Source organism: Sphaeramia orbicularis, chromosome 24 (assembly GCF_902148855.1).
Source record: "Sphaeramia orbicularis chromosome 24, fSphaOr1.1, whole genome shotgun sequence".
Taxonomy (NCBI): Eukaryota; Metazoa; Chordata; class Actinopteri; order Kurtiformes; family Apogonidae; genus Sphaeramia; species Sphaeramia orbicularis.
Genome location: NC_043979.1, coordinates 21,617,524 through 21,738,728, shown reverse-complemented (window position 1 = coordinate 21,738,728; position 121,205 = coordinate 21,617,524). Strand labels below are relative to the sequence as shown.

The 121,205-nt window shown below is 36.6% G+C and overlaps 2 protein-coding genes across 4 annotated transcripts; both read left to right on the top strand.

Annotated features, from left to right (window-relative positions):
* The first annotated feature begins 13,645 nt into the window (after positions 1–13,645).
* Positions 13,646–19,323, top strand: LOC115414721 (uncharacterized). Its single transcript, XM_030128000.1, has 9 exons — positions 13,646–13,800; positions 15,160–15,228; positions 15,356–15,483; positions 15,701–15,758; positions 16,310–16,465; positions 16,664–16,771; positions 17,512–17,571; positions 17,688–17,906; positions 18,510–19,323. The coding sequence occupies exons 2-9, from the start codon at positions 15,168–15,170 to the stop codon at positions 18,812–18,814; spliced, it is 1,095 nt and encodes a 364-aa protein (XP_029983860.1). The 5' UTR covers positions 13,646–13,800; positions 15,160–15,167; the 3' UTR covers positions 18,815–19,323.
* A 526-nt stretch (positions 19,324–19,849) lies between these two features.
* akap7 (A-kinase anchoring protein 7) lies at positions 19,850–79,322 on the top strand. Of its 3 annotated transcripts, XM_030127997.1 has the most exons (11): positions 19,850–20,416; positions 20,509–20,737; positions 20,851–21,000; positions 21,893–22,044; positions 22,979–23,115; positions 25,730–25,890; positions 28,855–28,967; positions 29,578–29,624; positions 29,730–29,830; positions 71,578–71,613; positions 77,305–79,322. In XM_030127997.1, the coding sequence occupies exons 1-11, from the start codon at positions 20,258–20,260 to the stop codon at positions 77,523–77,525; spliced, it is 1,506 nt and encodes a 501-aa protein (XP_029983857.1). In that variant the 5' UTR covers positions 19,850–20,257; the 3' UTR covers positions 77,526–79,322. The 3 variants fall into 3 exon arrangements, with proteins under 3 accessions (XP_029983857.1, XP_029983858.1, XP_029983859.1); XM_030127998.1 differs by lacking the exon at positions 71,578–71,613; XM_030127999.1 differs by lacking the exons at positions 71,578–71,613; positions 77,305–79,322 and adding an exon at positions 30,723–31,056.
* The last annotated feature ends 41,883 nt before the right edge of the window (positions 79,323–121,205 follow it).

Here is a 121,205-nt window from a genome sequence, read left to right as displayed (position 1 = left end):
ACATGAAATGAATCTCATTCCAAACTGCTAATACTTTAAATGGTACTTCACTGTAGAGGATGCCCAAAGATAGTAATGTACTGTGTAAGTTTACTGTATAATGAACAACAGCCAATACTTGCTGCAACTAGTTTACTGTTCAGTTGACAATGAATGAATTCCAGTGGCAGCTTCATCTAAAAGGATAAGAAACAGTAAAAGACTCCCATGATAACACAGGGTATGAAAATGACAAATGTTGGATATACATGTTCAAATAAGTTTGAAATTCTATAAATTTAGATGAGTTATGCTATAAGGTATTTCCCAGTTGTGATAAGTGCCTCAGGCCACAGAATAAACACAGTATAAATAATGGTGGAACATTTGAATAAACACATTTTAATGTTGTGTCTGTGTAAATAAGAAAAAATAGCACTCATGAAGTTCATTTTATTTATCTATTTTTCATATTTGCTCTTATATGTTGACAGGTTTCACGTCTGTTGGTGTTTCTGCTACACATCACAGTGACTTAATATTTATATGCTTCATATTATGAGGTGAGAATATTATTTTATAACTCCACCTGTGTTTTCCCTGTCATATTATAGGCCAGAATATGACTCTCCATCACACTATGATATTCTTTGGAAAAGAAAATTATTACAGCAGTGCATTGTGTGATGCAACCATGCTCATCCAATTTCCTAGAGTACTATAAATGCATCTTCTTCTTCATTTCCGATCATTGTTGTCTGCAGCCTCAAACGGAAACATCAATGCTTGTAATTTGCAAAATATAAATAAGGCTGCGTTCATTGTTAATTAAAATGAGTCATCGCACAATCAGCATTGCAGGAATGTAAGTGTGGCATAATGGAATTATGGTGAAATTAAAATTAAATTATAATGAAATCTTAATTTTATTACAGCTCTAATGGATTTTACCCACATTGGAGCAAACATATCATCGGAGTGCAAATTCTAATTTACTATTTAAGGAATTATTTATTAAAATACACACAGCAAATTGCATCTTATATGATTCCTACTTAGTGAGATATTTTACCAAAATGACAAATTGCCCAAATTTTGCTTATTCCAGAAGTGATTTATGCTTTTTCCATAAATCCCTGTAGACAGAGTAGCGACTTTTTTTTTGTTTTTTCTTGATAATATCAGGATCATTTGTCAGCTTGGTCGGATAACATAACTGTAAACCCTTTTGAAACATCTTGGCAGCTCTGATAACATCACAAACAGAAGCTGATTTTTCCCCATGCAAGTATTGTTAAAAAAAAGGTTTTTGATTTCTCAAAGTAAATGCTCCATCCTCTACGATCCACACTCACACAAACATGTTTTAAGTACATGAACTGCAAATAAACACCGCATTCACTAATGGGTTGTTTGGGAGCGACGCAGCATCCAGACGACAATTTACCACAGAATTATGGGTAGAATCATTTTTGATTAAACCATGTGGGCTGATTGTACAAACAACATTAAACAAGGCAATATGAAAGGGAAATGATGGAAATGTCTACCTGTGAGACAAAACTGAGGAAAATGTGTGCATATTAGGACGACATTCACATTTGCAGAAGCGGAACCGAACATCTGTAACAGTAAATGTGACTTTTTTCATTAGTGCTATAGATTCAAGGTTGAGAAATGAGCAACCAGGATGGTGTGGTCATGCGGAAAGAAGGTGCTTGTTGGAAGGTATCTACATGCTGGGTGAGATTCTTGTAGTGGCCAGAACATGCAGGCAGAATTATAAACTCAGCTGACCTGGAAAAGACAGCAACTTCCTGTGTAGTACATGATCAGAGCTCAGAAATCCACTGGACCATTTACCTTACACTGAAAAAATAGAATGACAGAAAAAGGCATTTTCAAGCAAGATAAATAAAAGTTGAACATGTTTTCTTATTCAGTGACAGATGAATTAATCTCTTCTCGTTATTTTGTGTTTTCTCACCCTTTGTTTACTGTTTGCCGCTGCTTCAGTGTTCTCATATGTAAAGATTTCTCCATTTAAACCAGGATCAAACAGTGATCCAGCATCCGTTGCTACTTTTTCATTGCTGCTCAAAATGTAAATGATATTCAAAATCATCAACAAGATAATGTGATGGAGTAAGTATATTTAATCTTTGAATAATTGACAAAAAAAAAAACACAAAACAGACACACATACACACACCTGACTTTAGATTCCCGGCAGTAAAAGCCATGAATAATGGATCTTCGTTTTTCCTGGCCTGAGGGAGAAGCTTTTAAACATAATTTGTTGCTTTAATTTATTTACACAACCTGGCAACCTCAGCCCTGAGGCGAGGTGCATTACATAGAACTGAACCACGCCGGGAGGCACGCATGCACGGATGTACACACACTTATGACACCATTCATGTGACGATGCACACAGTCACACCAGGTAGAACATGTATTCTGCTACGACTTATGCAAATTTCACCTTACAGGCAATCTGGCTGTCTCACACATATCGACAAAGACACATGTTTGTGTTAAATATTCAGTGAAGGTGCAGTGAAAACAGATGCCACCATCAGTCTGCCACCTTTGAACAATTTATCTCAGAGAAGTACAGTTTTTAAGTTGTTGTTCATGCTTGAGTTGTGTTACTGTGCAGCGAGAGCCCCTGCTCAAGCATCTTCATGTGTCTGAGTAGAACAAGCTGAGCTGCAGGGTTACATATTCACACAGCCGCTTGATCAAGTATACTTGACGATTTGCAGGAAGTGAGGGAGAACAAGTTGCAAAATCATTCATGGACGCTTTACAAATGATCCAAAGAGGAGCGATATGCAGCCTGTACTTGGGTTGCCAGATTTAGTTCTTAACCCCTCCCTCATGCTGACAAGATCAGACATCAGCAGCTGCTCAGGGTCGCTCAGGTGGCCCAAATCCAGGCTGCTGGTACAGTGGTGTAACACTCAAACAGCGGCTGCCAACTTCTGATGGAGACCTCAGGATGTGTTTAATGTGTGAGTCTGTGTGCATGTGTGTGGCAGAGTTACTGGACTCTGAATTTTTAAGTCTATGTATTGAGAGAGTAGCATCTTTCAGGACCAGCTCTGATCATGTTCACTCTATGATGACTTTCATGTCTTGAGCGTGCTTGCAGATGGTGTTTACATGTCTACAGGGCTCTGGATCGTGGCCCATGATCCTGCCGAGTTCTTCCTCACAATAAGCTGTTTACTGTATGATCACGAACGTCTCAACAGACCTCGATATTGCACTGAAATAAATCGCTAAGCACAAGTGCTAACACTTTCCCAGATTATGAGTGTACAGAGGGCTGCAGTATGCTGCTGCTTCTATTAGTCACAGCACAAATTTGGGGGCTTCTCAGTGTTTACTGTTCGTATGTTTCTTTTTAAGTGAGTGTAACAATGGATGAAGGCAAAATAAGCACGACTGCACCGTATGGTTCCTAGAAATGTCAAAAAATCTGTTCCTTTGTAATCTGTACCTGGGTTGCATCATGTTCTAATTCAAAGGAATCTGCAATGTTTTGGCAGCATGAAATAACCTGCTTTTTTGTTGTACATTATAATTTCCTAGCCAACAATCAGTCATGTGGAGATCCATTATAATCTGCTCACAGATGAACGGGGAATTCTACTGCAACACAACCCAGTTCATCTACTCCACATGCACCGTTTTTTGAGAAATGGAATAATAAGACAGATATTGTCATATTATTAGCATTATATTCAGAAAACAAATTCGATTAGACCCTGCATACAACTTCTTGCACTCCAGTGTCTGTCGGAGAAATGAGAAGGATATTAAATTTGCTGGTGAGGTTTGTCAACCTGAGAGTGTTTTCTGTCACTGTGGCAGTGAAAGGTAATCTGTTTCTCCATGCTGCTGTTGTGATCAAAGGAATCGCACTCCCATGACTATCATGCACAACAACCCATACAGACTCCAGCAAACACACACACACACACACATACACAACAAGGTGCACGGATACACCCTGACATGAGTGTGCACAGAAAACATACACACTCATATGGATTTACAGTACACAGACACAAACACTGCGACTTACAGTCTCACACACACAAAGCAAATCTCACTGACGCTTGATGTTGTGCTTTCTTTAAGAAGCTTGGCTCCTGCTGTGCAGTGGGAGAACGGACGTACACACACACATTCTAGCACTAATACATGCACACACCAATACTCAAAGCAGCCGCACAACAGAACCCAACAAGAGAGTTAGTGATCAGCTGAGGCTCCCACACCATTAAAAACAGCAGAGAGGGAAAACACTATTTATTTAACAGTTTCAGTGGTTTTGTTACATCCCACATTTAATGCAGTACTATGAGACATTTATTGGCAGTAAAGTGAAGGCTTGTAGCTCAAATGTTGTTTAATTTTTCCTCTTTTTTTTTTTAGTTGAAATAAATTAAGATACAGCTCATGCTGTGACTTCAATATGGTTCCAAAATGTGCACAGCTGAGAGTGTGAAATATTCAGGACTTCTACAAATACTGGATTTTTGAAGACAGAAGGATTTTATTCACCAGAGAGGCATTTGAATGATCTGAAGGCAGCAGCTAAGCCGTAAAAATATGACACAAATAAAAAAAGCTGGTTGTGTCTTGGTGGTTATTTCATGGGTGATTTCTATCTGCGCTAAGGCCGATTTTGCTGTAAACACATACTGTTCCACTGCTCATAGTGTACAGAGTGTATGTGCTGGTGCAGGTTTGCAGTCTCCACCATCCACTGTTCCAGACCCCCTCCATCCCCCCCAACCCCTCCCGCATGAGGGACTCTACTCAGCCCTCCTTTCATGCTTTAGTCATCCCGCCTGGGCTGCTGCAACATCCCTCCTGGCTTGACTCCCAAAGCACTCTTTAGCCCTTACATCCAGAATGCTCCCCCTAACTCACACACACACATACACACACATACACACACACACACACATATCCTGCGGTCCCAGCGCTGGCTCCACAAGGCTGTTTGTATCGAATACAAAACTTGAGTGCTCACATCTCCAGGCCACAGTCTAGTAGTGCACGTCAGCCTGTGATCTGCATTCTGCTGTTACCTGCCACTTAGCTTTCCTCTCCCTGCGGCAAACTGGTTATCGCTCACCCTCCCACCCCCCCTCCTCTCATCTCCAAAGCTCGAATAACTTTACTCCGACCACATCAGCACAGTTACTCCCTATTTCTCGTCATCACCCCGCAACCTGTCTCTTCAATAAATACATCACGTCACCTCTGACTTGCATCGTTTCTTTTATATTTCACTCTTCAAGTCCTGTCAGCTACATCCCTGTTGTATCTTGCACACATGCTTTTGGAAAGCTGTAAGGCAAAAGAGCACCAAAGATACTAGAAAAAAGCTTAAGGGAGAGAAAGGGAGACAAAAACCAGTGCAGGGGAGATAACAAGAGAGTGAGGCAGAGACGCAGAGACAGTGAAGAAAGTGAGTTAGTAAAATAAATTAGAAAAGGTAAGAACAGCTTCTGATGTACTAACAGGGGAACCAGTGGTTAATATAAGAATGCTGAGACATGGCAGGATGCATTTTCTGTCAGCCTTCTATTTTGAAATCTTATTTAATAAAGCACATAATATTGTTATATCAATTGTTCAGTCTACATGTTCCAATTTGCACAAAAAATCCTTCACAATTCAGCACAAACTGAAGCTTCCTCAGACACCCATAATAATGTTAAAGGTACAGTTATGTAATATATAACACTGACACATCCTTGACTTTTTTTTGTTTGTAGCTGGTCATTTCTATTCTATGCAAATGGTAACTGTTAGCCACCATCAGTGTTCCACTACAAATATTTCCCTTTCTGCAAAAGATCCATTATAATCTACAACTGTTGGGGAAAGTGTCCATTTTTTAAACTGTGCTAAAGTCAACGCATACATAAAATAAGAAAATAAATGATCAATGCATGTAGATTTTGTCACATAACATATTTCCTTTAATGACGGTTGGAGTCTATAGTTAGCTTTGCTGCAGAAGGTACTGGGCCTTTATTAGAAGGAGATTTGTATTACAGGTCAGCTTTTTTATCCTAATTTCTTCTGCTCAATAAGTGAAAATGCTCATCATGAAACATAGTTTTTATCTGCTTAAGTTTGCAGCGTTAAAAGTACTGAAATGCACTTTTGAACAAACACAACGCGTCCTCAACTGTTTGTATTGGATAGAAACCATTCAATAATTAACAAAGGTCTGTTGTGTGAACATGATCTTTCTCCAGCTCTTAAAATGTTCTGCAAATGGGAGCTGAGTTGGGGGCTGTGTTCATTGAACAAGTGACACACACACCTGCAGTGGCTGAGATTGGGCATTAAATGACAGGCAGCAGACATTTATCCATATTTGTTTTTATCCAGCCAGTATTCGACAGTCAGCTTTTGAAAAAATTATTTATTTATTTATTTATTTATTTATTTTTATTTATTCACTGAGTTGAGGAAATAGGGTATTACACCTTTAAAAATATACAAACTGTCATAAGGGTATGCCTTATGAATGCACCTGTTTTAGTCTCTATTTTATTTCCCTTGCGTTGCTGTTATAGATTATTTGTGTTTCATGTGTGAAATTGGACTGCTATCTTGACCAGGGCTTGTCTTTGTTTCCTAGTTAAATATAGACAAACATAAAGCATGGATGGATGGACTTCTTTTACTTACCTGGCTCTTACACAGTCTGTGCCTTTGACCCAGTAATTGGAAATGAAATTACTCTAAACAGAGTCAAATATTATTCAAAGTACTGCTGTATATTGTGCATCACCCTGTGAAAGGATAAAAACAGCAGGAGGACAGAGTGAATAAACCACCTTTAGTTTTTCTGCTATTGCTTAATTCACCTCCCCCTCATGCACCAACTAAGGAAAAGAGAGTGGGGGGATGTGGGGGGAGTAGTATTTAATCAAAAAAGTGTCACATTAATTCAGACAAATTCAAGCAATCTAGTTTTCTAATAAAGCTGTCATATTTGCATCCGGTGACTTACACTCACCATCGTTTTAGATTAATTCCCGTCACAACCTTTTGATTTATGAATGCATAATAACTGAGGGCAATGTCTGTGACTGTGGGCAAGTGTTTGCATGAGTGTGTGTGAGTTTTTCCTTTTTTTGGTCTACAAAGCCTTGGCTTTGAATCTATCATGTTGCTTATGCCTGGATGAGTGAAAATCACGTTTTGTGATAATTGAGCGTGTTAAGAGGGAAAGATCAGACTCCTGGTGTGAAGAGGCATGAGTTGCATCATTGGTCTCCTGTTTTGCAGCAGCCTGTCATCTTTCCTTATCTCATTGCCATTCATATCAAAAGACCAAATGCAGAAGTGTTTCTAATCTCTACTTGACTTTGTCTTTCCACGTCCATACATTCTATAAAGTCTAAAGGTTAACATCTGCTCTTATCACCATGCATACAGACTGTATTTATCATGCTTGCTGATATTAGCTTTTGGCAATTTATTGGATCAAGTGAAGTACCTTTTGGTTATTACATGGTCAAAGTCTGCTAGTATACAAACTGGTGTATGATAAATCTAACAGTCATTAGTGTTAGGTTTGTCTTTTGACATCTATTTAATTCCACCTCCCAGAAGAAATATCAGGGTAAATATTTGTTCATTTTACTTTGTCAGGTTAAGCGATGTTGCCAAAAGACTGATGGCACTGTTTGCATCAAGGACTGTCACTGGAAAAAAAAAGCATGCACACCTGTTACATTTATTTGCCAAGACACTTACACAGTTTTCCCTCCACTAGTCTTGATAAGTAAAGTAACTGACGTGGACAGACGGGGCTTCGCAGTGCTCCCCTTATCGTGACCCAATCCAAACCAAACAAGAGTCTGATGTCTAAAGCTCACAAACAAATATTGCTGCCAATGTGGAGTTGTTTTGTATTAACATGTTCCAATAAAATCTGAAGTCAAACACAGACAGACAATGGAGTTGGCTGTGGTTCTTTGTTTTTCTGGTTATTTTTAGAATTTATTCAATACAGATGAAAGAAAACATGGCACCAAATGTTATGTGTTATACATTCTCATTGGGTACTTATTGTGAGTAATGCATTTTAAATACTTTGGTTCTCTTCAGTATTGTGCATGTATGGCATGTAATGGTGTGACTCAACAGTGTTTATGCAATACCATTGTTTCAAGTAGACTCAAGCTCACTCTAGGCACTGAGGTTTGTCTGCAAAAAGAATGATGAACCATGACCTTTTTATTTTCCACTGCATCTCGTTAGACTGAAAACCACTAAGTAAAAATTAAACTTTGTCAGTTCATAGAACATTTTCTTTTCACTTAGTTTCTGGAGATCATTCTGTTGCCTTGCAATAAATCCTCCTAAATTTTAAAACAGAACCTGAAATCGCAATTTTTAACCTTTTCATTTTAATGGCGGAAAAAGATACAATGTAAAGATGCAAACTTGACCAGTGTGTAACGTTAACAACGATTTACAAAATTCATATATTATGTTTTCATTCGTGTAATAACTATGAATATGAATTGTTAGATTTTTGAGCAGTTGATATCTACAGAGGGAGAGAATTACCTTTTACAGAGACAACTGCAACAAAACAAACACTGTCTGTAATGATGGACTACTGCATTTTTCCAGTGATGGGCAAATTCCTTTACAAAAGTAATTAGTTATAGTTGCTAGTTACTTTCCCAAAAAAGTAAATGAATTAGTAATGGAATTACTCCTTCATAAATGTAATTAGTTACCAGGGAAAGTAATTATTGTGTTACTTTTTTGAAAAACCTTCAAATATGTAAAAGGAAACTGATTTTTGAGTGTGTTTCATGGGCCAGTTTCATAGAGTAGAACAGCAGACAGGTACTTCATACCATGACTGTGGTGAGGTTGGGGTCCACCAGGGCCTGGCTTTTCCACCACATAAGTGCATATCTGCATTTATAGGAAGAAGATGCTCCTCCAGTTAATCCTACATCTCCACTTTTTTGAGTCGCTCCTCCCTGATACAACAGTAAATTTCTCCAGTCCAGTCAGTCAGACTTACTGTTAACTCCTCCCCTAAATTAGCTGTGCACGTAGCTGTGTAGTTCAAGTGAATGTGGTGTGCTGCGGACAACTCAAACTCGGACGTGTCATTAGTCGTTCAGGTGAAGGCAGCGTGGACAACTCAGACTCATGGACACACAGGTGAAGCATGAAAGCAGTGTGGACAATTTGAATATAAGAACGGCTTGTTAACAAATTGGTTATCGTTCACTGAAAAGAACCATTCTAAAGACTCGACTCGTCCTTGAATATCACACCTATCGTGCCTGGCTGAGCGAGCCAGGACGGATAACAGCTGTTAGATATCAGTGCATAGTAACGCACCACATTTCACTGCCGGGAACGGTAATGGCATTGTAACGTTTCGAATAGTAATTCATCAGATTACCTGTTACTGGAAAACAATAACGGTGCTAGTAACGCCACTATTTTTAACGCCATTATTCCCAACACTGCATGTTTCACAGTTACTGTAGGTCAGAGGCCACTAGATGTCACTAAACATTACACACAGAACCTTTAACATCCCATAGCCTAGCTGAACATTTACCATTTTACAGACAGTGGCACATTTACTGAAATCTTGAGTGATGTATTTGCATTTTCCCAAATAAACACCATTTGCCCATTTGAACCTGATTCTCTCATGTCATTTTTGAACATGAAGGTAACAGTGCAGACAGGTGTGCTCACTTCGCCTTAACTGAGGAACTTAGAAATTAGGGTAATTAGATTGAATGAGAAATGTTCAAATGATTTTAAGAATGATTTATATGTATTTATGTTTTGTAAATAATCATTTGTTTTGTGTGTTTTTGCAAAGACCTGCTTGGTAAACTAATTTATCCAAAATGCCTTCAAGTTTGCACCGTACAAAGTCCCAAGATTTATTATTAGTCCTTGAAACTCACCGCTACAGCTGCGACTGGGAAACAGGCTTTTAAATATTTTGCTCTACAGACGTGGAATAATTTACAAAGACCACTGAGGTTGGGCCGTCTGATCCCATTTACTCGGTTTCAGGCCCTTGTGGCTGATTTGGAGACGTCTGGATGTGAATGTTTCTTGTGACTGCTGGTGTTGTTCTTGTTTATATTGTACTAGAGCGTTGACCCATGGGGATCCACAGGTTCTAGATATGGTAATTTTGACGCTATTGTGTATTCATGCACGCTGTAACACATTTGTCCTGCAGTCACCGCCAAAGCGTTCTGGCCATAGCAACGTGATTTAAGGCTATTATATTCCAAAATTACTAATATCTCCCAAAATATTGGTCCTATCAACTTGTCGTTTTCACTAGTCTCTTCCTTGGCCAAAAATACATATGTATCCCAAACTGCAGCAGTCAGCTCTATCTGGATTTTGTGTGAATCCCCGGACACACATGCAATCACACAGAGACCACTTTGCTGTTATAATACAGATGTGTGCATGTTGTAAAAATGAATTGTTTAAGTATGTATTTTGCTTGTTTTTAATGTTCTGTTTTCACAAAGCACCCATGAAAATAACTACAACCCATCTTGTATAAATAAAGGCTGAATGAAAGAATGAAAATCGTACCTGGCACCATTAACATATTTATATCAAAGGAGTAGCGTTTTGCCAGAAGACATGTGCAGTTCAAAAGGATGCTGGCAGATTTTTTTCTATTACCCAGACACTGTGCTTGAACATTTTTCTCACTGATATTTTGATTTCTTATTTAATGTTAATTATGTTTTGTTAATTACATTTCCTCACTCTTTGGGAACTTAATTTGCTCTTTAAAGTGGTGTATTACAGTAATTCCACCTTTAAAGCTCAAATCAAACATGGTTGATAAAATCTTCACAGCAGTGTGATTCGTTCAAGTAACACCATTAACAGAGACATCTGCCTGTGTTAACTGTTGGCTCAATCCTGAAATGTGCTGATGCAGTGCAGACTTGGCATGGACTTAAAGTTAGGCTCTGGGCCAAATCGTCCCCTAAACTTCTGTTCGAAGATTTCCGCATTTGCTGAATCACACAGATGGTCTTCTGATACCTGATTACCATCTTCTGGCCAAACTTTGTCACTGCTTGTGAAAACATTAAAGAGAATTGACCTTAAAGGTTAAGTAATTCCACTTGAAATCTGTATTATCTATTGATTTCTGAATACTTTATGAGTGTCATTTCACATGAAGGCAGAAAGTTAAAAAGAAGCGAGATATCAAAACCATTCAGATGTGCAGATAACTCCCTGTGTTTTGTTTAAAGAGGCTTTCAAGAGTGAGCGTAAATCTTATATCAAAAACATCACAGGCGCCCACACACATTGTTCAGAGAATGAATAGTCGCACAATTCTCACCGTCTCGGAGACTTTGAATGTCATTACAAGAGGCAGTGCTATGTTGCACAGTCAGAGCCACAAAACTGTCTTTTTTCACAACAAAAAACATGAAAAAGACTAAGCAGAGCCACCAGGAGCTGTCTCACCCCCTACAGAAAGGCACACGGCAGCTTGACACAGGGGAGAAAAACACTTCACCCTCTGCCAGCGTCTGCCAACACAACGTCAAGAAGAGGCTCAGTTTCCAACACCTGGAGAAACAGCAGTGAATGACATTGGACGCATCAGAAGAACACACACACATCCACACATCCACTTTTGTTTCAAGGTGTTTCTTTGTTTTTTTCCAGCTCTCCACATCAAATTTAAAGAGGGGCGGACGAAGCAGGAGCTTAGGTCTGAGAGGGAAACTTCATCCAAAGCTAGACTGAATGTGTTGTTAGTGTCACTCCCTCTGATGGGAACAAACTTTCTGAAAAGGCTGAAAAAAAGAAAAAAACAAAACAAGCAAGATGCAAATAAGACTGCACGCAAAAGTCTGAACACTGAAGTCTGAAGCGAACAGAATTAATGTGCATTTTGTGCACGGAACTGCAGAAATAGTCATAATTTTACACGTATTTTTCCCATTAATATTCTGTTGTTTCCAAACAAGAAGACATCACCTCAGTATAAACAGCTGCACATCAGTTGAAGATCAGAGCTGAATTAAGTGGTCATCATGTTAAGTTGTTGCAGTGCAGAAATTAAAAAAAAAAACAAAAAAAAAAACTGTACAGCGCTGTCCCCTGCTGGTGGTACTGCTGCGTACACAAACAAACTGTGTTCTCATTAAAGTGGTTGTGTTAATGAAACTTGATGCCGCTTTAAGGCACTGACCCACAAGTGAAACAATCCACAGTGACAAAGCATCGCTCTGATTAGCAGCACGACTGAGATATTGGGTTGATCTAATTGGGGCAAATTTGATCAATCTAATATGTGATAGAGATGAAAATGAGCTGCCCCTCTGAAAATAACTGGTGCTATGGATGAAAAGTAGATTCATGTCAAAAAATATGAGGTTCCACTTATTTTGTTATGTTCACATGTCCACAGGTTTTTCAACTTTGACACAAACTATTTCAACGGTCAGATTGTCTTCACCGGGCTGAACATTTTCTGTAAATTCTTTCATTTTTAACCTGAGCTTCTGTTGTGGCATGTTTGCAGAGAGTAAAATTAAATCATAGAATATAATAAAATCAAGAGGAAGACGTTGACATTCACATGCAGAACAACATAGAGGACAACATTCATTCATTTATACCTTTATTTAAGCCTTGGAAATCAACAGAATTTTGCAATGACATTGAGGTATAGAAATGTTTATAGACAGAACATACAAAAGCAAGAATGTTCAAGTAAAAATATGAAAAACGATGAAAAAGGTGCACTCTGATATAGTGGTTGAATGATTGTGTTGAAATGTACAGAGGTAGTGACTGTGTCCATCCTGAAGTTATTATTATTATTATTATTATTATTATTATTATTATTATTATTATTATTATTATTATTATTAATTTATTAATTTATTTACTTTCATTATCTATAAAAAGTCTTAGATATAAACGCCTGTCATGACTGCAAAAACAACACAAATAAAGTTAGCATTTGCATATATATAATAACTTCTTATTTACTTTCAGTGTATTTATTATGTGCCTTCAGCTTGTATATAAATGCATGCACTTTCACTTATCCTTCTTATTTGCAACAATATATCATGCCTTATCATTCTGCACAACTCTGTTTTTATTTTGTAAAAGAGCTTTAAAGTTGCCTGCTGATATTAGATCGATGTCATCGATTAATATATTAAAACACCTTCGTATTTTTACTCTTAGGTGGAGTGTTTTTATCAGTTGTGAATGTGTTACTGTGTTTTTCATAAGCTGTATACTCTTTTTATTTATAGTGAGTTTGGCCATAGTTGTGGTTGCAGGGTTATTAAAGTAGATATATGAGTTGTTGGTTTTTTTTTTTTTTTTTTTTTTTTTTTTTTTTTTTTTACATGTTGTCCAGCTTTTTTTCATTGTGTGTGGTGAATGCGGAAAACAACTGGCACACACATTCTAAAAAAACACAGTTTCTTTATACTGAATATCTCAACAGTGTGAAAGGGGCGGGACAACAAGTGCCAATCATTGTAAAGCAACCAATCAGTGTTTGGAGCATCCCCTCATTTCCTTAGTTTCTTTAAGTTTCACTTTCTTTTGACTATAAAGGGTGAGTGGGTATTTTTCGGTGAAACGTATGATAAAAACACGATCTGAAACAGGTTATGGCGACAGTCAGAGCTGAATTCAGTCTGTGATAATTGAAGAGATCATCTGTCGAGTAATTGGACCAGTTTAAAGGTTTGTTTCCTTCTCTCTTACGTAATAAGCTTCTAGTTTCCTGTGTGTTCCTTGTCATATTCTCTAAGTATGTATATTCATGTGTGTCCGTGATTGTATATTGTTTATATATTCAATCAATATGGTATATACTTATGTGATTTTGTGTATTTATATAAATTCAAGTTCCCATCTTTGTTTAATACTCCCTGATGTTGGGATCAGATTTCAATCTTACATTAAAATTGTGTTATTTGTGTTTATCATTCGGCTTAAATTTGCTTAGAGGTCTTATTTATGTCTTTGTGCATAAGAAATCAATATAAGTGAATCCCCAAAGGAACTTTGTGTTGGTAAATGCAAGTTCTGCAAATTTACAGGATTTCAGTTCTGTTGCAACATGTTGATGGTCATATGAACGATGTTTTCAGGTCAAAAATGTCCAATTTCATCACAATTCATGCTATATTTTCATGTCACAAATGGCCAAGTTATATTTGAACTGAATTTACCTGAAAAACAAATATTCTATTCTTTCAGATTCCCTAATTTTTCTTACAAGATTTTATGCTCCATATCACATGTTTTATTTTTACAGGTTGCAATATGGAGTATGGTGCTGATCCATCCTGCTTATGTTACGCCAATACATACATTAAGAATGTCACACATCACTTTTTAAATCAACAGTTTTCTAATAATAAGCATTTTTATAAAGAAATAACAATTCTATATTGTTATTTACTCTAGTATGATGACAAACTATCTAATAAATAATTATGATACTAGTTTTTGCACAGGGATCATTTGTGGAAACGGTGACATGGCTGCCGAGCATCAGTATGATGGGATCTGTAACAACCATGTCACATCCGTCCACTGCCACTTTTTGTGTTTTTGTGTCAGCTGTTATTGTTTTAGATCCACAATATTAGCATTTATGAAAAAGAGGATAATTAGCAATAGTAAGTATATAAGTTTATTACTAATAAAGTACTGGTACTGACCAGAGCATCATGGGTAACGTCTGTCCACAGGCAAAAGTTTTCACATACACATGCTATTCAAAATCCAATATTTCTGAAAATATACCTTCCACTGTCAAATAATATCAGTAGTCTGTGCACAAATGTTTTAGCATTATTTCAACACAGTTCTATGCATTTCTTACAACTTTTTTTTTTTTTTTTTTTTTGACAAAAATGCCCACTCATTTGACCCCCTAAGTAAATTTTAGCCGCATTGCACCTCCAAGACAAATTACTGTGTTAGGTGAATAAATGATATCCTAATTCGTAATCACTGTGTCCTCTGTTGGATTTTCAGCCCTACTGTTTACACAATATTCTTCCATCCAAGCCTATTTTTCTTCCTCTTCAGGTGAAATCATGACAAGTTTATTGGAGGAAATAAGAAGCATCAGCGAAGATGCAGCTTGTACATTGGAGCGTGAGTGACATAGCTGATACGTGTTATAAATACAACTCAGTGCATTTGCAGAACCACAAAATGAATAATATGAATCTGTTATACTTTACACTAAATGCTCTTGATTGGTCTTGAATGCTACTTGCAGGTGCTGATTGTTCCACTGACTCTGAAATTAAGTTACTGACTCGATTTGACCTAAATGAACTTCTACCCGGAGCTGAACAATTCCGAGTGAGAAAGAAGGTCTTTGAAAAAATACAGAACACACCAAAGGTGAAACCAATACTTAATATCTCTTGCAGGACTGTGACCACAGATGAAAATTACACAAATGTCCGTAAAGGCATCCATTGTGTCATGTGATTTCACAATAACACAGACAAAAGCAAGTTATTAAATTATATGTTGTTGTGTAATTATATGATATATTTTATAATGTACACTTGAGATGATTTATTATGATAATTTGGTTCTGTTTATTCTTTAAAAGCCAGCTGATGTCATCGCAAAAGAACTGAAGAGTTTACTTGAAGATGAAGATTTCAGAGGTATATACAAATTTACTGCCATTTAACCCATAACGACCCCATGTGACTTTTGTGTCAGTTCCCAAAGGAATTTTTCTTTGTATTTAACCTCTTATTGAGTAATTTATCACCATTTATTGTAGTAATGTCCTCTGTATTTTAAATTTTTTCCAGTGAAATTCAAGTATTTTCTTATATTTAATTTTCTGATCATGTAGATGTTCATAAAAGCTCAGTTTAAAGTTGAGTGTTTTTACATCAGAAACAGAGAAAACAAGAAAAACAGACTTTTAAACAAATCTATCAGTAACTGAACATAAACCCATTGTGTCCATTCACTGTCATTAATCCAACTCTCCAAATGGGTCATATCTGAGGACCATGAAAAGATGAAAAATTTGTATTTTACACCAGTTATTTACATGGATTCATAAGATCAGTGGTTCAGAAGTTATTAAACATTTTAGATCAGTGGATGCTTTTTGCCACCAGTGGCTGTTTGGATCTTTATGGGTTAAGTTCTATTTTATCCATTTGTCTTGTATCACACAGCCTGATATTCTTCCTTTCAGTTGCTCTCACTGGCAATGGGGCACCTGCCGACAACCTAAATACTCTGAAGGAGCTGAAAGGCCCCGTGACTCAATTCCAGAAGTTCATCGATGACCATATTCGTCAACTAGAAAGATTACATGAAAATAAAGACCAAGAACCGATTGAAGACCAATGTGAGTGTACAGTTTTTATATAAAAAATAACTTATTTTTCATCATTACTTTTGTTGATATACAACTCATGAGACAGCTTTTATGATCTTTTGTATAAAATCTGACAATCACATTGATGGAATGTAGACAATTTGCAGGGAATATTTATGAAGGTGGAGTTAACATTGTGCTAAAGTCAGCCTTTCTTATTCAATTCAGTGGAAGTCACCAATGTACCAGATTCTTTGTCAACTATAAGTTCCTCAGGCGCCAGTTCCCAGTCTGGGCCCCGGACTGACGCCACTGGTCATAAACAGAAAACACATGGTAAATCTGACTCTTCTCCTCTTTACATTCTACTGACATACACACTAATATTCGACCGTAATTCTGGATTTAACAATATTCTGAGTTTGACAGGTGTCATGTAAACAGCATATTCAGTTTGGATGTTCCAATTATGGCCTCCTTCCAAATGATGCATTTTCTAATTAAGACATGCTGGATATGAAGATGTAAGTCTGGCTTTATGAGGTTTCTTTGGGCCCAAATACAACTAATTTGGAAAATGAGTTCAGTTTATGGGTTTTACAGCAGGTTACAGGTTGCTCAGCTCAATTAGAGACAGAGAACTTTTCTGGGAGCGATGGGCGCTTGAAAGAAAACTCCACATTTCTGCTCAGAAGGACAAACACACTGACTGACAGAGGACATCAACAGGTTTATATATAAGCAAATACCAGAAACGGACCATTTCCCAAAATGTGTTTGATGGAACGAAAGAGGGAGGTTGAGTTTAATGACTGGAAAGTCTGCAACCAGTGAAAAAAACATGATGTATAATGGAGTATGAACGGCTGCATGTAAACAGGAATATTATTAGAGAACACTGGCATGTAAACAGCTTATTTGGAATTTTGTTTTTTCCAGAATTAGGGAAAAAGCAGAATATTAGTGTGCATGTAAATGTAGTCATATGGGGGTTTTTTTACACTAGAAAATCAATGGTTAAGGTTTTTTTCATCTCTTTAAATATTATGTAAAATCTCTGTGACTGTCTCTGTCAGAAACAGGTATCCCGGACAAACCTCATCAAACCACCGGCAATGTGCAAACATACACACTGGGTACATTCATTTTAGTTTCTTTTTACCAAATTTGATTTGTCTGACTTCTGTTGCTAACTTCAAAATTCATCTTCACTTTTTTTTAAATACTTAATCATAATTTTTTTTTCTTCTAGTCACTGTGATGAACAAGACGATCATCACAGGCAAAACCTTGGATGCACATAAGGATGTGCTAAAACAAGTTGAAAAACATTTTGTTCAAGACAAGGATTCATTTCGGCTTCAGCTGGAAGAGAAGGAAGATGTTAATAATTGTAAGATCATTATTGTCTTCTGTCCAGTTGTTTCACGAGTTGGGACAGATGTTGAGTCAGCCATGCGTGTAGTTCCAGGTAAGACAAAATATTTGAACATGTGCTATTTTGTTTGTAGTTTAACTGCTCATTATTCTTACATTATTTATTTAAGCTTAAAAAGTTCATTCATGCAGCCCAAGTGTCATGAAAGAGTAGTACTACAGTTGCAGAAGTAGCCACTGTCTCATATACAATACTGAAATATTTTTATCCTTTTTATGATCCAAACGGTGTGGCTGCATCAGACAGATATAAACAAATGCACATCATAATTATTTTTATTGTTAACAAGAAAAAATAACAAAACTAAATTTTTTGACAGTTTCAATATGTCATGTCCTGGGTGTGTCATCTTACTGATACATCCAGTTTTGACATAGACAGAACAACAGAGCATGTGCAGAAGAGAGGATGTGGGTTTGGACAATGGCACAATACTTGGCAGAGTTCAATGACTTAGGGGTGATTTTTAATGCAGTATATCACAAGTGCATGGGGTGTCCAAAACCTTTTTGTCCACCACTGTATGTACAGTGGACTTTTCATTGTAAGCTTTACTCTTATAATTGTTTGCAGTATCTTCTCTCATATATTCTTCTTGAACCGAAGTTATCTTCTCTTCTCTTTTGATATCCTCAGATGACAAAGACGTCATTCTAGTGCTGATGCACCACGCACGTGAAGCCAAGGCCTCATGGAATCTGAGAACTTGGTCCAGGCCCAAACATGTTGTGTTGGATGTCAACGTTTTCTTCCATGACACAGTGTGTGGCTTATTGAACTGTGAAGAAAACAATGTTGCTGTCTCTGAGATTCAAAGAAAACTACTGGACTACGGCAGTAGTAGAGAGAAAAGACAAATCAGTCCAAATGTATCATCGAGATCTTTCAGTAGTTTCTTTGGTAGTCTCCCTAGCTTGTTTCCAAATCGGGCAGATAAGTAAAGCATGTAATTGCTTTGGTTTTGACCAGTGACTTTTGTTGTATATGATGATCTCTTTCTATATTTCTCTATCTCACATCAGGTTTGTTGTCTATACCTACTCCAGTAATGTGTAACAAAGCCATAAGAATAATTTTGAAAAGCAAGTCACATTTGTTTAGGTCTCTGTGCTTGTGACAATGTGCTGTGAATATACTCTTTTTGCAGATGCTGTTCCTTCACTAGGCATAAACTATTTTTATGGTGTTTCATCTTTTTGATTTTACAAATCAATGTAATAAAAAGGTGAGTAGGCCTGTTTTTAAGAAATAGTGCTAATGGACATGTACAAGGACAGGGGCTACAAAGGCCAGTAACCAATGAGCAGTTGAAGTTTTTGTATCGATCACATTGACTTTTATTTACTGTTTTGTAATTAATATGATAGATAATGGAACTGCAGGATGTAATGATATAACCCTAACCCTTATATACTCTTACATGATGAGCTTTGATTAAATTTTGATTGTGGCCTAATTGTGTTTTCTGTATCTTTCACTTAATGTTAGTGAAATATATTTCTGATAACAGAAAAGGCACACATAAATTCACATATACTTTAGTTTATTTTAGCTTTTGACATAATGAAAGACAATATAAATAAATATGTAGTTTATGTTATAATAAAAGCAGTGCAATTTAAGTTAATTGTCCTTATTTTCACTGTGGCTGAAACTGGTGGTTTTCTCTGGAATAAAATAGAACAGAATAGATCTTTATTGTCATTGTTACAGGAACAATGACAATCTATGTTAGCAGCAAACACTTAAAATGCAAAAGAGTATAAATATATCACAAAATAACCTACTGAAAAATATTGGTAATATACAAAAACTACAAAGAGAAAATATGAAATATACAAACACTACTAAAATACCACTAAATACTACCACTACTATTATTTTATTACTATTTATTATTTTACTACTTTATTTTTATATTTTGCGCTAATAAAGTCAAACCGGAAGTGTGTCAATGTTTACAAACAGGGGTTACTTCCGGTTGGTAGTCCTACCTGTGGGCTTGTGTGCAAATCTTTTTTACTGTTTTTTTCTGCTCTGTTTTTTGATGAAATCATACAAACTCTTCACATAAATATAAATTATATATTCGCTATAGGGACATAATACTCCGCTTACTGCAGCACAGTCTCTGGTATAGCCTCAGTTAGCTAACCGTTAGCTTAGCTCGTCAGATGTGTTTCAGCGTGGGGGCTCTTTGATTCATCTCAACAGGTGTTTAAAGCAGGGCAGCAAAGTCTAACCCGCGTTTCACGATGGTAACTATACCGAAAATAGCTGTTTGGGATTTTGCTGTTATTGCCGTCTTCCTGAAGCCAGTGTTATCTCATCTCTATTAGCTGTAACTGTTCAGCCAGCTGTTAAATAGTTAAGAACTTTGTGGGATGCTTATCGGTAAGTTGACCTTTAGTTTCACGTGTTTTTGGAGCTTTACTCGTCTTCAGAGGGTTTTTATCTTCAATAAACGGGTAGTTTCGCGGGTCCATCACATTTCTACAAGTTACCATCATTCTGCGCCGTTTGCACACCGAACTGGACTTAAGGTAATGACATAAATAAGTCTGACGCCGTTTCCTAATATGACACTGTGAGGTTTATGTTGTTTCTTCTGTTTTTTGTTTTTCTTCTATCCTAGCCTCTTGTAGTTATGCTGCCAGCTAATATCTCACACGGCAACGACACCACTGTGCTTGCCTCAGAAGATGATGATGATGAGGGTGGTGGTGATGAGATGGTTAGTCAAGAAGGTGGGATGATAAATGAGGCAGAGGTGAAAACGATGAAGGTGACCCCAAGCAAAGAGGGTATGATGAGCATGGAGATCCAAAGAAGCACGGCAGACTGTGGAGCCACCACTGTCACTGGTGAGTGACACAGATCAGATCCTGACTTGGGTTTGTGAAGTTAACATGAAGTAGATGATGAAATTTGTGATCGGATGCAGTATAAATCACAGCCACCATCTCTTTTCTGATAGGATCAAATGAGAAGAAAATAAAGAGGAAGATGAGGAGGGAGAAGAGGAAGCTGCTGAAGAAAAAGCACAAGTCAGATGACACTATGGAGACATTGATGTCTGAGCTTCCATTTGCTTTTACGAGCCCAAGTTTGTGGAAGGAACTAGGATGTATGTACTTATACTCAATATACTGTAATACTGTGAAAATCTGAATTACTGCTTGGGACTTTAAAATCTGTAATAGAACAGTAAATATTGGGATATCTGATGGGCAACAAATTTATGCATCAGTATAAAGTAAATCAGAGTGAACTGCTATCATGCACTGCAAAAATCAAAATCTTACCAAGTGTATTTTTCTCATTTCTAGTCAAAATATCTCATCACACTTAAAATAAGACATAATCGCCTAAAGAGTAACTTTTCAGTGAGATATAAGAACTTATTTTTCAACAATAGATCTTGAAAACCTTATTTCAAGAAAACTTACCAAGATAATTTTCACTGGTTCCATTGGCAGATTCTTTTGCTTGAATTAAGCAAAAAAAAAAAAAAAAATCTTGAATTAAGCAAAATAAATCTGCCAATGGAACCAGTGAAAATATCTTGGTAAGATTTCTTGAAATAAGTTTTTCAAGATCTGTTGTTTAAAAATAAGTTCTTATATCTCACTTACAAGTTACTCTTTAAGCGATTATGTCTTATTTTAAGTGTGATGAGATATTTCGACTAGAAATGAGAAAATTTCACTTGGTAAGATTTTGATTTTTGCAGTGTGGAGACATTTGACAGCGAAGTTTACCCTACATGCATTCCGGAAAAAAATATTATGCATGTGTATGAATTATATATTGCTCTACTGAGTTCTGTTTTTGAGTTCAGTAGCTTAACGAAAGCTTGAATTAATTCATACCGCCCTCTGAGAGCTGTGGTTTGTATAAAAAGAAAGACAGAATAAGTGATGTGTCGATTTATCTGTATATTTTTACATCATGTTTGACTTTATGACAGAACGAGTGTCACTTTTTACAACGTAAAATATGGTTGTCTTTCTCTCCAGTCACCAACTCGGAGTCATCTCAGAAGAAGAGAAAAAGAGGAGACAGTGGAGGACGAGTTGACAGTGAAGACGATGTAGAAAAAAAGAAGAAAAAAAAGAAAGAGAGCAAGCGACCCAACTACTTTGTCTCCATCCCCATCACTAACCCGCAGGTGAGGACAGGATATAATGTTCACAGCACCAATCCTCACTTACTGTGTGTCTGTTCTTCTGTTACAAAACCATTGTAAACTGTTTTCTCGTTAGTAGCCTTCTCGCTGGTCTTCAAACATTGCAGCTAGACCTACCAACTGACCTTACTGCATTCTCACAAAAACATAATACTATGTTTTCAATGTGATGTCTTTTGGTTTTTTTATGAATTGTTTATGGATAATTAAAACTACTTAAATGTTGGTATAAAGAACTGGAAAAATTCATTCAGAAGTCATTATCTTAATTAAAAATAACAGTGTGTTTAAAACAGTAACTTACAGTTTATTCGCCAAATTCTGGAAATCACTGGTGTGATGATTTCTAGCGTGATGCTCCTCTTATTACTGCTTGCTTTTTTAAAACACATGTACTGACCTCTGTTCTTGTGATGCTAACAACATGTACTCTTCATCTAACCCTGAGGTTAATGTCTACGGAGCTTATTTTCTCTTTATGGGTTACTAACAGGAGATCTAATGGGAGACTGTCTTTGAGAAAACCTTTGAGTTCACCTTTTTTGGTGCAGAAGACTTTAATCAGTTTACTCCTGACTATTGATTAATTCAGAGATCGACTTTTGGTCACGGTGAGTGTAACTCAATCTATACCGAGAGGAAGCATCTTAAGGGATAAAAACACTCAATCTTCAATTACCAGACAGCACATGACGATGAAATCTTAATGCACATTGACAAAAACCACCTCTGAATGGACATTGATTTTCTTCATGGTTGCTGTCTATTGATGGTGAAGTTTTCTTCTCCTTTTGAACTCTTAGTAACACTTCTAACATCCTCTGGTACATACAAAGCCGGTTAGTGTTGAGGATGGCTAGAGGGTGAAAAACGCATTCTTCTTCTGCTGACTGAACCTGTGTTTGTCCAATGACAGATAAGCTCAGTCATCGCTGAGGTCCAGAAGGCGGTGCTTGAGCAGGAGCCTCGATTGGCCAAAGCCATGATCCCAATCCCAAGTCTTCACATCACGTTATTAGTCACACATCTCTCCAATCAGGTGGAAGTAGACCAGTAAGTTGACACATATCCACAGTAACACAATGAGAAACTGAGTTTAAATTAGGGCTGTGGGAAATGACCAAAACCTCAACACATAACACAATATAGCACATTTTTATATATACATTTAATAAATAAATGTTCTGTTTTGTTATATTTTGAATTAAGTGCTTCATAAATAAAACATACTTCTTATTTTCTTCCTTGGGCCTGTTAAGAAATATAAAACATGAATATTTAAAATGTCAAAAGATAAATAGAAAACACTTTTGATTATAGTTGCAGCTGTGGTTGTGGCTGTTGGTAGATTTTTTTCGATACTGTCTGACATGGTTCTTGCATAAGAGGTGAAAGAAGTTAGGGGCGTTGAATGATTTGAGACCTAATTTGCGAAGTACACATGTCTAGTTTGTGTCAGACTCCCTCATGTGACAGAAGTACCCCCTCTTTTCAACCTGAGCTCCTTGATTTGTCTCGGTTGATTAGAGTCCTCCCCCTGTTCAGAATTATCTTGCTCTGGGTTGAATTTATTCTCCTTTTGCTTCCGTTTGTTTGTGTTGCCCTGGTGCTAATTGTTTTCCTACATGAAGCTTCATCCACATGACTCAAATATTGCAATAATGAGTGGGATTTGTAGCAATTACATAAATTATAGGGGATAATCAGGATAATATGAAGTGAACTTGTCATTGTACCCGACGTGATGATGCTCATTACGTGGACGGTTCTGGATCATCCTGAAGGGATGTATTTTGCAACAAGTTCTTTATCCGACTTATTACATGACGAATCAGCTATTTGACAGCAAAAGATAACTTAAAAATATTTTTATTGATTTTGAAAGTCCTCTTTGGAGTATAATTTTGGAACTTAACCCTGGTAATGCTTTGTCATAATAACAAATAACAGACTGTGAACACTGTCATTGACTAATCAGAATTGGGTGTTCATCTAAACCAGTAGTTCCCAACCTTTTTTGGCTTGTGACCCCATTTTAACATCACACATTTCTGGTGACCCCAGACATTCAAAACAGAGACTTTTTTTTTTTTTTTTGTTAAAATTAATTTGTTTTTGATCATGTAATAATTTGCTATACTATGTTGCGAATAAATGTTAATTTTAGATGACATTTAGTCTATATAATGTATATTATTATAGATGGAGGCAGAAAAGCCAGGTGGAGATTATTGCACAAAGTGAGAATTTTATTTTCCTTGGTCAGGATATGTACAGTCAATCCAGCTTGTACTACAAGGCTGACAATTAATACTGAAAAAACAATAACTCAAACTACGAATTATAAAAGAGCTGCAGCATCTGAAACTGACCACAATGAACAATTGAAAGATAAACAATACCACAGTGCTTCAGTTTCAGCTTCAGAGTTTGTCATGTCTTTTATGGATTGTGATTGTCTCTCAACTCACCATATATTTTTATTAGTAAGTGTTTTTTATTTTTATCAATAACTAGAAATTTCAGGCGATCCCATTTGAAATTCCAGGCGACCCCTCATGGGTTCCCGACCCCAAGGTTGAAAAGCACTCATCTAAACTGTAATAACAGCCTCCGCATAAACACTGTATAATATACAGTGTATATTATGCATATGCACATCTTCATATAATCTCAGCTGTGAAATTAACTTAAATAAAGTGTAATTTTTAGCTGAACTAAAACACCACTGTATGTTAGTGCTTATGGATACCCTTATGATGCTGTGGTCTATGCATCATCACCAATTAGGTAGCTAAACAAAGTCGTATTGCTTTATTTTGTCATAGCAGAATAAATAGTCTGCTTACAGACAGGAATCTTTGCTCTGCACTCACTAATTACCAGCACATCAAGTTAGATCCAGCTTTTGTTTATCTTTTCCTCTCAGCATCTCTTGAGAAATGAGGAGATAATCACTAAGGGTGAAGTTTCTTGTAGACCGGAGCACATGGTCGACACATACTTAAAATGAAGAAACAGTGAATGCAGTGCCGAGCCCCTCCCCCTCTCACTTGTATTATGAATAACACATGAGCTTAATAAAATGACTGTTTCTGAAATAAATTTGATCCTGTTCTACTCCAGTAGCAATTAGTGTCTTCTGTTGGAAAAGCCTCTGCTGTTCTTCTGCAGATCGCTTCAGTTTGCGAGAAACAGCCTATGCAAGCAGATGTGATTAATGAAATGAAATGAAGAGAAATGCTTCACTTGAATAATATTTCACAGTGACTAAATGAAATATGGACAAAAGCTTCCCATAAGCATTAATATGTGGTTAGGAAAAATTATGTTTCTGGCATAAGTAATTGTTTGAACATATTTGCATTGTGAGAATTGTGGAAATAGAATAGAATAGAATAGAATAGAATAGTGTTATTGTCATTGTTACAAGTACAATGAAATTTAAAAGTGCCATCCAATCTTGAAGACATACAGCCCTCTACATGTGCACCGTGTTATCTGATGATGCTTATGCTTAATCTACATCAACTAGAAGATTGTGCCATTACTAATCATTAGATTGTCTTGTTATGTAATATGAGAGGGAGGGAGCAGGGATTATGTTGTGAATTGGTGTGTGTATTTGTGCCATGTTGTGCATTTTCATGTGTATACTTCCTTTTAGGGCGGTGACCGTGCTGGCCGGAGCCGAGCCATTATTGGCTGAGCTGCTGGGTGGGCGGGACTTGGTGCTGCCCTTCTCAGGCATCGGTCATTTCAGGAAGGAGGTGGTGTTTGTAGGGCTGGTCCCTGGACAACACAGACACACACTGGACAGCCTGGCAGGTCAGTAACAAGGTTTATCTTTCCATCATCTTCGTCTTTGTTCACTCTCCTGTCAGTCTGACATTGTGTGAATTAAATAACATTTTTGCTTTATCATGATCTTCATTTGTGTTGAGTCTTGTTTGTTGATGAATGGCATTAGAGGTGATAATCTGACGGACTTGTGTTTTTGCGGAGGGAGGTCTGGACTTGGGGGTCAGCTGAGGAGACCTTCAGTTAGATGGTTGCCTCTCTTAAGGATGGCATGGATGTGTGTTTTCACGGGAGAGTTGCAGGTTGCAGATTAAATAGCTTTTCCAGATTATAGAGTGTATTCTGGGGGCTGTTCCTAAGAAGATGACTTTGCCCACTCTCACACTTTCTTCAAGTTCACACTTAAAGTTCAGCAGTGGTCTAATCCTAAATTCTATCCCAGAGTGATCCTGAAAACAGATTCAACAGGTAAATTGTGTTGGAAGTGTGGCTAAATTCACCTTTGACCTAGGTAAAAATTTGATGAAAAAGCAAATCTACAAAGTGCTCACAAATGTGGACTCCATTTATTTAACAGCCACACGCACTGATCTGGTTTCAGTGCACCACATCTACTTACTCTAACCAGTGTAAGTGGATTTGGTCAGATAATTCTCTATTTAAGTCTTTTATTTGTTATTCACTACACCCCGTGTTAGTCTGCGATGTGTTTTTTTTTTTTTTTTTTTTTTTTTACATCCGTCTTTTTATGTTTGTGTGGGTGCATGAAGCTTTTACGTGTGCAGTACAGTTGTGTGTGTTGTGCCTTTGGCAACAACATTAAGCCAACATTTCTAAGAGGATTCTCGTTGCATCGCTCTTATGACACAACACACACTCATTTGTACACATACACAGGGGAAAAAAAGCACATTTACTTAATGCTCTTTATCTCCTCTCTCAGATATCAGCTGAATCAGAAATATGCAGACACTCTCCCAACAGGAAGTGTGCTGTTTTTTTTTTTTTTTTTTTTTTTTTTTTTAAACGTATTAATGAGTTTGTTTATCCAGAAGGTATAGATTTTTTTGTGGTTTGCATTAAGAAGCGCCTGTTATTCTGAGACATATATGTAAAACCGTGTCATCATCAGTGTCGGAGCAGCTTGTTTAAATCAGACTTTAATATGTGTTTTCAAGCTGCACGTCAAGAGTATTAACTTTTCAGATCTAAGCAAATTCCACATGACAACCAAGCTGACGCAAATTCCAAAAGGCATTTTTATCTCACGGCTTGGATAAATGAGAAATGCAATAAATTAATCTTTTTCCGAGACAGAGCTAAAGAGGCCCGAGTACTCCATAATTACAAGAGATATCAGGGCTTTTTGCTTCGTTCTGCCCTCCTGTCTATTAAACAGATTTATCTTAAAGTTATTAGCGCATTGAAGTTTTAACTCCAGATACCGAGTAACCAATGTCAGCATTTACATGGGCTTGCATCAAACTTTCTGTCCTCTCAGCTGACATGGAAAGGAGGAAGAGCTTGATTTATTGGTAACTGAGTGAGTGCTGGAAAATGGAAAGCTTCTATTTTTGTTTTTGTCCAAAGAGCTAAATCAGGATAAGGCCAGAAGTCAGAGTCTCGTGTCCTCTTGTCTGCTCTCTTCACCATTGTTATTGATTATATACTAACCTTTCCTTTCTTCTTCTAAAAATACCTCTGCGGTTTCATCTAATGCTCATTGGCTGCCGTGCACATGTCTGTGTGTGTATATGTAAGTGTGTATATATGTGTGTGTGCCCTTGCAGGTTGTGTGTGTGTGTATGTTTGTGCCCTTGTTGGTGTATCTGTGTTTAGTGCCGTGGTCAAATGATACACAAGCAAAAAGCCTTTTTCCGTCCTTTCACACACATTTTCAGTCATCCATTGGTTCTGTTTGTGTCCTCCACTAGGTCTTTTTCATCAGTCCATTAGTGGGAGTCATTGTATGTTTAAATACGACCTGGCGCATGTAGCCCATGCTTCAAGTTGGGTAGTTATGGGAATTGTGCAATAATAAATTTTTCATGTTTTTACTGACAGAATGGGACTCAGTTTTGTTGTACGTTCTATTCTATTCTATTCTATTCTATTCTATTCTATTCTATTCTATTCTATTCTATTCTATTCTATTCTATTCTGTTTCATATGTTTACATTCTGTTCTGAACTGTTCTGTTGTATTCTGTACTGTTCTGTTGTGTTCTGTTCTATACTGTTGTGTTCTGTTTGTTCTATTCTTTACTGCTCTGTTCTGTTGTAGTTTATGCTATGGTTCTGCTGTGTTGTTTTCTATTCTATACTGTACTGTTGTGTTCTGTTCTATTCTATACTGCTCTGTTGTATACTGTTCTATTCTATTCTATTCTATTCTATTCTATTCTATTCTATTCTATTCTATTCTATTCTATTCTATTCTATTCTATACTGTTGTGTTCTGTTTGTTGTATTCTGTTCTGTACTGTTGTGTTCTGTTTGTTATATTCTATTCTATACTGTTGTGTTCTATACTGTTGTGTTCTGTTTGTTCTGCTCTATTCGAAACTGCTTTTTTGTGTTCTGTTCTATACTGTTGTGTTCTGTTCTTGACTGTTCTGTTCCGTTCTATTCTATTCTGCGGTTCTGCTGTGTTGTTTTCTATTCTATGCTGGTCTGTTGTGTTCAGTACTGTTCTATACTGGTCTGTTCTATTCTAAAATGTTCTCTTCTGTTCAATTCTGTTCTATGTTATACATTTCTGTTCTGTTCTATACTGTTCTGTTCCATGTTTAGCATGATAACACTCTTCATTTTGACTCTTCATTTCTTCTTAGTTGTATACGTTAAAGTGTCTTTCAGGAGTTGCACCTCAGTGTCCAATATTTTTGTTTTATATTCTTATCAGCGGTGCCACGTTTCACAGTCGTAACTGTCGATTCTTAACATGTTCTTACTAAGCCATCTTAAAGCCTTGTGTGTGTGTGTTTTTCAGAGCTGTTGCGGGCTCGTTTTGCAGAGCAGGGTCTTCTGCAGGAAGACTGTCGCGGGTTCGAGCCACACCTCACCATTATGAAGCTGTCGAGAGCGTCCAAACTGCGATCTCAGGTACACACACACGAACAGACACACGCATCGAACACAATGAGGCTGTTTTTAATGAATGGATGCATTGTTTGCATGTTTTGACCCCCCGCTCTATGTCGATCCCTATCTCTCTCGCCTCGTTTCCTGCCTCTTTTCTCTAATGTCTGCTGTCGATTAGGTAACAGAAAAGCTATAAAAAGTACTCTGTTTAGACAATATGCGACTAATTGAGCTGACATTTTAGAACGCTTTATAATAACACCTCTGACAGAACGGCAGGGTAGCTGAAGAAACAGTGTTCTGCGACCTCACCTTCGCTCCAAAGGTGTCACAAATTCAAATATATTTTTTCTTAGTGGTTACGGTATAGAAGAGGAGTTTGGAAGGGGGAGGAGGATTGAATTGGAATAAAACAAATGAGGAGTGGGCTGAAGTTTAGAGACACAGGAAGGACATTATCTATCTTCTCTCTCCTTTGACACCTGATGACATCTTTTCCTTCCTGGCGCCTATCAGTCGACATGTTTCACCTCCATCTGTTTGTGAAAATTAAGAACTACTGACATGATATCTATATAATTAGGAGTGTTTAGTTGATGTGCATGACAGACTATATCCCCTTGTCTCTCAGGGTATAAAGCGTGTTGATCCAGCCCTCTATTCCAACTACACAGACAGGTATGTTCTTATTATACAGTGACTATACACCTACAGTGCACTCATTAGCTTGTACAATACACTCTTTTATTTTCTTTTTCTTGTCTTTCTCACTGCAACACCCAGGTTTTTCGGAGACCAGACAGTGGAGCGTGTGGATCTTTGTTCCATGTTGAAAAAGAAGCAAAAGGATGGATATTACCACACGGAAACGTCACTGCAACTCGGTTAGTACACACATACACCCATCAGCCGTAGCATTAAGACTGCTGACAGGAGAGGTGGTGTTAATGTTGATTATCTCATTACAATGGGACCTGTCAGTGAGTGGGATATATTAGGCAGCAACGGAACATTTTAGCCCTACAAGCTTCTCCCACTTCTTTTCAAATATGCGAATGAATTTTGTTTTCATGTATATGTATAAGTTTTCGTTTTTTTTCTTGCAATCTGTTTAATTTCTAAATTAGGTTTAGTTTTTTTTTATTTTGTTGCATATTCGAAATAAACTGAACTGAACAGAAAAATGGACAAGAATAGGGATCTCAGTAACTTTGTCAGATCAGTGAGTTAATCTCCAGATCTTGTTGTTCATTCCCAAAGTAAAGTGGTTAGTACCGACCAAAAGTATCTAAATAACAACCAGATCTCAACCAGTTGAGCCTATATGGGAGTGTAACATATTACCATTTGTCTAGTGTTGTGTAGTTCCCCTGTGTTCCACAAAAACAGCTCTGACCTGAGGCCTAGACTCCACCAGACCTCTGAAGGTGTGTAGTTTGCCAAACTACATCCAATAATAACGAGAAGAGACTCTAGACTTAAAAAGACGTATTCTCCTTTATTGCAACAACTTCATAAAAAATACAACTTTCCTGCAACTCGGCGACATACAACAAACTTCACTTCCGTGATATATATTTCTAAGCCTCATGGGAAATGTAGTTCTCTTAATACAAGCGAATCTTAGCATTCAGTGTTTCTTATACTTAACTCCTTTTAACATAAATCACATAAATGAAATGCATCGTACCTTTGACTCAGAATTCACTTAACTGCATTTACATATGAATTATAAACTTGCTAATAACTCTCAACACAAATGCCTTTTAACTTTAGCTTCTCCAAATAAAGTCACAACAGAAGGTGTGCTGTGATATCTGGACCACGACGTCAGCAGAACATCCCTGAAGTCCTGGAAATAGAAAGGTGGACCTCCACGGATCAGATTTATTTGTCCAGCACCTCCCACTAGTGATGGTGTGATGAGGTTCTGTGAATGTGTCCAATCTTTCTGGCCAAATGCTTCACCAAAAGCCTGATCAGACAGACAGCTCATTCAGTAATACTGACATCTGCTGGTATGTTACATGTGGGCTAGTGGATCTCTTAGTATAATTCAGTGGTTCCCAATCTTTTTTGGCTCATGACCCCATTTTAACGTCTTAAATTTCCGGTGACCCCAGACATTCAAAGCGGAGACATTTTTGTTTTTGCTAAAATTAATTTGTTTTTTAAATGTAATAGTTTGCTATACTATGTTGCAAATAAATGTTAATTTTAGACAACATTTAGGCTATATAATGTATATTATTATGGACGGAGGCAGAAAAGCCAGGTGTAGATTACTGCACAAAGTGAGAATTTTATTTTCCTTGGTCAGGATATGTACAGTCAGTCCAGCTTGTATTTACAAGGCTGATAATTAATACTGAAAAAACAATAACTCAAACTATGAATTATGAAAGCTGCAGCATCTGAAACTGACCACAATGAACATTTGAAAGATAAACAGTAACACAGTGCTTCAGTTTCAGCTTCAGAGTTTGTCATGTCTTTTATGTATTGTGATTGTCTCTGTCAACTCACCATATATTTTATTAAGTTTTTATTTTTATTTTTAACCCCATTTGAATTCCAGGCGACCCCACATGGGGTCCCGACCCCAAGGTTGAAAAACACTGGTATAATTATTCAAGTATTATTTCAAAATCTCCATTTGAGGTATTGTAAAGCCAGATGAAAAAAATCTGTATAGATTATGGTATATGAATGAACTAATACTGGTGGTATATCTAAGTGTCAATAGATCAGTTGTAGTATATCAATGAAGTATTATGTATATGCACAGTATTTGTGGATAAACAGTTACAGAAAGTGCTTGTGTGGTTGGGATACATTTGAGATTCGGCAATGGGGGGGTGATTTATTGATTTTTATTCAGGAATAAAAACATTCTGACAGTGTTGGGGCTCAGGTGATTCCTTCTTTTTGGTTATACAGTAAATTCCCCAGCCTTAGAATTTGAAAACATTCGCTCACAAAACTGATGAAGCAAATGAAATCGCATAATGAGGCAGTCACATGATTTCAGCAAACGGGTCCTCATTTGTATTTTGTCTTGTGATACTCTGAAAAAATGATACATGCCTCGAGACAGGCTTCATTTGGACACGCCTCCTTTGCTCCATACAGGCTTCGGGGCTTGAGTGTCAGACGTAACATCACTACCTCCCACAGATGAACAATGGCTCTGAAATCAGAATGTCCTTCCTGAGTCCATTTTTGGTCGGTACTAACCACTGTAGACCAGGAATACCCAACAAGACCTGCAGGTGCGGATATGCTCTGACCCAGTCATCGTTGTAACAATACAGACCTTGTCAAAGCCACTCACCTGAGATTGATCATTTTGATGCTTCCAACACATCAGCTTTGAGGACTAAATGTTCACTTGCTGCTAAATATATCCAACCAAGTGAAAGGTACTGTAATGAAATAATGCAGTATGAATGTTATTTCTACTTCTGTCAGTGGTCACAATGTTATGGTTGATCATTGTACATACACAGAAAGAGAGGCATACTCTGTGTGTTGTGTGCAGAGATCAGCCATTAGAGGGAGCTGTCTCCTAACATATCTTTCAACAATATCACAGTATGTTTTGAAGCAGCATATTGTTGCAGCAGCATTTTTTTTCCCCTTAACTGTCATCTTTTTATGCACCGTGGCACTACACTACAGTCAGATAAAGTCAGTTTGCAAAATAAGTTATCATAGGTCGTCCATGTGGTGAAGTTTGCCATGACTTCAGATTCAAGTGACTCGTTTTTACTTGGTTGGTTCATACAACCCCATCAGCCTTCATGTGTTTGGGAAAGGCTATAAGAGAGGCAAGCTAGGCCTAACCAAACGCCATGGGGATGCTTAAGTGCTCATTTCCATTTTGGATATAGCTTCCCACTAAGAGCTACCACCCTGCCAGTAAAACCTGGCACTGTAAATAGGAGCCCCGATGGCTGCTGAATGAATGCAGTGCTGAAGGGCCTTGAGATTTAGTAGTGAGTGGTTAAAAAATATCTGACAGCTGAGCTATGACGAAACAACATTTTTTATGTTTGTTTGTTACACAGCATTTTCTCTGGTTTGATGCAACAAGTGTGAAGCTTTATTATTGATTTGAGCAAAGATAGGATAGAATAGAATAGAATAGAATAGAATAGAATAGGCTTTATTGTCATTACGCCAGTTGTGCAACGAAATTACAGGTGGTCTCTGCCAGTGACAGTGCACTTACATTTATGTAGCAACACAATAAGATACAGATATATCTTTAAAAAAGTATGAAATATAAAAGTGTGCAGTCAAAAAATATGTACAAAATGGAGATATACTGTTTGAAAGGTTGAGAGTTAAAAAAAATTAAAGTAGTAGCCTTTAAAATGTGCAAATGTAGTAGTAGTAGTGCAAACATTTGTAAGAGTGTTACAGTGTAAACAGTGCAAATATAACAATGTAGACAATGTAGTATATAAGCAGACATGTACCAGTGTAAGTGGTGTAAACAGTGCAATTACAATGGCGTAAACAACGTAACACGTGTATCAGCGTAGGCAGTGCAAATGTAACAGGGAAAATGTGAAACATACATGTACTAGTGTAAACAGTGCAAGTATAGAACATACATGTACCAATGTAAACAGTGTAAAAGTAACAGCTAAGCAAGGAAGTAATGGGTAAGTAGGAAGTAACAACTGTGGTCGCTGTTCCCTAAAGGCAGGTGTCTGACTGTGATTCAGAGATCAGTGTTTGGAATTTTAATTTAATCATTACAGCTGCTCGTTACACCTTGAATAACTGATCGAAGGGTCTGGCTGGAATTGGACAGAAGCCCATTTCAGACCGGTTACACAATAAAGCACATCTGAAAATCTCTTTGTACCTCTAAAATGGCCTGTTATTGTACCAAAGCGAGTGTAATGACATGAAATAATCAATTTCACAGTGTAAAGGAGACAAAACCCTGTATAGAACTAGTGTACAGTAGAAGGCTGGGCTGTGGTGTGAATCACAGTAGCAGAAAAAAAACAAAATGCCAGCTTCTGCAAAAGGCCTCTTGATGTTACACCATTAAGACTTTAAACGAGAATTTGTGCCACTGTTTTATAGAAAAAGGGTTGATCATAGTATTTCAAATAATCTTCTCTTTAAATAATTTGTATAATCGTTTTAATTGTCATATAAAGCACTTCTGACTGTCTGGCCATGATAGCAGTGCAGTGTTTTAATAAGGCTGAGCCTGAAAAGCACGGCTGAATAGAAGAAATGCAGCATTAATGGCCACCATCCAGGCCAGCTATTCTTAGATGAAAAATTAAAAGCCTTGAGTAAGCGTGCGTTACAAATAGGCAGCAACTAACAATTATGTAGTTATCACATTCAGCACTCTGATGACGACATTAGCCGAACAAAACAAGCTTTTGTGGGAGCTTTTGTAAAATTCTGCCTGATGTTGCAAGAGTCTTTAATAAGGTCATTTTCCTTGGAATAAGTTAGACAGGTAGTTGTTGGTCAACGTCGTGGAAACACTGGGTGGTCAACAGGGACAGAACTACTTTATCCATATTTTTTTTAACCCTGTAAGGCAGAGTCCTGCAAGGGTCCACTTTTCCAAACCCTCACCCGCCCGTACCTGCAAAGCTGAGTACCGCAACCTGCTTCCCAAATTTTTTTCATGTCCAATCCGCACCCGCCCATACCTGCGTACATTAGATCTGCAACCCGACCCAACCCGACCCGTGATTAAACACATTGTCTACACAGTAACTCACTTTGAAAGGCTTTATTTTTGGCTAAAATGCATGCCATCAATAAATCTCTAATATGTGCTGCTCAATGACGTCTTTGGCCAGAGGTGAAGCTCACTTCACAATAAAACAAACCAGCTGTAGATCAACCACAGCGAAATTAGAAACATCATCATTAAATATCCTGCAAATTATGTTCATCCATGGATCTTCTATTATTTTTTTCATTTCCTTGCCCACTACCTGCCCGGATTTCATTTAATTTTACCAATGCCTGTACCCATGTAAATTCTTCTTCTTTTTTTTTTTTTTTTTACCCGTCCCTGCGTGTTTTTGTGGGTAACCTGTCAGATACCCACGGGTACCCAACTTGGTGCAGGACTCTGCTCTAAGGACTACCATTATAACAGGCCGCCTAGATTTCTTCATGGGGTTTTTTTTGCAATAAAAATGTGCCAATTCTTTTGAACTTTTCTTCAGGAAGAACCATATTTATATACCTAAAACCGCACCTGTCCAAATCTGTATGTATTCAAATCCGTATTTATATATTTTTTTATACTTATAACCACTTGCACTACATTCATGTCAAACCGTATTTGCACTCTCCTTTTAAAAACTTTTTTTTAAATTCAAATTTATACAACTGTTTGTTTACGTGTATGTGTATGCTTGTGTGTATTGTATGTGTTTGCTGCTGATAACACTGAATTTCCCCACTGTGGGATCAATAAAGGAATAGCTTATCTTATCTTATCTTATCTTAACATTAATTATCATTATTGTATGTTATAGCCAAAAATAAACAAAACCTACTTGAATTTTTATCACATTTATTATGTAAAACTACTGTGCATGTTCATAATTAAATTTCATAAGGTTATAGAAACAAACTTTGAACAATTTTACATATGCTCAAACACATTTGTTTGTCTAGATCATTCTGTGTCTATGTTTCAGCTCCTTATTACCTCCGTCAAGGAGGTTATGTTTTTGCCAGGGTTTGTTTGTCTGTCTGTTAGTGTGCAACATAACTCAAAAAGTTATGGACAGATTTTGATGAAATTTTCAGGGTTTGTTGGAAATGGGTTAAGGAAGAAATTATTAAATTTTGGTGGTGATCGGGGGTGGGGGGGCCCACGGGGGTGGGGCCACTGATCAGCCTTGGCGGAGGTCTGCGCTCTCCGAGTGCTTCTAGTTTTTAGTTATTTCTAGTCATTTTTAGCCTGTGTGATAGGCTAGTCTCTGTTCACTCATCCACGATATGCATCTTTTGCAAACCGCTCATCTCCTTCTGCCTTAGCTACAGTCGCGAAAAAAAAAAAATTATTTGACCACCCTCGTTTTCTTCAACTTCTTGTTTATTTTAATGCCTGGTACAACTAAAGGTACATTTGTTTGGACAAATATAATGATAACAATAAAAATAACTCATAAGAGTTTAATTTCAGAGCTGATATCTATCCATTTCCCATGTTTTCTTGATAATAACCAAGATCACTTCAGTTCTTACATCAATAGCTATGGCATTGTACTGCTAAAAACAGTGGTTTTAGGCATTCCATGTTTTCTTTTCTATCTGTTTTAGTCACATGATACACACAGGAGTTAGTACTTGATTGTATAACCATTGTTTTTGATGACTTTTGATGGTCTAATAATTTTTTCCATGACTGTAGCTCTCTGCCTATATATTTACGTACCTTTATGCATACATTTATATAATAAATATAGTTGAAATACAGCTATCAATGAACTATACAAACCAGAAAATACAGACAAAAACAGTGACAAAAGGTGAAAAAAACCCCAGTGAAATGACAAAAACACAGCAAAACACACTAGCAGAACACTCCAAAACAGCACTATCACTATTATATACAGTTATTTACAAGAATTCACAGCAAAAACTCCACTAAAACGCTGCTGAAAGTAGTGATAAAAATCTTCTGTCTCTCTCTCACTGACAGCACTCTGTTGCTTTCTGCTCCACCCACTTCCACCCCTCCCCCTCAGCTAATGTAGTCCTCTACCATAAGGTGTTATATACTAATCAAAAGCTCTGAGTGTCAGCTTTCAGATAACTGCAAACAGTTCAGGAGTTACTGTAATGTGAATGATGGCAAATGCCAAATGGAGTGCTGGAGACACAAGTGTCTAAAAATGGTTAAACAAACTATTAGGAAACATGCTGTATATGTTGTAAGATAGACAGAAAGGAACTCCCCAAATCACTCTCCCAGCCAGATACACTAATTGCTTTGTATGTGTATGTGTTGTGGGTTGGCTGCATGAGTGGAACTGGGCTGTCACAATGTTTTGTGGATCACTGAGCTGTCTGTGAGAGTGACAGTGACAGTGAATGTGTGGGAGTGAGACACCGAGCAGGGGGATGTTTACCTCACACTTGTCATCATCAGAGAGCTTGTGTTTTTGTCAAGTGTTTTTCACAACAATACAAATGAAAAATGTGCGAAAGGTAGAACTTAATACCGTTTGCACTGCATCCCCCCCCACTACAGATAGAATAGCGGAACATGTACATTTAAAGTCAAACAGTGTGGAAGGTTTAGTGACGTGGCAAAGGTTTTCAGCTTTGGATAAACATTAGATACGACAGCAAAAATAACTGCTGACTTCTGCTCGCTGTTTTCTCTTCCTTTATAGATTAATATTTTAACGGTTGTGGCACAATATAAAAATGCAGTGCCCTTCATCCTACTTTTCACCTGATGCTGCTTTTGTTTTGCTTTTACAGGCGCTGTCATTTGTTTATAGTGTAGAACTGCATACATGGTAAACATGCCAGAAGAAAGATAAAGCTTCGAATAAAGCCACACATAAAATACAAATATTAGTTCTCTGATACAGACCAAAACCTCTTGTGCTTCTCTATTTTGCAGTTCTCTCTATAGCAAAATATTCTGTATTTGATACAGTAATCAGAATAGTTTGGGTGACAATACCAGCTTCATATTTTGTGCAAATATGAATGATGACCTGCTCTTTCCACTGATATCATTTTATTTTTATGGTAGACCTTGTCGTACATGAGCAGTATGCATTTGAAATGATGTGAATTTGTTATTTGTTTTTTATTCTTAATGTTTTATAAATCAGAAAATTACCTTTGCTTTAGAAACAAATAACAGAAGTGTTACAACATGAGAAATGAATACAAAAAATTGTGTAGATCTGATGTGTCTGAAACACAACTACTTTTTTTTTTAATATTCAGCAATTTATATTTTGACAAATATGCAACTGTGGATCTGTAATAGATTACAGGTGAAGAAGTTAAAGGAGTGATATTTTGCTTTTTTAAATGGAATTATGCAATTTTAAAACATTTCCCTGTGGTCTACATAAACTGTAAATGCTCTGTTTGGGTCTGAATTCTTCATTAATTAAACTCCACAGGTCCATTTTCAATTCTATTTCTATCACTAGGCCTTTAAATCCAAATGACCCACTTCATACCCCCCCCCCCACTTCCCCAGGTTGTTGACTGTGCTGCTCTGTCTCTTTCAGCCAGTTGTGTTTGTTAATACAACCAACACCTGAACATTTTAAGTAATAGGCTCAAAGTTTGGACATATTTTCAGTTTTTACTACAACCACTGCTGCTGGCAAACAATTATGGCGTACTTGGAGAAATGTTTGTCAGAAGTCTTGACCTTATATGTGCTAATGTCGTGACGTAACTAGTTATAGACGTAACAAATTAAGCAGGAATTAAAACAGGTTGTAGAAATCCACGCCATTTTTGCGGGAATGAATATAAAGATAGCTTTGCAGCACCTGGAGGGTTCAAATTCAAACTTTATGAACCGTTATGGTCCTACCAAATCACAAATAAATGTACCAAAGACTAATAAAAGTGGGTTTAGCAAAATATGAGCCCTTTAAAGACATGTTATACCACAGAACAACTCCTGAAAATTCCATGCATCTGTCATGAATAGTTCAAAAGTAATGACACGTTGAACATGGATCGCAGTGAAATCAGCCCCAATATCTAAAAAACTAAAGAAGGTCTAAGGCTTTAATTGTATAGTGTTTACTAGGATTCATAATTTTCTCTAAGTATGAAGGAAATCAGAGATGGTTGGTTGTGGGTGGGGGCTTCAGTGGTTTCACATGGACTGACCCTATAGAGGTGTCCCTGGTTATACAACAGACAGATAGAACATTCACGTTACCATGGTAATTAACTCTCCCCTTTGTCTGCATTTGCTGTTATGAATCTCTGCTTCATCTCCTGAATGTTTTGTACTCTGGTAATTCCGTCTTTGTGCTCTTCAGACTTATCAGTTATGAAGGTACTTTTCACCCAGTGGATGACAGGTGTGAGAGCCACAGTGTTACAGCAACAATCAGAGTGTAATCGGTGTGAGCTTGGACCAGTTTCTGTCACTGTTGTTCTTTGTCAAAAGATGAGAATAGAGGAGCTGTGTGGCTGTTTGTATTGATATAAATTAACTTCATCATGTTTTTTTGGATTTACAATGGATTGGAGCGTTGATGTAGCCTGTGTGAATTCAGAAACTAGTGGTTCAGGGTCTGGTTATGTGTTTTAATATAATTGTATATAAATACAGGGTTTCTGCAGGTCCTTAAAAAGCTTTAAAAGTCATTAAATAGATTTTGTGAAAATTAAGGCCGTAAATGGCATTAAAAAGCATTAAATTTGATGTCTAGAGGTATTAAAAGATTAAATACACTTGATGGAAAAAAGTCACTGTTATTCGCGATTTATTTTGATTATATAAACAACAAATTATTTATTTATTTAATTATTTTGATCGGAAGTATAGTGTGATGATTGACAGGCGGAACAATTTAATTGGCCGTTGTTTACGGCCAATGCACGAGGTCACAACACCGGATCCTTGGAATGCAATGTGCTGTGGGCGTGCTCATGCCGTGGCGAAAGAGTGGAGGGAATATTACCAAATGTCAGAAAAATGGGAAAATGCAAGTTTCAGCAGAAGTGGTTGGAGGAGGAACTAATCAGAACCTGGTAAAATCCTGTCGACAGTGAACTGTCATAAAAGTATATATAAAACTATATCTGCAGTTGGACACGGCCATTAAATGTGTTTAAAGTGGCATTAAAAAGGGCATTAAAAAAGCATTAAATTAGATTTGCAGATACCTGCAGAAACCCTGAATTATAACTGTAGTTGTATAATTTATATAATTTTTTTATTGTGAAGGCGCTGTGTCCAGCGTCATCTGCAGTAGCAATTTCTTCAAACACCTTTAATGAAACTATTGATCAGATTCATTTCACATTTTGTATGTTGCTTCCTTGGGACAATGTCTACAAAGTTTGCTCACAGTTTTGAAAAATTTAGATTTTTGAATTGTTTACGAATTTCTGAAATATTAAAAATTTGCCTTTACCTATAATGGGCCTTATTTTGATGGTTTATAACATGGAAATGGTTAGAGATATCAGTATAGTTACTATTGAGCACTGATAAGAAGTCAGATATGATCTTTCATTTGGGTCCATGACCTTTGACCTTGAGAGACCGTGAAGGATCAAACTCAAGGTCACCAATGTTAGATTTTAACAATCTTATTCTCCAAGACTACTAATCGAATTCATTTCAAATTTTTTATGTGGCTTCTTAGGGAAAATGTCTGCAAAATTTGTTCACAGTTTTGAGGAATTTTGATTTTTTAAATTTTTGACGAATTTTTGAAATATCAGAAAATTGTCTTCACTTGTAATGGGCCATATTTTGATGGTTTTAACATGGAAATGGTTAGAAATATCATAGTTACTATTGAGCACTAATAGGAAGCCATATATGGACTTTGATTTAACTAGCTGAGGTATCCTCCAGTTAAAGGACCACCCACTTCTATTGGGAGATTGATCTCCTGCGTCAACACGACCACAGCAGCAGAAACTGACAAATTCAACTTGATATAGATTCTTGATAGAACATGCCGGTGAGCTCCAGGGGCATTGGTCCCACTTTTTAAAATACTTTCTAAGATGTTATGGTGATGATCAGGACTGTCATATTATCATACAGTTCTAATCGATTACTTCAGCCTGTTTGGAAAACTGCAAACACATTGGACACTGAAATACTTCACCAATCTGGTATTGGCTGGTGGAAAATATTACATAGCGTCATACATGTGTTGTTGTAGATCATTTGGGGTTCATAGGCGTCTTGAAAGAACACCGTCATGTAACCCTCGCTTGATCCAGCCGTAGTGTGTTATTACCATCAGAGAAGCAATAGCTGCCTGGACCAATGATCTTTGCTGGGTGTGCTTTATCCACTGGTGCACAGTGGTCACTTTCTGATTGTCTGTTTGTGTTAATCCAATAATCCTTAGTACAACATAATCTGCAACATGCCCTCTGATACACATCCCAACAGAATGCATTTCATTCTTTTTCACTGAATTAATATAATTACAGGAGCTACAACATTGTGATTGTGGATGAATATTTCAACTATTTTTTCCCACTTTTCCCTCTGTTGTGCGCTACATACTAAAGCCAGAGGGGTATATAATACTTCACGTTGCCCTGTCCACTTCTGTTTAGACAGATGGCAAAAGTTAAGACCAGAGAAGTAGGTCGCCGAAAACAAAACACAGTCTATCTTCCACACACTTACTCTGCTGTAATGTGGTGTTAACGTAAGCAAAGGAGTCTGCTGTGGTGACAGGTCTGCTCATCGTTCATCACATTTCTTAGCACATTTGAGAAGTAATTGTAGGGAACACAGTGAGGAATGTTCAAACAGTCAGCTTAGTGGTTTATGACCTTTCCATTTTGTCTGTACATTAGAGATAATACTCTTGCAGATGGATGTATAACCCCTGTCATGGCCTATTGGTATTTATAAAACAGTACTTACAGCCTTGGGTTTACATACTGAATTACTTTACATAAAAAAACAAAAAAAAAAAAAAAAAATTATGCATGCATCGAGCTGCCCATGGACACAAACTGACTCCCATAATAAAACACTTGAACAGCATGTGCCCAGGCTCAGAGGTTCGTTGCTCCGTTGCCCTTTTGGTATTTGACCGGGATAAAGTCACTCTACTGGTTGGCGCTTTTCTTTACGATTACCCTTTGGCAGTTCTTATTTTCTGGTCATCAGCCAGAACTGACAGTGGAGGCTTATTTCAATGCAAATGTGATAATTTATCTCCAGAGACAAATGGAACTGAAGTATTACAGGATGTTTATATGCATTTAGGGGATTGAAGCACTGAATATCAAAGATGGATGCAAATAGAGTGTGTATAAAAATATGAAGTAAATTAACATAAAATGTAATCAGTAATATTACAACTGTAAAGTATATCTTGGCATTAAGGTAGTATATTTACTCATTGTTAGTATTGTTTGTTTCTTTTTTTAATTAATTTAATTAGTTTCTGTCATTGTCATGGAAAGCACTGCTTTATTTCATGCCATGATAAGCATTTCAACATGCATGACCCTGAAAAGCACAGCAGAGCATAATTAAAATTTAAAAAACCAGGAAACACAGTATTAATGCACACCGTCTTATTCTTAGATGAAAAAATGTAAAAACCTTGATTAAATATGCATTACAAATAGGCTACAGTTATGTTATTAATTAATTTGGTTGATCATATAGTTACATAATCAGTGCATAATTTGGCCCCCCAAAAAAAGAGACTCATAGTTTCTCACAGCCCGAGGAAGGACTGCAAGGGATATGGCTAAAAAAAAACCTTCATATCTCATTAGTATTAAGATAAATGGTGATATACGTTGTGTTTGCAGGTTTGAAATGAGCATATATATTTATTTTTCAACCTCTTTTCATCAGATGCAACAAGACCATACAGGAAAAATATGTGCACAGCCTTAAAAAACACACAAAACTAAACTAAATGGGTTATAAAGCATGACCACTTACCCCATGGCAAGAAGCAGCACAAATATTTAGAAACATCTGACACGTGAATGAATGAAACCTGGTATAAAACATCAGAAAATAAATGCAATAAATCTCATATTGTCTAACCAAAGGAGTTACAGCTGTTTTTTCCAGAAACTTTTGTTTTTACTATTGTACATACTTCACATATATGCAGATTTTATACGCAGAAGGAAAATGCATACGTGTGGTCATTATAACTTTGCTAAACCAACAAAGCTAATGTTGGACTAGGACTTTAGAACTATACTGCATATGTGATATAATGTTTGGGATTGTCTTTGTAACATCAAAACACAACCCACAAAATAGAGAGAAAAGAAAACGACATGTTTGTTCTCTCCTCCTCTCATATACAGTTGTGGAAAAAATTATGAGACCACCCCTGTTTTCTTCAATTTCTTGTTCATTTTAATGCCTCGTACAACCAACGATACATTTGTTTGGACAAATATAATGATAACAACAAAAATAGCTCATAAGAGTTTAATTTCAGAGCTGATATCTAGCCATTTTCCATGGTTTTCTTGATAATAACCAAAATCATTTTAGCTCTTACATCAATAGCTATAGCATTGTACTGACAAAAACAGTGCTTTTAGACATTCCATGTTTTCTTTTCTGTCTGTTTTAGTCACATGATACACACAGGAGTTAGTACTTGATTGTATAACCATTGTTTTTGATGACTTTTGATGGTCTAATAATTTTTTCCGCGACTGAAAGTCAAAGAACAGGAGCAAATCACTACATTTGAGAAGCTCAAACTAGGAAATATTAGCAGATTTGTATTAAAAGTCATCAGTTCGGTTAAATTCATCAACATAGCAAATCAGAAAAGACAAATGGTTTTGTTGAATAATTGGTTTTACTATTGGTCCATTTCACTTGACATACTGACTGGACCTTAAGGGGAAATGCATTGAATTTTGATGAGTAACAATAAATATAAAGATGGAAACTGAGCAGGACCTCTGAAAGACTTAATGGTCCAACATGTAAGCAGCTAATGTAAAGAAGATGATGATACTAATTTTCTTGGTAATTGTTCTAGGTTCAACTGGATTAGTTTTGCTTTTTTGAAAACGTTTCACCTTTCATCCAAGAGACTTCTTCAGTTTGAAATGCTGGTGGGGAAAAGTGGACTTATAAACCTGTAGGGGGAGTGGTCTGTGGAGGTGGTGTTCATACGATAATAGCGTTAAGCATTAGGGTTGTAGAGAGAACAAGTGGGTATTGTATGGAGGGGGTGGGTCATTCTCCAAGTCCTTTAGGGGGCACTTGATTGCTCTCAGCAGAGGTTGTTTGTTGAAAACTGTTTGGGGAGGCTGTTTAAAATGGTGTTGTACTTTTTAGATAAGTGGTGTCTCAGAGGAAGATGAAAAAGAATCAAACTAATCCAGGTGAACCAAGACGAACTACCAAAAAGAACGATGACCTGGGCAAATGAGAACCTACAATAATATTAATGATAATATTAACAATACTACTACTAATAATAATATTACTGAAAGCGGAGTCATGCTTACACATGGTAAGCCTATATAGAGTGACGGTGTAACCCAGCTAACTGCTAAGAGGATAAAACAAAGGCTGGACTGAGATTAAGCAGATAAGAGGCCAAAGGACAGACAGGAGAAAGAGGTGGGCAAGAGACGAGATGAGAGCAAGACAACCGAAAGAAAACCTGACAGCGCAGATAGGTGGATAGAAGAACAAATAAGGGACAGATGGAGGTGGATGGAGCAGCGAATGAGTGAGATTACGCCCAACGATAAATGAGTCGGAGAAAAGCCGGAGATGAGAGCAAGTGAGCAAAAGCAGCATTAAACAGAGGAGACAGTGGGAATGAGATGCACAGATAGGACGGCAGGACAGACGGCCAGTGAGAACTGAGTCTGAGTGAAGGCGACGTTAAACACAGGAGAGAATTGAAGTCTGATATTAAAGGGAAGGACAATGGGGGGATGACAAGGGTCAAGCGAAGAACAAGGAGTCACACAGCACCACATGGAAAGAAAGGGAGAGAAATAATAGCGTAGTATGCAGCAAGAGGAAGAAGATTGGATTGGGGTGTAGAAAGGGAGAATTGCCCCTTGAGTTTTGTGTGTCAGATATGATGAGAATCATGCATTTTCAGCCGTTTCTCTGCGGCCCTGGTTATGGAGTTGTAAGATAAGATAAGATGAGATAAGATATGACTTTATTTACCCCACTGTGGGGAAATTTCACAGTTAACAGCAGCAACATACAAGCAAGTGCAGAGAAAAAGACAGGTAGAAATACCACAAATGAGTGATTTATAGAGATTTATATAAATATAGAATTAGAATTAAAATTGAATATCATTTACATAATTACATACATTATCAGACTGATGTTGCACAGAACAAAAATAGAAACACAACTCTTTTGTTTTTGCCCCAATTTTAGATGGGCTGAAATCAAGGGTGTAAAAATGTACGCACACAATAGATACATTTTGTTCAGACTGAGTTAAATCTGTGATATCAAGTACTTTGCTTTGCTGAGAAACTCCATCCTCCTGACAGCTATGGCCTATCAGACGGGCACAATAAAAAGACACTCGCATGTCCTTTTTTTCTTCCATTAAAAAAAAATCTCTCACAAAATATTTCTGTCCACACAACAGTGCAAAAATAACTTCAAACAGGTGCACATGCCCAGACAAACCATTGTTTTGTTGGACTTAAAACTGTGACACTATGGGTAATACTGGATGTCCAGATGCAGATTTGTACACCTGGTTCTGAAGTTTCAGGTGCAGGTTGATTACACAACGCAGTAATAAACGTGCGAAATGGGATGTGACAACATTGTTTTCCAATCTTGTTTTTCCCGTCCACATACATACACATACACAGATGTTTTTAAAAGTCTGTTTTTGTGACATAAAAGAGCATTTATGTGTGGACAGGACGCACAAAGTATAAAGGAATGGGGTATGGACGGGTCATAAAATGTGCAGACATTTATCTGGCACTGAAACAAAACCAGTATCTGGTATGACACTGTTTCCAGAGCAACACATAGAGCAGGGGTGTCAAGCTCATTTTAGTTGAGGGGCCACATTCAGCCCAATATGATCTCAAATGGGCTGCACCAGTACAATGAAAAAAGTAATCTAAAAAAGTAATCTACAAAGTTTCATTAAAATTGTGAATAACGTGAATAACCTGAAATGTCTTAAGAAATGTACGTGCAATTTTAGCGATATTATGTCTTAGTTTATCATTTACGCATGTCTGTTACAACTTACAGATCACAGTGGATCTACAAATACACAACATTTTCTGTAACAGGCAGCATATTGTTAAAATTGCACTTGTCTTTCAGGTTTTTGTTCAGGTTATTCACATTTTTTGGGAACGATAGTTGGTAAATGTGAAGATTTTCACGTAATTTTACATTTTTACACTACAATTAAGAGAAAAATTTGGAGTTGTCATTAATTATAGGTTATTATGATAGTATTTTACTGCTCAGACCCACATGAGATCATATTGTATGTAAAACCTGAACTAAAATGGTTATAACATCTTTGATTGTTAATATCTTTAGTGTCATTTTTGCATTTAACACATTCATCCCATGGGGCGGATTGGACCCTTTGGAGGGCTGGTTTTAGCCTGCGGGCCATATTTTTGACACTTGTGACATAGAGTGTATGGTAGATTCCTCTTCAAAGCCTGTGTGATGTTACAAAGTTCCACAAGCTGCAGTCAGGTTAAGACCTCAGTGAGAACCCATGCAGATTGCTTCACTGAGGATTTCTGACAGTTTATGCAGGAATTATTCTCCTTCTGGTGCAAAACAGTTGTTTGATCAGCTGGGTGGCTGGACTCAGACGATCCTGCAGGTGAAGATGTCTGATGTGGAGGTCTTGGACTGGCCTGTTTCCACTCAGCCTGTGGTTGACAGGTCTGTTGGATGTAGGGCCAACTCAGAAATTACTTTAGAGACGGTATATGATAGAGAATTGAACTTTCTATTCACAGGCAACTGGACTCTGCTGCAGTCAATACACCAATTTCAAACTCCATCAAAACCCCGGGCATCTGTAGCACTGTGCTGTCTGATAAAGCTGCACATTTTAGATGGGCCTTTTTTGTGACTAACCTAACCTTTTATTGTGTACCTCACTGTACAATAGCAATGCTGTTCTCAGCATCTTGATAGGCCACATCTGACTGGTGGACAGAATATCTCAGGAAACCAGAAGAGCTCAGTAACAATAGATTTGTGAACAAAATTGAGAGCAGTAGGTCTGTTATGGAAATATGAAAGTATTACATCCTTGATTTTAGTCACAAATTAGGGCAAAAATACAAGTTCTGTTTTTTTCTGTATAAAGGCTTTACTAATACCTTTAGAAATCTGGAAGATATGGCTTTTTTATGACAAAATAAAATATAAATAAAATAAATATCCTGCTGCTATGAATCTATAGTGATGACTCTAACTGAAACATCCAACAGCCTTTTACAGTAGGCCAGTGAAGCCTCAACAACCTGAACAGCCTGAATAATTAAATGAAAATACTCAGCTACTAAGTGAATGGGTGGTTTGTTCGCTGGAGTGTGAGCGTCCACTGACGGGGCATGAATGCAACTCTGTGAAATGCAAGTATGTCAGTGTGCATGGGAGCCCATTCACAATTAATTTAGAGGAGCGAAAATGTGTGATGCATATAAATGCCGCCTAGCTGAAGTGTCCCGGAATTTAATGGTGGAAAATTCAGCCAAATGGCAGCCTTCTTGTCTGGGCAGCGACTCAGGAAGAGCTGTAATCTATAGGGAAAATGCTTCACCTCTGTGACAAACAATTTTCAGCTGCTCAGAGCTGAGTGTCTGAACTACAAGTTTGAAGGGGAAAAAAGGGAAAGTAGCAGTTCTAAGGGCTCTTCCCATGAAATGAACATCTCACATTCATGTTGAGTTTTCTATTCGCACTGTCTATTTCCAGCTCAAACTACTGTGTGTGAAAAATGACAATGGAGAGAAAGTCAAGATTATGTTTGACTTTGTTCATTTTAAACCTAAAGGGGTTATATCTCGTATTCCTACTTTTAAGTATTGAAAAAAAATATGATTAATTTTGTTTATAATAGAGTGTTTTGGAGTTCTGCCAAAGACACAATTGTATTGAATTGTAGAGAAATAAAATGAGCATATTCATACTCAAGGTCCGACTGATTTATGTGACCACTAAAGGGATTAGTGAGTCACTCGGCCGGTCACCAATGATCAAAAAAACTAACGCCATGGGACCTATGACCAAAGCCATGAAAGTCATGAAATGGGATGAGAAGCACTTAAAGGTACCCCGCCACACAAAACCATTTTAAGTTGTATTTTTTAAAACATGTTAGGTCCATAGGTTTTGTGTTATGTAAAGAATTTGAAAATGAACCGCTACTTCCTCTGCTTGCTATTGCCACTGAAAGGAAATAAGTGGAGAAATCAGCTCAATTAGAAAAGTGTTAATGCCTGAGCTCATTACTATTCATGAGCTTGCCCGGGTGAGACCACGCCCACAGAATTTGTCTAGCTCAGCGACAGTTTTCATATACAGCAAGCTGGGGCGCCGTAAAGGGGGGGTAAACATGACAAATTCATGGGGTCCAGCAGTGGAGGGGGTCCAGTGAATACAGGTTAGAAGTTATGAAAATTCCATGTAAGGTCTGCCGTATAAGAGGCATAGAAGCCAGTAGTCGGACGCTCAAAGCATGTTAAGTTTCATTTTGGGTTTACGCTAGTTCCTTTACTTGTTGTGCAGGGTAAAGGATGCTGAAAAGCCAGGCTCTCATTGGCTAGCTGTTAGCCAATCAGAGTCAAGCAGATTAGCATGTTGAATATTCATGAGAACTGGCACAAATCGAGCTGAGTCTTCCAGCAGGTTTTCTATACCACGTTAGAATGGCTTGAAACTTGGTAACCAAGGCATTTTTCCCACAAAAAATGTTACAGAGTCCATGGTACAACTTAAGACATTACAAAAAAAGTAATGAAATACGTGTGTCAGGGCAACTTTAAGAAACTACTTGTAGTGTCAAACAAATTGGCAAACTAATAAAAGCTAGAAGCACTTTTGTTGTTTTCACCACTGGACACAGCTCTAAATAAAAAGAATGGAGTTTGATGTTGAAACCACAGTGTTTCTTCTACACAAATGAGTTTGATTATGAGGCTTATGAAAGTATAAAGTTAATATGTTCACTGTTTGTCGGTCCCTGGTTCAGACTAACTAGTAACAGCTCTGACCTTGTTTTGATTATTTCAAACAGGTGTTTAGTTCAGTTCTTGACAACACAATCCATACAGAAAACAGAGATGATTTGTGGTTTTACTGTGGCTGTTTAATGTCTGAAAACAGAGCTAAGCTAACAGAGCTATAATGTAAACTATCAGCTGACTATCTGCCTCAATAACCAGCTGTGAGATGTAAGAAGAGACCTTGATGATACCATTAATCTAGATGTGTGTAAACATTTTGCTTTATTCAGTGAGTGATTCTGGTTGTGGATATATAGGTAGTGTTGATTTATTGGTGGTTTTTTTCTTCCAAAGTATGTTCTGGTACGTGACATTTCTCTGCTTTTAACAATTTGGAATATCAATACATAGAATCCCTTTTAAGATAAACACAGAGCACTAGCACTAAAAATGAGTTGTAGAAATTGATTGTTGTAATGTTCTGCTACGTGCTTACACTTGTGACATACTAGTAACCCAGTGGCTTGTTGTTATGCTTTACACACTAGTACTGTATGTGCATAACGCTGCTTGTTTTCCTTTGTGGGTGCATGTTTGCATGTCAGTGGTTAAATACTCATATGAGAATTGTGATAATGCTGGAGTCCCTGTTATCTGCGCTATGCACTTATTTTATTCTCTCTTTGTGTGCATACCTTGTCTTGTGACTTGGTAGTGAGAGAATACAACTCGACCTTCAGCTGAACAAAGCTAACACTGCAGCAGTGTTTTCTTTAGCTGTGTTTGAAGTTGTGAGCTGAAGTCAAACTGTACTTAACGTAGCTTGTAGTACACATTTCAGTGTGTAGTTAATGTCTTTATTTTTTTTCCACGTAAAAGCAATTGTGTTGAAATACTCTGGTCTGTTCAACTCTTTAACCCTTAGATCCTCCTCAGGCATTTTTGTATATTTCTCTCTTTTCTTTTTTTTTTATTTGGTGATCATTTTGGCTGTGTATCAGATTTCAGCATGAAATTTGGCAGTAACTTTTCTTTTTTATCTATATTTTTTTAAATCTGGTGTATTTTACCCTGACATGTTTTATCCATCCATGATGCATTTTGAAACCTCTGGTTACCTTCATGGCAAAAAGATACACACACACAAAAAAATGCTATAAAATCATCATACAGCAATATTTATTTATTTAGTTTTTTTTTTTTTTTTTTTTTTTTCAGAAATCTCTTAAACAACTTCCACCCTACTTAAAACTCCCAAACATTCAACAATATTCCGGATTTTGACCTTTTAAATGCTGTTTTATTTATTTGAATTCTGAGTGGTTTATTACAAAAAAAATACACAAGAAGTTGAATATTTTCTGTATAAAAAACAGTAAAGGGGTGGAACATTGGTGGTGATTAGAGCCTTAGATATGTCAAAGATTAGCAGCAAAATTGATTTGATTACATTAGTATTTTTTTTTTTTTTGTAGTGTCGAATACTCCCTCTGGTTAGGGTTCCCTCATGGACGAAAATGCCTCATTGATTTCAATTATAACCACATTTTTGAAGTTGAATATTTTTTTCTTTAAATTGAGATAAATGTCTGAGTCGCCATGCTGGGTTTGGTACTTTGTCTGGAAACTCTCCATGTTGAACAAAAATTGAACATACAACCTGTTGGACTGATGTGATATAGTTATTGTTGTTGGTTTTTTTTATATACTTTATTTTTTTTTGTTTTAGTTAAAGGTACAACACAGAGACATGGTCACAGGTACATTCAGACATGTACATACTGTTTACTGTCCACAGATTAATTGAAAAAGTCCAATTTTTTCCAATACTTTACACACTTGTGTTGTTGAAGGTGGAGATTATAGGTCATCATTTCCATTTAATGGATATGATTGACAATTTTTATCACCAAGGAGATTGAAGGGGGATCCTTTTTTAGCCAATATTTGGTGATGGATTTTTTGCCGTGATATAGTCATTGTTGATATATGTCCCCAGTCATTACCTATCAGTAGGTTTTTAAAACAAATCATGTACACTGACAACTCTTTTTTTATTGCTGTGTCGTCTTTATTGATACTGTGCATACATAGTGTATAACATAAATAAAAGACTTGATTATATCTTCATATAACTCAGCCAAAGTTAGAGGTCTCTTTAAAAAAATGCCACTTGTTGCTGCTAATAATCCCTGTAACAACGTGTGATATTTGTGCACAGCTCATTTAGATGACTCCTTCCTTCGCGTGGACAGGTAATGTGTGATCACATGTTGCTACGGCATAACTGATGCTCAATTGCAATCAGGTCTCATCAATGACAACACTTCAGCCTCACAATTAGCAGCCATCACAGCGGCGTGTTTGTGCTTAAGGAGTCTGTGTTTGTGTGTAAAGTGGCAGCTGTGAGCTTAATGCCGCCGTCGGAGAAAGGGCTCCTCTGTGGACCCACACAGCTGAGCTCGGTGCATAACGCAGGACAATGTATGTGTTGCCCTTGTGTGTATGAGTGTGTCTTTATTTGCGTTTGCATCTCCATAGCACTTTGGGCTCAAAGCTGTGTGTGGGTAATCCTCCATTAACCCCGTAGAGCTGAGAGATGCTTTAACTATAACCCTGCCACTGAAGACTTTGTGCTTATCGAGCTTCAGAAAGTGATAAAGCCATTGTTTTGTTGAAGGACTCATCGGTAGTAAGTGCTGAATGGGCAGTCACAGGGGTCAGAGGGAAGGTTTCACAAACACTTCTAATCAATTCCTTAACTGCACCTTCATCTCAGAGTTATAAATAGATGCTGGGAGGTGTTTTTCTTGGTTTCAGCTGATTCACAGGAAGTGGACTGTTGGAATAATCTTGCCACCATTTTCAGTGTATGGGAAAATATAACATGCTACTACTAAAAGCTGTAAATGACCAGTTTTGACAAGGGTTTGGATCATCCAATAAGGCGGGCCAGCTTAGTTTTCTTTTGCAGGGTCATTTTCAGGCAAGGGATCATTTCGCAAATAAACTCACCACTCAGAATGCTAATGCAGGGTTCCTGTGGGGTCTTAAAAAGTCTTAAAATCTTGAATTTACAGATCTGCGTTTAATACCTTAAAAAAGCCTTCAAAAAGTATTAGATTTGATATGGTAGGTCTTAAGTTATGTTGCCATAAACTACCATAAATACATGTAAATGTGTCTGTTAAATAATATAATCACGTTTATTTATATAGCACCTTTAAAAACTGAGTTTACAACGTGATTTGATGGACAAAGCAGAAAGGCATAACAGCAGGATACAATTGGAAAAAAAAAAAAAAACAAGATGCAAGCAAAGACATTAAAACACAGAAAACAACACAATAAAAGAGATGTACAACAAAAGTGAAAATATGACACTGAATAAATTTGAATGTATCGAAGTAGAGAGGGCAGAGATAACATAACATGATGCTGTCAAATCAATGTAAAAATGACGAACTGGAATAAAACAACATCCTGTATGTCAATATGAATGAATAACCAAAACAGGGTCAAATTAAACAAGCTGTAATGAAAGTAACTTCGTTCTACTCAGTTCCACCCGTTTCAACCTGACAATTTATATTGAAATTAAGAAACAGTTATTGCAAACTTTGCAGCCCTGATGAGAAATAACTCAGAACTGTGGGAATCAAGGCATTGGAGTAAATCATACATTTTCCTAAATTCTAGGAGTCACACATTTTTGCCAGTATGGCTGTGAAATGGGCATTAAATTCTGTTGTAAGTAGTCTTAAAAAGACTTAAATTTAACTTGTAGAAACCTGTAGAAACCCTGTATTGGCTCATGAAGACAACTTTCTATCACTATCCAGCACTAAAACAATGGCACAACAGATAGGTCTGGTTTTCTGAGACTTGTTCCAAACTGAGCTGCTCTATTTCCAGGTTTGTGTCATAAGACGCTTTTGTAGAACGGACCATTCAGAGTAAGTTATGTTCGGATAAGTGAGGGTGTGTGACTGGTGTCTAGGCTGGAATGTGTATTTTTGTCTATTGAGTGAGAGGGAAGATCATTTTCAGGAAATGTAGGCAAATTATTTCATCAATACATACGTACATTTGAATGTCCCAGAGCGTTTTGTGTTAAATAATCTATCAAAAATGTGTTTAATAATTATTTAGAATTACTGCGATTTCTAGTTTATTCTCACACATTTTGCTGATGGTCTGTATTTCATTTTCAATCGCTGGTACCATTATTATAAACCTACGTCACACATTGTACAGTTAATAGTAATTCTGCAGCAAGAGGAACAATGTGCACTTCAATGCAATTCAAAACTATTATTCCAATTATGGCTCCAGTTGATGGCTATTTCACTACACACTAAAACACATTAAACAAGACCTTGAATTTTCAGCAATTTAGTGTGCAAATTGAAGAGTAAATGTGAATGAATGATGTTCACATGTAAACAGATGCGTCTCCACATTTTTAAAAACCAAATGCCTGTGTTTTATTAAAAGTAAATTGACCAGTAGTGGATTTTAAATGCCTGATGTAATAAAAATTAACGTGGAGCCTATTATCCTGATACAGTCTTAGTACTTTTGACGCTGAAAATACACTATGCATGTCTTTTACGTTATCAGAAATGGAAATAACCTTTGAAATGAAAATCAAAGTATAGTTGAAAATACTATATACTATGGACAGAAATAAACTCACTAGCTTAGCAATGTGTGCTAGTGACACTGATGCACATAGTCCTTACGTTAGTGCAGCACTTTCTGTAAAAAAAACTGTTAATATACTGTTTAACAGGCACAGAAAGTTACATGAATTGGGGTGTTTTGTTTTGACCATACTCTATATATATATATATATATATATATATATATATATATATATATATATATATATATATATATATATATATATATATATATACACACACACACACACAGGGTGGGGAAGCAAAATTTACAATGAACATTTAGTTGTTTTTTTCTCAGCAGGCACTACGTCAATTGTTTTGAAACCAAACATATATTGATGTCATAATCATACCTAACACTATTATCCATACCTTTTCAGAAACTTTTGCCCATATGAGTAATCAGGAAAGCAAACGTCATAGAGTATGTGATTTGCTGAATGCACTCGTCACACCAAAGGAGATTTCAAAAATAGTTGGAGTGTCCATAAAGACTGTTTATCATGTAAAGAAGAGAATGACTATGAGCAAAACTATTACGAGAAAGTCTGGAAGATACTATTAAAGAAGAATGGGAGAAGTTGTCACCCGAATATTTGAGGAACACTTGCGCAAGTTTCAAGAAGCGTGTGAAGGCAGTTATTGAGAAAGAAGGAGGACACATAGAATAAAAACATATTGTATTATGTCAATTTTCTTGTGGCAAATAAATTCTCATGACTTTCAATAAACTAATTGTTCATACACTGTCTTTCAATCCCAGCCTCAAAATATTGTAAATTTTGCTTCCCCACCCTGTACACACACACACACACACATATATATATATATATATATATATATATGTATATATATATATATATATATATATATATATATATATATATATATATATATATATATATATATATTTATGAGATAGATAGATAGATAGATAGATAGATATTTTATGACACCATTGTCCAATCTCTCTGTAAAGGGCAAATGAATTTCGATCACCACATCACCCAGAACTACACCATATTTATTTTGGCTGCATACCAGTAGAAAGTATTTCCATCTTCATACAAAGATTAAGGAGACAAGAGATTAAAATAGATCCACTTAATCAGTTATCAAGCACAAAGATCAAATACAATTATCTGTGCTCAGTCATCTAAGTGTAGTTACCATTGTTAAAGGGTTTGAAAGCAAACTAAGAATATGAGTCACACCGTCATGTAGAGAAATTCCTCAGTTATTATGCAATAGTCTGCGTGAAACCTCATGTGACCCTCCCCATGGGGTTTCCATTTTACTCCTGATCATCACATTATATGCTGACCTACTTCACCGCAATAAATATTAAAAACTCTTTCTGTCTTCTGGAGCTTTTTGGCCACAACAGTGCACATATATATATATATGTATAATACCATTCCAGCTCTCATAAATAACAGATCCACGCAGTAGCAGGAGGCAGCTGCCGCCTATTCAGAAACCATTATTCAAGCTACAGTGACAAGGGGAGGTGGAGCCTGTAGCCCCCCGTCCCTGTCCACACGCAACGCAAACACAACAGGGTCCGCCGTCTCCTTTCATACACCGCTCTCTTGCTCCCTTTTCCTCATCCACACACTTGCTCCACTCTGAAGCATGTTCACTGTGTGTGTATAAGTGTGTGTGTGTGTTAAATATTAAAACAGCCCACCCTCCTCCTCCTTCTTCATTCATTCACACAAATACATGGACCCTCGTTATCTTATGTGTTAATTCCCCTCCTCCGCTCTCCCCACTTGAAACAAACAAAAAAATTACACTCTTTTTTTTTTTCTGTGTGTGTTATTGTCTCCTATACACACTCTCCAGCTCTCTCCCTCCCTCTCTGTTGCACACACACCCCTCCTCCCTGTGTCAGTGCAAAGTAGAGCGAGAGCAAGGAGCCACTCGCTCATTTTTTTTCATCGTCTACTGCCTTGCTCTGTCTTCTGGCTGCACGGAGCTAAAGGGAAGGCTTTTTTTTTGTTCTCCATCCCCACTGCTCCATCTGTCCATTTTTTAAGAATTTCTTTTAAGGTGGGATAAAAGACCAGCAAGTGACAGAAAGGAGAACGGACAGCGAGAGAGAGAGAGAGAGAGGAAAGAGTGGGAGAGAGAGACAGAAGGGATTGGACTGCTCAGTGTCGGGCTTAGAACAAGGGCAAGAGGAAAAAGAGGGGCAGCAGCAAGGAGAGGGGAACAGGAGGAAGGGGAAGGAGGCGCCATGGGTCAACTGTGCTGCTTCCCTTTCTCCCAAACCGAGGAGAAAATCAGTAAGTGTCTCCCTGTCTCCATGCGTGGGTGTGTGCGTTTGGAAAAACCAACAGGATTGATCCACTCAGTAGTGATATGCACCGGGAGGGACTGCATGCACGTAGTGTACCATGTACCATTCTGCACCGTATGTGTGTCAACTATCAGTGTGTGCACAGATACATCCATGACTGTGTGTGTGTGTGTGTGTCCTACAGCTGGACATGCGTGAGAGGGTGACCGAGCATTTCCCTGCATGTATATGCGTGTAATTGCAGCTGCCATGGTCAGTCATGCTGTTTAATTCAGGCTCGCATTTTTTGGAGCTCATGCATCACTTGTTGTCTTGTTAGGAGTTACTGAAGTCTTTAATACTGACTGCAAAAATCAGTTACGCTAAATGCTGTTATTGTCACTGTAAAAAAATCTCCCTAAGCCACATAATGTATAATATAAAATAGAAATAAGCGGAAAAGAATACAATAGTCACTGAGAAAAAGTCAATATTGGTGAAATGACAAAATTATGTTGTTTAATTTATTATTTTCGTATTGCAAAAATTCACAGTGAGGAGTTGGCTCAAAGTGTATTCTTAAATCTTGGTCCATATTCTTAAAGGGTTAATAATATCAATATAATTCCTGCTCAGAGTTATGAGAATATGTTTGTGTTTGGGGAACTGCTTCCGCTTTCTTGATCTGCTGTTGCTATTGTGCTTCAGCACTGCCCACTGTAAGTCTCAGATCATAAATGGCCTGTCTTGGGTTAGCGCACATGACCATGTGGTACATATTATCCAGATATCTCCACATCTCTACAACCACAACTTTCTTGTCCAGCCCGGTGTCGTGATGCTATCTGACACATTGTGTGTCTGCGGTCAATTTAAAAGGAAATTTAAAGCGGATGGACAACGGAAACAAAGTAAAAGCACAAATTTTCCATGAGATTACATTGATACCGAGTGGATGCCAACTGCTCTGCTTCAGCTCATTTACAGTAAAAACATCTCTAGTAGATAAATGCTGATGCAGCTGGTGGTTTAATTACAACTTGGAGATTTTGTTGTTGTGTAGCAGCTGTAGTGTGGGTTAATTTGGGCTTTGGATAAATGTGCAGTTCAGGTTTGGTGTCACTACATTCTGTTAGAGTAGTCTTACTATTCATTTACTGGCCACTTTTTAGTCATCAGACACAAACAATTTCTTTAACATAAATTGGATTAGGTGATATATCATACGATTTAACAAACGGGGACATTTTCAACAAGTATGCTAATGTTAGGCAGGATTAACCATCCAAAATACATCACACATCAAAATCAGCATTACATATGTTATTTATCTGCATCTTTAATTGGCCTGACAAAATCCAGATCAGCCTGAAATGCTGCAAACTTTTCTGGCATATACTGAGTTGAAATGAGCTACTTTTTCATTAATATGTCTTTAATAGTCTCACACCTACGTGCTGTGCATATAATCACTCCCTACCAAATAAGTGTTCATCACCAGTAATTGATTTATAATAACCATAATAGACACGTTGAAGCCTATTATAAGTCGTCTGCTGTCTCAGAGGCCGTTTGAGGAGGGTGGTATAGATTAAGGGGCTGCAGTAAGTCAATGGAGCTCACATTCTTCCTGCATTGTTCAGTGAAGCAAATTGGATTACTTTGTGTTTTGTTTGTTCCAGTTTTCACTCTAGTGCAAAGAATTGAAATTGATCTTATTTAGACGAACGTAAACCCTGCTCCCAATACTGCTGCCAGTTAAGTTTAGATTCAGACTAAAAATCCAAGTCAGCTACACTTTTTTCATTTCCACAGTTGCTTGTTCTGGTACTTTATTTGTAGAAATGTAATGAAATGAGTTGATGATTAAACACTGACGTAGTGTAATAAAGTGTCCAGGCAGGCAGTGTACGTACTGGCTGAAAGAAGCTGATGGTGCTGATCATCCCGTCATAAACGTAGACTTTGACACCGGCTGATAATGGTGCATCTGAAAATAGTTGTTGAGTGTGTGGGTGCAGCGTACTGGTAAAAACAGATACATTAGACTGGGCTGTTTGCACACACATCACTGTGTGCCCTCTCCTCTTGCTCCTCTGTTTCTCTTCCTCCCCTTCACGCTCCTCTCTCTCGCCGCTTGCAGCTGCATTGCTATAAACAGTCGAGCCACTGTGCCCTACTTCTGAGCAGCAAGAGATGGAGGGAGAAGGGGAAAGAGTGATGCGGGGGAATGAAGACTAATGAGGGGAAAAGGAGGGAGTGGGCTTAAAGAGAAATGGTGATATTCAAACAAAGACGGCGGCATGGAGGCAGACAAAGATGGAGTTTGTGTATGAGTGGGTCAGATGCTACCCCTGTGATGTGGTGAAGGCCACCCCCATGAGCACAAGCAGACACGTGCATGTGTGTTTCTGTGTGAGAATTCAAGCGTGACCGATGTAACAAGGTGTCACAGCGGTGTTAGCTGTCATTGCAGGTCATACACATGCACTTCTCCCAGATGATGGAAGAGTCATCATTTTCAAGGCAGTTTAGGGTTGGTGTTTATCTGATATCGGAGCTGACCATTAGGGCTGGGTTGGCTCACATGATATTAGACCATGATACAATTTAATTTTTCTTATAGTCTGGTAAAGGTTCATACTGTCTTCCAAATATAACCATTGTAGGTAATTCATTTATCAGACAGGGGCAGGTAAACAAGCAACTACCCCTGTCTGATAAATGAATTACCTACATTAATTAGGCTAATAGTTTATTTTTCAGAGGGTTTGTACAGATTATGGAATTAAAACATAAATAGTGGCACTGTCAAAACTTTCCTAATCAGTTAACATTTAATAGAATAGAATAGAATAGAATAGATCTTGTCATTGTTACAAGAACAATGAAAATCCATCTAGCAGCTCTGTTTCTGTTTAGCAGCAAACACTTAAAGTGAAAAAGACTAAAATATCGCACAAAATACTGAAAAATATTGGCAATATACAACAACTACAAAAATAAAATATTAAATGCACAAATACTACTAAATACTACTAAAATATGCAAAAGCTAAGTAACTCTGTACAACAGACTAGAAATTAGTTCAACATATAAGGATATATACAGGTAATATAGGATATATACAAGGTAAAATTAAAAACAAGGTACATTGGTTGTGACTGTTGCACTGAGGTAGGGTTAGTATTACGTTGTCCATTAGAGGGTTGTGGTTATTCAGTCAGTTGGGGGGGGGGGGGTACATTTAACCATTTGTGGGTTAAAAACTGTACTTAAGTCTGTTTATTTAAGTGGTCTGCTCAGTGTTATTTATGGGTTTTTAAAGACAGCATTGCAAAAGCCATTTGGTGTGTAACATGAACGTTGCTAGCACAGGTTACAAGGCTAACTACAAAAGCACTCAGATCTCCACCAAGGCAGATCAGCCCCCCACTCCCCCGATCACCACCAAAATTTAATCATTTGTTCCTTGTGCCAGTATCAATATTTCCTGAAAATTTCATCAAAATCCACCCTTAACTTTTGAGCTATCTTGCTAACACGCAAAAAAAACAAACAGACAAACACTGATGAAAACATAATCTCCTTGGCAGAGGTAATAAGTATATTTTAGTCTGTTTATGGTGATACTTTGGTGTCTAGTTGCACTGAAGTGTTCAGATTTAGTCCACATTAATTTGCAGACCTTGTGTAATATGTTGTTTTGCTGCTCCTGTAGAAGAAGAATATTAAAATACCATTAAGTCCATGAGTTGTATGTCTGGTGTGAAAACATTTGATTCATTGTAAAACTCCATTTGACTAATTAGCCAATGCTATCAAGGTAATTAATAGATTCACTTTAGCTGTATACAGAGGAATATATGGACTAGTGTTTACTTTATCTAGATTCTCAATAATGTTGATTTAAAATTCTGTAAAAATGCAGCTTCTAGTCATATAACAATACAAAAAAGCCCACACCCGTGCTGCTTAGACCTCCAAAAGCCAGAGAAAATAAGAGCAAAATTTGTTCTAGTTCCCTCAGGGTTACTACTGTCCAATTAGCCCAGTAACATTTCACGTGGACCTCACAGCACTGAGCATTTTGGAACGGTCACTACTTATCCCATTTTATTTCAGCCGCCATGTATTCTCTATAGGTGTACGTACAGTTTTTCATTGTGCTGTACCACCATATTCCCATGGAGTTATGGGGAAAAACAAACCTGAGACAGATGGACCAACAATGCAGTCCAGGGTTTTCACGCATATATACAACTGCCTGTTCCTGCGGGGAAATCAGCTCTAGTTAGCAGCCACGTATAGACTGTTTAGACAGACAACATAAAGCCACAGAGTACGGGTAAAATTGCAGAGGGACATTCCATAGTCCATATGTGCTGTCTGATATGAAACTACATAATTGCCACTGTTTCCACGTCCACTTCGGCATTTCTTGTTACTTATCGGCTGGTGTATACACTTATATTGTTGTAACTGCTGTAAAGTAACATTCAGCCAGCCATGTACTAAGCCCTCTAGTGATAAGTCCATTAACCAACCAGCTTCTAATCTTCCTCTAACCTTCTCTTGACATGCTGAGAACTTTTGAGATTTCTTGTTAATTATCAGAAGGAGGGCTGAGAGTAACCATTGTACTAGATAGATAGATAGATAGATAGATAGATAGATAGATAGATAGATAGATAGATAGATAGATAGATAGATAGATAGATAGACTTTATTTTAAACATAAGTAGGCAAAAGAAATTCCAGATTTAAAATGGACACTCCAATATATGGAAATAAATCAACCAGAAAAGAAAACAGTTATCACACAAATGTATAACCATTTCATTGTGGCTCTTTAACAATACTTTATGTTCGAAAAGGAGTAGGAAGAAGCCAAGCTTATATTGTTCTACCCCGATTTTACATGACTTTGTTAATCAGCTAATGTATACAGTCCATATAAAGAGTACGTCAGTCAGTAAATTGCAAAAAAAGAGAACAAGTTATTAAATATGATCTGTAATTATTACTGTTGGACTCACGTTCATTGTTACTATATCTCTGGAAAATAAGATTTTTATGCTTCTTTTAAAATTTTTTGATATTTAGATCCAGTCTTTTCCACAAAACCACTCCACAACATGAAATTCACATCTTTTTAAGATTTGTTCTAGCGAAATGTTGTTTCATATATAGTTTCTGTGTGTAGTCATAACCACCCTCTCTATCTGTGAAGAATTTCTGTATGTTACTTGGAAGTACTCACCCTTGACTGGTCTGTAAATATCATATAATAGTGAAAAAGTGGCCATGACGCAAAGATACTGAGTTTACTGTCACAGAGGAAAGAAACCAGAAAGTATTCATGTTTAGGAAGCTGGAAACGGAGAACTAAAGGAACATAATCAAACAAGTATTAAGTGTTTAATAGTCGACAGCTAATTGTTGCAGCTCTAAACAGAAGACTTATGTGGATACTTAAGGTAAACATTCTGTTGGAGTCGTAAAGGTTTGTTGTAATTAAAAGCTGTATTTATATAACCTCTCTGCTGCTCTTGGAGAAGTCTTGGCTATTTACCAGTCCCCCTCATTAAACACACATTTTGCACAATGTTTCCTCAACGCGTTGACATGAAGCAGTTAGTAATGTATTGTAATACCAGTGCACAGTGGACTATATTGTTCTTTTTCCAATAATATTCCACCAAACAGCACCTGTCTTTCCACAGAACTAATTGGTTTTGGGCACAGGCGCTTGAGTCACTTTCTTATCAGTGTTATTTGCTCTTCTCAGACTTCAGAAAGAGGCAGCTTTACCTTCACATGGTGGCACAGCTTCTGCCGAGTAACAAGGTTTGAACTGCCGTGATATTACAAAATAAAATGCGGGGAATATAGTGATCTGTTTGTCTTTATGAGAAGCTGTCATAGTAGACGATTATGAACGAAGAGGGTTCAAGTGCAAAGCATAGACCACATAGGAGGAAGACAGGAGACAAATCAGAACAGGACAAGGACTCAGAAGACAGGAGGGAAGAAATCTATGCAGCACTGCTTAATTCATCAACCCCACCCCCCGCCCCCCAGCCAGTCTAGCTTCTCTGCCAGTTTTCCAGCTTTCGTTCCTGTGTGTCTATTTCCTTTTGATTTCTGTGTTTCTCTTCTAAAGACACAGAGCTGGAAAATTTCAGTTTCACTCAGCTCCGAAGTTGTTGAGTTCTGTGTTTGAGTGTGATTCTGACAGCCAATGACAGCTCAGCGTGCAGGGTCACCGAGCAGAAAAGGTCAAGCCACACCACAGACGGACTGCTTTCCTAAGTCAGATTCTCACACAGATGAAGCAGACGCAGCTGGGCGTACATTAAGACACGTATGCCCTCGAGCCCGACTGGGGAAGAGTGAGGAACTAGAGCTTTGTTCTGCTAAGACAAACAGGAACAGGCCAGCGTCTGCATTTTTAGGTCCAATCAATAAGAGACGTTGACCTCTTTGTCTTCCTGCTGTTTGACACTCTTCGTCTGGATTACAGCCAGCATGACGTGTCATTTGCCAAACCTAGCTGGAAACCATTTAAGTTAGACATGAGCCAGACACGACAGATAGTGCTCTTAAAAGGGTCCAGGAAATAAACTCCAACAGGGAGCCCTTACGGATCTGAGTCACCAATAAACTTGTTAAGTGTGGTAACGGTACACAGAGGCAGACGCATGGGATTCCTTGGGAGATAAAAGTAATGATTTCATGGCTCAAATGTTACTCAATCTACTTCACAGTCACATGAGCCGAGTCAGGCGTTTGATTGCTTGTCAGTCTAACAAACTAAGTTGGGATCCATAATGTTTTGGCACCGTCTCTGGGGAATGAAAGATGTTTTTAGCCTCTTGTCCATTCGCACTAGAAAGGCCAGGCTGTTTTATTTGATCTGTGGTCAAGCAATGTTCACAGGAGGCACACCTGCCCGCCAGCACAGCTTTCATGTCTGCATGCACACGGACATGAGACATCCACTGGCACATTTTATTAAACTCATTTCATTTAATGGGTTATTTGACAGCGTCGATACTCATTAATAGAAACAAAAGTGGTAAATGAGCAGGAGTTAGCCAACAGGGCTTATTTTCATCTGTTGCCCTTAAAACGAAGCTCTAAAAACCAATGAAGAAGCTGCAGATGTGTTTTTTTTTTTTTTTTTTTTTTTAGTATTATGTGAAGGTTTACACAGTGCATGCATGTGAAAGCTTACATTCAAGGGTTAGTACTGATTTATTGAAGCACTGATAGAAAGAATGTACTGCTGTGGACATATTTAAGCAACACAAAAAAAATCCCAAGAATAGCATAAGCTAGACTTGAGATATTTTCACTCCTTTAACCCTTTAACATCTGCAATCTCTCTGGCGATGCATTTTGCACTTTACCGCATTCAAATTACTGTAACTCCTGAAGCGTTATTGCTATCCACAAAATTCAAACGGCATCGGAAAGCTGAGATCCTGAGCTTTCCAACACTATATAACACTTTACAGCAGCAATGTGGGACTCTATTAGAAGTAGAAAGGAATTGTTTCAGAGACTTCCACACAGGCTAAAAAATACCTGGAAATAACAAAAAATATGAAGCCATATATGAACCAAAAAGCATGTTTGAGAAGATGTAAAATAGTTGAAAGTTTATTTCTGCAGTCTCAAAAGTTTCGTCATGGACATTTACAGTTGTTTTTGTTAATAAATATGCTAAAACCTTTTTATCTTTTTTACTAAAACACACTGTTCTGAGCATTTATTATTTATACTAATGATAATGAATGGCCAGATGTTGAAAGTTAAGTTCTTCCTGAAACCAATGGTGCAAAAGAATTGGCAAAAAAAGACATTTTCTGACACTTCTATTGCAAAGAAAACATGACGACACCTAGATGGCCTGTTAGAATGGCAGTCTTAAAAGGGTTAAAGCCATCCATGCCAGTGAGAAACCAAAAATCTGCATGTGAAAATCTGCTCATCAAAATATTTATATTACTGTGCTTACTTGGAGACAAGAAAAATTGAGTTGAGCAGATGCAAAAAAAAAAAAAAAAAAAACATTAAGGATCCATCCAGTATTGGAGCAGCATACGGAACATGCAGAGTTCCATCTAAATCACAGGTTATATTTTCAGATGGCTGTGGAACAGGTTGTCATCTTTGTGGTGCTCGAGTGTAGTTATCCTTCAGAGATGTGTGATTCAAGGCCAAAGGTACATGTAATTGTGCATGACAGCCTTTTGGTGTGCTGTAGCAGTGATGTATTATCAAAGGTGAATACGCTGCTGTGGGAGGGTTTGGAGCAAAAGAACACTTTAACTTTTAAGAACATTTATTTCTACCTGCCTTTCTTTTGCATTGATGTGTTGCCTATTGCTGCTGTGAACTGTTAAATTTCCCCATCATATCTTATCTTGTCTTATCTTAACTTATCAGACCTGCAGATATCCATGGACGAAGGGTTAAAGAGCTAAATAAATAAAACTCAAAATCCACCCCAATGTTTTCCTTCCAAGAATAAATATAAACATCCATAAAATCTGTTTTTGTACATTTAACCACAGATTTCTCGTGAAAATCTGTTTGTGGTATAAAACGGCACCTTGAAACTCCCTTTAAAAACACTAGACTCACTCAGACAAAGAAGTCTCAGAAGATTAACTGGTTTATTGCTGGCCTGATTTGTTTCTTGGGGGGGTTTTGAACATGTTAGAATGGATTCAAACAAAACAAAAGCTGCTGTTTTCATATAGAGAGACTCGTGGCTGATATAACAGCTTCAGTCCCTGTGGGAAAGGGCTATCTGATGGTACTACACTGAACATACTCTAAATATAGTGTACACTTAAACTGATATTGATTTTTTTTTGAGGGCCCGTGTCCACAGTAGTATATTAGCCTTCATGCCCTGTAGTTTTGTCTGGTTCGACTAACATCCATCTACTGTAGGTAATACACTGACTATGGATACGTACTTCATACAACTGCACTTCAAAAGACCTGAAGTAAATTTTCATCTTCCATGATTTAAAAGCACTGGTATGAAAATAGAGTTTTGATGGGTTTTGCTGGTGTTCACTGCCTGAATGGAGGGCTTTATCAGCTGTGAAATTGTTGATTAGTGCACTGGTGTAGAGGAGCATGCTCACACTTCAGAGCAACCCCTCCCAGTAGTTCACTGTTCTGGCAAAAAGTAAATTATTCCTCTGTACAGAGTTGACTAAAAGCAACAAATTAGGCTGCATTTTTAGAAATTACCAACCTTCTTGGGAACTCACGACCGTCCGTGTAACGTGCATACATGAATACAAGTTCAGTGTTTTTGCACAAAAGGCTATTTGAGGAAGACTAATGCGAGCGCTGTAGGTCTGCCAGCCACTCTCCAGTCACAAGACCATTGCTCAGTTGTATTGATCAGCCTTTTTAGCTCCAGTCAGATGTTTAATTAACTGGATTAATGTCCACTGAGTGTTTTTTTTTCAAAGCCCTAAATACAGTAAACATGCTGAAGTGGGCTGCAGTTACTATCGTACGTCTGAGCGTCTCTGGTATTTCCTCAGGAAGCCACTCTACGCCTCCACCTCCACAGCAAAACCCCAACTGTCCTCATCTTCTTAATTCTTCCAGGTTCATTCTTTCCTCATTTCGCCTCCTTGTTCCCTTTTGTTTTTGTTCTACCTCAAAATTCCATTAAAGAAATCAGCTTATGAAGCAAATTGGCGCACCCTTTCTGCTCCTCCTCCCATCACATACTACTGTATACATGCTCCAAGTCATTCTCCCCCCGCTTTGCTATCTCTTCTTCCCCCAGTTCTCATCCTCCTCCTCATCCACACACTGCTTTGTATCCCCCTCCTCTTCCTGGAAATGCATGAATGAATTGTGCTTAAACCCCTGCTACAGCTCAAAGGAAATCATCTCATCTGAAGGAGAAATTACTTATAGAAACCGATTACTACGGTCGTATAAACATATTCAGTTTGGCTGCTGTTTCCAGAGAATTTGATTTAGGTTTTTAATACGATTATTATGGTTCCTATGAAGTGATTATATACGGGCTGCATCATTTAAGTAGCCCCTATCAGCTGGAAAAGAATGACTCACCCCTTCATCATGGAAAGTATAAGGGTTTGAGGACTTTACAAGACCTTAACAGAATGTCAACTCTGTTCCAACCAGAAATGGGCTGCATTAGTTTTCCAGAGTTGCTGAAGAACAAGATAAATGTAAGTAATAGAGATAAAAGGCTCTTAAGCCCAAAGTAAATCACAGCAGAGAGTGGCACGGCGCAGAAGCAAAAGTAAAGCTGAGCAGAGCAGTGACGTGGAATTAAATAAAACCCAAGCAGACACGCTGTACATGGTTAATACTGTACAGACACAGTTCGCTGACAGTGTGTGCAGTCATGATCTTAAACATCTGCATCTGCACCGACAGCCTTTTAACATGTCCGTATGTCTGAGTGGAAGCAGGAAAGACTGGAAATTGGCAGGCAGAAGTGAGGATGTAAAAGAGGAAGAAGCCGAAGTCTTTATTTAGTCACATCAGCCTTTGGAGCAAAAGCAGTACTTGTATAATTTCAATTGTATTTAAAGCAGATTCACCTTATTCTTAATTTTTAAGCTATATTTGTAGATAGTTAGCACTCAACACATAAAGACCCTGTGTGACTTTTGTATCAGTTCCAAAAGAATTCTTCTCTCTATTTAACCTTTCCTAAGTGATTTATCATCATTTATTGTAGTATTATCCTCTGAATTTTGCATTTTTCCAGTGAAAATCATCTATTTTCCTATGGTTAATTCACTGATCATATAGATGTTGATTAAAGCTTAGATTAAATTCAAAGGTTATTATATCAGAAACAGAGAAAACTGAAGTAAAATAAAATTAACTAAACATAAACCAAGTGTGTGCATCCACTGTCATTGATCCAACTCCATGGGTTTTACTGGTGAATCAGTGTTGTAGAAGATGACGGTGTTTCCACGTTCACTACAGAGCCTCTGAACGTCCAAATGCGTCATATCTGATGACCATGAAAAGATGAATAACTGTATTTTACACCAATTATTTCCATGTTTTGATACAATTAATGGATCAACAGTTTATATCAGTAGATGTTTTTGGTCGACAGTGGATGTTTGGGTCTTTATGGGTTAATGTAAATGATCTATTTGGACAAAACTGAAAGATTTTACCAAGTTAAATGTTAATGATGATTTCTGATTAGAACACTTACCTAAATAGTTTGACATTCATTGGCTAATTAAATTGGACATATGAAAGAAATTAAAATATTTTCCATGTAAAGTCAAAAACACCCACACCATTCTTGTTTCACATCCTTTGTTTTGTGTTATACCCTGTCTTTCTATGCTGCATTCCCTTCTTCTCTCTACTAATGAACCACAGTAAAAATGCCAAAAATAAATAACCATCAGCCCATTTGCTAATTAGCAAGTTTGTTTCTTGAACTGAACAATCTGCCAGACACAACAAGACACTTAATGCTGCAGTATGTGTTTTTTTTTTTTTTTTGTAAGCATTCCTTTGACTTGATGCTTAGCCAGAATTAACCCACAAGAAAAATGATAGTAACTCACAACCCTAATGGAAATATTTCAGTCTGAATCGAGGCAGTTGACTGACATACTGACCGCTGTTGGCATCTTGAGAGCCATGCTGCTGGCATAATGAAAAATTTGGACCTCCTACATTAAAAGGGACAAGTGGGCATGCTTTTGCTGCTGATGAGAGAACACAGCATGTCCTGCCCTAAGCTCATAACTGCTATAGGTTTAACCAGGATTTCTTAATTGGCTTGTGTCCTCCATAGGTTCTAAGAGGGTTAGTGTGACTGTATACTCTAAATGAACACTGAAGTAGAATGAATGACAGTTCTGTAGCTTTGATGAAAAAAAAAAAAGTGCAATAGCTATTGTACTACTAGTACTACTACTAAGGAGAAAAGCTATAGGAGAGAAAAATGAGATGTCTAGTGATATTTGAGAGAAGACTTTTGAGGCATGAAAGGAGAAAAGATGAGCTTGAAAGAAAGAAGCTGAGAAAGAGAAGAAAATGTCAAGGGAGGAAAAGTCAAACATGTAAGACAAGAGGAAGACGAGAGTGAAACCTCCCAGAAAAAAAAAAAAAAAATGAGGTGGAAGTCAATACAGTGTTCTGTTTTGTTAAAAGTTGAAGTGCCTGTCTGGTTCTCATCCCGTCTCCATGACAACACTAGCAGCAAAAAAAAAAGCTAGAGAGCAGAAAGAGAGAGACAGACAGATTTGGGGGTTAGGAAAAGTAAAACCAGAGACGAGGTTGGAATCGAGAGAAAATACAGAACCGGGGTTGTGTGACAATGACGGCATAAGCTTTGGGAATCTGCGGGTATATGTTGCGAGAGAGAGAGAGACGGGATGAGAAAGAGATATCCTTGTGTCTCGTCAGCCTCGTCGCTGTCGACTCAGTTTATCAGCAGTGTGAAGGCTTATCCGTCTGAGTGCGTGCATCAGGTACAGGGAGCAGCTTTACTGCCATCATAAAGGCCTTCAGTTTGGCAGGACAAGATTGAATAGGCAGATAAATGTTCTCACACACACACACCCTTAAAAAGAACTGGCAAGGTCATCACAAATCAGTAGTCTGTTTATACAAGCTAATGATTACTACATGTTGCTAGATGATGTGAATGTGTGCTGTTAATCTTCTACAATCATCCAACAAAAAGCGCTAAACAGTACGACACATGGTCATGTTTGCTCCTGTTTGTATAATGGTGCTTGAAAGAACTTATACTGTGACCTAAAACAGTCAAAACACAAGAAGAGACAAAAACTAATCTTATCTTATATTTGAGTTTGTGGTAAATGTATGTGAATTGGAAGGGGATATCAGAGTTGTGTATTTCTGTCCTTGAGGTGACAATCAGATGTGAGTTTGGAAGGCATTACCGTGTTAGAGAATAAATCTGGGTCTTCACTGTCAAAGTCGGATCTAGACCAAACAGATTTGTGGATGTATGTGTCATGGCTTGAACAACCTGAAGGCCTTAGAAGAGTTGTGGACACTCCAGAGGGAGTCTGTCAAGGAGATGTTGTATAAATGGAGAAGATTCAGTCATTTATTCATTTATTTCATGAACTGTTTAATCCTTGTGTGGGCCATGTGGGCTGTGGGGGTGCTGGAGCATATCCCAGCTAAAGTCAGGTTAAACCCTGTGGCTAGTTCATCACAGGGCTGAGACTAACAACCATTCACACCTAGGGATTTAGGTTGACCAGTGACCCTATTAAGGTGCATGGCTTAGGGAGGAAACTGGAGTCCCTGAAGAGGACCCACTTAGACACAGGGAGATTATGAAAACCCTACACAGTAAAGACCCATCCATGTCTGCCGGGGCTGGGATTGAACCCATCAGTTGCTGTGAGACCACAGTGCTACCCACTACACCAAGGTTCAACACCACTGTTAACCTCAACCAACAAAGTATATACCTGTCTTGCCAACTCCTCGATCTGGAGAACATTGAACTACACTGGTGTATATGTTATATTTCAAAATGGAAGCTGCTGTTCTCCTAAAGAGCCAGAGAATTTTGGGGAGAATGTTCTTTTGGCTCAAATCATTTATTTGGTATCAACTAAACACTCATAGCATTCCTGCATCAGATTGTCTATCCAGGGTTTGTACAGGTGCTTGAAATCCTTGAAAATGCTTGAAAGTGTTATTTTTAATATTAACCCTTTCATGCATAGTGGTCACTATAGCAGACAGCTATTCTACAGCTGTTATCTTGTATATTCATGGATTTTAATGGGTTTTTTTTATTTTTAGTTCCATATCAGCCAACACAGTGGACACCTATGCATCATCCCATACACTGCAATTCATACCATTACTGTAACTTTGCTGTTCTTGATAAATCTGATCTGCAGTAACATGTTTGAGTGTAAATCAATTGCTTGTTATTGTTAATAGACTGAAATTAACCATTTTTCTAAAACAAAAATTTTTTTTTTTGCATATTATCTCCATAAAGAGAGTAATAACTAATATTAGAGTAGGTTAAAATGGGAGAAAACATCAGGTTAGCAGCATTAAAAAAATTCTTTCATAGTTTTCACACAGTGTATCAGTAAATACATGTTTCTTTGCTTCAAAAATTAAATACATGATGTCCAGCTGAGTGGATGTTTTTGTAACTCCATGAAAAATAGGTTCATAAAAAAAAAAATTCAATTGCATTGTTTTTTTCATGCCTAAAGAGGAATAAAAACACTCAGGAAAAATATCTTGATTAGGGTCAAAAAACGGTATTCAAAGTCTCTCTGACGGGACATTTTAGAGACAATTTGACCCATATTTTTACTGTTAAATTCATTTTTGCTTTAGTTGGACCATAAGGGATTATCCAAAACAAGGAGCTACTTTATATTGAAATAAATATTGGAATGGCAATCAATTTAAGTTCGCTGTCTGACGGGACATTACTGTGTTTTGACCCATTAAGGTTCTCATAATGCATGCATGAAAGGGTTAACTCTGCCAGGTTAGATGACAAGCCAAAGCTACTTATGGAGAGGCGATAGATTTTGAAAAATAAAACTTTATGTCAAAAAAGAAAATTAGCGGGTGTTCTCAGGTCGACTCAAGGTACGTTTTTATCTTAATCTTTGGCTCGATGCGAGTGTGTCTGAAGAACGCCAAGTGGCGTCACTTTTTTGGATAAAACTTTGTGTTCTGCTTTTATTTTTAACCATTTTGCTATTATGAAACATATTTTTTTTATGTTTGTAGCATAATGCAATGTACATTATTGTGATAAAAATAACTATGAGTATATGTATTCCTGATAGATTTGTTTTTGTTTCAGCAGTGATGTGGTGCTTTGCAGGAAAAAGTTGAAAATGACCCTTAAAAGTGCTTGAATTTGACCTTGAAAATGTGTACTAACCCTGTCTATCAGTGAAGGCACTCTAAATTCCAAAATGTACTGATGTCTGTGTGTCCATCCATATATTGAGATGACTTAAAACTAGTTATATGAACAGACAAGGTGCAATATGAGGGAAAGTCATTTTGTATTGGCTGTATTTGGTCCCTCTTTAAATTATTCCTCTGTTTCTATGTGAATTTACTGAAAACATGAGTTCACATCTTTTTGCCACATTAAATCATTTTAAATGTGTAATTTTGTCCTCCTTTTTAACATGGTTCCCCTCATGTAGTTTTTAGGTCATATCTCTGCAGAAGTGAATTCTAAAGGTTTCACAAACTAGAGTAAAAAGCCCTTGCCTGTGACTAGTTATTTTTACAGTTTGCAGACTTGTGTAATTAGTTTTCTTGCATTGCTCGTGGTTCCTCCCTGAAAAGAACACCTGCACCCTTTGTCTTACACTGTAGTCTCTGAGCAGTAAGACATTCAGAGGCCTTGGATGACAATATTTCCTCAGCAGTGCATTTGTTTTATTCCCTTTGCTGCCGAAGGGCCCGAGTATAATCTTTAAAATCACTGTCAAGCACCAAAAGTATCTCTTTTGTGTGAACGGACAAAGAGGCTCTTGTAACTGCAATGCTTCATCTAAGTATGAAATCCACGAGACTGATTTCATTTTCGTTTTTCTTCTTTTTTTTCTTTTTTTTTCTTATTGTGTGTGTCTTTATTTAATATTTTATGTTTGTGTTTCTGTTGCAGATTTGGTTCAGAACCCACTCCATGCCAAACGCTCAAGTATGTGTCCTTCTCATTTGTCTATAATCAGATTTGGGAGGGTCAATTAAACCTGATCAATATCTGATTATAGACTGAAATCACACTGTGATTTCATCCATCAAAACAATCATATTCACGATGATTCATCTGAATGATCAAGTGTGTCACTGATTTAACCTAGAACAGAACCCTTAACCATCTGACAAATCCTTTCATTGGTTAATTTGTAAGAATGTTTTCTTTGCAGTGTTCATCTTCAGTTTTCATATATTTGTTGAATTCCATTGCAACTCATCTGGCACAAAAAAGTAACTGTGGGGAACAATAAGTATTTCAGCTCAAATCAAATATTGTGTCCAACAGTTCTCATCTCTTATCATTTTAATGCGATTAACCAAAATGATCAGAGTAAAAGTCGGCTCAGTCTGGTTGAAAACAGGAAGTTATTAAGTCGACTGCCCATTAATCATGCTGTCTGTTTTTATGGCTCTGTGTTACCAAACATCTCTTTGACACTGTAGTTCTCATGAGCAAGGCAGTCCAAGGGGTTGTTCATGAGATCATCCTTAAACCCACTTTTATTAGTCTTTGATACATTTATTTGTGTGTTTGGACCCTAATAGTTCAAAAAGTTTAAATTTGAACCCTCCTGGTGCTGCAGAAGCTATCTTTATATTCATTTTGGCAAAAATCAAGTGGATTTCTACAACCTGTTTTAATTCTTTCTTAATTTATTAGGTTTTATAACTAGTTACATCACGACATTTGCACATATAAGGTCAAGACTTCCGATGAACATTTCTCCGAATACACCATAATTGTTTGTCAGCAGCAGCGATTGTCGTCCATACTGAAAATATGTCCAAACTTCGAGCCGATTCCCTAAAATGTTCAGTTGTTGGTTGAACGAGACAGAGCAGCACAGCCAACAACCTAGAGGGGGTGGGGTATGAAGTGGGTCATTTGCATTTAAAAGGCCAGCGCTCAAAATGACCTTTCTGGTGTCATTACTCAGAAATAGGATTGAAGATGGACCTGTGGAGTTGAATTAATGAAGAATTCAGACCCAAGCATAGCATTTACAGTTTAAGTAGACCACAGGGAGATGTTTTAAAATACATAATTCCATTTTAACCCTTGTGTGGTGTTCAGATTTTTATTATTCAGCCAGTGTTTGTGGGTGTGGTGGTCCTGCTGCATTTGTGGGTTTTTAATTCAACATAATCAAACAATTTTATGTTAAAATACTCTACAGATGTTTACTTCATCCCAATTACAAGCAACATAAAAAGCATATATGTTTAATATTTGCCTTTTGCCTATTAATTAAATTGCTACTCATTTTTAGTGTGTTTTTTAATAAAATGTAATATAATCAAGAGAGGAAACAATTCATTAAAAAAAATAATTACTCATCATTTTTTGTTTAATAAAAAATTTAAACGGGTCCCACAGACTCAAACACCATACAAGGGTTAAAAAAGCAAAATATCACCACTTTAAGTATGATATTATAATCATAAACCTACAGGCTTGGGTCCATAATATTCTGACTATGGCTGATAATTGCTTAAGTATTTGTACACAAGGTTTTTATTGCAAACATTCCACTGTTACTTTAATAAATTCAGCCTTATAAAATATAAGCCACACAAACATGGCTCACACCTGTAATAACATTGGACTTTTGAGTGTAATTATTGCTCCACTTCTCATACAGGTTATTTTTAGCAGTATGTCCAAGTATCTACCTGTGCATACTTACTGCTGCTCTGTAACCCTATGGGACTGATCTTTGCGTTCTGATGTTAGAGCTGCACTGTGGAAGAAAGCCAGCAGCAAAGCCAACCACAAGGTCATGAATCTGCAGTAACTTTACCCCCCTCTGAGCCCACCCCCCATATGATAGTGGTGAAAAAAAATGTGAGACAAATATTGCTCAAGGACATCCTTAGGACAGAGAGTCGATATAGAACCATATGTGGTGTTAGTTTGATTTCCAGAACAAATAGACACGAATATAATATCTGTATTCATTTATACAATATAGGATTGTTTTCATCCGACTCTCTTTACCACAACAGCAATTTTCCTTTGCAGAACCACTGCTTAAATCAGTTTATTTTTGTGATTGTGTAATCTCTGCATTTTATAATCTTCACATCCAAACTGATCAACTGAAAACAAATCAGTAGGTTTGTTGAAGGCAGCAGTTCTGTAAAATAAAACTGTTTTTGCCAAATGAATCTTGTAGCTCTGAATAGAGAAATGTAACAGCTTCAGTAACAACTAAATGTCCTCCCATCAGAAAATATGCACAGTTCACATTTTTGAGTGCAAATAGGTTACATACCTCTGATGGTGTGAGCATTTATTTTATTATAACTAAGTTTCCAACACAGAGGAGACAGACTGACAACATCAGCAATAGTTTAGAGCAGGGAAAAACAGATATCTAATTACCTGGACAATATCATGAACTGAATTATGAAGTCCAAATAGTAAAAATGTAAAAGAATCAGAATTCTGAAATATCAAATTCAAATTGAGTGAACATCAGACTTACCATAAAAATCTTATTTTTCTTTTTAGAGCCACTATTTTCCCTCAAAGACAGTATTTCCTGTTTTGAGCCTTAATATCCAGTGGCCACTGTCAACACCTGTTTCTGCCTTTACTGATAGTTTATAAAATACCCCATCGGCACCTTTAACAGGAAGTGCACATCATGGACACCCCTCCCTTACAGAACATTTTCACCTGTAAAAGGCAGGTTTTTATTATAATACCACCAGCATTGATGTGGTTCTTTTTAATGGGTACTATAATTAACTTTGGATTCTATTTACTGCACGACAAAATGTGAATCAAATTCTATCATACTGTCTGTGCTTTGAAATGTGCACTATTCATACAGTGATGGTGCTAGGAGGTATTTTCAGACAAAAGGACAGTGTTGTGACAGCAGCCAAGCAGCCCGAGGGTCATTATATCAGTGTATGGATATAGTCATATGCAATTGTACGTGCAAAAGTGCAAAGACACAAGAACAAAGCCGACACGAGAACAGACTGGGGTGTGATCTCAATGAACCCAAACACTGTCTGATCGTTAACGCCACATACACTTTATCAGGAAACGCAGTTAGAGAGCAGTTCAGCCAGCTGCAGTCCTGCGGGTAAAAATACCTTATCAAATCATACCCAAAGGTTCAAGTCGCTCAAACAGACAGGCAGACCCCAGGTAATCAAATAGCATCTCAGTGCAGCAGCAGCGGGGCCCCTCAGGAAGCACAACTCGATAAACCATTAATGTACAATCGAGAATCACGTTACGTTTCAATCAATTTAGCATAAAAGAAAAGAAACTGAAGCTCATAAGAGCACATGGCGAGCGTAGTCGTACAAGTGAAGAGCACACACGGTGCCAAATCTTACAAATCCTGCGCTGTATTTGGCTGGCGGTTAGCAGGCGGAATATTTGGTATAAATAACCCAAATCCATTGGGTACATCATGTCAACAATAGCATCGAGCTGCTGCTGCTGCTGCTGCTGCTGGTGTTGGTGGTGGGGAAGTGTGGCAGTGACATGCACACTCACTTTAATTTATTCCAGCGGTGTGTGTGTTTATGTGTGTGTGTGGTAACCCATCAAAACACCTGGACGACATCAACATAATATGGTGTTAACATAATCAGCCTGTAGTGTGAAAATACATTTACACATTATCAAATACATATGTCAAATGATATTTTCCAAACAGATAACACACCAAAGCTAAGGATAGGACACTTTCAGAGCTTTGTTTTTCTTTGTGCGTCTTCGCTCCGGCTGCTTCCCTTGTATCTGTACGTCATAAACAATAGTGTTTTGAAGTGTAAACAGGCCTGAGGGCTCTTTGGGATGCCGTGGGATAACACATTAGCTCTGGGATTTTCTACTTGGCCTTGGTAATCAAAAGCTGAGGCGACCGCAGTGTGCTTTTGAACCACTGCAGTAATCTTGGTGTTTGTATGTGTGTGTGTGTGTGTGTATGTGTGTGTATGTGGTAGACAGACAGACAGGACGGTTGGGTGGTTCTCTATTAGGGTCCGTCTCACAGCCTCTCTTCCAAACAGTCTTTCACCGTAAATTATTGAGATCCTGCTCATCTTACGTTTTTAGCTGGTTTTTTTTCCCTGTGTACAGCTGCCCTTGTATTTTAATGTCTGCCATTTTGTGTGCAGCTAAAGCATAAGCAGCAGCACTGTGGTAAATTAGATAATTTGTCAGTCACATCAGGAGGTAAATTAAATTCATATGTAGACACTACAACAGAGAAAAGACATTCGCTGTTTTGTGGGGATGATCCTTCTGTTATCTTATTTTTAGTTTCTCGTGTACTCATTTATTATCATTAGATAAAAAATCCTGGTTTCCTCTTGGCGTAAGAATTAGTCCCAGGAACCACATTAAGAGGTTTAGAGCTGAGCTGAAATTCCATGTGGGGCTTTAAAATGTGAATATGATTGTGTTCATATTCGCAGCAGGAACACATTTATGAGGTTTATCCTGGTTTTGATTCCATTTGGGGACACAAAGAAATCAGATTATTCATATCATGATACATACTGTTATCCTGGTGACTAATTACTGAAGGCTGTTTTGTGTAGACGCCTGTGATGTTTACAACACAAACCAGATCATTTATCCTGACATTTCTGTAATTGTTGGTCTGTCAGGTGCCTCGCTTTTCCGTACCTGTTGGAAACCCAACGTTCTGTAGCCTGTTGACTATAGACTGGAATGTCAGACTTCTTATGCTTTTTTCTCCCACCCAAAGTGCCAAGGATATTGAATTCTGTAAACACTGAAAGCCAAAACTCTTTTCTTGCTGTCATTGTTTGTGCACCTGCGGAGATGGTCAGCAGTGATCAGAAACCAGGATCAGATGTACTCATGCAAAAACATCCCAGTTTCCATCAGAATACCTTCACTAGCACTAGTTGTTTTCTCAAATCTAGGGTAAGGGCTTATTCATGTCAAGGTTGTAATAGTTTTGGATTTTTCATTATAGTTTAGTTTTATTTAGTTTAGACTTTTTTTCTCTGATTCAGTTAGTTTTAATTAGTTTTTAGAGCAGGTTTGCTAGTTTTATTAGTTTTCTTTTTTTTTCCTAAATGCTTAGTTTTAGTTTAGTTTTAGTTTTGTTGTATCTTTTCGCTTCTTCTCCATCGTATTCAAATAAATCCCAGACAGGACTCTGCTGATTTCTCCCAACTTTAGTTTCTATGTTGCCAGGTAGAGTGAGGACCAGAAGACAACTGTAAACAACGAGTGCCATATGGTGCCAGCAGCTAAAATTGCTCGAGCGAAATAATCGAATCAATCCAACATTGACAAAGACGAAAACAAAGGGAATTTTTTCCATAATTTTTATCCGTTTTTTGTTAGTTTTGTAAGCACACAATACAGTTTCAGTTAGTTATAGTTTTTTTCTTTTAATTATAGTTTTTATTTATTTCAGTTAACGAAAATGTTTTTTCAATTCTAGTTTTCGTCATTTTGTTAGTTTTCGTTAACAATAATAACCTTGATTCATGATTCTCATCAGGATACTGCAAAGCCTCACATCCATGTCCCGTGTCATGTTTTTCACACATATGTTAGTGTTTTTAATTAAAATATTTTGCGCAAGCTGTATTTTTAACGTGCTTATGTCGTACCCAGGTGGGCGTCGCCGGTCTGAGCCCGACGAGGCGGAGCTCCTGAGGGTCAGCAAACGACTGGTCGAGGACGCTGTCAATCGCGCCCTGCAACAGTACAAACAGGAAACACTTCAGAATGGGGGTGGGCCGAAAGCCACGGCAGCGCAGCCCCCGGGAAACACTGAGGAAAGTGCAACAAAGACGGACACTACAGCGAACTCCACCACAGACAACAGGAAGTGACATCATCTGAGCGCAGCGCAGAGACTGAAAAACCAGCCGCCCAGAGAGAACATCCGCTAGGCCCGGCCAACCAGGAGAAGACTCTGTAAGCCCTGGGCACGAAGCCTGAACCAGCCAACCAGTCAGCCCAGCCCGCTGACTCGATAACCCACCGAGCGACCACAGCGGCGAGCCAGTCACGCTATCAGCCCACATAACCCTGGCTCGACACAGCACTAGTTAAATAGATGATGTAGCTTAAGATCAACGTTAGGTGACCGTCCAAAAAAGCCCGCTAGCTCACCCACTAAGTCTGATGTACGACAACTAACAACAAGAACATCTTCCCTCAAACCTCACGCAGCTCTGCATCTGCGTTTGTGCACATCCAGCCCAGTTAGACACATGTGAAACACTCCTCTACATATAGACACGCCCACGTAGGGTTCACTGTGACCTGTCACTCACAAACTGCCCTTCGATGATAAGATAAGTGTGTGTTGGAAGTTTGATCTCTAATCGACTGCAAATCTTCTTCCTCTAACCTTCACTTAATTGTTTTAGGTGAAGACATTTTTGTTGTTTTGTTGGCTTTTGAGAGTTTTTTTTTCCATTGATTTTCGAATGGACAAAAGAATACTCATCTGCTCGTGCTCGTGGTTGTGAACAGAGCTGAGTTGTGATTGGTTGGATTCAGATACAATTTGCTGGTCTTTGTGTCGACTTTTTGTTTAACCAGCCCTAGTTAATAATGAGTCTGGGTTAAAAGCACTTTCAGTTCATCCACTATTGGAAATATATCTCTAGACTTCCACTAACACTTGATTTTTTTTTTTTTTTTTGTCCTGCTGGACGTTTTGTCTCCAAACTGCAGTTTTGTCTTCACTATTTATAGAAAGTGGTCTGAGCCCAGATATCCATCAGTTCTGTTTGTTGTATTAACCATCTGTCTTCTGCTGAGGAAGCACCGAGACAATCATTAAGTTAAGATCAACTAGTAAAATAAGCTCTGAATTAATATTTTAAAACACAAGCTAAGTCATGCCAGTGGTCTGATATTCCTTTAAGGCTATCCTTGCAAAAGTGTTTTTTTTTAGATTGGAGAATCTAAATGATCTCTTTAGCATGAATGCATGAATATTAATACTAATACCACTGCTAGAAAACACTATCAGCTGCCAAGAAGTTAGTTTTTCTCCGTTAATGCCAAATCCTCCAGTGCTCCAGCCTGGAAATCTGTTCAGTTTGGATCTGACACTGGGGTCGCAAATGTTCTTCTGAGAATTCAACCTCTCGTCTGATCAAATCTGGATGGATTTAATAATTTCGTTGTGTTTCATTTACTATGTTGCCATTGCTTTTTTTTTTCTCAGTTGAATGAATTTACAAAAGGCCACAGAGCTGAGTTATTTTCTGTGTCATCCAACGGAGCCGTCTGGAGTTTGTACAGTCTTAAAGTCTGAAAGAAGAGGGTTTGAGGCTCAGTGTTGGTTTGGAGTGTTAAGGCTGATCTTAGGAGAGTTTTATCTGTAGTACTGTTCGTTAAAAAAAAAGAAATCACTTGAAGCCGAGCAGCCGGCGGACCCAGTTATTCTAATGGCGACGCTGAGGTTAGCGAGGTTAACTCAGACAATCGCTGCTGTCGGCTGAAACCCTCCAGCTCATTTCAGTGTCTTCCTTCCATTTTTCTTTTTCATAAACTTCAAAAAGAAATTAGCCTCCATGTGCAGAGTTTGACCCCAGAGCTCATAAAATCCATTCAGGCCGATTAGAAACTAACCAACTAAGAAATTAAGGCACATTGTCTGACTGCAAAAACAAAACAAAAAAAAAAAGAAAAAAAGAAGACAGAAGCATGACTTGTGAATCATGATGGCACAATGATAAGGCGACAGTGAAGATCGAGCTGATTTGTTTACTCTTATTAAACATTTTATTTTATTCTTTTTAACTCGTATTTATGTGCTTCGCCGCTGCAGCAGATTCGTTGGCGTCCCACTTGTATTTTGATGAAACTGAAGTGAAAAAAAAAAAAAATAATTGATTTTTTTTGACCGCTCGCTCACTGTAGTTGAAGGAGAAAAAGCACAAAGTTGAGAATTTCCGTTTTATTACTGTCTTTTATGTCAATTTTCAGACAGCAGGTAAATCTCTAGATGCTGTTAAATGGAATCACCTCTGTTCAAAGTGGCCTTCAGTCACTAAAACAAACTGATTTTTTTTTTCTATGTGTTTGTTTTCCTGTAAGTGCTTAAAGGTGACAACACACAGGTAACATTTTCATCCAATGTGGGTCATTTTTTTTGTGACGATGACTCAGCCGGTGGGTGCAGAGAAAAACACGTTTGCGCCTCTGAATGTTACTTGTGTGTAAAAAAGCTACAGTCTTCAGTGATGTGACACTAAATATGAACATAAATCCTGTGAGATTTGCCAAAGTCTCTTAAATGTGTTGGCTGTGGCTTCAGAGCGAGAGATTCTTAAGAAAATGTAAAAAGAAAAAAACAAAATCCACCCTAAAACAGAACTGACTCGGTTTCTTCAGAAAATAGAAATGCGTTTCATGCGCCGGAGCAGATTTTCAGCCATATGAGGTGTGTTTCCCTGTAGTGTGAACAGGTGTGGGCTGGAATATCTGCTTTCATTTCTGTGAAATCCACCGTCACTGTGGACTTATTGAAACATCAGTAACGAAGAAGGATTCCGTCTTAAGGTGGACTTTGAAGATTTTTGGTTTGATCTTTTATTGTCACCGGATCCTTAATCTCCTTAAAAATCCCCTTTAATACACAAATTGTCCTGTTGGCCTGTGTGTTTTATCTGTGTGTGTCTGTGTGGGATGTTTGATCAGTGATTTCTGTCTCTATCAATCATAAAAAACTCTGTGTGCGTGCGTGTGTGTGTGTGCGCGGGTGTGTGAACATCAGTTCAGATGTGTGTTTTTGCGTCCATCCTTCCATTTTGTCTGTGTGTGTGTGTCTCTGACTGTGTGGGTGTGTTGTTTGTACTGTGTTGTATATCTTGTTCTGCCATATTTGAACAATAAAACAGGATATGAGATTCGAAACCAATATCCTTTTCTTGGTCTCATCCTTTTGGTTTGTGTAAAGTGTGTGTCATATACTGTGTTCACTCATTAAATATCATAGATAACTGGGGTTATTATTGTGCCCATATATTTTAATAGCACTGAAATATATACTGATCAGCCATAACATATACACTAATATTGATTATTTCGTTACAATGATACCTTTCATAGGGTTGAATATATTACACTGCAAAAATCAAAATCTTACCAAGTGTATTTTTCTCATTTCTAATCAAAATATCTCTTCACTTATTCCAGAGTAGTCTTATTAATACGAGTCTGTGACTAATATCTGGGTTCCTTATTTATTTATTTATTTATTTAGTATTGTCAATTATTTACTTTTTGATTTTTTTTTTTTTTCACATGTTTATTGTTTATTGAAACATGTGACAATGACATGTGACAACATTTTTTATTTTTTATGTATTTTTTTGGTGCAACAGGGTGGGAATGTTCATGGGTTTGGGTTAAAAAACAAAAAAACAATGACTGTATTATGCTCTTCTGTGACTAGGTATGTAATAAAAACACTCTGAACAAAAAAATATCTCATCACACTGAAAATAAGACATAATCACCTAAAGCAGGGGTCTCAAACTCATGTTCTTTCAGGGGCCACATTCAGTCCGATTTGATCTCAAATGGGCCAGACCAGTAAAATAATAAAATAACTTATAAATAATGACAACTCCAAATTTTTGTCTTTGTTTTAGTGCAAAAAAACCCCATTAAATTATGAAAATACTTCCTTTTATAAACTATCCAAATGAAAAAGATGTGAATAACCTGAAAAAACTGAAATTTCTTAAGAATAATAAGAGCAATTTTAACAATATTCTGCCTCAACTTATCATTTCTACATGTGCATTATGGCTCAGATTTACAGACACTAAACACTTAGTAACAGGCAGAAAATTGTTAAACTTGTGCTTAATTTTCTTAAGACATTTCAGGTTGTTCATATTTGTTCAGGTTATTCACATTTAACTGTTACAGGATAGTTTGTAAACGTAAATATTTTCATAATTTAATATTTTTTTGCACTAAAACAAAGACAAAAATTGGAAGTTGTCATTATTTATAAGCATAATGGAACATTTTTTCTCATCAAACCAAGACGAAAACATGGAGTGATTATTTTTTGTAGGTTATTATGCTATTATTTTACTTGAGATCATATTGGTCTGTATGTGAAACCTGAAGTAACATGAGTTCCACAGCCTTGACAGTAGAATTTTTGCACTTAGTAAATTCATCCCACGAGCCAGATTGGGACCTTTGGCGGGCCGCATGTTTGAGACCCCTGACCTAAAGAGTTCCTTTTCAGTGAGATATAAGAACTTTTTTTTAGACAATTTTTGCTTAATTCAAGATTTTTTTTTTTTTTTTTCTTTTTAATTCAAGCAAAAAAAAAATCTGCCAATGGAACAAGTGAAAATTTTCTTGGTAAGATTTCTTGAAATAAGATTTTTGAGATCTATTGTCTAAAAATAAGTTCTTATATTTCACTGAAAAGTTACTCTTCAGGTGATTATGTCTTATTTTAAGTGTGATGAGATTTTTTGGCTAGAAATGAGAAAAATACATTTGGTAAGATTTAGATTTTTTTCCAGTGTAGGCACCAAATCAACATAAAGGCCCAATCCCATTTCACCCCTTAGCCCTACCCCTTGACACAGAGTTGCAAGGGGTAGGGGTTAAAACATTCTCCTATGAAATGGGACAACCCTTCACAACCTGTTACATCATCAGCAGTCATCGATGCCGCTATAAACAAATGCGACAACTTTATTTCCGAAAGTATTCCCCATGCCGTCAGCAGCTGTTACTGTCATCTTTTTACAGCTATCATCTATAAACCGCAGAAATGCGATCTATAACACGTTGAAATGGTAATCAGTCGATCAAAAGAATAAGTTGTTTACAAAGAAAATACCTACATTTGTTTTTCTTTCATCACACTGCTGCACTTTTTGGCTGTGTTTACCTCCATGTTGCTGATGATTTGAACAGAATTATGGGGGATTTCTCCTACCCCTCCATTTGTCGTGTGGTCCTGAATAATCTCCATTTCGAAGGCCCTTAGCCCTTCCCCTCCGACTCATGGAGAATCAAGCCGCCCCTACCCCTTCACGTGAACATGCAAAATCGTCGGCTTCCTGATAAAACCTGCTATGGGACTTTTGGCAAATTTTACGGGAGAAACAAAAAACTGTTCATATAACAGGAAACTGAAATATGACAAATATCTGTTCCTTTAATGTTGGTACTCATGATGGAATGTAAACAACTTTCACAGGAGACTGAAATTTGAAGCTATAATAGGGGAGATAGCAGGTTTTTATTCCCAACCAAAAATGTCACTTAGCAGGTTTTATCAGGAAGCCGACAAAATGGAGGGGTAGGAGTAAGGGGGGGAGGGGGGCAAGGGGTGAATTTGGCCTTAGCCCTTGAAGCTGATGTGTTGGAATAAGCAGAGTAGGGAACTGAGTGACTGACCAGGACCATATTGTAATGATGGTGACCGGGTTAGAGCTTCTCCACAGTGAGGACCATAGCACAAAAGTATGAGCCCTATCTTGTTGGGCTCCCATACTCACTTGATCATGTATATTTTCCCATGATATGACGATTATATTAAATATAGTCTTAGTTTGAGCTCTGTGTTGAGAAAATGCCTTTGCCAGCATAATAAAACTCAAATGACCAGACTTCACATGTTAAAAATAAGACCATTAGTTATTGTTGGAAATGTGTTGTGAAAAAAAAAAATTATGGAGAAAATGATTTATTGCATAAGAAATATATATAGTATGCAGGTTATAACTACAAAGGCACATGAGTCATGTTGCACTGTTCCTTCTGTCTTACTGTGAACTCATTCTATTCTGTATCTTATGATCCCATCTCTGAGAATGTTTTTTTTAGTTCATGCATTGAATTAAGTAATAATTATCCGACAGCCCTTTTCAAGATCAACCATTAAATCTGACTCAAATGCACCGGCAGTAGGTCAGAGACTCAGCATTATTCATGGCCCTACAGTTGGAATATTTACCTCCTCTGTTTCATTTGACCATTTTTAACCCTCTGTAAAATGATGGTGTATCATTTGGTATTAACATTCCAGTTTTTGAGGTGTGTTGCATTTGGTTTTTCAGGCAGTGGCACCGTCACAATCCTGGGATCAAAAGGAATCCACTGATACTAAATATGTCATGATCGACCACTGGGAAAGGACTAAAATATCTAAACAAAGTTGAACTAATTTACCACGAGGCAATAACTGGCAATAATAACTTTGATGCTGATAATGATTATGTGACTAATGAGGGTTTAGGATATTAATTAGAGCCCACTGCCAGGTAAACAGTTGCTCAGATTCTCAACTCTTGCTTGTTTTGCTGTTTCCAACAGATCAACTTCAAGGTCTAAATCAGGGGTGTCAAACTCATTTTAGTTCAGGGGCCATATTCAGCTAAATTTGATCTGAAGTGGGCCGAACCAGAAAAATAATAACATAATAACCTATAAATAATAACTCCAAATTTTTGTCTTTGTTTTAGTGGAAAAAAAAAAAACAAAACCCAAAAACATTAAATTATGAAAATACTTACTTTTATAAACTATCAAAAAAAAAACAAAAAAAAAAAAAACAAAAACTGAAATTTAAATTAAAAAACGTAAGAAAATTTAGTGCAATTTTAACAATAAAAAACTTATCATTTCTCCATGTGCATTATGGATCAGATCTACAAAGACACTAAACAGTTAGTAACAGGCAGAAAAGAGTTCAAATTGGGCTGAATTTTCTACAGACATTTTAGGTTATTCATATTTGTTCAGGTTGTTCACATTTTAGTGTTACAGGATGGTTTGTAAAATGTAAATATTTTCCTAATTTAACGTTATTTTTTTGCACTAAAACAAAGACAAAATATTTAAGTTGTTAATTCTAGATTTTTTTTTGGCTTAACTCAAGATTGTTTTACTTAATTGAAGATTTCTTTTTTTTTTTTTTTTTTTTTTGCTTAATTCAAGGTTTTTTTTTACTTAATTGAAGATTTTTTTTTTTTTTTTTAATTCAAGTTGGGGTTTTTTTTAATTATTTGAAGATTTTTTTTGGCTTGATTGAAGATTTTTTGCTAAATTTGTGATTTTTTTTTGGCTTAATTCAAGATTTTTTTTACTTAATTGAAGATTTTTTTGTCTTAATTGAAGATTTTTTTTTTACTTAATTGAAGAATTTTTTTTTTGGCTTAATTCAAGGGGTTTATTTTACTTAATTGAAGCTTTTTTTTGGCTTAATTGAAGATTTTTTTTTTTTTTTTGCTCAATTGAAGATTTTTTTTGGCTTAATTGAATATTTATTTTTACTTAATTAAAGTTTTTTTTTTTGCTTAATTCAAGATTTTTTCCTTAATTTAAGCTTTTTTTTTTTTTTTTTTTTTTTTTTTTTTGCTTAATTCAATTCAAGACTGTGGAATGTTTGCACTTGGCAAAAACATCCCAGGGGCTGAACTGGACCCTTTGACGGGCTGCATTTGGCCCCTGGGCCGCATGTTTGACACCCCTGGTCTAAATGTTCACTTTAACCCATAAGGACCCAGTTCTACTTTTGTGGCAGTTCTCAAATGAACTCTTCTCTGTATTTACCTTCCTTAAGTGATTTATCACCATTTATCGTGATATTATATTCTGTAGTTTGTGGGTTTTTTTGTGTGAAAATCATGTATTTTCCTACATTTAATTTACTTATCATGTAGATGTTCATAAAAGCTCAGAGTAAAGTAGAGGATTATTATATCAAAAACAGAGAAAACTGAAGAAAAAGTATGTTTTTCGGTCAAATCTATCATTAACTGAACATTAACTCAGTGTCTCCATCCACGGTCATTGGTCCAACTCCGTGGGTTTTACTGGTGAATCAGTGTTGTAGAAGATGACGGTGTTTCCAAGTTCATTACGGAGCCTCTGAACGTCCAAATGGGTCATATCTGATGACCATGAAAAGATGACAAATTATATTTTACACCAATTATTTACATGTATTGATAGGATTAGTGGATCAACAGTTTTTAAACATTTTAGATCAGTAGATGTTTTTGTTCGTTGGTGGCTTTTTGGGTCTTTATGGGTTAAACCAAAATTTAATGTAGGTACGAAAACACTTGGAATATTTGACTCAAGTATTTAAATGCCCGATATTTTATTTAATACAGGAGTCTTTATGGGAGAGTGTTTTTCTCTTGCTTTTGCACTATTTTTGAAAATAGGCTGATCACACTTAAATCGGGAAAGCAGTAAAACCCATTTACTACAAAAGCAAAAAGTCTTTCCAAACTTGCCAAGCTCTTGTAGAAATATCTTATGTGTCCATAGAACACACACAAAGCAGCATCTGAATAAGCACATGAAGCACCATCTTTAACACTGACTATGTTTATATGCAGAAAATATTCCGTTTTTTGCTCTTATTCTGAAAAATACAAAATTCCGACTAAGCTGTTTACATGTCAAATGAAAATGAATAATTTATTAATAGTGCTATTTGCATGCAGCCGTGCACACCCTATTGAAAATAGTGTTTTTTCTACTGCTTCAACACAGGCCTTTTTTTTTTCCCTTCACACACCTTCTTGAAAACATTATCCTCTTGATATTTGCTCATATCCATAAATATTATCCTTTCCTTTTTCATATACATGGTGTTTAACCCTTTCACGCATAGTGGTCAGTATAGTGGACAGCTATTCAAAGCTGTTCTCGTGTATATTCATGGGTTTTGTTGTTTTAGTTGCATATCAGCCAACAGTGGACACTTATGCACCATCCCACACACTGACATTCATAGCATTACTGTAACTGTGCTGTTCTTGACAAACCTGATCTGCACTAACATGTTTGAGTGTAAGTCAGTAGCTGATTGTTATTAAACTGTAATTAACAGTTTTGTTTTGTATTTTATAATTTTTTTTTGTATATTATCCCCATGAAGTGAGTAATAAATAATAATAATAATAATAATAATAATAATAATAATAATAATAATAATAATAATAATAATAATAAATTTTATTTGTATAGCGCTTTTCGTGGTACTCAAAGACACTTTACATACAGCGTAACTAGTATTAGTGTATGTTAAAATATGAGAAAACATCAGATTCCCAGCATTAAAAATGTTTTTATTTCATAGTTTTCACATAGTATATCAGTAAATACACGTTGCTTTGTTTCAAAAATTAAATGCACGGTATCCATCTAAGTCAACACTTTTGCAACTCCATGAAAAATAAGTTCTTAAAAAAAAATTCCATTGCATTATTTTTTTCATGCCTAAAGAGGAATAAAGACAGGACAAAAACATCTTGATTAAGGTTCTCATAATTCATGCATGAAAGGGTTAACAGTAAGTGTGTTTCTACCAGAGGATCTGTGTCTTTACTCCAGCTGACTGTAAATTGGCAGTGAGTGCAATAAAACCTGCAAATTAGATTAATTTTCTGAACGCACTATATAGACGTCAAAAAATAATTCTCATAAAACTAGATTAATATCTGCATATGCTGCTTATTTTAACTGGAAAATGCTGCATTGAGAGAAAGACTAGACTGTACTCTGAAGAGATGCTGACCACGGCCTGGTATCTGACGAGAATATCTAACTCAATTTCCGTTTATATGAGGTTTTTATTAACTTTAATTCTATTTTCTGAAATATGACGCACAATATATATTTATATACTTATAAATGGAAACGTACGACAAAAGTTCAACTATATGAGCATGTGAGTGTGAATCACAACAGGAGGATAGTATATCTGTGTTGTAAATTATATGGGGCTTTAAACTAATGGGATCATGTGACCCTGAACTCTGATCTGTTAACCCTGAAAATTTATGTGCATCTAGGGCAGATCATGGTCAACTATAAAAACATTACATGGTGGTATTGAACTTTACTGCTGAGCTTTGATGGTTTTATCTGTGGTATTCAGTTATGGTGTGAACATGGTCACAAACACCACTGACCACGTGTCCACGGTGGTGGGTAATAATCAAAACACAACCCACTGTTTACATGACACCTGTACATTTCAGATTACTGTCGTATACGGAACAACAGTACATGTAAAAATACTCACTGAAAGTCTAATGCACAGGTGTCAAACATGTGGCCCGGGGGCCAAATCCGGCCCGCTAAAGGGTCCAGTCCGGTCCTTGGGATGAATTTGTGAAATGCAAAAATTACACTAAGATACTAACAATCCTTTTAGTTCAGGTTCCACATTCAGACCAATTCAATCTCAAGTGGGTCATAATAATCTATAAATACTCACAACTCCAAATTTTTCTCTTTGTTTTGTAAATGTTTTCATGTATTTTACACTAGAACAAAGTATAATATTGCAAAAATATCTGAATAACCCGAACAAATGTCAACAATCTGAAATGTCTTAAGAGAAGTGAGTGCAATTTTAATATTATTCCGCCTGTTACTGAATGTTTTGTGTGTTTGTAGATCCACTGTGATCTGTAAGTTCTAATGTACATGTGGTAATGATAAACTGAGGCAGAATATTGTTAAAATTACACTTTTTTTTTCAGTTTGTTCATGTTATTCACATTGTTTGAAAGGATAGTTTGTAGATGCAAACATTACAGTCTAATAACAATATCAAGCAATTTTTTACACTTAAACATGTTACTGCAGATCAGGTTGATCAAGAACAGCAAATTTACAATCACGGCATGAATTGCAGTGTATGTGATGTTGCATAAGTGTCCACTGTGTTGGTTGATATATAACTAAAACAACAAAATTAATGAATATACAAAAGAACAGCTGTAGAATAGCTGTCCACTGGAGTGACCACTGTGCATGAAAGGGTTAAGTATTCAGAAAAAAACTGTATTAACCCTTTCATGCATGAATTATGAGAACCTTATCAAGATTTTTTTCTTGAGTGTTTTTATTCCTCTTTAGGCATGAAAAAAACAATGAGATTGGATTATTATTCTTTTAAATTAACCTATTTTTCATGGAGTTACAAAAATGTCCACTCATTTGGACACCATGTGTTTAATTTTTGAAGCAAAGAAACATGTATTTAAACGCAATATCAGAAAGTGAAACTGTGTGAAAACTATGAAACAAAAGCATTTTTAATGCAGCTAATCTGATGTTTTCTCACCTTTTATCATATTCTAATACTAGTTCTTACTTCATGGAGATGATATATATTAAAAAAAAAACCTTTTTGTTTAAGAAAACTGTTAAATTCAGTCACAACTAGCAATTGATTTACACTCAATCATGTTAGCGCAGATCAGGTTTATCAAGAACATAAAGTTATAGTAATGGTCTGAATGTCAGTGTATTATGGGATGGTGCACAAGTGTCCACTGTGTTGGCTGATATGGAACTAAAACAACAAACCCATGAATATACAAGAGAACAGCTGGAGAAGAACTGTCCACTGGAGTGACCACTATGCATGAAAGGGTTAAGTATTCAGAAAAAAACTGTATTAAACATCCATTACAAACTGAATATAAACTAATGAATGAAATAATAACTGAGTCACACCAAAACCTTTAAACTACTGTTAATCTTTACTATGCAAATCACATCCAGGCCCCTCATGCCGGTTCCACCTACACTTAGTTTGTCGATAAGATCCTCGATAAGACTGTGTGGGCCTGTACAGACTGCTACGTTGACATTTCTCTACCTCTTTAGTTTTAATCTTTAATCACCTTTCATTTTTTATCAGTAGATGGACTTTAGTGACTTCATACTGCCCACTCACACACACACTCACACACACACACCCACACACACATACACACACACACACACACACACACACACACATACACATATAGCTGACTTCACTGTGGATAATTAGACGTTTTGCATTGTGTGTGTGAGTTTGACTGACTTCCCCCTCATTGTTCCTCGTTATATCAGGACAAATGACACCTTTGGTTCAGTTAATTGCTCTGAGGCAGGGGTCTCAACCTCATTTTCTCTCAGGGGCCACATTTAGCCCGATTTGATCTCTGGTGGGCCGCACCAGTAAAATAATAACAGAATAACCTATAAAGAATGACAACTCCAAATTTTTGTCTTTGTTTTCATGCAAAAAACCCCATTAAATTACGAAAATACTTACTTTTATCAACTATCCAAACAAAAAGTGAATAACCTGAAAAAACTGAAATTAAAAAAAAAAAAAAAACACTGAAGAAAATTTTATGCAATTTTAACAGTATTCTGACTCAACTTATCATTTCTACATGTGCATTATGGATCAGATCTACAAACACTGAATAACAGGCAGAAAATAATTAAAACTGTGCTTAATTTTCTTTAGACATTTCAGGTTGTTCATATTTGTTCAGGTTATTCACATTTTATTGTTACAGGATAGTTTGTAAATGTAAATATTTCCATTTTTGAATGTTATTTTTTGCGCTAAAACAAAGAAAAAAAATTCAAGTTTGTATTTTTTATAGCACAGGTGTCAAACATGCGGCCCGGGGGTCAAATCCAGCCCGCCAAAGTGTCCAATCCGGCCCACAGGATGAAATTTGTGAAATGCAAAAATAACACTGAAGATATCAACAATCAGTGGTGTCAAAATTATTTTAATTCAGGTTCCACATACAGACATATACAGTCCAATTAGATTTGAAGTGGGTCAGAAGCAGTAAAATATAATCATAATAACCTATAAATAATGACAACCCAAATTCTCTCTTTGTTTTTTAGGTGTAAAAAAGTAAAATTACATGAAAATGTTTACATTACCAAACTATACTTTTCTAAAAAAAATGGGAATAACCTGAACAAATATGAACAAACAGAAATGTCTTAAGAAAAGTAAATACAATTTTACCAATATTCTGCCTGTTACGAAATGTTTTGTGCGATTGTAATGCACATGTGTAAATGATAAACTGAGGCAGAATATTGTTAAACTTGTACTTTTTTTCTTAAGACAATTCAAGTTGTTCATGTTATTCAGATTTTTACAGGAACTTTGTAGATGTAAACCTGATCATAATAGAATTTTTACGTTTTTCCCTGTTATTATTTTACTAGTCCGGCCCACTGGAGATCAAATTGGGCTGAAAGTGGCCCCTGAACTAAAATGAGTTTGACACCCCTGATTTCTAGGCATAACGCAAGATTATTTTTCTCACATCAAACCGAGAAGAAAATATGGAGTCATTCTTTTTTGTGGATTATTCTGCTGTTGTTATTCGACTGTAGATCATATTGGTCTGTATGTGGAACCTGAACTAAAATGAGTTCCACTGCTTTGACTGTGGAATTTTAGCACTTTGCAAATTTATCCCAGGGGCCAGATTGGAACCATTGGCGGGCTGCATTTGAGACCCCTGTTCTAAGGAGTCATGTGACCTCAGTCGCTTTACCCACCTTCATCCACATCGGCTTCATCAACCATTTCCATCAGGAGACTCAGAGGACAAACACAGCTATAGTGACAACTGAGTAAATAAGTCACTAAATTATGTAAATGCAGTCATTGTTGGCAGTGTCATGTACGGTGGCCCAGAGGTGCAACAGCCCAAAAAATTATCCACTATAAGAAAAAAAAGAGAACAGCCCCCAAAAATTATCCACTATAAGAAAAAAAGAGAACAGCCCAAAAAATGATCCACAATATATTTTTAGAATAACTTTATTTTTAGCGCACCGACCTTCACTTCCAGTGGGTTACTTTGTTAGCATTAGCCACATTAGCTGAGGGCCTTAAAAATTTTCAGCCTATGCTTTTATTTTTTGTGGTGGCCTTAATTTTAAAGCAAGAGACCTTTCAGGTAAACAGCGCCCCCGTAATTGAAAAGGTGGAGGATTTTTTATTTTCTTATGGTGGATAATTTTTTGGGCTGTTGTCTTTTTTTTCTTATAGTGGATAATTTTTTGGGTTGTTCTCTTTTTTTTTCTTAGATGGATATTTTTTTCAGTTGTTCTCTTTTTTTCTTATGGTGGATAATTTTTTGGCCTGTTCTCTTTTTTTTTCTTATAGTGGATAATTTTTTTGGGCTGTTCTCTTTTTTTCTCAAATGGATAATTTTTTGGCCTGTTCTCTTTTTTTCTTATAGTGGATAATTTTTAGGCATTTTCTCTTTTTTTTTCTTATGGTGGATAATTTTTGGGCCGCTCTCTTTTTTTTGTTATAGTCGATAATTTTTTGGGCTGCTCTCTTTTTTTTTTTCTTATAGTGGATAATTTTTTGGGCAGTTGCACCTCTGGGCCACCGTAGTCATGGCTCCTAATGACCAGCAGGGGGCAGATGGGTGGAGAATGAGGCAACAAGCTGAAGATGCAGGAGCTGTTTCACATCTAAATATCAACACATAAACAATGATAACATTTCCAGCAAACAGCATAAGAATAATTTAATCGACATCAAACATAATGAGACATTTGACAAATGATAATGGCCTTCCACTTCCTCCTGCTGACATTTCAGGAGGTTTACAGCTGGAGCAACGAACGGATCATCTTACCCTGTCCCCTGGCAGACTTTTATGATCAGATGGTAAATAAATAATATTGATGTGTATCACAGAAGACACTGTCAGTCCTACTTCCTGTTACATATCCAGTAGTGACATATTTACACTGCGGCTTTATGAATCTGCTCCACCATATCTCAGATGGACATGCTGTATTTTCCACTACATTTATTTGACATTTTAGGTACCTAGTCACACATTTATGTTTATATGTCACTGACGTATGGGGAAGTAAGTCTAACAAATAAGAATATAGCAAGTGTTCAAAAATTATAGGAATGTTGTGTAAATTGTGGGATTTCATGTTTGTTTTTTTATCTAAACATATTTGGGTGCTTCTATGAAACTGGTCCCTAAAAACAAGACATGGAGGCTAAAAATTCAAACCAGATGTAGACTACTGTTATGAAGCAAGTTTGGAAGCACTTAGGGTCTATTTTAAAAATAAATATTTATATTTACTGTGATAAAAGAGAAACTACTCTTCAGATGAAACACATTTTTATATTATTTTACATTATATTTAATACAAAAATCTGTAACATGGTAAAAAGGACACGAAAATTATGTGCTGCTATTTATATATATATATATATATATATATATATATATATATATATATATATATATATGTTTTTTTGTTTGTTTTTTTTTTATTTTCTCACAGGTACATTTTGTTAATTGAACTAATTATGCAAGGCAGAGTGTTTCACCAAAATGATCGCTGTTGCATTCATTCGCAATTTATATGTGTTTTACTAGGCAGGTTCTGCATGTAATGAATGTGGACACGATGGGTTACATACAAAACCTGGAATGAGACTGCCAACTCATGAAAAACCTGCATGTCTGGATTACAAAAACCACAAGGATCATCAAATTTAGCACAGTGCCTTTATTTAAAGCACTATATAAGACCATTTACAGCCATGTTTTCAAGATAAAATGCACTGACACCTAAGCAGCTTTTCATGTCCTAATTTTAGTCCTATTTTTGGCCCCAATATTTTATTAAAAATTCATTAATTTTGGGATGGCTCAGAGCAAGAGTGTATTTTTTTTGCATTTATCTGAGGTCATCATGAGGTACATCCTGGGGGGAAATATCCTCAAATTTGTCTTTTCTTATTGGGTCAAAAAATCTGACAAAGTGCCTGGTACCGAAATGAACCCAGTTTCGTAGAAGCACCCATTTGCTCTGGATTTGTTATTGGTGCGACTATGACTTATCTTAAAATTAATTCATTTCCTTAAAGAGGACATGTAGTATTAATATTCCAAACTCTCAAAAGGGGGAAGTTATGGACCAGGAGACACTTCGGACGACCAAACCCACTAATGAATCCGTGTTATGTATCCACAGACTGTATCACTCACTGCATAAAGAATAAAACTCATTGTTTACACATATCTGTATTATAGTACCATCAAGTTTCCTTTTTCAGACTTTAACTCACAGTCCTTAAAACTCTAATGATAATTTTAGGTAATTTTAAAAATATTTTAAAGGAGAAATATTTCATACAGTCTCTTTAACAACTGTAACATTAATATAGTTAATATAAAGTGTATAAAGACAAAGCTTTTGCATTTCTTTTGACTTTTTATAAATATGATCTTATATTTATGATCTATAAACTCTTGGTCACCTTCTTAAATGTCTTGATATCAAGCTGATATCAATCATAATAATAAAAAAATAGGACCAATGGCCCTGTAGCTTACTGGCCAAATTAAAAGCTTTGGGAAATGTATCCAGATGCCATTTATTATCACCCAGTTATGTGTATTTATTATATTATAGTGATAGCCCATGTTTTGGTCATATTCCAATCAGATCTGTAAAAAATTCAAATTCCAACTTGATATCATTGATACTTACTGATTTATTGGATCAATCCACTTCCTATCTGTTATATGTATATATATATATATACACACACACACACACACACACACACACATATATATATATGTGTGTGTGTGTGTGTGTGTGTGTGTGTGTGTATATATATATATATATATATATATATATATATATATATATACATATATATATATATATATATATATATATATATATATATATATATATATATATATATATATATATATGTATATATATACATACATATAATGGGAAAAATTTTCAAAGTGGCACCAAATCCAGAATCAGATCCGGATCGAAATAATTTCAATACCTTGTGTTGACATCATCATACAGAAGCTGTATACCAAGTTTGAAGTCAATCAGAACTGTAGTTGGGGAGAAAAAGACGATGGAAATTTTTTCCCCATAAGAGCCCATGTTAAATTTTCCGTAAATTCCGGATCCAGAAGAAGATCCTGATCAGCATGTGGACATTATATTTTGGTCATCTCCCCATCAGGGCTGGACTGTAGAAATTTACACTGGATATCATTTATATTTACTGAGTTATTGCATCCATCCACTTCCTATCTCTTATAATGGGGAAATTTTTCAAAGTCGCACCAAATCCAGAATCAGATCCGGATCCAAATAATTTCTCTAACTTTTGTTGACGTCATCACAAAGAAGCTGTGTACCAAGTTTGAAGTCAATTGGAATTGTAGTTTCGGAGAAGAAGACGATTGAAATTTTTGTAACAGATGACAGATGACGGTGGCGGACGCTGCATGACGACAATAGCTTACGGCCTGTCAGGTGGTAAGCCAAAAATACATTTAACCCATAATATAAATACATTTAATGAGAAAATACATTCATAGAGGTTTCAAAGACATTTTCCAAATGAACACAAAGAAATTAACGATATGGTTTTTGAATTTAGGTCATTGACCTTTATATCATATGACGCAATATTACAAGTATTATACAACTACTGTACTTGGCATTATATAGTTATATCAAATATTTCAAAGTTCATAATAAAAACAGGAGAATAAAATATTCTATAACCATGTGACACTTTGAATGGATCCATTCTGCTTTTAATACTCTAAGGTACAATTTGCTGCTGGTACTCTCTGTATTTAAATATTTTTACTTGCTTCGCTGTACTGTTTCTGCTGTTACTTCTGAAGTGTCTGTGTGCTTCTTCCACCACTGTGTGCATTTCAAAGTTTTCTAATGACAAGCCCAGTTACACAACAGCATTGAGAAACAAGGTCACAGGGTGTTACCAAGACGAAACTCTGCAGTCTTTTACTTCACAGCTTTACTCATAGTGTGAGAATCTGCTGGATGTCGTGGAGTAAAGTCGAATCTCTGATGACTGTGATTTAGTCATCAGATGACCTCTGTGTGATGTAGTGCCTGTGATTCGCTGGTTTTCACTGGTAATTAACAGCTTGACGAGTGACTATCGGGCAAAGTGATTTAACTGGAGAGATGATGCGAAGCCTGGATGGAGGCCGTTTCCAAGGTGACTGCAAAAACCTGGGACAGATAGCAGCGTTTTATAGTCGTCGTCTTACAATTTGTGGACTGGCTGTCTCACATGCGCAGCCTTTATCTGGAGTCACATCTCTGGTAGATGTGGATGAATGCAGCTGAGGCTCTGCTGTATTCATGTCACATGTGAGACTTGGCAGAATTTAGCTTTTCTACCTTAACAGTCACATCAGATTCCATTCCACATTTCCTTTGGGAATCCGGGGGTGCTTTAGTGTACAGATTCTGACAACACCTATGGGAATATTCCAAAAACTGAAGGAATATTTACTCATGATCCTGCACAGAGGAAGTAGACTTCATCTGGATGTGTCACTAATAGAGAGAGTGGACATTAGAGGGTGTTTGTTGTTCATACCCACTGCGTCTCATCATAAATGCAAATCATCTGTTATTATGAATATGTATGAAGGTGGTAATAGGACCATATTTGTTTCATCCTCAGAGACTGAAGTGTCACTTCTATCGACTTTATTTAGCATAAATCAGTAGGCTATATATCAGTCTGTCCATTTCACGGTGAACGCCAAACGCAGCTCCTGTTTCCCTCTGTTCATGTGAAATCATCAGACGGCTGTTATTTTCACACATCCTCCCCATAAATCCATCATGTAAACAACTACAAATCAAGAAATTGAAGTGTTGAGCTTGTTGGCTCAGTGTTACAATGCAGGGTTTGTAGATGCTGCTATTTATGGGGCATGGTGAAAGGTGGCTGGTAGTCAGATTCCTCCCATATTCACATGATTTTTCTTTAAGATAAGAATCAGCTTCTTTCCTTTGACAAACACAAAGTCAGTCGGTTTGTGTTGGTATAAAAGTGTGTCTGCCCCTCTGCTTTGCCGTGCAGTGTGTGAATGTTGGTGTGTATTCACTCTCTGAAGCCCACAGGGTTGTACTCTGCTTCTGCTCTGACAAGACACAATATCCTCCTCCTCCTCCTTTTTTTCTTCCCATTTTACCCTCTTTTCTCTGTCTATTTTCATCTCAGTTCATACCATCTGCCTTCACTGAACGCATGTTTATGAGAAAGTACATATGTGTTTAATTGGGACATATTATAATAGGCTACATCACACTTTTTTTTTCTATTACAGCACTCATTTGATGCCAGATCCACATAACAACTTAGAATAATAGTTATAAAAATTCAGGAGACATCATTCCAACCAGACTGTGGTCTGAATACCGGCTGTTATTACAATAATAAATTTAAGAAATTGAAGGGCAGGCGGAGGGAGAACGAGGGACAATTATTTGTGGTGAAGAGCCTCTGCTGTAAGGTGACACAATCATGACTGGAATATGAACAAGCTCACCCCCCCCACAGCACCGCCCCCCCACCCCCTCCACCCCATCCTTCTTTTCCATATACAGAACACAGCCATGCTCTATTTCTGTCAAACTCCAACCAAAGTACAAATTATAGCCCCTATATAATGCCTGTTTAACTACTCTGCTGATAGAACACAATGGACGGGCCATAAATGATACTGAGATGTTTAAATTCACTCACAACTTCAGTAAACACAACGAAACTAATAGAGGAAGAAGTGGCCACCAACGCTTTTTTGACTTTTACATTGCTGTTTAACATTTTAAGTGATGTAGCAATTTTTAAAGCTATTATATGTAACATTTCCCCACCAAGGTTATAATAGTTTTGGATTTTTCATTATAGTTTAGTTTTATTTAGTTTTGACTTTTTTTCTCTAATTCAGTTAGTTTAAATTCGTTTTTAGAGTAGGTTTGCTAGTTTTTATTAGTTTTCATTTTTTCCCTAAATGCTTCGTTTCAGTTTTTTTCATTTCTTTTATCTTCTTCGCCGTCATATTCAAATAAATCCCAAACAGGACTCTGCTGATTCTCCTAACTTCAGTCTCCATGTTTCCAGGTTGAGTGGGAACGAGAAGACGACTCTAAACGACAAGTGACAAGAAGTGAAGGACCGTGAAGTACTGTATAGTGCTGCTAGCTAAAATTGCTAGAGCGAAATAAATCGCTTTCGTACCAATCCGACATTGACAAAGACGAAAACGAAGGGAATTTTATCCATAACTTTTTAAACGTTTTAGTTAGATTTGTAAGCACACAATACAGTTTCAGTTAGTTATCATTTTTTTCCCTTTTAATTATAGTTTTTATTTATTTCAGTTAACAAAAATGTTTTTTCAATTCTAGTTTTTGTAATTTCGTTAGTTTTCGTTAACGATAATAACCTTGTTCCACATTTGTTGACTTATGTGCTAACATTATATTAAATATTTCCAGCAATTTTCAGAGAGAGATTTGTTATCAGCGGCCATTTTTCCATACGGTTCGACTACTGTTATTATAAGGATAGCTGGGTCCGATCAAATGAAAGTGAACATCAACATGAAAAAGTACATTTGCACACATCATTTATCAAGTGGGCTCACTTTTTAGCTAAAGATCTCTTTTTTATGGAACTGTTATCCTTTTTTAAAATACTTACACAGTACAGGAGAAGTTCCGAACCTTCTGCTATAGGCTGCATTAAATTAACAAAAAGACACGCAAAAGACTGTCTATTAGTTTTAGAAATTGAAATTCTGAATGATGAAGTTTGTGAATTTATACACTCACTTTTAAATAGACTATCTGTGAACTGTTACCGAGGAATTTGTCCTTATTTGTAATTTACCTATATCAGTATGAACCACCACAAGTTGTAAATAATACTGTGTTAGTATTATATACATTAAATAAAGTATTGTGATTGTATCTGGTTTGTTGTTTTAAAAAATAAGTCACCGTTTTGGGAGATGCATACAATGGTAAAGAGCCGTCCGCGTGTTACTATGGCAACCTGTCCACATGTTACCACATTCTCATGTCAATAAAACAGAGACTTTTCAATATTTTACTCCAAAATAGTTGAATATAATATCTAAAAGGTTTTGTCCTACTTGATATCAATTTCTGTCGAGAACCGCATGTTTAGAATGTTTGTGTAAAGCTTAAAAAACTGATGTCCACGTGTTACTGAGCAGTAATTTGACATTTTTCACCTAAAAATTTTATCTCCCCAAATTTTCTTATACATAATGTTAAAGTGCTTTTAAATACCTACTCTAATATGTATAATACATGTATATAAGTTACTCTGCTTATCTGACAGTTAGCGTTTGATCGGACCCAGCTGTGTTAAAGCTCTATAAATGTATTAAATCAGACACATATCAGTCACTGTATAACTACTTTAATAAATCATCAGCAACTGAAAAAAATGATGGAGAGTGAAAATATCCTGACATACTGGATTTCAGAGCACATTTGCATTAGTATTCAACCACTGCCAAGCAGTCATTAGCATTTTATAGTGTTACAATAGGATATGGGAAAGGCAAATTACTTCTGAAAATATCTAATTTGGATGTGTAAATGTCAAGGAAAAGATAGTGAGACAGATATACAGTACTGTGCAAAAGTCCTTATCCAGCATTAGGTCTGTTGGTTTAGTAACTTTATAATAACAACACATGTATTTCTCAGTCTTTGTATTAACCTTTTAAGCGCCAGTGTTGTAATGTTGCGACAAGCAACATAATCGAATGAAACAGCTTTTTGAAATCTTGATATCAAAACTGAATGTGTTTAAATAAATAAATAAAAACTGTGGTGCCTAAAGGGTTAATATACCCTATAGGCTTGAGCAACATATTTCATTTGATACTTAAACTAAAACTAAATACTTCATTGAAATATTCTTATTGTTATTTATTAAATTGTTTAAATTGTTCTGCAGATTTTTAATATTTTATATTGTGTATTGTTTACAGCAGGGGTGTCAAACTTATTTTAGCTCAGGGGCCACATTCAGCCAAATTTGATCTGCAGTGAGCCAGACCAGTAAAATAATAACAGAATAATATATAAATAATGTCATCTCTTAACTTTCCTCTATATTTTAGAGTGAAAAAAGTTAAATTATGCAATGAAAGTGTTTACATCTACCAACTATCCTTTAAAACAATGTGAATAACATGAACAAACTGAAATTTCTGAAGAAACCTAAGTGCAATTTTCACAATATTCTCTCTGTTTATCATTTAAACGTGTAAATTACAATTTATATATCACAGTGGATCAACAAATACACAAAAGATTTAATAACAGGCAGAATATTGTTCAAATTACCCTTCAGACATTTTAAAATGTTCATATTCGTTGAGGTTATTCGTGTTTTTGTGAAATGTTAGTTTGTTTTAGTGTAAATACAGTAAAATGACATGAAATTGTCTATATTTACAAGGACAAAAATTTGGAGTTGTAATCATTTCTATGTTATTATGATAGTATTTTACTCATCTGACCCACTGGAGATTAAATTGGTCTGTATGTGGAACCTGAACTAAAATGATTAATGTCTTCAGAGTAATTTTCGCTTTTAACAAATTCATTCCAGGGGCCAGACTGGACCCTTTGGCGGGCCAGATTTGGCCCCCGGGCCACATGTTTGACACCTGTGGTTTACAGTATTGCAAGGGAAATTTTTTAGAGCAAGTTTTTTAGCAACTTTTTTAGAGTATATACTAACCTGTTTTGTTATGTTTTGTCTTCTTGTGTTGTATGCAAAGCTGCTGAATACTCAAATTTCCTTGGGATTAATAAAGTATCTATCTATCTATCTATCTATCTATCTATCTAAATTGTTTTGCTTTAACATCCTGCTGCTTTAACATTTATTATTCGCTTTCAATTGTTTCATCATTTTACGCAAATAATGCCACTGTTTAAAACCTGAAAACAAACCGCAGCTAAAATGGAGAATCCTCCATCTGAGGTGGGCGAGACCAAAAGATGAGTAAATATTGGATGTAACAGATAGAAAATGGAAAATATGTAAATAAGGAAGAAGTGTCTGTCAAAAATGGCATTTGCTATCCCTCAGAATGATTAAAAGAATCAAATATTAGCAGTGCATTTTGATTGTACTGTCTGTTTACTTCTAATGCACATTCCCACATGGTTTGGGATGTGACTAATGCAGGAAAACATTTCACCAAGACTCCCACCTATTTTTGATAATAAAAGATTGTTGTGTTTTATGGATGTTTTATGGAGCTGAAATAAAATGCCAAGTGATGCACTGTTTATTAAAAAGAGTGCATGACAAACTGTAAAAACACTTTCCACATGACCTCTGGTGCTATTTCCTTTTAATTAACTGGTACATACTTGGCGCCAGAGGATTACAAACACAGAGGCTCTGATTTACAGTGTGCAGCTCATGCTTTCTGACAAACTGATGATAAATCGAAATGATAAAAGATGGAGATATTTGGATCTTTGACGTGATGCCTGAAGGTTCTGTTCAACTATTAACCCAGAAAGACCCAAACCTCCACCGACAACTAGAATCATCTACTGATCTAAACTGTTTAATTCCTGTTGATCCACTAATCCTATCAATACATGTAAATAATTAGTATAAAATGCAGTTCATCATCTTTTCATGGTCATCAGATATGACCCATTTGGACGTTCAGAGGCTCCGTCGTGAATGTGGAAACATCATCATCTTCTACAACATTGATTCATCAGTAAAACCCATGGAGTTGGATCAATGACAGTGGATGGAAACACTTGGCTTATGTTCAGTTCAGAATAGATTTTACTGAAAAAGTCACTTTTTCTTCAGTTTTCTCTGTTTCTGATATAATAACCCTCAACTTTAACCTGAGCTTTAATGAACATCTACATGTGAATTAAATACAGGAAAATACATGATTTACATTGAAAAAAATGCAAAATACAGAGTATAATATTATAATAAATAATGATAAATCACGTAAAAAAGAATATAGAATTAGAAGCGAACTGACACAAAAGTAGTGCTGGGTCTTTATGGGTTAAAGTGGTTCTATGTTGCATTGATGTTCCAAATTGTCACTAGCAGAGGAAACTCGTGTCCCAGAACATATTCAGAACCAAAACCATCAACAAAGCAACACTATCATTCACTGAATAAAGTGTAAAGTTCATTGTTTACACACATCTGTATTATGGTCTCATCAACTTTTATTGTTCAAGTTAAAACTCACAGCTGGTTATTTTAACAGGTGGTCAAAACAACTCTGTGTTTTATCATCTTCACATGTTGTGCAGCTGATAGTTTACATTATAGCTCTGTTAGCTTAGCTCTGTTTGTAGACAGAAAACAGCCACAGCAAAACCACAAATCACCTCTGTTTTCTGTATGGTTTTATGTTTACGTTTATGTTTATGCATTTGGCAGATGCTTTTTTCCAAAGCGACTTACAGGGGAAAACCAATCAAATCAGTCAATCAAATTTTATTTATATAGCGCCAGATCACAACAAAAAAAGTTATCTCATGAAACTTTATGTATAGAGTTGGTCAAAACCAGACTCTAAGCCAATTTACAGAAACCCAACAGAATCCTCCAGGAGCAAACACTTGTGGCTGGTGACAGTGGCGAGGAAAAACTTCCCTTTAACTGCAGAAACCTGGAGCAGACCCAGACTTATGATGTCAGTAGCTGCACTAAAGATCTGTGTGGACTCATCAAGGTCATACCTGTCATAATTTAGTCTGAACAACAAACAATGAGCTATGCAAAGATAGTAACATCACAGAATAACTATACTTTCATAAGCCTCAAAATCAAACTCACCTGAAATGCTGATTCCAGCATCAAACTCAGCAACAACAACAGCGCCTCTAACTTTTATCACTTTGTCACTGTCTTTGAATCTAACAGATGTTTTTTAGTGGTTCTCATCCTGTCTAGTCACTGTCTGATGCTTTGATTAAAGAAAAAATAAGTAATAATTATAATGCAAAATGTTGTAAGAGATCCATTGGACCACTTTTGATATAGTTTTTGGAAATGCTCAGACCCAGTTATGTCTTCTTAAAGTCACTCAGATCCATACACTGTCCATTTTGCATGTTTTGGCAGGTCTTAACCCTTTAACCTCTGATGTGTCAGGAGTGAGCATTCTAAATGTTTTTGTTTTTTGCTTTTTTTTACATATATTTATAAAAATTAAACTATTTGCTCAATAAGAACATTTTCGTAAATCCTCTAATGCTCTGATAGGATAGACCTTATGCTTTCCATAGACATCTGAGCATGCTCAGTGCACCCCCCCGACAACTGTGGAATGGGGGGCAAAACACAGAGCAGTGAGTGAGACCAAGTCGCTATAAAAATAGGCAGTTTGGGCTTTTTTTTTTTTTTTTTTTTTACACAATTTTCCTTGTCTTTTTTGTTCTTTTTTACTGTTGTTTGCAATGTTGTCGTGATTGTCCTTTATTTTTTATTTTGCTGTGTTTTTACCGTGTAATGTCTTTTTGGAGTTCAACCAGGTGCCAAAAAGCAGCTGGACTGATTTAGAAAAAAAGAGCCTCATAACATAAACTACTGGGCCAAAATTCAAATACATGGTGTTGTTCAGTGCAAGGTTATTATCGTTAATGAAAACTAATGAAATGACGAAAACTAGAATTGAAAAAACGTTTTCGTTAACTGAAATAAATAACAACTGTAATTAAAAGAAAAAAAACCCTAACTGAAACTGTATTGTGTGCTTAGAAAACTAACTAAAACGTATAAAAATTATGGGAAAAATTCCCTTCATTTTCATCTTTGTCAATGTTGGAATTCATATCAGGTCTCCCTCGAAAGATAGATTTCATCTCAAGGGACTTCCTGGTTAAATAAAGGTTAAATAAAAAATAAATGAATATGAAATCGATTTATTTCCCTCCAGCAATTGTAGCTAGCAGCACCATATGATATTTAGCGGTCCACCACTTGTGGTCACTTGTGGTTTCCAGTTGTCTTCTGGTCCCCACTCTACCTGGAAACATGGAGACTAAAGTTGGGAAAAAGCAGCAGAGTCCCAGATTTATATGAATATGACGAAGAAGAAGAGAAAAGATACGACAAAACTAAAATTAATACTAAAACTAAACTAAAACTAAGCATTTAGAAGAAAATGAAAACTAATAAAAACCATCAAACCTGCTCTAAAAATGAATTAAAACTAAATGAATTAGAGAAAAAAAAAGTCAAAACTAAATAAACCCAAACTATAATGAACTAGAAGCACTCTGAGAGCGCAGACCTCCGCCAAGGCTGATCAGTGGCCCCCCCCGTGGGCCCCCCCCACCCCCGATCACCACCAAAATTTAATCATTTCTTCCTTATCCCATGTCCAACAAACCCTGAAAATTTCATCAAAATCTGTCCATAACTTTTTGAGTTATGTTGCACACTAACGGACAGACAAACAAACAAACAAACAAACAGACAAACAGACAAACAAACAAACCCTGGCAAAAACATAACCTCCTTGGCGGAGGTAAAAATACAAAACTATTATAACATTGGTTCAGTGTGTTCCAGTTCAACGTCCTAAATCTTTTACTAATGTACATTCTTAGAGCCTTATTTAGTAAAAACCTGTCAAACTTCACTTCCTGTCTTTGTCTTTTTCTGTTATTCCACCCTGTTTTGACCCTAAAACACACAGTAAAACAAAACCACTGAAACAAAGGAACGCAAGCACATACTCACAGCAGCTTTTATGACACTGAAACAGACACAAATTCACAGCAGAACATTTACCTGGAATAATGTCTCAGGGGTTAAAGGGTTAATCATGTTACATTCCCACAGATGCTCCATTGAACTGAGAAATACATGTCGTTTTGGTTCAGCGCTAACACGTGTTGATCGGAACCCCCAACAGAACCTGCTGTTTGATGTTCACTCGATGCTTTCATCATATATTAGTCTGTTCAAAGTCCTCATATTTCATTTATTAGAACATGCATTGGTGATGTAGAGGTTAGTGCACTGGAAAACACAAACACTTTAGTTGTTAATGTTACAAACCTGAGCTCCCAGACTGTTCATCTTCAAGAGAATCAATGTTGATGCTTTTTTTGCGGAGGCGTTCCAGAGTTTCGATCGGCATCACAATTTAGGCTGAGATTTATTGGTAACACAGGTGCATCTGGTACCGTTTGCTCGATTATCAGCTCATCTTCAATCACAGACTCACCGAACCGACACACACATATGACACACACAGCGGCAGTCCATTACACTACGCACACCGGCACACAAATCCACAATAAATTAAACATAAAAAGGCGCATCAGTGGTCAGAGCTGCATAAATATGAGAGGTTGACAGACAGCTTTTATTTTAATGAATTAAATTTACACCCAGCAGAGGGAATAAAAGCTGTTTCTAAAGCAGGCGGTGTGTGTAGGCAGCAAACTGTGCTTTAGAGTCTCACACAGGGAAACAAGTAGGAAAAGGTGGTATCAGGGTGAGAGTCGGTGCTGTTGTGTTAAACGGCTCCAGAGGATGAAGGGATGCTCTGGGTTTGGCTTGTTAACATTTGACGAGAGGCTTTGTTGTGGCTTATTTGCTTGTTTTTTTTTTTGGTTGTCTTGGGAAAAGCCTCTGTGCTGCTTTTTATTTACTTTGTGTGTAGCCAGGCATATGAGTGATAAATATCTGTTTTTCTATATGGATGGATAAATATAGACCCAGTTTACCTGTATAAGCTGTGATATATGTCCTTGTGTGGCCTGGAGGAACAAAAGAGTGACCGAAAGGGAGTCCGATTCATTAGGCAGGTCAGGGTGTAATTGATGTGGGTGGTGTGTGGATATGCACTTACAGCCTGGAGGGAGAAGATGAAGAAGCACAGAGGTTACAAATAAGCCACTTAAATACTGTTTCTGGTGTCCTTCCTCACTCACACTATTGACTCAAGGGAGAAAAAGCAGAGTTAAGTATCAGTAGCAGCCAGATATAGACTCTATTATTAATAAAAATGTAAATATCCAGTCTATAGTTTTTATCAAGTCTTTGTTTCTTTGGATTTTTATGCTCAGTTTGGTTACGCTGCAAAAATCCAAATCTTACCAAGTGTATTTCTCTCATTTCTAGTCAAAATATCTCATTACACTTGAAATAAGACATAATCACCAACAAAGTAACTTTTCAGTGAGATATAAGAACTTATTTTTAAACAATAGATCTGGAAAATCTTATTTCAAGAAATCTTACCAAGATAATTTTCACTGGTTCCATTGGCAGATTTTTTTGCTTGATTCAAGATTTTTTTTTGCTTAATTCAAGCAAAAAAATAAAAAATAAAAAAAATCTGGAACAAGTGAAAATGATCTTCCATTGATGTGAAATATAATTATCACAATAAATGTCAATTTAATATTTCTTTAACCTCCTGAGACCCAGGAAATGTCAGCAAAGTACAAGCTTCTTTTGTTTTTTTTATTAAATAAGTGCCTATACTGGAAACATCATGATGCAACAGTTTTTTCAGATGCAGTTTTTAAATTTTTTGTGAAATGTCCTTTGTGGTGGACAGTTTTCTTTTCTTTTCTTTTTTTTTTTTTTGTATAAAGTTGTGAAACTCTTGTTCACAAATGTGGACAGAAAACCCATAGCTAGGTCTCAGGAGGTTAAGGTCAGATTTTTCTTCCAGAGATTGTAACTTGTGATTTAAAGTGAAAATTTATGGTCAGAACATGGTAAATATTTCACAAATTTAGACACAGAGCACTTAAAACAGTTATAATAATTAATGCTTTTCAGTGTTGAATAAAATTTACATAAATTCTGAAGAACTTTGTTAGCATTTTAGATGACACTGTAAACAAAATTAGTCTTAAAGATGAAACAAACCCTGTGTTGGAATGATGTTTATTGCAAAATGAATTAATATTATGACATTTGTCGGTATGGTTTTGTAGCCCAGCCCCAGTTGGAAATGAAACACATGAGTTCACTGATGTAAATGTGGCTTCTGTGATAAAACCAGTCACTGCCAAAACTCTGCTTTACAAAGTCCTGGTGGTTTCAGAGATTTGTCCCCCAGCAAATACAGCTGTTCAGACTCTGGGATTTTAAAGCAAAAAAGATGATAATAATAAACCCGCAGAACATGAACATGTTGATAAAATGTATTTATATAACACCCCTCACAGATAAAATGCAATTGTTGTTACCCTGCCCTCCAATGGGGAGGCAAGGGGTATTGTTTGTTTTTTTTTTGGTTCAATTTGTTTATTTCTTTGTTTCTTGGTTTAACACTCTAACAGCAAAACTATTGGTGGAATCCATATGAAATTTGGTTTATACATTGCCAGTGACCCACAATAGATGTGATTACATTTTGGGAAAAGTGGGTCAAAGTTCAAATTTTTTATGAATTTTTAAAATATTTTTTTTGTTTCCCATTTACTTGTAATGGGAAAAATTCCAAATGTAAGTAGCAGCAAAACTATTGGTTGAATTCATACCAAATTGGGTTTATAGAGTGACCCAGAATAGATGTCATTACATTTTGGGAAAAGTAGGTCAAATTTAAATTTTTAAATGAATTTTTAAAAGCTTTCATTTCTCCCATTTACTCAGTATAATGGGCAAAGTCTTTGAGTCTTTGCCCCAAGTGGAGGAGTTTAAGTATCTCGGGGTCTTGTTCACGAGTGAGGGAAGGATGGAGCATGAGATTGACAGACGGATTGGTGCAGCGTCTGCAGTGATGCAGTCACTGTACCGGTCGGTTGTGGTAAAGAAGGAGCTGAGCCGAGAGGCGAAGCTCTCAATTTACCGGTCAATCTACGTTCCTACCCTCACCTATGGTCATGAGCTTTGGGTCATGACCGAAAGGACAAGATCCCGGATACAAGCGGTCGAAATGAGTTTCCTCCGCAGGGTGGCTGGGCGCACCCTTAGGGATAGGGTGAGGAGCTCAGTCACCAGGGAGGAGCTCGGAGTAGAGCCGCTGCTCCTCCGCGTCGAGAGGGGCCAGCTGAGGTGGCTCGGGCATCTATTTCGGATGCCTCCTGGACGCCTCCCTGGGGAGGTGTTCCGGGCATGTCCCACCGGGGGGAGACCTCGGGGAAGACCCAGGACACGTTGGAGAGACTATGTCTCTCGGCTGGCCTGGGAACGCCTCGGGATCCCTCCGGAAGAGCTGGAGGAGGTGTCTGGGGAGAGGGAAGTCTGGGCATCCCTGCTTAGACTCTTACCCCCGCGACCCGGCCCCGGATAAGCGGAAGAGAATGGATGGATGGATGAATTTTTAAAAGCTTTCATTTCTCCCATTTACTCAGTATAATGGGCAAAATTTCAAATGTCTATAAAAACATCAATTATGTTTCAGTTCACTTCAGACTTGGCTCATATATAGAGGCAATTGATATGCTGACACCAGCACATGCATAGACATGATGACATCAGCTGGATCGATGCCAAAATAAGCTACAATACGTGCGAGGGGTTTGTTGTGTCTGACATCTGTGTATTAAAGTCGTCATTAGTTCAGTTTTGTCGCTTTATGTGACACATAGTCATTAGAAACAGGAAAATTTTGACAGGAAAAAAAAGAACCAGGCCTTTATTGATGAATCACTTTCACTTATGGTTTATGAATGATTGGGCTTGTGACGGCGTGGTCTTTGTTCTGCTTTCCTCAGACAGAGATTTATGTTGACGTAGCGTTAATAGCCACGACAATTTACACAGTAGGGAAATGTCACCAGCAAATTGGTTTGTGAATATGTGGAGTGTGTGTTTTCTGTTAGTGACCAGGCATGTCTGTGGGTGACTATATTAAAGTGTGTGAGTAGATATGTGTTGAAAACACACACTGAAAGCAATGAACGCAGCTCTGTCTAGACACAAAATGAACAGTGAATAATTCATTCATTCTGTTGTCTGATGTGTTTTATGCTGCTTTAAATTGAGTTTACTTTCATCTGACGTAATAATCCATCTTGGCTCTGTTTATTATTAATCAGCAGAAAAAAAATAAAAATAAAGACAAACACCCACTCTGACCAAAAGTTCCAGATTTGTAAAAGCTGCTCAAAGACTTTGCCCTTAATGGCAAGACACACACTTCTAAATACACCCAAACATTCCCACCCACGCAGCGCAGAGAATATATGAGCAAATATCAGCTGCTGCCTAAGTGTCCACACTGCAGAAGAAACATCTAAAGCCACAAATGGGCAGAGTGCACCCACAAAGAGTGTTTACCAAAGTCCAGACTGCTTCACAGACACACACAGACCAGCTGCACTGTGGGCTCCGACAGACCCGAACCTCCTCTGAACAGACAAACACAGACTGTTCAGGCTGTGGAAGACATTCAGGTTTTGTTTAGGCCAGAGAGAAACTCTGCATTCATGGAATTAAGAGTCAGAATGGTTTGGAAAGGGATTTGTTTTTGTCTCAGTGTGGTGCCTCTTTGTCATTTTTCATCCAATCTGTGTAATCAACATTTCAACATTGTTGATTTCTTCTCAGAGTGTTCAATTTGTTCTTAATGCAGCTGTTAATTTAACCCTAAATGTACAAAAAGATCAGAAATGAAACTTTACTAAACCTGAAATATGATCACTTTTCCTAAAATAACCCAAAATATGCCCAAATGAAAGTACTAAAATAGATTATAAATTCACCACTATGGGTTAACCTCCCGAAACCCAGCAAGGCATTTTTGTCCTCTGTAGGGGACAAGAGCTCCACAGCTTTACTTAGACAAAAAATCCTGCCCAGTGCAAAGGACAGTCCATAAAAAAATACAGTAAAAATAAAAATTGTATCTGAAAAACTGTTGCATTATGCTTTTTCCCAGTCAAAACAATTATTTAACCCTTTCATGCATAGTGGTCACTACAGTGGACAGTTATTCAAAACTGTTGTATATTTATGGGTTTGGTTGTTTTAGTTCCATATCAGCCAACACAGTGGACACTTATGCATCATCTTATACACTGCAATTCATACCATTATAGTAACTTTACTGTTTTTGATAAACCTGATCTGCACTAACATGTTTAAGTGTAAATCAATTGTTAATTGTTACTTTTTTTTTTTTTTTTTGCAAATTATCTCCGTGAAGTGAGTAATAACTAGCATTAGAATATGTTAAAATGTGAGAAAACATCAGATTAGCAGCATTAAAAATGTTTTTATTTCATTGTTTTCATATCACTTTTTGATATTGGGATTTAAACACATTTCTTTACTTCAAAAATTTAATGCACAGATATTTTTGTAACCCCATGAAAAAAAAAAGCTCAGTTGCATTGTTTTTCTCATGCTTAAGGAGGAATAAAAACACTCAAGAAAAAAATCTTGACTAAGGTTCTCATACTTCATGCATGAAAGGGTTAATGTAAAAAAACAAAAAAAACCCCAAACAAACCAAAAAAAAAAAACGTTTACTTTCCTGGGTGGTTAAGACAAGGAGGTTAAGACAAGGTTTTAGGGAATGTTTACAACAAGAAGACAAGACTTTATTGATCCCACTGTGGGGAAATTGAAATGTTTACATCAGCAAAACAAAGTGCAAAAAGACAGTTAGAAATATTCAGAGTGAAACAGCAAATAAAAAACTTTTACTCAAAAAATTGTATGTACCAAATTTTTTCTGACCACATTTCCTGCTTGGAGATGATGGTTCACCAACATTGTTCCAGGACCATCTTTAACCCACTTTTAGTCATTTTAGCCAGTATTAATACAGTATTATAACATACTAGCATGTTGACCCGTGGGGAACCATGGGTCATATTAACACCGATATTTAGGGACTGAAGTTAGTAAATGCGTCGTTCCTGTTTTTAACTTCATTTCCCATCATGCAGTGTGGTACTGCGCTTCCCGTCAACCGTCATGGGCAACGCGATGTCATTGTAAGGCTATTGTATTCCAAACTGACTAATATCTCCGAAAATATTTGTCCTATCAACTTGGCGAGAGATTTAATGTGGAGATAGGACTGTTTCATCAACTGTAGGTACCAAATTGGCCAGTTAACCCTTTCATGCATGAATTTTGAGAACCTTAATCAAGATTTTTTTCCTGAGTGTTATTATTCCTCTTTGAATTTTGATTGAATTTTTTTTTATGAACATATTTTTCATGGAATTGCAAAAATGTCCACTCAGCTGAAACCATGAGTTTGATTTTTGAAGCAAAGAAACATGTATTTACTGATATATTGTATGAAAACTATGAAATACATTTTATTTATTGCAGCTAATCTGATGTTTTGTCACATTTTAACATACTCTAATATTAGTTATTACCCACTTTATGGAGATAATATGCAAAAAAAAAAACTTTTCTTGTTAAAAAAAAACAAAAAACTGTTAATTACAGTCTCATAACATTAACAAGGAATTGATTTACACTCAAATATGTTAATGCAGATCAAGTTTATCAAGAACAGCAAAGTTACAGCAATGCTATGAATTGCAGTGTATGGGATGATACATAACTGTCCACTGTGTTGGCTGATATGGAACTAAAACAATAAAACCCATGAATATATAAGAGAACAGCTGGAGAATAACTGTCCACTGTAGTGACCACTATGCATGAAAGGGTTAAAAATGTCTAAAATTCTCCGAATGGTGCAGACACACACACACACACACACACACACACACACACACACACACACACACACACACACTGAGACCTTCCACTATTATGATATAATTTTTGATCTAATTTTTGAATACTCTTGCCTGTTATTTTGTAAGTATTGTTGTGTATTGTGTAATATTGTGTATTTTCTGCTCACAGACACATACACACACACGCTCTGAGACCTTCCAGTATTATGATATAATTTTTGATTTAATTTTTGAATACTCTGGCCTTTTATTTTGTAAGTATTGTTGTGTATCGTGTAATATTGTATATTTCCTGCTCACAGACACACACACACACACACACACACACACACACTAGTGGCTCAAAGTATAGAATTAGAACCTTATGTAAGTGGGGAAAAAATCTATGTAGCAGCAGTATGACTGAGCATCAGGATGAGGTTTTCTAATCCTTACTCATCGCTGAAGACGAGGCTGTTGTCCACTCCCTTCATCACCACAGCACCATCTGTACACACACACGCGCACACAAACACACACAAAGCAGGTGGAACTCCTTCAAAGTGAATAAGAAATAGCTGAGACTTGCAGAAATTAGTCACCAGTGCCTACATTAGAGATACAACATTTAGAATTCACTTTAGTACCAGCAGTGCTGTGTGTCAGTGTTGTGTTTATACCAGATAGAAATGTGTCTTATGATGATTAAAACACTGATCATAGCATTAATCATACACTACAATAAAGCGTCCCATTTGTCCCGTCAGTCTCACTGGTTTCCTCCATCAGAGCGTTGAACATCAGAATGCTTTAATTGAAGTTTTGTTGTTTTTTCACACCAGGGGGATTGAAAAGTGAAAGTTACAGTGTCGGTTAAATGTTTTCTGCAAAGTTTCAGAAAACTACAGCCCTAATCATCTAGAAACATGCTGCTATAATCAGCGATCTGCAGAGCACAGACGGCTCAAACTGACAGACAGACAGAAAAGGATTTGTATGGAAATCATAGATTGCTCTTTCTGCTTTGCCTATTTAGTATTTGTAAAATCAGAAAACTGAATCTGTAATAGTCTTATTCAGTAAAGGGTATTTTGTTAACTGTTCAAGAAAAAATAGCAAAATTGCAAGTTGGTATTTTGGAGGTTTTAGTTTAACCCTTTCATGCATAGTGGTCACTACGGTGGACTGCTATTCTACAGCTGTTCTCTTGTATATTCATGGATTTGGTTGTTTTAATTGTATATCAACCAACACAGTGGACGCTTATTGGTCCAAACACAGTAATGTCCTGTCAGAGAGCGAACTTTAATTGATTGCCATTTCAACATTTATTTCAATATAAAGTAGCTCCTTGTTTTGGATAATCCCTTATGGTCCAACTAAAGCAACAATTATTATTATTTTTTTTAAATTCAAATGTTTATTCAGAACAGTCATACAAAATAATGTACATGACATCAACCACACCAAGTACACCATTCTCTTTTTTTTTTTTTTTTTTTTTTTAAAGAAGGAAAAAAAATGGGCAGTAAAAATAGCATCAACAAGCCAGTACATCTAGCCAACCACACCTTCAGGAAACAAAACAAAAAACAACAACAAAAACAAAAACAAAAAAAGCAACAGTTAATTTAAAAGTAAAAATGTGGGTCATTTAGCAACACAAATCAGTCAAATTGTCTCTAAAATGTCCCATCAGAGAGATTTTGAATACTGTGTTTTGACTCTTACGCATCATCCCATACACTGTAATTCATAGCATTACTGTAACTTTCCTGTTCTTGATAAACCTGATCTGCAGAAACATATATGAGCATAAATAAATTGCTAATTGTTATTACACTGTATTTTTTTTTTAAACAAAAAGTTTTTTGGTTTTTTTTGGTTGCATATTATCTGAGTGAGTAATAACTAGTATTATAGTATGTTAAAAAATGTGAGAAAATATCATATTAGCAGCATTTTAAAAAATTAATTTCATAGTTTCAGTCAGTAAATGAATGCTTTTTTGTTTCAAAAATTAAACACATGATGTCCAGCTGAGTGGACATTTTTGTAACTCCATGAAAAAAATGGTTTATTAAAAAAAAACAAAAAACAATCACATTGGTTTTTTTATTCATAAAGAGGAATAAAAACACTCAGGAAAAAAAAAATCTTGAATAAGATTCTCGTAATTCATGCATGAAAAGGTTCATTTTTAAACAATCTACTGATCAAAAATGTTTTGCATCTTGAATCCTATTAATAAATGTAAATAATTCAGGTAAAATGCAGTTTCTCTGCTTTTTCAGCAGCATCATATATGATCCATTTGGACGTTCAGAGGCTCCAGAGATCATCTTTTGTAACACTGATTCACCATTAGTGTTTATAGATGACTGTTTATATGTTCAGTTAATCATACACTTTGCATAAATCCCATGTTCTTCACTTTTCTCCATTTTGATATAATAACCTTTGATTTTATTCTGAGTTTTAATGAGTATCCACATGTAAGGTGGTTAGTATGTTTGTAAGATGATAAGTGGAGGTGACAAATTAGCCAGAACTAAACTTGACATATGTGTGTCAACCAAAGGAATGTGAGTGAAATTATTAGGCATGAAATCCAGTTCCAGATGATGGACTGGAAGGAGGCCAAGGGATTTTCCAGACCCAAGTCATCAGGTATAAAAGGACAAAGACAACAAGGATTCAGTTAGAACTTTGCTGTGTGTTTCCCAGTGCTGTTTGAATAAAGACTGACCAACAGAAGATAAATGAATCAGTGTCTTTTGTTTATAATATCCAGAAGTCGATCCTATCACCACATGAATCAGAAAATGAAATATAGGAAAATACCTGATTTTCACAGAAAAATAAAAAATCCAGAGGATAATATAGCACTGTTGTGGAAAAAATTATTAGACCATCTAAAGTCATGAAAAACAATGGTTATGCAATCAAGTACTAACTCCTGTGTGTATCATGTGACTAAAACAGACAGAAAAGAAAATATGGAATACCTAAAAGCACTGTTTTTGGCAGTACAATGCCATAGATATTGATGTAAGAACTGAAGTGATTTTGGTTATTGTCAAGAAAACATAGAAAATGGATAGATATCAGCTCTGAAATTAAACTCTTATGAGCTATTTTTGTTATCATTATATTTGTCCAAACAAATGTACCATTAGTTGTACCAGGCATTAAAATGAACAAGAAATCACAGTGAGAGGATGTACTGACAAAATTTTCCACAAATGGCAACCCTTTATTTCTTATTTTACAAACTTAGAGGTAATGTGTGTCTGTTGTTGTTGTACTTTATAATACAAAAGCAACCATTACTGTGTACTGGTCAGGATGAGCTAGGGTGGGGGGTGCAATTTGTTTATTTCATTATACATTTAATTTTATTTAATTTCTTTTCTTTTTTTTGCTACACTAATTAGAGTACTCTTTCATTTGTTTTTGTATGCATGCATATCTATCTATCTATCTATCTATCTATCTATCTATCTATCTATACAGTATGTGTGTGTGTATATATATATATATATATATATATATATATATATATATATATATATATATATATATATAAATGTAAATGTGTCTCTTTATGGATATATGTTTATACTTGTAAAAAAAAAAAAAAAAAAAAAAAAGGAAGGTAAATTGTAATTCTGTAATTGGAAGTGTTCTATTTCTCTTCAATAAAAAAAAATACTGGAGAAAAATAGAACAAGAAATTGAAGAAAACAAGGGGATGGTCTAATAATTTTTTCCACTACTGTATATTTATGCGAGTCATGATATCACGTTGAAATGGTAATAAATCACCCAGGGAAGGTTAGATGTAGACCACAGGTGTCAAACATGCGGCCTGGGGGCCAAATCCGGCCCGCCAAAGGGTCCAGTCCGGCCCTTGGGATGAAGTTGTGAAATGCAAAAATTACACTAAGATATGAACAATCCTTTTAGTTCAGGTTCCACATTCAGACCAATTCAATCTCAAGTGGGTCAAATTGGTAAAATACTGTCATAACATAAAAATAATGACAACTCCAAATTTTCCTCTTTGTAAATGTAAATATTTTCATGTATTTACACTAAAACAAAGTGTAATTTTGCAAAAAATGTGAATAACATGGACAAATATGAACAACCTGAAATGTCTTAAGAGAAGTAAGTACAATTTTAACAAGATTCTGTCTGTTATTTTAAATATTTTGTGTGTTTGTAGACCCACTGTGATCTATAAGTTATAATGTACATGTGTGAATGATAAACTGAGGCAGAATATTGTTAAAATTTTTTAAATTATTTTTTCAGTTTGTTCATGTTATTCACAGTGTTTGAAAGGATAGTTAGTAGATGCAAACCTTATCATAATGTAAATTTACTTTTTTCGCTCTTAAACATAGAGAAAATTTTTTTTTTGTGTGTGTGTGACATTATTTATGTATTATTATTTTACTGGTCCGGCCCACTTCAGATCAAATTTAGCTGAATGTGGCCCCTGAACTAAAATGAGTTTAACACCCCTGGTTTAGAGAAAATGTGCCTCCTCTTTCCTTTATAGTTTTGGGAATTACTTTGACTCTGCTTAATTATTTAGTGTTTGGGGACATGCAGGACAGTTTCGATATAATGATTAGAAGCACTAGGAAAAGACTAAGGAATATTCAGTTTTTTAGTGAGTCTAAATAAATATATAATAACAGAATAACAACTTCCTTTGCTGTCGTTGTCCTTGTCTGTCCATCCCTGTCCTCCAACACTCCTAATTATCCGACAGTTAAAGCTAATTATGTGGGTGATTACTTCCTCTCTGGTCTCATTACCCTCCACCACACACTCCTCCACTTGATTTCAATGAATCCCATCTCAGGTTGATTTAAGAGCGTCTCCAACATGCAACAGGAGTATTTTCTTTCTGATCGTGTGCCAGGGACGACAACAATCACCCAGAACCAACACCTCCTCCCTTCACCTTTGTCAACCCGTCACTCCTTCCTGCTCCTCACCTCCGTCCTCCCCTCGTCTCCGTCTCCTCCGTCCTGTCAAAGGGATAATATCCACCGACAGGATCCAGACCGACAGGGTTAGAGATCATCACAGGCACAGATACTTAAGTTAGAATGCCAGGGATGTACCGACACCCCAACCCTCCCCTCCTCCAGATAAACTGGTTACCATGGCGACCCCAGCTTCTGCATCTGTGTGTGTGTGCATGTGTGTTTGGCTCAGAGCGTCATATTTAGCAGTAATTGAAAGTGAAGGAAGATTTGACTGTGCACACTGTTTATGACTGTGGTAGTGAGCTCGCAGGCAGAGTGTGCATGTGTGTGGTTTTTATTTAACCCAGAAAAACCCAGCGCTACTTATGTGGCACCTCCAAAAGGAATTTTTCTCTATTTTTTAACCTTTCTTAAGTGATTTATTAACATTTATTCTTACATTTTGCTCTGTATTTTGTATTCTTAAGTGAAAATCAGGTATGTTCCTATGTTTAACCCTTTCATGCATAGTGGTCACTACAGTGGACAGTTATTCTACAGCTGTTCTCTTGTATATTCATAGGTTTTGTTGTTTTAGTTGCATATCAGCCAACACAGTGGAGGCATGTGCACCATCCCATACACTGACATTCATACCATTACTGTAACTTTGCTGTTCTTGATAAACCTGATCTGCACTAACATGTTTTAGAGTAAATCAATTGCTACTAGTTAAGTTATTTTTAATATCTCCACAAAGTGAGTAATAACTAGTATTAGAGAATGCTAAAATGTGAGAAAAAATCAGATTAGCTGCATTAAAAAAAAAGGATTTCATAGTTTTCGCACAGTATATCATTTTCTGATATTGCGTTTTAAATACATGTTTCTTTTCTTCAACAATTAAATGCATGTTGTCCAGGTGAGGTGACATTTTTGTAACTCCATAAAAAACAGGTTCATAAAAAATTTCAATCACATTGTTTTTTTCCATGCCTAAAGAGGAATAAAAACACTCAGAAAAAAATCTTGACTAAGGTCCTCACAATTCATGGATCAAAGGGTTAATTTATTGATAATGTAGATGTTCATAAAAGTTCAAATTAAAGTTGCATGTTAATCTATCAAAAACAGAGAAAAGAGAACAAAAAGTGACTTTTTGCAGTAAAATATATCATTAACTGAACATAAAACAAACATTTCCATCCACTGTCACTGATCCAACTCCATGGGTTTTACTGGTGAATCAATGCTGTAGAAGATGACGGTGTTTCCACGTTCACTACAGAGCCTCTGAACGTCCAAATGGGTCATATCTGATGACCATGAAAAGATGACAAACTGCATTTTACACCAATTATTTACATGTATTGATAGGATGAGTGGATCAACAGGTATTAAACAGTTTAGATCAGGAGCTGATTTTGGTCACTGGTGGATGTTTGGCTCTTTATGGGTTAAGTGAACTTTGTAAGAAATCAGTAAACACCAGCTAAGAAATGATCTAAAAGTGGGAATGTAGAGTAACTCACATTATCATGTCACTGTCCATTATGCAGTGACAATTTTATGAGTACAAGATTAGTATTTGTATAAGATAATCATCCATGATGGACTCCTAGAAATAGAAAATATGCATTTATTCACTACAGTGTGGTATCAGTTTGAAGGATGTACAAAGAAAAGGCACAGAGTCTGAGGTTAGACCATAGGAAGTAGTGACTCCAGTAACATTACAATGGAAACATGTTGTAGTATTAACCCAGTGTTTTTCAACCGTGGGGTTGGGACCCCACGTGGGGTCACCTGGAATTCAAAGAGGGTTACCTGAAATTTCTAGTAATTGATAAAAAAAAACAAAACTTACCAATAAAATCTATGGTGAGTTGACAGAGAATCACTATACATAAAAGACATGACAAACTGTGAAGCTGAAACTGAAGCACTGTGGTTCTGTTTATCTGTCAAATGTTCATTGTGGTCAGTTTCAGATGCTGCAGCTCTTTCATAATTCATAGTTTGAGTTATTGTTTGTTCATTATTAACTGTCAGCCTGGGCTGACTGTACATATCCTGACCAAGGAAAATAAAATTCTCACTTTGTGCAGTAATCTACACCTGGCTTTTCTGCCTCTGTCCATAATAATATACATTATATAGACTAAATGTCATCTAAAATTAATGGTTATTTGCAACATAGTATAGTACACTATTACATGATCAAAAACAAATTAATTTTAGTAAAAAAAAAAAAAAAAAGTGTCTGTTTTGAATGTCTGGGGTCACCAGAAATATGTGATGTCAAAATGAGGTCATGAGCCAAAAAACGTTGGAAACCACTGCATTAACCTTTTATGGGGCACTCACAGAAATACTTAGAAATTCAAAATGTCAACCGTAGTGTGTTATTAGAGGACCTAACAAGACTTTATTACTTTTGTGAAATTTCACAAAACATTGTATTGTTATGTAGAAAATCAAGGTCAATGAAATTACCATATTTGGTTCTTTACCCGTAAGTGGCAAAAAAACAAAACAAAACCAAACAAACAAAGAATAAATAAATAAATACAAGAAGTAAATATATAAAATACAAGAAAAACACATGTATGGTGAAAGGAACATGTATTTTAGAACACTAGAACATCATTTTTACAACATTAGACCAACATAAGTGCTGATCCAGACCCCTGTCCTCATCCACATTCTCCCTTTGAACATCATTCCTTACATTAGTACCATTACTGCATGGTATCTAACAAAGCAGGTCCACTCACTGTTCATGCAGAGGTGGACCTTACAGACTCTGTAGACCACATTGGACCAGAGATTGTTGCCTCACTGTCCTCACTGTAACTGTTGCTGTCACTGTCTTGTAATGTATGCGGAAATTACCAAAAATAGTCACTTGCCTGATAAAGGGTTAATATTATTATAATATATTTTGTATCAATAAGTAGTAATAAGGTAAGATAGATTAAAAAAATGACTTTATTTATTCCACTGTGGGGAAATTTCACCGTTAACAGCAACAACATACAACAAGCAAGTGCAGAGAAAAAGACAGGTAGAAAAACCACAAATGAGTGGAAAATGAAATATAAAGACATTCATATTTATATAAATATAGAATTATAATATTTAATATTCTAATCATTATTATTCCTATTTTTTGCACCAATATTCAATACTCACTGTATATTACTCTACGTACTACACATCCCAACAAAAAGCAAACATTCCCAAAACGTCAGGATAATGTCTAATGAGTAATAATGTTTTGTTTGTTTCTCTTCTGTAAACTCATATTCTTGATATTGTATAGTATTCATGTTGAATAATAGAGAGATACATATGCATAAGTGATTTTTCTGCCTTTGTTTGCCAGACATTTGCCAAAAAATGTCACAGAAACAAAGACCGGAATGATCCAGAATATGTAGCCCTAATGATACATCTTGCCCTGAACATGCTGTTTCTGTCTAAATGTCTAAAACAGTACAACCACTAACTTCACTGTAGTAGACTGGGGTTTGATTTTTGCCTGGCAACCAAACACACATCCAATGAGTGGACTGGATGCAGGAGTCACACCAGCTCGGCCGTCGTCTGAGTCAACAAGGTCTGTGTCAGGTGTTGAACAATAACAACAACAACACTTTCATGGACAAAACCAGAGAATGAACTAATGGAGTCCTATTTTACATGTAAGCACAGTGAGACGGGTTGAATGCAGAGGAGGTGAGACCGACTGAAGCTCCTATATATTCAGTACATGCAGTATGTAAATCTGCAGCCTCAAAAGCAGCGTCTGGACACAACTGTTACCAAAACCTTTGCAAAAATAACAGTTTGTGAAAATGTTCATCGCTTGTATATGAGGCTCCTGATTTTTTTTATTTTTTTTTTTGTAATTTTTTACTCCGTGTGCAAAAAAATCAATAATTTGACACAGAACATTGATTTAAAAATGACTTAATTTGTTTGCATCAGTGTTTGAGGCTGTTTTTACCAATATTATACACTACCAGGCAAAACTTTGGACTCACCTGGTTTTTCTTTATTTTTGTGACTATTTTCATTGTAGATTCTCACTGAAGGCATCAAAACTATGAATGAACACCTATGGAATTATGTAGTTTAATAAGGTGTGACAAAACTCAAAGCATGTTTTATATTTTAGATTCTTCAAAATAGCCACATTTTGCTTTTATTACTGCTTTGTGCATTCTTGGCATTCTCTTGATGAGCTTCATGAGGTAATCACCTGAAATGTTTTCTAAAAGTCTGGAAGGAGTTCCAAATGATGCTGAGCTCTTGTTGGCCATCTGTGGTCCATCTCATGTCATTTAAATAAGAAGGTGAGTCCAAACTTTTGCCTGGTAGTGTATATAAAGATAAAATTACATATATAAAGAGGATTACAGACACTTATCACTCTCTGTTTTTACCTCTGCCAGGAGGTATTGGGATCACTTTGCTTTGTGTGTTTGTTTGTTTGTTTGTTTGTTTGTTAGCAACTTTACGGGAAAACTATCACAACCATCTTTACCAAACTGTACCCACAGATAGGCCTAGGCCCTGGGACCAACCCATTAAATTTTGGGCCAAGTAGGCCAAAGTTCAAGGTCACAGCAAAGTCACAAAATCTCAAATTTTCCTATCTGTCATCATTGAGCAATTTTCAAAAATTCATAAAAAATTCAAAATGACTCCGATTAGCCTCCAATTTGATCCACCAGTAGCTTATAACAATATCTTGTATCTGGCAAAAAAATAGTCCACATCCACTGTGGAATGCGGACTCTGTGGACATTTCAATTTAACTTTGAGAATCCCATTTATGACACATTTTTCATTATAACTCAACAAATATTGATTGGAATTTAATATAATTTGACATACACATGACTAGTACCAAGCTTCAACTTTTTCTGCTGTATGGAACAACTTCGAAACTGTTTAATTTAAAAAGAAATAGTCGATCCACACATGCACACCATTCGGGGTGCTTGGCGGAGGTTTGCGTTCTCTGAACACTTGTTCACCTTGTCTCCAGTTTGTTTGTGGACTTTTTTTCATACATTTGACCTCTGTACATGCTGCTGACAGGACAGATCTGTACAGAAGGACATTCTTATGGCTATTCTTATGGGACGTTCTAATAAC

Bases quoted from the DNA above. Each gene is read 5' to 3' on its own strand.
- LOC115414721 (XM_030128000.1), top strand. From the start codon at position 15,168: ATGACAAGTTTATTGGAGGAAATAAGAAGCATCAGCGAAGATGCAGCT. The intron at 17,572-17,687 runs GTACATTCATTT...TTTTTCTTCTAG, and splicing joins TGTGCAAACATACACACTGG to TCACTGTGATGAACAAGACG. The intron at 17,907-18,509 runs GTAAGACAAAAT...TGATATCCTCAG, and splicing joins AGCCATGCGTGTAGTTCCAG to ATGACAAAGACGTCATTCTA.
- akap7 (XM_030127997.1), top strand. From the start codon at position 20,258: ATGCTTATCGGTAAGTTGACCTTTAGTTTCACGTGTTTTTGGAGCTTT. The intron at 21,001-21,892 runs GTATGTACTTAT...CTTTCTCTCCAG, and splicing joins TTTGTGGAAGGAACTAGGAT to TCACCAACTCGGAGTCATCT. The intron at 29,625-29,729 runs GTATGTTCTTAT...TGCAACACCCAG, and splicing joins TATTCCAACTACACAGACAG to GTTTTTCGGAGACCAGACAG.